A 144,179-nucleotide genomic window follows, 5' to 3' on the forward strand; every position below is an offset into this window, starting at 1 on the left:
CATGGAATTAGTTAAAGTAAAAAATAAAAATTATAGTCAAATTGAATTTTTTGTGGTTTTCTTCAAATTTAGAGTACTAGTGAATAGAATTCTAATACTTGATTGAATTTGTAAAGAAGCTAAAACAATAGGACAAAGATGATGCCACATGCATGTTTTTGTAAAAAAGTATGTGTTGTAGGACTGATTTCATTTGTAGGGTATTAACTTCACACATATCCTATTATGCATAGTATCATCCTCGAGACACACACTATGTACAATGTTTTCTGTACACTCAGAATTTTCAACACTTAAATGTATGATGTGAGGCCAAGAAGAAAAGGAAGAGTTAAAATGAGGAGGAATTCTGGGGAATAGATCTGTGGGAAAACTACAGATAAAATAAGCCTTAGTATTGGGCCATATTTTTCTTTGGGGATAAACTCTTATGATACCATCAAAATTCCTAGTTCTTGGTGAATGAGTGGAACCCAAGCTATAAGGTTCATGAAAACCAGTAAAAAGTAGATAAATATGTTGGGTGGAACCCAAGCAATCTGAAAAACATACAACCTCGCCTTTAGCTAAATGCTACAACTGAGAAAAATTCAAATTGTATCCTTTTGCATTAATATAAGAGTGAAATAGTGGAATAGGAAATAATCAACCCAAAAATTAATGAATTTATTTCTTCCACTTGCATAAAAAAACTGATTGAAATACAAATCTACAGAATGAAATGATACTCGTGAACTATGAAAGAAATACAGTTAGGCGAGCATAATGATATAACATCTCAATAAAATTAGACAACAAAGTGTAAAACCATTCTGAGATATACAGATTGATGGGGGAATATAAAACAATTTATATTAAAAAAATGATAATAACAAAATCTCCCTGATAAGGGTCATTATAGCGAAACCATTTTCCACAGAAAATATCACATTCATTACAGGAATCAAAAGAGATTCAAATGGGAGAAATTTTGAATAGTATCTCCTTCATTGTACTAAAGAATAGAAATATACAATATATCTCATGGGTGTTACTGATCTCCAGCCACCAAAATGTGGACCGTGTAGCTAAAGAACTCAGAGAACTCAAGTGCATAAAACGAAATATAAAACGTACAGTGGAAGGAGACCAAACAAGATTTAATATTATAGACTGAAAACAAAAGTATGAAATCTCATAGTTTAGTGAATTAACGCTCATATTGACCCTTGGACATATCCTAGGAAGAGCCCCAGTAACATTGGCGAATAACGAATTTTGAACACGATCACTAAATTGAACTAAACTCCACAAATTTAGAGTAACCGACATGGACTAAATTAAGGGAAAAGGTAAGTGAGTACCATCTTTTGTGGCTCCATAAGGACAAAAGATGCTTCAAAGGGTATCTTCGTACTTCCAGGCCAAGGAAAGAAAATGTAAGTGTTTTACCTTATGGAGTTGAGTGAGGAGAGTAATATTAGCGATAGGAAAGGAGTGAACTCACTAATTGTGAATAAGTAAATGCTGGTGTACTTCAATCTATGACCAATAAGAAAGGGACATACTTAGAGACGCAAAATGACCTATATAATCTACTGTGAATATAAAAGGAAAGGAAACATAACTTGTAAGGGATAAAGGCAATAGGCCAAGAGGACTATGATGACTTCACTCCATGTGATAAAAAAAATAATACCCAAGAGAATTCGAGTCAACCCTTCATACAAATCATCAATTTCCCTAACAAAAATGTTTGAGAATATTATATCTTACCTTTTGTTTCTTTCTCTTCTCATCCAACCCATATTGTTGCCAAAATGACTAGGTTGGCCTCTGTTGCTAACTGTACTAGAAACCTAACAACAAAAGAAAAGAAATTAGAAACACCTCACATGTTTATGGCCTATGCACAATAGTAGAAAATAAGGAGAAAGTATAAAAAGACAAAGGAACAACCTAAGGTGTGAATGAGTAAATAGTACAAGAAGATGGATCCTCTATACATGCTAAGTTATAAAAATTAACCGGAAAGAAACCAAAACTAACACTCTTACTAGCAAATGTTAGACGAAAACAACCACTATGTAAGTAATGTAACTGGGACTACAAGAACCCCCAGAAAATAAGCACTATCACCCAAATTGGGCGAGGTTGGGGGGGGGGGGGGGGGGTTGGGTGACACATTTACAACAAAACCCCAAAATTATGGAAACGTAACTTGCATTCTCCTCCAGGAATTGGGGCCACTAAATCAAGGAGATTTTATTCTGGCACTTCCTATATAGGAGGAGGGAAACATGAGCGTAGTCAAATCCAAGTGGATATTAGCACAAAACTGTGGAAAGACAAACAAGAACGAACCCATGAAATATAATTACCAAAAAAATATTACCTCGAGGCTAATGTGAAGTAACCTTAAAGGAAGGGTCTCTCCCATTGGCTTCACACCTGAAGACAAAACCCAAGCACACTATCATCGACCCTGGAGAGACAGCAAAATAATGAGCAAATATTTTGGAAACATTCATAGAAATACTATATAGGGCGGGTAGCGAAACTAATTAGAGAAAAAAAGTACCTGTAAATGCGTCGGAGGAACAAATGGTGGAGGAATGCAAAATTTTCCTGCTTTCATGACCTTTCTGCATCCAAAAAAGGTGAGATGTCAAGGATTGACTCAGAGGCATGTTGTAATGCCACCAGATGCAGAAGGTGGAAGCGAAGACGGAACACTGAGAACCAATTAGGGATCAGAAGGGTTTAGGGTTCCCTAGGTTAATCCTAGTCATTGATAGCCATCTCTTCATCCCATTAATTCAAATGCTGCCATGGTGTTCGCATTCCCTCCATGTGAAGGAGGTAAGCATGGCAAGATCTTATTACATGGTTAATTTCCCATGGCAAAGTAGTACAAGTAGTGTTGAAATTAATGGTGGGGTTTATAAAAATAACACAACCATAGTACCAGGCATAATGCTACTAAGGTATACCTTGTAATAATCTCATGGAATTTAAGTGCAAAGACATATTACCTTTAATTCATAAATGAAGAATAAGTTCAGAGGGCTTATGACCAATATATTGTCCATTATAGGAGAAAAAGAACATACACGATGATTATATATATATCTATATATATATATATATATATATATATATATATATATATATATATATATATATATATATATATATATATATATATATATATATATATATATATATATATATATATATATATATATATATATATATATATGTATATATATATATATATATATATATATATATATATATATATATATATATATGTCTACATATATATATATATATGTATATATATATATATATATATATATATATATCTATATATATGTATACATATATATACATAAATGTCTACACACACACACACACACACACATATATATATAGATATATATAGATATGTATATATGTGTGTATATATATATATATCAAACAAAACCCATTATTAGTTCTTCCTTCCATACTTCAACTTTTAAAGTCTATAAAATTTTGTTTACTATTTCTATGGTGGTTCATTAAGATGCCAGTGTTGAAGTTGGGCTCTAATACCATTTGTCAGAACTCTTGTCGTAATATATATATATATATATATATATATATATATATATATATATATATATATATATATATATATATATATATATATATATATATATATATATATATATATATATATAGATATATCTATTGTACGATAAGGGTTGTGACAAATGGTATTAGAGCCCAAGTTTACCACTGGTGCCTTAATGAACCACCACAGTAATAATAAACAGAATTCTGTAGACTTGAAATTTGAAGTATGGAAGGAAGAATTAATAATGGGTTTTGTTTGAATTGAAAGGTAAGCAAGTGACCTGACTACAACAAAAATGGTCGAGGAGGCTCCATCCATAACCGAAGATGAAGACTTGTATGTTGAATTAGGGAAGGGGTCATGCCAACAACTACTTAATTCATGGATGTTATTAGAAATCTTTACCAAGAATTGGCATACCCAAGGAATAGTAGTGAGAGTCTGTTAAAGCCTAGTGAGGAGAAGGAAATGATGATCAGGGGACTGACTGAAAATTCTAGCCATAAAACGATGGAACTTGATATATTGAAAGGTAATAAAAAGGGGCACAAAATCAAGGTAATCTGAAAGTGGAGTGGATTTTGATAGAACATGTCCAAGAATAGAGAAGAGAAAGAGATAAACAAATATATAAGGGAAAATTATGAAAATCAAGCCCCTTGCTTTTGATGGGGAGGATGAGGAGGACGTAGAAGCATAGCTACTTAATATGACTAAATATTTTCAGGTCTACGAATATGAGAGAAACTTAAAGTCCATATTGGCCATTTATCAGTTATGAGGTAAATCTTCCCTCTAGTGGGAGGAAGCTAAAAGTGTGAATCTGTTGGAGAAATAGATAATATCTTTGGAGTAATTATGGAAGAATTTTAAAAATCGCTACTTAAGTGAACCTTATTATGATGTCCATGCAAAAGAGTTATATGAGTTAAGGTTGGGATAGTTAACTATGGGTGAATTTGTGGCAATGTTTACCAATTTGTTGTGGTATTTCCCCTATATTAATGAATAAAACGCCAAGGTGAAGTGGTTTGTGAATTGTTTTCCACTATCTACAAGGAGAAGATTGAGTTAGACAATGCTAAGACAATGAATGAAGTAGTAAGAAAGGAAAGGTTGTGTTATTAGTGTTTTAGGATTAAGGGTGAAGGCCCCAAGTTTTGCCATAATAAGGAAAGATTCAAACCTGTCATTGGGGTAAAATGATAGAAACCTGGATATATTAAAAATTTTGGAGAGGACCATAAACGGAAAACGTTCAACAAGGGGAACGTAAACCAACTGGAACACTCTCAAGCTGAGTCAAAACTTATGAATTTGAATAGTAAAAATATCAGTGGGGGTAAAGAAGAAGAACCACTGATGTGATGTGCTTGTGGTGTGACTCATTTGTTGAGGGAATGTCCACATAATCTGATATTTCTCCAAAATATACAAGTTGTCCACGAAGCCACCTCGGTGAATGATATTGCTATGAATATTCCCAGTATAAGTGCAACCTTAGAGGATAGACAAGTAGAACATCGATAAATAATGGTTTGGATTGAACATACTATTTCGAACTGGCCTGTTTATGGTTTAATTCATCCAGGGGCTAGCTTAAGATACATTGGACCATATGTGGTAGAAAAATGTAAACTTAAAAGTAAAAAACATAGAATTTCCTGGCTAGTACATATAGCAACTTGCACCAAGAGAAGAGTAACTAACTAGGTAAAGAAATGTTATATTGATTTAAATGGCTATTTTACAAAAATAAACCTAAATGTACTTCCCCTAGGATCATATTATGTACTAATAGGTATGGACTTGTTGGAAAAGAGAGGGGCCATTATAAAATGTTTAGAAAAAAACAATGAGTTGTGTGAATCAGAAGGGACAAACACAATTAATCCAAGGCATACCAAAACCCATATCATTCAGAAATATCTTAGCCTTACAAATAAAAAAGAATGCGTGGAAGGGGTGTCAACTATTTCTGGTTCATGTAGAAGCCAACGAATAGTAAGGAGAATAATCAAAATTAGACAAAATCCCAGTTATTAAGGTGTTTATTGATGTCTTTTCAGAGGAAAATTTGGGTTTTCCCCTTCTAGAGATATATAATTTTCCATTGGTTTGGTATCTGGTGTAGCCCTAGTGTCTAGAGTCCCTTATCGAATGAGTCCACCTGAATTATTGGAGCTGAAAATGGAGCTAAAATAACTATTGGAAAAAGGCTATATTAGGCCTAGTCTGTCACCATGGGGGGCTCTCATGTTATTCATCAAGAAGAAGGATGGCGCATTTAGAAACTTCACTAGAAATCTCCAAAAGCCAACCTGGACTTTATGGGAGGTAGTAAATTTATAAGAGGAGAGCAGTAGTTTGGGAACTCTTATTCAATTACCAATCTAGGCTTGAGATCCACTTAAGAGGGGAATATGAGCTCAATGGATAAGAGATAAGGTCGCCAACCTAGTATGGGAGCTCTCTATACATTGTAAATAGTTAAAACCACCTTGGAAGATTCTGGAAGAGGAAGCATTGGAAATATTTTTTATTTTCCCAAATTTCTAGAAACAACGCACCTATATGAGGGAGAAACATGTGCTAACCAGCATTGGTGAACAAGCATGAAACATGCATTTAACGTAGGTGACCAAGAATGCAATGTGTGTTGGTGCTAAAAATAGTGTTTTTGAGCAATTTATCCTAGAAACAATTTTTTTTTGGAGAAGTGATGCTTAGGGATTTGTGAAGGGATGATGAAAAAATGTTCAAGAATGTTGATTGATCTGGTTTTTAGGTCTATTGAAAAAATATGGCCAAATGGCTTGTAATGTTGGGTGTGTGTTATATTCTTTCCAGAAGTAGTCACACGTGCGGGGGGGTCATAGGAGGGGAGTGAGCACCCCTGTTCATTGTGCTAAGTGCAACATGGGGGTCACAATGGGGCCGAAAACCCCCCCTGCCAAGGGGTTTTAGGGGGGTGGTAGCCCCCATGTATAGAGTGTGAGACAACAGCCCAAGATTTTTTTTTTGGACGCTATATTAGTTGGGCATACCTACCTATGCTTTCTTCATAAGTTTTGCACATGGTTTTGGGCATGATGGTTTTTCTCCCATGGTATTTTGTAGATCCAGTCAAGGGATCTACGGTTATGTTCTAATCCATAGTTAATGGATTGGGATTTATGAATGCTTCAGCATGTATATATATGTATTGTAACATTGGAAGGAAAATAATGAAAAATCAATCCAGTAGTCTTGGTTTTGGGATCCAAGGGAAAATATCTGTATATATATATTTTATGTTTTATGTTCTCACGATTGTTTATTTTTTGTTTTTATAATTCGTATGTAGGTATTTTTATGTATATATATACATATATTTTTATGTAGGTATTTGTTTTTATCTATTTTATGTATATATATGTATTGTTAATGGATTGGGATTTATGAATGCTTCAGCATGTATATATATGTATTGTAACATTGGAAGGAAAATAATGAAAAATCAATCCAGTAGTCTTGGTTTTGGGATCCAAGGGAAAATATCTGTATATATATATTTTATGTTTTATGTTCTCACGATTGTTTATTTTTTGTTTTTATAATTCGTATGTAGGTATTTTTTGTACAGGGTTAAAACCTCCATGTAACACCTCTATTGGCCTCTGGTTTGGATCTAACCATAGTGTTTATTTTTGGCAAACAAGAGACTTCTAGGTTGACCTACTTATATCACATCAATCTGAACTATGTTATTACATATTATACATTAGGCATAAGTAACCACGTTTTGGGCATTCACCTCCAATATGGACTTATACGAAATCTTGGTCCTCTTTGTATTCCTTCTAGGGAGCATAAGAATATGAGTTTGGAGGCACATTATAATTGGTTGGTAGGGCACTTAAATATGGACAAAATAGTGGAAGTACTACTACAATTCTTATATTGTTATGAGCTGCAATAGGAGGTTAGTGGGTATAAAAAATCATATACCACCTATGCCATTAATAAATCTACCATCAGGAACAAATGGATATATATTTCTCTACCTCTTACATCTACTTTCGAACAACCCTCCCATGTTTTGAACCAAGAGGATAGATAAACCAACTTGTTAAATGAATCTAGCACATGCGATAAGGAGTTTGAATGTTATTTCATAGAAAGCTAATAAAAAGTATAAAAAATGATATAATTGACATTAGGTTCCATAAAAGTTTCAAGTTGGTAATAAGGATGGTCATACTTGTATCAATGGTGACTTAAAAGTTGATATAGGATGTCCATACCACATTGATATAGACCTCACATGATTAGCACTTTTGTGGGTGAGACTAATTTCAAGCCAAGTATTCCACATTTCCTTCACTTACACCCTTAATGTGGAGATTTATTAACCATATTTTCAACCTCTTTTGAACACCTCAACGGTGGTAGTGAAATTCTCCCCTACAAGACTCAATCCTAACTACATTTGGTAGGATATAATTAACTAAATCATTGACATCAAGATAAGCAGATAACACAAATAGAGCATACATCTCTATTGGGTTATCAAAGGAAGGTAGATTCTTCCCCAATGCAAGTGGGTTACCAAGAACCTGATTTAGTAGAAGTTTCCCCACCTAATGGAGGAACTTGAGAGAGTGGACATGATTTCTTCCTAATGGGAGAAAAATGTGTATGGCCACTAAAATCTATGACTCACCTAGAAACACTCATACACCTTGGTAGTCTTAAAACAATTTTGTAAGTACTTATTTATTTTATGCATTTTTCAAGCATTTACCATGCATTTTTAGTGATTGATATGGATCAAGAATGTTTAATTTCTAAATTGGCCAAATACGTAGAACTTGAAATGGGAGTTGTAATGATCCAAGAATTACCGCAAATGGAGTTAATATCAAATTTTTTTTACCTTTTGAAAAGGATATCTCAAATATTCTCATGAGGGGCATTTTCCACCTAATATGATAGGTTTGTGATTTAGGACATTATCCTCTTTACCTCTCACAACTTTAGAAAATATGGTAAAGGAAAATTCAACCTCCTATGATTTAGTTTTTGTAAATTGGAAAATCCAACACATTTATTCTAAAAGATAACCTACCACCATTCTAGAAAGTTTTATCACTTTTCATATCATAGTGTTTGACTATGTTACTCATTAATAGACATTGGGTTTCACTATATTAATATTCTCTTGGAAATATTTTTAAGCTATTTCAGTAGTTATTGCAATCTTTGTTTTGTTCTCAACATAGTCGCCCTAATATTGATCAGAAAACACTTTTTGGTGTAAGATGTCCATCACTCAACCCACCCTAATGAGATGTCTCTCTCAAATATTAAATCAAATGGTATTGGTGGTGAAAGTGTTCCTCCAATATTCCCCCCCCCAAATTTCTAAGTTCTAAGCTTCATTTGTGTCTTCCCTTCCTTCTCTCAAACTACAATTTATTGAAAATAGTGTTTTATTGATTTCTCAGTCAAAAATATCAATATAATATCCTCTTTATTTATTTTAGAAAGTCACCATATTTATATTTAGTTTAAAATATATTGCTCCTAACATTCAAGGAAATTAATTTATTTTTGAATTACAACCATGTATTTAATAGCATGCAAACTTTCCATTTATTATATTTAAGCAAACATTTCTTTAGAAAATTTTGAATAAATACCTTCTAGGATATCCTCATTAGTCCCTTCCTACATATTGCAAGGACTAGAACAATCACATGATCATTGACCATATATTAATTTATGTGTTTACCATAAAGGTTATACATTTTCCAATATTTATATCTTAGAGAATAATTTTTTTCATTTATATAATTAACGGAAAATTGTTTATTTCACATATGATTTGGAAATAATATTTGAGGTCTTATCACTTCAATTTTCCAATACCTAATTTCTAAATATTCACCTTCATCTCACCTTTCATATTTCACATTATTTGATATCCATAGTTTCATATTTATTTAAATGCATATCAAAATTTATATTTCATATATCATCAAGTCTTATCCAAAATTAATATATTTTATACTAGTATATTGCAAGTTATCCTAAGTTTTCATATTTTATACATAATGGGGAAATACCAATCTTAGGTTATTATATATTCCCTAGCTATGTCCTCTAGATTCCACTACTTATGATAGCTCACCATCTTGTCTCGTGAGAGCTTATAGCCACCTACCACCTCTTATGGCAACTTAAAAGACATCAGTTTGTTTTGTCACTACTTTTACCGCCAACACACCTCATTCCACTACTAACACACTAATTCTTCCCACCAAAGCGCCCATGGTACACCTTAGCTTGCACAACCTTGTTTTGTGACTTTTATCAAGTGAATACCCATAGCACAAAGAATTGTCACACCCTACAGGCACTTGAGCAGAGGTTTAAAATAAGTTCTTTTAGGTAGAGGAAACCATAAATGACCTTATAAAAGGAGGAGGTGGCAGAAGTTTTGGTGGAGGCTACCCCTATAACTAGCATAAGGAAGGTATCTTCAAACTTCAATTGTATAATATAAAAACTAAAGAAATTGTGTAAAGAGTGGAAGCTAGGCTTTAAATATTAAGAAATCACAACAAATTAAAGATATTACATATAGAAAGTATTTGATAACTATTGACACAAAGATAATAGATTTTCATGCAAGATGAGGGAAGAAATAATGAAAATTCTCTTAGCAAGAAAAGGAAAAGTTACATTAGATATATGGAGTTTTCATGCTATAGAAAATAATTTTTTTGTTCATGTCACTGTTTGAAAATTTTCAAAATTAAAACATACCAATGGAGAGTAGGGAGAAGGAAAAAAAAACATTACAATTATAGGCAATGCTGATTAGAAAAAAATAGGAAAAGATTGAGTAGTTGGATGGAAAATTTGGAACAAAAATGTATAAATTCAATGTTAGTTGAGGTAACCATATGCAAAATGTTGTGACTTTAGAGAATAACTTTTAGGAATATGGATATGGATAATCATAGAAGATGCTAACTGGTAAGAAGTTGATATTTGGCACTATAATAAGTGTAATTCTTTTCAATTATAAATCTCATATGTTCAATTTGTGCGTGTAACTTATGATGCAATTGAAAAAGTTGAACTAGATTTGGTACACCCATGGAAGTTCCTAGAGTACCATAAGGTGTTCCCTTCACCATGAATAGTGATCTAGGAGGCTCTAGGAAACCTCAAGAATCAAAGTGCTTATAAGTTTATGAGACCTATACCATTGCAAGGATCTCATCGATAGCTTTTCAATGGTGTGAATGACACCTAAAAGGGCCTCCATATGAGGAAGGTATGGCCTCTTGAAGTTGTGACATAAAATGTAAAACAGAAGGTAGTAGAAGTGACACATGACTCTCCCAAAATAGGCCACATGAAACCATTTGGGAGGTTCCATTTCGCATCCTCCATACCCATCTACATGGTGTCTAGTTAGAAGTTAACTCGACCAATCCAGGGCCACCATGTGGTAGCACTCAATTTGCTAGTTCAATTTGGAATATGCTAAAATTCATTTGGTTTTATGTGGTTAGTTGGATTACAAAAATGTTTTAACACCACTTTTATATGATGAAAAAAAAAGGTTTGGGTGTGTTGGCTTATTGAGGCCTAACCCAGATTTAGAAATGTTATTAGTCCAACAAATCCTGCACTACTGGCCCTTTCGGCAACAGTCTACGGAGCACGGGTTTCCATACCCTTCGGATGTCTTGAGGTGGTCTAGAGGGTCGCGAACCGTTTTGCGCTCCTGCACTACTCTGCATAGATATCTATCCCTCGCATAGATCCAAGCCAGTCACTTCCTGAATCTTATTATTTATATGGATTTATTATAGATCAAAATTAATTCACAAGAACTTTAAGCAAACATTTAACAACAATACCCAGTGTGCATCATTCATAAAGACAGGCTTAAAATCATATAAGAGACGTATAACCTAGAATATAATAGATCCACAATAATTCAAAATCAACACAATGTCTCATAACCAACTTATCTTTATTAATATATTCGTTTCAGTACAATCCACTTTTTTACCTACGCACAAAGCTGCAGGGGTCTATGCACCTAGCTACAGACTTTACTAGACCTCCGCGCACACAACTACGATGCCTCTATCTAACTACTAATCCTCCCAACTCGCACTTACAGACTTAGAGCGACTATTGCTTTTTCAAACCCATACTACCTTAGATCTTCTAAAAAACTGCCTTGTACCCTTAGAGCCTCACTCTATTTATACATTCCCATGGTCCACAGACGATGGGTAGGCTAACTTCTATTATTTTACATTATTTTTGGGCAGATAACCCTTTGACTTGACCTATTACATTTCGCACTCCACGTACTTCGCAGAACTTTTTACAATATTATTACCCTAACTTATGGGATTTTAAGTCCCAAAACCCTTACGTGGGGCCTCTGCTACCAAACAAGCCCCCAACATAATCATCTTGACTCGTCTCGAGTCACTCGTCAGTCCGACGATACATGCTGCCAAGGCTGCATGGTCCACCATCCCTGTGAGTGACGCACTACATTCTGCTACTCCCTCTTGTCTACTGCAACTCATCTTCAAGCTCCTACTCCATTTCCCCTACTAATTCGTGCAATCGATGATGCTCATTTTACTCTACTCACTTAACATAGAACAACCCCTCATAGGATTTTCGCTCAATCTAGGGTGCCGCATATGGGAACTCTTTGTGCCAACGCAACAAATCTCCAATTTCTGGTCTACTATACACACTATCTACTATAGCTTCTGTTGCACTTTTGCAAGAAAATTGTCGCTATCCGCGAGGTCCCAATCTTCAAGTTGTATTAGAGACTAACTATTAACTGCAATCCCATCATTTTCTCATTATTCACGATCTTTCCCTTCTGTTTTATGGGTCGCCAACCATCCCATGGGTTAGGCAACAGCATCCGGACGAGTTCTTCTTTGTTTTTAAGAATTTTTGGTACATCCCATACCATCGGTGTTGAACTCTACACGGCACCCGTAGTCGTTGACACCACACTATCCAAAAAGTCATGCATCTCCTTTGGCCATATTACAACCCCTTGGCTTACTCCCTTAGTGGCAATGATGAACCATTCCATACCGGTGGAAAGGCACAATAGCTTACTTCTCTCAAAACCACAGATCGTTCGGTGGATGTCCCCCTGTGATTAATAAGTGGTTTGAAATTCAAATTCGGTTGTTTCCTCTTTTTCTGGTACTGTAACGTTAAGCCTGCAGAAGATCGTTCCAGATTTGGCTCGTACCTCGTCACTTAATTGCTTGTCACGTGCTTCTTTTCACCATAGCTTAGACACCTTGTCATGCACAGTGATAGCAATGGTCACCTCTCTACTTGTCCATGTAGCAGCACATCCCGTTCTATGCAACCACGACCCTTGTGACATACCAATTCTACTCACACCCTTGTTGTCCCACAACTCCCCCACAGATTGTTGTATCGTCCTGTGCTCTCTTTCAATTACCTGGAGCAGTGAGACTGTCCTTCGGTTAGTTATTCAGGTGGTTAGCCCACCCATGTAGTGCTTTAGGTGATTGCCATTTACCCTGCTTGGGAAAGGTTCTCCATTAAGCTTGCCAAGCTGGACCGTGCCTCCATCTATGACTTCTTTGACTACATAGGGTCGCAACCAATGCATTCAGAGCTTTCCAGGGAATTTCTCGAACTTGCTGTCATATAGCAATACTAGATCATTTTCCTTGAACATGCATGACTTGATATGGTGATCATGCCATGATTTTTCTCACTGCTTCTGTACCTACTAATGGAATTCGGCCAAAAACTGTTCCTCCTCAAGTTCTTCCAGTTGTGCGAGCCTCTCTTCCAAAGCCCCACAGTTTTCCTGCCTGTCATAGTTGTTATTTTCAAACTAGCTACAATGTATTCCATTGGCATTACAACTTCCATGCCATAGACTAACTGGACCGGTGTCTGGCCCATCAACTTCTTGCACGTGGTTCTGTATGCCCATAGCATAGCAGATATGTGCAAGTCCCAATCGTTTCGCTGCACATTACATACCTTGGTCAATGCAGTCTCCAAAATCTTGTTGAACGCTTCGAGGGTCCCGTTCGCTTGCGGATGCTATGGCATACTCTGTTGATGATATATCTGGAATTCCTCAGTGAGTGCGCTGATAGTCTCATTCAAGAAGTGCATTCTGCAGTCGCTCATTAGAATTTTTGGACATCCAAACCGTGTCAACGCATTCTCGAACAAAAATTTTGCAGTTGTAGCGGTCGCGTAGTCCTTAACTGACTGTGCTTCCGCCCATTGGGTCAAGTATTCTGTTGTGGTGATGATATAGTGCGCACCCGTCTTTCCTTAAGGTGTGATAGGCCCCACAAAATTGATTGCCCACTTTTCGAATGGTTCAAGCATCATCTGTGACTTGAGTGGCATTTCATCCCTCTGCAATGGTTTCCCAGTCCGTTGACATATGTCACAGACTTGACAATATGCTTTTGAGTGTTGATGTAGAGTTGGCCACCATAATCTAGCGCAAAGAATCTTCTGCGTTGTGGCGCATTCTACATAATGTCCTCCTATAACCCCCCCATGTGCTTCAGCAAGGATCTATCCTCGCTCAAATTTAGGTAAATATCTATGTAATATTTCGTCGTTTCCCATCTTATAGAGTTGTCCTACAATAACAGTAAAGTCAGCTACGCGTATCACCAGTTCTTTCTTCTGTTGAATGGAATATCCCTGCGGAACAGTTCCTGTGGTTAAGAAATGGATTATATCCTCAAAATGGCCATCCACGATGCGCACTACCTAAAGCTGTGAATTAGGTAGCCCTTCCTCTAAGTTTGTGGGTTCTTCGCCATTTCAATTCGGGACAGGCGATCTGGGCTTGTGTTTAGATGTCCTAGCTTTACGATGACTTCGAAATCATACTCTTGAAATAATAACAACCATCTACAAATGCACCCCGAAAGACAAGATTATTCATTGTATTTTAACATGGAATGATCAGTATACATCTTGAAGTGTCCTTCGAGTAGATAGTGGTAGCATTTCTGGAGTGTGTATACCATCACCAACCCCTCACGCTTAGTTGTGGAGTAGTTCTTTTCCACTTTGGACATTCGACGACTTGCAAACACGATCGAGTGATCAATTCCTTCTGCTCCTTCCTGCATGAGTACAGCGCCTAGCGCGATACACGACGCATCAACATGCACATGAAATTCAATGTCCCATTTCGGAAAGACCAAAATGGGAGCTGATGCCATCTTTTCCTTAAGAGTTTCCAGACTTTTGTTACAATAGCGTTCTTCTTCATAAATTGTTCCATTGATGCCATGATCTATGAATAGCTCTTAATGAACTTTTGATAGTAACCAGTGTGTCCAAGCGTGACGCACAGTTGTTTGACACTATGCGGCGCTTGCAAATTGAGTATGACAACAATCTTCGCTGGGTCCACCATCAGGTCTTTCTTGCAGACCACCTGGCCGAGCAAGTTCCTGAAAGGGACGAGGAAAGTACACTTCTTTAGATTTAGCGCAATCTGGTGCCATCGGCAAGTAGCCAGCATTAAACATAAGCTCGCGTTACGTTTCTTGACCAGCCCAAATACGGTCCAATCATTAAGATATACCTCCAAAAATTTATGTATAAATTCCTTGAATGCAGCTACCATGATGTGCGAGAATATCATCAACACGTTCTTCAGTACAAAAGGCATCATAGTGTATTGAAAATAGCCCCATTCGGTGGCAAACATTGTTTTACTCTTGTCCTCTGGCGTGATCCTGATCTGGTGGTACCCTAAGAAACCATCCGTGAAGGAGTAGGCTTCCTGTCCTCCAACATTTTCCAGTACATCGTCTGTGAATGGCATCAAGAATTGATTGTTAACAGACGCATCGTTGAGCTTCCTTAGATCCATGCAGATGCGAATTTCACCCTTCCGTTTTTTCTCCTGTACAACCATATTACTTACCCAGTCAGATTCCTCCACTGGTTCAATTATTCCTTCTACAAGCATTTTTTCCAACTCTTTGCAGACCTTTGCTTTCTATTTTGGATTCAACTGATAAGGCCGCTTCTTGACTGGCTTTGCATCCGATTTTAGGGTTATCTTCATCATTCTTAGGTCGCTGAGGATCCCTTTTAACTTCGTGATTTTGGTCGCAAATAAATCTTGATATTCTTGAAGTAACTTGACGACCTTCTCCACCGTGGCATCATCCCAATAGTCCCCAAGCATTGTATACTTCATCTCCTCCTCCGTACCAGTGTTCACCTGTTTCGTTTTCAGCAACGCGGTGATGTCGGGGTCCTCGATTGCTAGTCTATGAACCTCGTGACTCCCCTCTGTTTCTAGAATATTGATGTTTCTGGGGTTGTCCTCATCATCTTCTACTTGTACGTTGTAACATTCTAGGGCCCAGCTCAACTGGTGAGACTATTCTGGCTGCACTATTTCTTTCGGTTCCAATGGTACTTTGAAAATGGTGGCCTTCAAAACTTGCAATGCATCGTCAACAGTATCCATCCATTGGTGCTCAAATAAGATAATAAAAACCCTTCCCACAAGATATCCCATTCTCATATACCATGTCGAAGCTCTGTTTCAGTATACCAATTCCTTGGGATGACATCCAGGGTATGATAAAATAAGTGTACCCTTTTCTCACACATCTACGCTACCAGTGTAGGGCAATCTATCATTTCATTATAGAACTACTCACAGTAGGGGCACGATATTTTGGCCGGATTGGTACAATCACGCACGTAGTGCCCTGGTCCTGCACAGTTATAACAGATTATCTTCCCCTGTCCCCTTCCTAGACCCATTCCTCCCCGTCCTTGCCCTTCAAACCCACCACATGCTATCACTGCGGTTGGATCCTGACCCCGCGCCTCAATTTGCATCCTGTAGGCAAGTGTTTGATCCATCAACAATTCATAACTATGGCAATCTCATTCATCGTGGCCCACCGATCTAAAAGAATTACAAAATCACTGCTGGGGGTTCTGGGTAAACTTTTACAGTAGGTGACAGTTGTCCATGTTGCGCTTTCCTCCCACTTGATAGATTGTGCACCAGAGTGAGAGCGCTATGATTGGCCCCGCGTATGCCTCTGGTCACAATGGTATTGGTCCCCCCCTGCCAAATAGTTCACAAATATCAGACAATGATCCTTATCGTGGCCCTAGCTCCTACATTTTATGCACCACACATCCTCTCGCACTTTTGGCTGGGGTGCCTTCTCTTGTTTCAAAATCTGCATTTCTAGGCATAGGTTTTGTAGTTGCATGTGGATCTACTGAACTCCCAACCCAGGATCCTGTATTGGAGTCTCATGCAACCTCATCGCTATGTCTAATGCTTCAACCTAGGTCGAGATCTTCTGCTGTGATAGCATCGTCTGTAGATGTGGCGCCAACAATGCCACAAACTATGCGTGGTGTTGCCCATCTATTAGCGTCATGTTAGCCTCTCAGATCATACTTTTCAATCTCTAATATAGATCCCACGGGGTCTCACATGGCAACATTACGATTTCTTTGAACCCAATGATTGACTGCATCTCTGATTTTGGCTGGTTAAATTCTTTGTTCAATGCATCTTAGATCGCCACTACTCCCGCATTCGGGTGATCGCTAGAGTACTTTATATACCAAGTCAGTGCCTGATCCTGTAATGCACTTACTAAAGTAGCCTTTTCTATGTTATCATCCATAAATTTGTGTGCTTCCCACACTACCCTTACTATGAACCAAAATTGTTCTGGATCTTCACTTCCTACTCCTTTGAATATTTAAAACTTGATTGTGCTTGCCATGTTAAACTTTTGGTTTGCCCGCGAATGTGTTAAGGCCAACTACGAACTCGTACCGCTTCCGATCCAATCAATCTTCAATCTCTTTCTTCGCAGGGTTCCAAAATTACGACATCAGACATCCCTTAGGTAGATCCCAGTGCCAGCAATGGAACCATTTGTTGGCTTATTGGGGCCTAACCCAGGTTCAAAAAACTTATTAGCCCAACAAATTCCACACTATCGGCCCTTTCGAAAATAGTCCGTGGAGCACATTCTGAAGTCTCACTTGAGGTAGTAGGGGAGGGTACTGGAACTAGGTTTCTGTACCGTTGGGATGTCTTGATGTGGTCTAGATGGTAGCGAACCGTTCTGCGCTCCTGTGCTACTCTACATAGATATCTATCCTTCGCGTAGATCCAAGCCAGTCACTTCCCCAATCTTATTATTTATATGAATTTATTATAGATTAGAATTAATTTGCAAGGTCTTTAAGCAAAAATTTAACAATAATACCTAGTGCGCATCATTCATAAAGATGGATTAGAATCATATAACAGACATACAACCTAGAATATAACAAATCCATAATAATTCAGAATCAACACAATGTCTGAGAACCAACTTATCTTTATTAATATCTTCGTTTCAGTACAATCCACTTTTTTCCCTGCGCACGCAGCTGCAGGGGTCCACGCACCCAACTGCAGACTCTACCAGGCCTCCATGCACATAGTTGTGGAGCCTCTATATAACTACTAGCTTAGATCTTCTAAAAAAGCTACCTTCCACCCTTAGAGCCTTGCTCTATTTATACATTCCCATGGTCCGCGGACCATGGGTAGGCCGAATTACTTCTATTATTTTACATTATTTTCGGGTGGACAATCCTTTGACTTGACCTATTACATTTCACACTTCGCACACTTTGCAAAACTTTTTACAATATTATTACCTTAACTTATGGGCTTTTAAGCCCCAAAACCCTTACGCGGGGCCTCTGCTACCCAACAAGTTACCTATGGGATTTGAACCCAAGACCCCCTCCAACCAAACACCAATATTAATGTGTGCCAACCGGGATTCCTAGTCATTGGGCTTTGAACTATCTTGCACCACAATTTATATAAGCCCCCTTTATTTTCATATTCAAAAGGTGGGGGGGGCAAACCCACGCATCATGTGAAATGGCGACATGCTCAACTAGGCCTGAGCGTGGTGAGCCCGAAGGATGTGGCCTAGTGTGGGAATTGATTTTAAGAGAGATTCTTAGGGAATATTCCTAGGAATATTTTGAGCTATTGTGGAATAGTCTATGAGGTAAAGATTATCATAGGGGTCCTACGGTGAATGTGGTAGAACCATAAAAAGTTTATAGTTATTTTTCACAATTTTTCGAAACGATTCCACTAGTGCAATCATCATTTGGATTTGAGCATCATATTTGATGGATCGTGGCTGAATCCCACATGAGTCATTAATTCTTAACACAAATTTTCAAGCAAAGATTCACTTTATAGAGGTTTGTTGTTATGAAACTAGCTCAAGAATAGATAGAAAAGATAGATCAACGCCTTAGAATTTAGCCTCTTCGAGGGGGAAACCTCCTTTACATTACATAAATGAAAAATTATTGGATGATACAAATGACAAAACCTCCTTTGTATATATAGGAGTTTAAGGAGTCACAATATAACCCAGCCGATCTAACAATAATAATATAAAGCCACAAAAATAACAATAGAGGGATTCTATGGGGCACAGTAATAACAATATGGGGGCAATAGGGGCACAACAATATTAATAAGGGGTATAACTACAATAGTAATGGGGTAATCACTAGTATTAGGGACCCAACATGCCCCTCTCCTTCAAAAAAAGTGTTGTCCTCAACGCTTGAGTAGCTCTAGATACTTCTGTATAAAATTCTCATCCTCCCATGTGGAATCTTCAGCAAATAAGTTCTTCCACTTGATAAGATACTCCGAAATTGATCGATTTCATAGCTGTCGAGTTCTTGTTTCTGTGACTGCTTCTAGTTCCAATATAATTTTTCCTTCCTTGTCAAGTTCTGGCAATATTGTTTGATCTGGGAGCTTGTCGCCTATAACCTTCTTTAAACATGAATCATGGAAAACTGGGTGCAATCGAGAAGTTGCAGGAAGCTCCAATTTGTATTCCATAGTACCAATCTTTTGCAACACCTTGTACGGACCATAATACTTTGGTGATACTTTATTATCCTTATTAGCTTGCTTGAGTGACATTTGCTTATATGGTTGTAGCCGTAGGAATACCCAATCACCTACATCAAAACTTCTTTCACTGCGATGTTGATCTGCCTGTTATTTCATTCTATTCTGTGCCAACACGAGGTTATCCTTTAAGAGTTGGAGGACTTGTTGTTGATGTTCGATGTGATGTTCCACTGCCTGAACCTTAGAATTTTATCTTAAATATGATGTGATGGATGGTGGTTGATACCCATAAAGTGCCATAAATGGGGTCATTTTTGTTGTTGTATGGAAGGAAGTGTTATACCACCATTCAACCAGAGGCAACCATTTGACCCATTGTGTTTGTTTATCAGATACAAAGCAACGAAGATATCCTTCCAAACATTTGTTTACTATCTCAGTTTTCCCATTAGATTGAGGATGATAAGATGAGCTATTAGCTAACTGAGTACCAAGACAAGAAAATAATTTTGTCCAAAAATTTCCAGTGAAAATGGGATCTCTGTCACTTACAATAATCTTTGGGTTTCCATGTAGATTTTGAATTGTTTCCATAAATGCAGTAGAAACTGTACTGGCTTTAAATGGATGTGATAATGCACAAAAGTGTGCATACTTGGTAAGTCTGTCAACTACCACCATGATGACACTCTTTCCCTCAGACTTGGGTAAACCTATGATAAAATACATTGAAACCTCCTCCCAACGTTGGCTTGGAATGGATAAAGGTTGTAATAGACCCGCTGTCTTAATTGTCTCAACTTTATTTTGTTGTCAAACCAAACATTCCGCCACAAACTTTTGAATATCTGATTTAAGGCCATCCCAAAAAACTTCCTTCTTAAGCCTGTGGTAAGTTTTTAAAAATCCTGAGTGCCCTCCTAAGGGAGAAGTGTGCAATTCCATAAGAATATTTTGTTTTAGCTGGGAATTCTTACAGAGGTATAAGCAATCTTTGTACCATAACGAATCATTTTGCCAGCTAAATGTATGAGACATACTGGAATCTTGTTGTAACTTTCGAATAAGTGCCCACACTTCTTCGTCATTCTTCCATTCCCCCCTTGATTCGTTTATCCAATCTGGTTGGATAATAGAAATGGCACACAACAATGCTTCCACATCCTCATCCTTTCTTGAGAGTGCATCTGCCGCCACATTTTGCTTCCCTTTTTTGTAGATGATTTCAAAGTCATAACCCAACATCTTTGTGACCCACTTTTTTTGCTCTTCAGAGGATAATATTTGTTCTAAAAAGTATTTAAGGCTATCATGATCCTTTTTACCTTGAAGTGTCTTCCCCTTAGGTAGGGTCGCCATTTCTTAAGTGCATGGAGTATTGCCAACATTTCCTTCTCATAAATAGCTTTGCTTAAAACTTTCCCTTGATTGGACGACTTTCAAAAGAAATGGGTCTTTCATCTTGCATTAGAACAGCACCAATTCCATTTCCTGAAGCATCACATTCCACAATAAGGGTTTTTTTGAAGTCCGGTGTAGCTAAGACCAGTGCTTGGCACATTGCCTCTTTAAGATGTTCAAAGGACTTTGTTGCTTCCAGAGTCCATGAAAATGCATCTTTCTTCAATAATTTTGTTAGAGGTGCTGCTATTCTCCCATAATTCTTAACAAACTTGCAATAATACCCTGTCAACCTGAAAAATCCTCGCATATTCTTTATGGATGTGGGGATTTTCCATTCCTTAATGGCTTTAATTTTGCTAGGGTCTACCTTAACTCCTTCATGAGATACAATATGACCCAAATATTCCACCTCCTGGACTCCAAAGAAACACTTGGATCTTTTTGCATATAATTGTTTCTCCTCTAATAGTTGTAGCACCCTGTCAACATGTTCAACATGATCCCTCCAGGACTTGCTGTAGATTAGTATATCATCAAAAAATACTAACAGAAATTTTCTAATGAATGGTTTGAAAACTGAATTCATCAAACCTTGAAATGTTGAAGGTGCATTGGTAAGGCCAAAAGGCATGACCAAAAATTCATAATGACCCTCATGAGTTATAAATGTTGTTTTCAGAATGTCTTCAGTCTTCATTCTAATTTGATGATATCCTGAACGAAGATCCAACTTGGTGAAGTAAATTGATCCATGCAATTCATCCAGTAATTCATCAATGATAGGAATGAGGAACTTATCTTTAATAGTGAGCTTGTTGAGCTCTCTATAATCCAGACACATGCGCCATGATCCATCCTTCTTGTGCACCAATACTATTGGAGCAGAGAAAGAACTTTGACTTGGTTGAATTATACCAGCCTCTAGCATTTTTGCAACCATACGTTCAATTTCACTCTTTTGGACATAGGGATATCTGTACAGCCTGATGTTTGGAGGAACACTTCCTGGAATCATATGAATAGCATGATCATGATCACGCAGAGGTGGGAGACCTTTGGGAGTCTCAAATACCTTGGAATGATTGTCCAAGACTTTTTGGAGATCTGGAGAAATAGATGATTCCGATGTGGAAACATCTAGTGAACATAATTGTGCAATTACACCTCTTTGTTCCTTTTTTAGAAGCTTTGTCATACCATTAGAGCTGATTATCTTTCCTAGTTTCCATGAAATACCCCTTAATTCAACTTCCTTTTCTTCCGTAGAAAATTTGATGAAAAGTTCTTGAAAATTAAAAGTTATTGTACCCAAGGATTGTAGCCATTGGACTCCTAGTACAACATCAGCACCTCCCATTGGAATGGAAAGCATTGGGCTATTCAAAACATATTCTCCCATGGATAGCTTGATATTATGGCACTTTCTAGAGCAGTTTATTGTTCCTCCATTTGCAATCATTACTTGACACTCTGGTGCTGGATATAGGAAGAAATTCAATTCTTTTGCTACTTTACAATGAATAAAATTGTGGGTGCTTCCTGAATCAATCAACACTATTACCTATTTCTTCTTGATTTGTCCTTCTATCTTGATGGTTTGAGGAGTGGTAATTCCTGCCAATGCATTACAAGATATGGTCGGATTTATTTGCTCTTCATATAGGCTTTGTTCCTGGAGTATATCCTCTTCTTTTGACCTTTCTTGCTCCTTTTATTCTTCCTCTTCACAATCTATGTAGAATAATTTATTCTCAACATACTTATGACCTCTAGTGTATTTTCTATCACAACTGTAACAAAGCCATTTTGCTCTTTTTTCTTCCAAGTGTTGTGGTGTCAACCTTATAGGTTGTGGAAGACTAGGGGCAACAACACTTCCGTCTTTATAGTTGTGAGAGTGGTATGCTTCCTGGTTGCCATAATTTTGCTTTCCATTTTTCTTGCTAACCTGAATGCCTTCTCTAATGAATCAGGTTCCCAAAGGTGAACATCATGTTTGATATTATCCTTTAAAGACCCTATGAACACATCAATCCTATGCTCCTCTGGGATATCTTTTACCCTTATGTTCAATTTTTGGAACTCCTCAATGTGCTCCATTATTGAACCCTTTTGTTTGAGACTTATCAATTGGCTAAAAAAAGTGTTGCTTTTTGAATCCTCATAATGTGCTATCAATTCTTCGGTAAAAATTTCCCAAGTGATAAATTGTTTACGAGAGCAAAGCCATTGATACCATACAAACTGATTTGGTTCCAAATATAAACTTGCCATACATACCTTTTGTGTGTTTTGCACATTATTGAGATCGAAGAAATTCTCCATCTGTAATATCCATGTGGCGGGATGCTTGCCATCAAACTTCCTCATATCGATTTTTGGAATATGGTGAGTCTTCGATCCAACATTAGAGTCTATTGAATCATGATTAACATTTCTTTTGTTCTCATCATGAGTTTCCTTTAGTACCCTTTCACCATTAGTGACCATTTCTTATAGCAACTTATTCATATTTATCTTCAATTCTTCTATCTTATCATCCATGCCATGAATTTTAGCGTCCATGCCATTCACCTCAGCTTCCATGCCATCCATCTTAGCTTCTACGCCTTTCTTTAAACAATCCATCTTAGCTTCTACATCTTTCTTTAAACCATCCATCTTAGCTTCTACATCTTTCCTTAAACCATCCATCTTAGATTCTGTTGCTTTTTGTGCAAGTGACACTTGTTCTTGTAATTTTGATATATCATATAGCAATTCTTCTTCTTCTTCATGAGTCATGCTAGAGCTTTCAGGTTCCTTACTAGGTGTTTGCATTTTTTTTCCTCGGGGCATCAATTACTGATAATAATGCTCTACTAGCCCTTTGAATTCCTTCAAAACAAATTTTCAAACCACTCTTAAGCAAAAAATTAAAAGAATCTACACACCTTTTTTTCACTTTGTAGGAGCTCGATATTGCCTCTGATGTATCTCTGTACTTTCAGATCATCCAGTTCTAAAATTGCAGCCCGTGTTATCCCTCCGTGTCCTATTTCCAATGCCACCAGTCTGATCCAATTTGGATTCTCCAAGGAAGAGTTATGCTAAATCTCCCACAGTGACCTGATTATAGACTAGTTCAGTAGAGCAAACTTGTACGACATGCCACGAGTCATTGTTTCATCCTTTGGCTCTGAAAAATATATACAAGAAACTATAGTCCGTCCTCTTTCTGCACCTTCTTACGAAATTTCAATCCAATACTCAAGGAAAAAGTTATGATGATTTTCCCCAGGTCACCTGTTTGGAATGTAATTTAGGAGTTTGCAAAAAGACCAACTTCCTCAGATCATATCTCTACAAATATAGCAAAAAGCTTTGAAATTCGGACCCGATATTCAGTGTGATGTCTTCTCAAATGGGTTTTTTCTAGCGTGTGAAACGTCACAGAAAAAAATTATAGCGAAAATGCCACGATGACCTGTTTGGAGCAGCGAAACCCTAGAATCCAAAGCTTTGATACCAAATGTTATGAAACCACCTCAAGAAAAGATAGAAAAGATAGATCAATGCCTTAGAATTCAGCCTCTTCGAGGGGGCAACCTCCTTTACATTACATAAATGAACAATTCTTGGATGATACAAATGACAAAACCTCCTTTCTATATATAGGAGTTTAAGGAGTCACAATATAACCCAGCCGACCTAACAATAATAATATAAAGCCACAAAAATAACAATAGAGGGATTCTATGGGGCATAGTAATAACAATATGGCGGCAATAGGGGCACAATAATATTAATAAGGGGCATAACTACAATAGTAATGGGGTAATCACTAGTATTATAGGGACCCAACATTTGTTGTGTCTAAAGTCAAAATTCATGCAGCATGTGAAATGGTGACATGCTCGACTAGGCCTGAGTGTGGGGAGCCCAAAGGATGTGGCCTAGTGTGGGAATTGATTTTAAGAGAGATTCTTGGGGAATATTCCTAGGAATATTTTGAGTTATTGTGGCATAGTCTATGAGGGAAATATTATCATAGGGGTCCTACAGTGAATGTGGTAGAACCATATAAAGCTTATAGTTATTTTTCACAATTTTTTGAAACGATTCGACTAGTGCAATCATCATTTGGATTTGAGCATCATATCTAATGGGTCATGGCTAAATCCCACATGTGTCATTAATTCTTAACATAAATTTTGAGACAAATATTCACTTTATAGAGGTTTGTTGTGTCTAAAGTCAAAAGTTGGAAAATGGCGAGGCAGATGTACTACTGCTATTCTGTTTGTTTTTAGCATTCAAGGGAACATTTTGGAATGGAAACTAATGTAAGTCTCATTTATTATTGACTTCCCCTTTCATGATTAGTGAAATGGAGAACATGTATTTGTAGATATGCTTGACTCTAAGCGGTAGATTTAAGGAGGAAATTTTCCACTTTTTGTTAGTTTACAACCCCTTTGATTTGGGGAAAGGTAGAACAATTTATGTCACTTCATGTGAGAGAGTTTATCCCCTTTCAAGAGAGGACAACCATGTCATTTTATGTGAGAATATTGTTCTAACCCCAAGAAACTCTCCTAGGTTGTATCTCAGATATTCTCGGGAACATTACAAATTCAACAAAAGGTTGGAAATGGGTGGATGAATGGAAGGAATGATGCATATTCAAGCTAGATAACCACTTCTACTATGCTTAACCCCAGACATGGGTGGACACCCCCAGAGTATAAGGCTTTAGACGACCAGTTACTCATAGTTAGAGGATTAAGTGAACATGGAGAAAACTAACCACAGCAGCAGATGCACAAGACCATGCGATGACCGGCTGCAACTAGTAAAGAGGTATACAAATCTATTTCTTAATGCACAGATAGGATGAAAGCTCTCTAGCACTAAAATAACAGAAACCTGCATAGCACATCCAATGATACATACTAGATTCTAACACAAAGGTGGGATGATAGCCCCTCTAATGCTAGACATCAAGATCACATGAAAAATACATAACAGGCAGAGCCTAGAACATAGTAGAAGTGGAAAGTGAGCAATTAACAGCAAAAGAAGCTTGTATTAGCTAAAAATGAATACCAGATGCTGCAAGTATCACAATAGTTACAGTCTCCAGAAGTTGAACCTTACATCAAAACTACAACCATCAACCCTGGTTACATCTATCTTCTGGGTATGTATAGAGTTTGTTTACAAAGATATTGTGTTGTTCTATACATGGAGGGATCATAATGGACCACCAACCACTTTAACTCTCTGATGGAGTCTCTGCTACAATCAGTGTGCTTTAATGAATAAGATTTGATCTTTCTGCTACTTGGTCGTCCTTCTCGGGCAGGTAGAGTGTAATATGTATAAAGCGCCATGACTAATTAATGCTTTTCTCTGCTCGAGGCCGTCGTTCCCTTCTCGGCCATGCTTTCGCATTAAATGTAGTTGTTGAGGATTTATTACATCGAGAGCTAAAAAACTGGACACCTTCTTCCTTCAGAAGCAGAGAACAGTTGAGGGTGGTACAGACAGTATGACAGAGGCGTGAATATGACGGGAACAATTATTGGTCGTCGGATCGTGCGGATGAATGGCTGGGATTGAATCGGAGGGAGCTATCGGGAGGAGGAGTGGATGGCCAAACGTGGGCCGTTAGATCGCAGGTGGGCAAATCTGACGATGATTGGAGGTCCAAAGTATGCTGGGGTTAACGAATGAGGACGGGTGGGATGGCAGTAAGAGGTATTCCCTGCACAACCTTTGGAGCTACGACGGTTTCTATATCAACTGACGCGATCCCACTCAATGCGCAACATGAGGATTCTGTGAGAGGCAGGAACCCGCTTTCCCCGCATGTTAACGAGTGGACAACTCACGCGATCGGGAGGACCGACTGTCGTCTGATGACGCGACGGACGATTAGATGGTGGGTAATGTGCATGAGGTTTAACATGCTGGAAAAAGGGTTGTGGTGGTGGGGACCGTTGGATCAGGATGATCAATGGTGGGGATTAAGGTGGAGGGTTATATGGGCGCGAGTTCATGTGTTAAGCGCCCGGGGCTAAAGAAATATGGGTTATGCAGAGTTTAGAAGAATAAAACAGAGGCAGCGGGGTAAAAGGAATTAAGCGGGGAAATAGGGAAAGGTGAGGAATGAAGAGGTTTTAGGAGAAAAACAGAGATACGGAGGGCTAAGGGAGTATGAGGAAGCTGAAGGAGAAGAAGGTAAATGACAGCTGTGAGCTCCCTTTTCTGCATAAACACATGGCCGAGCTGATATTTGGTCCTCCAAATGTTGAAGTTTGTAGCAGAGCTAACACTGGCTCCCTCTGGGGATGAGATCCTCCCTGTGAGGTCTCAAGAACTGCAAACCAATGCCTTCATACAAAACAAGCTTAAAAGCATTGCCTAGTATCCACTAGGCATGGAGTCAAATTATGTCTACACTAAAACCTGTAAAAGAAAATGATTACAATCATTAAGGCTTGAGGACCTTAAACAACATAAATATTCAAAAACTGGCCAACTGATGGGCCATCAAAATTGTTTCTTCTCCTCTCGGCCAGTTTATCATAGAGCTACAAAACTAGATTTATTTGATCATCTACCTCAAAAAGTTTAAGAAATTTGAGCTTAATAGGTATATATGGATAAAATTTCATCCCCTTTCTGTATACTCTCCTCCTTGGATGTTCTTCACCGGAGCTTTTGTACACCTACTGAATAACCATGAATGCTATGTACTTCTCTATGTCATCTGTGGCCTACACAATTAGTATAATGGTGTACCAATGTGTTCACGTGTGGAGGGCACAAAGACATCATATGCTCCTACATCCTTCTTTGAATAGTATTCATTCAAGGAGGAGTCCCAAAGATGTGCATCCTCTTCCTCTGTCATCTCACAAGCTGCCCTTTCAATCTGTGTGGAGGCTACCTGAGCAGGTTTCAAAATATCAAAATTGAGGTGATCAGTCTCAGCCTTGAGAATGGAGCTATTACCTGCCTTAATGCCTAGTGGACAACTGTGAGGGATTCCCTTTTGAGAAGACAGAGAAACATAAGATGATGTGGAGCTTCCTTCTCCCTTATTGGTCATTAGGCTGGGATAATGGTAGGTTTGGCAGTTTGCAGATCTGCATAGTCACTAGAAGATGTGCTAGCTTTAGGCTCAGATTCTTTGAGGATGGGAGGACCTACTGTGGGCTGCTTCTGCTAATAAACTTGTTGTTCTGTAGGTACAACAAACTGATGAGCAATTCCTTTAGATAATGCTTCTTCATAGGTAGCTCTGGTTAGGAAAGGGGCACTACTCTTATCTTCGAAACTGTGGACCTCCTTCTCTTCTTCATACAGCTCTTCCTCCATGACTATAGTTCGAAAAAGGAGCTTCACCCTTTTGTCTTTTTTTGTATCTCTAACTTTTTGCAAAATCTGAAACTGCTTCTGTGCTTCTCTATATGGATTTGGCTTTGGAAGAGTAAAGGAACAAGGAGCTCCTACTTCCTCTGAATTCTGGTCCATTAATTTGGAAACTTTAGAGGCCATTGACTCTATCGTCCTAGCTAATTTATTGATCTCAGGATCCAAGGATGATGAGAGCACCCCTCCCTGTCTTCTCCTATCAGCATTATCTTCGAGCCTTTCTACAGCTATGATTTTTGCTTCTACTTCAAACGCTGCATTTTGCATATCAGCCAAAGAAGCACATCTTCTTTCTCTCAACAACAGGCAGAACTGAGAATCGAAGGCATTGGCTTAAGTAATCATGGTAGAAGTAGGGATAGGCTTTATTTCACATGGTATTCTAATGTACATATGGTTGAATCTCTTGTTGAAATCAGACAATAGCTCACCATCTTCTCTCTGAAATTTCCCAAATTCAGTATGATAAAAGAGCACATCTTTGTTATCCCCCCAATGCTTTGAAAACACATCATCTAAAGCCTCAATGCCTGCTATAGACTTAGGGGCTAAGTCTCTGAACTATTTTCTAGCTTCTCCCTCTAGGCTTTGGACAAAAATCCTCATCCACACATCCTCTTCATTGATATACAGGTTATCAGCATAGCTATAAAAGGCCTCAAGGTGTTCTTCAGCTATTACTCCTTTTGTACCAGTAAACTTAGGCATATATTCATGATAATCTCCTGCAGGCACGGGATTCAAAGGGAAAGGCAAGACCAAAGGTCCATACCTAGCAGCAACAATTCTTTCTATCTTTGTAAGAGCTTATTGACCTGCCATGACTGGGGTATATGAAAGGGTACTGGTAGACTGAGTGGTATGAATCAATGAAAAGGATAGCAGAGATAGCGAAACATGATGGACAACATTGGATGCTTTTTGAACTGAGATCCGAAAGGGAAATGAATGAACAGGAGTTTTGTAAATCTTTGAAAGTGATTTCCTCAGTAGCAAAGCTACATAAGACTTTTAAGGCCTACCTGATCCTAATTCCCCTTTCTACAAAATTTTCTTCTGCTTACCGATCTTCTCAAGATCAGGCACTGCTTCAGCTGGTGATTTCTGAGGATTTTTTCGAGTATGTCTCACAAACTGAGCCAAGACTAAATTGTGGAGTCGCCAAAGGTTGGTCTTCCTCCAATGGAGTCGCCAGATAGATGATTACAACCAGAAATGTGCCCATACCTTGTCTATCAAAAAAATATGGACCTGTGTCGTTCTCCCAGGGAAGTTGAGATTCAATCTCCTTTCCCCGGTAGTGGCGCCAATTAATGTTATCACCCCAAGAAACTCTCCTAGGTTGTATCTCAGAGATGCTCGAGAACATTACAAACTCAACAAAAGATTGGAAATGGGTGGATGAATGGAAGGAATGATGCATATTCAAGCCAAATAACCACTTCTACTATGATTAACCCCAGACATGGGTGAACACCTCCAGACTATAAGGCTTTAGACCACCAATTACTCATAGTTTGAGAATTAAGTGAACATGGAGAAAATTGACCATACCAGCATATGCAAAATACCATGTGATGGCTGGCTGCAACCAGTAAAGAGGTCTGCAAATCTATTTCTTAATGCACAGACAGGATGACAGCTCTTTGGCACTAAAATAACAGAAACCTACACAGCACATCCAATGATACATACTAGATTCTAACACAGAGGTGGGATGACAACCCCTCTAATGCTAAACATCAAGAGCACATGAAAAATACATAACAGGCACAACCTAGAATAGAATAGAAGTGGAAAGTGAGAAATTAATAGCAAAAGAAGTTTGTATTAGATGAAAATGAAGACCAGACAATGCAGGTATCACAGTAGTTACAGTCTCCAGATGTTTAACCTTACATCAAAACTACAACCATCAACCATGATTACATCTGTCTTTTGGGTATATATAGAGTTTGTTTACAAAGATATTGTGTTGTTCTATGCATGGAGGGGTCATATTGGACCATCAACCACTTTAACTCTTTGATGGAGTCTCTACTAGAATCAATGTTCTTTAATGAATAAGATTTGATCTCTCTGCTGCTTGGCCGTCCTTGTCGGGAAGGTAGAGTGTAATATGTATAAAGCTCCATGATTGATTAATGCTTTGCTCTGCTCGAGGCCATCCTTCCCTTCTCAGCCATGCTTTCTTGTTAAATGTAGTTGTTGAGGATTTATTACACTGAGAGCTGAAAAACTGGCCACCTTCTTCCTTCGGAAGCAGAGAACAGTTGAGGGTGGTACAGACAATATGGCAGAGGCGTGAATCTGATGGGAACAATTATTGGCCTTCGAATTGCGTGGATGAACGGCTGCGATTGAATCAAAGGGAGTTATTGGGAGGAAGCGGGGATAGATGAACGTGGGTTGTTAGATCGCAGTCGGGCATATCTAACGGTGATCAGAGGTCGAAAGTACGCGGGGGTTAATGATCAGGGACAAGCGAGATGACGATAAGTGGTATTCCTCACACTGCCTTTGGAACTGCGGCGGTTTCTGTATCAACCCGCGCAATCCCATGCAACGCGCAACACGTGGCTTCCATGATGGGTGGGAAACCGCTTTCCTTGCACATTAACGAGTGGACAAGTCACGTGATCGGGACGACCAACTGCCGTCTGATCGCGTGACATATGGTCAGATGGTGGGGAATGCGCACAAGGTTTAACATGCGAGAAAAAGGGTTCTGGTGGTGGGGACAGTTGGATTAGGACGATCAATGGTGGGGATTAAGGCGGAGGGTTATATGGGTGCGAGTTCATGTGTTAAGCGCCCAGGGCTAAAGAAATATGGGTTATGCAGAGTTTAGAAGAATAAAACAGAGGCAATGGGGTAAAAAGAATTAAGTGAGGAAATAGGGAAAGGTGAGGAATGAAGAGGTTTTAGGCAGAAAATAGAGATACGGAGGGCTAAGGGAGTATGAGGAAGCTAAAGGAGAAGAAGGTAAATGATAGCTGCGAGCTCCCTTTTCTGCATAAACACATGGCCGAGCTGATATTTGGTCCTCCAAATGTTGAAGTTTGTAGCAGAGCTAACACTGGCTCCTTTTGGGGATGAGATCCTCCCTGTGAGGTTTCAAGAACTGTAGACCAATGCCTTCATACAAAACAAGCTTAAAAACATTGCCTAGTAGCCATTGGGCATGGATTCAAATTATGTCTACACTAAAACCTGTAAAAGAAAATGCTTACAATCATTAAGGCCTGAGGACCTTAAACAACATAATTATTCAAAAACTGGCCAACTGATGGGCCATCAAAATTGTTTCTTCTCCTCTCGATCGGTTTATCATAGAGCTGCAAAACTGGATTTATTTGATCATCTACCTCAAAAATTTTAGGACATTTGAGCTTAATAAGTAGATATGGGTCAAATTTCATCCCCTTTCTGTATACTCTCCTCCTTGGATGTTCTTCATGAGAGCTTTTGTACACCTGCTGAATAACTGTGAATGTTGTGTACTTCTTTGTGTCATCTATGGCCTACACAATTAGTATAAATGGTTTACCAATGTGTTCATGTGTGTATGACACAAAGACATCATTTGCTCCTACATCTTGCTTTGAATAGTCTTCATCCAAGGAGGAGTCCCAAAACTGTGCATCGTCTTCCTCTATCATCTAGCAAGCTACCCTTTCAATCTATGTGGAGGCTACCTGAGAAGGTTTCATAATATAAAAACTGAGGTGATCAGTCTCAGCCTTGAGAATGGAGCTATTACTTGCCTCAATGCCTAGTGGACAACTGTGAGGCTTTCCCTTTTGAGAAGACAGAGAAACATAAGATGATGGGGATCTTCCTTCTCCCTTATTGGTCATTGGGCTAGAGATAATGGCAGGTTTGGCAGTTTGCAAATCTACATAGTCACTAGAAGATGTGCTGGCTTTAGGCTCAGATTCTTTGAGGATGGGAGGACCTACTATTGGTTGCTTCTGCTGATAAGCTTGTTGTTTTGCAAGTACAACAAACTGATGAGAAATGCCTTTGGATAATGCTTCTTCATAGGCAGCTCTAGTTAGGAAAGGGGCACTGCTCTTATCTTCCAAACTCTAGACCTCCTTCTCTTCTTCATATAGCTCTTCCTCCATGACTATAGTTTGAAAAATGAGCTTCACCCTTTTGTCTTCGTTTGTATCTCTACTTTTATGAAAAATCTGCAACTGCTCTTATGCTTCTCTATATGGATTTGGCTTTGGAAGAGTAAAGGAACAAGGAGCTCCTACTTCCTCTGAATGTTGCTCCATTAATTTGGAAACTTCATAGGCCAATGAATCTATCATCCTGGCTAATTTATCGATCCCAGGATCAGAGGATGATGAGAGCACTTCTACCTGTCTTCTCATATCAACATTATCTTCGAGCCTTTCTGTAGCTATGATGTTTGCTTCTACTTCAAAGGTTGTATTTTGAAGATCAGCCAAAGAAGCACATCTTCTTTCTCTCAACAACAGGTAGAACTGAGAATCGAAGACATTGGTGTAGGTAATCATGGCAGAAGTAGGGGTAGGCTTTATTTCACATGGTATTCTGCTGTACATATGGTTGAATCTCTTGTTGAAATTAGACAGCAGCTCACCATCTTCTCTCTGCAAGTTACCAAATTTAGTATGATAAAAGAGCAGATCTTTATTATCCCCCCAATGCTTTAAAAACACATCATCTAAAGCCTCAATGTCTGCTATAGACTTAGGGGCTAACTCTCTGAACCATTTTCTAGCTTTGGACAAAAACCCTAATCCACACATCCTCTTCATTGATATACAGGTTATCAGCATAGCTATAAAAAGCCTCAAGGTGTTCTTCAACTATTACTCCTTCTGTACCAGTAAACATAGGCATATATTCTTAATAATCTCCTGCAGGCATGGGATTCAAAGGGACATGCAAGACCAAAGGTCCATACCTAGCAACAACAATTCTTTCTATCTTTGTAAGAGCTTGGTGACCTGCCATGACTGGGGTATATGAAAGGGTACTAGTAGAGTGAGTGGTATTAATCAATGAAAAGGATAGCAGAGACATCAGAACATGATGGACAGCATGGGATGATTTTTTAACTGAGATCTGAAAGGGAAATGAATGAACAGGAGCTTTGTATATCTCTGAAAGTGATTTCCTCACTAGAAAAGATACATAAGACTTTTAAGGCTTACCTGATCCTGATGCTCCTTTCTACAAAATTTTCTTCTGCTTACTGATCTTCTCAGGATCAAGCACTGGGTCAGCTGGTGATTTCTGAGGATTTCTTCGAGTATGTCTCACAAATTGAGCCAAGACTAAACTGTGGAGTCGCCAAAGGATGGCCTTCCTCCAGTGGGGTCACCAGATAGATGATTACAACCAAAAATGTGCCCAAACCTTGTCTATCATCAAAATCTGGAACTGTGTCGTTCTCCCATGGAAGCTGAGCTTCAATCTCCTTTCCCCGGAAACGGTGCCAATTAATGTTATCATCCCAAGAAACTCTCCTAGGTTGTATCTCGGAGATGCTCGGGAACATTACAAACTCAATAAAAGTTTGTAAATGGGTGGATGAATGGAAGGAATGATGTATATTCAAGCTAGATAACCACTTCTACTATGCTTAGCCCCAGACATGGGTGAACGCCCCCAAACTACAGGGCTTTAGACCACCAATTACTCACAGTTTGAGGATTAAGTGAACATGGAGAAAATTGACCACACCAGAAGATGCACACGACCATGTGATGGCCGGCTGCAACTAGTAAAGAGGTCTGCAAATCTATTTCTTAATGCACAGACACGACGACAACTCTCTGGCACTAAAATAACAGAAACTTGCATAGCACATCCAATGATAGATACTAGATTCTAACACACAGGTGGGATGACGGCCCCTCTAATGCTAAACATCAAGAGCACATGAAAAATACATAACAGGCACAACCCATAATAGAATAGAAGTGGAAAGTGAGAAATTAATGGCAAAAGAAGCTTGTATTAGCTGAAAATGAAGACCAGACGCTACAGGTATCACAGTAGTTACCGTTTCCAGAAGTTGAACCTTACATAAAAACTACAACCATCAACCTTGATTACATCTATCTTCTTGGTATATATAGAGTTTGTTTGCAAAGATATTATGTTGTTCTATGCGTGGAGGGGTCATAATGGACCACCAACCACTTTAACTCTCTGATGGAGTCTCTGCTAGAATCAGTGTGCTTTAATGAACAAGATTTGATCTTTCTGCTGCTTGCCCGTCCTTCTCGAGCAGGTAGAGTGTAATATGTATAAAGCTCCATGACTAATTAATGCTTTTCTCTGCTCGAGGCCGTCCTTCCCTTCTCGGCCATGCTTTCTTATTAAATGTAGTTGTTGAGGATTTATTAAACTGAGAGCTGAGAAACTGGCCACCTTCTTCCTTCGGAAGTAGAGAATAGTCGAGGGTTGTACAGACAGTATGGTGGAGGTGTGAATATGACGGGAACAATTATTGGCCATCGGATCATGTGGATGAATGGCTGGGATTGAATCAGAGGGAGATATCAGGAGGAAGCATAGACGGATGAACGTGGGCCATCAGATCGCAGTCAGGCAGATCCGACGATGATCGGAGGTTGAAAGTACGCAGGGTTTAACGAGCGGGGATGGGTGAGACGGTGGTAAGTGGTATTCCCCGCACTGCCTTTGGAGCTGCGGCGGTTTCCGTATCAACTTGAACGATCCCACTCAACGCGCGACATGTGGCTTCCCCGACGGGTTGGAAACCGCTTTCCCCACGCATTAACAAGTGGAAAACTCATGCGATCGGGAGGAGCGACTACCGTCTGATTGTGCGACAGATGGTCGGATGGTTGGGAATGTGCATGAGGTTTAACATGCGGGAAAAAGCATTGTGGTGGAGGGGGAATGTTGGATCAAGACGATCAACGGTGGGGATTAAGGTGGAGGGTTGTATGGGCACGAGTTCGTGTGTTAAGCACCCGGGGCTAAAGAAATATGGGTTATGGAGAGTTTAAAAGAATAAAACAGAGGCAGTGGGGTAAAAGGAATTAAGCGGGGAAATAGGGAAAGGTGAGGAATGAAGGGGTTTTAGGAGAAAAACAGAGATACGGAGGGCTAAGGGAGTATGAGGAAGCTGAAGGAGAAGAAGGTAAATGACAACTGCGAGCTCCCTTTTCTGCATAAGCACATGGCCGAGCTAATATTTGGTCCTCCAAATGCTAAATTTTGTAGGAGAGCTAACAAGCCCATTCCCTTTGATTTAGGAGAAATGGAGAACCATTTATGCCACTTTATGGGGGAGATTTCATCGTCTTTGAAGGAAGAACATGGTGAATGCACAAAGATTGGTTACACTTTTGGTCCAACTGTGATAATGAAATTTCAAAATTTTACTCTTTTATCAAATTGAAAACCTCAAAATTCATACAAGCATTATGAATTTTGATTCAGAGTAAAAATAAAATGTGGAGAATTATGATGTTGTCTTAATGATAAGTTTTACAAAAAATATAGTGTCATATAACCTATCAAATTTCCAATAAGTGAAATGCTTGTCCTTGCAGATTTTTGCACATATTAACATGTATGAGTGTGTTCATGCATCATAACTTAGTCTAAAACATGTAATTTTTAATATATATACACACACACACACACATGCACAGAGCTAAGTTATTCATATTAAACTTTGATTTTTTATGAATTTTTTTTTTATTATTTTTCAAAGTTGGCGAATTAATATTTAAATAAATTCAAAAATGAGGAATAACCTTTTGAAGAGGACTAAAAAATGAAGATAGTGGTGTTTTTTGAAATTTTATCATTTTGTATATTTTTGTTATTGTTTTTTGTTCAACCCCTTCGAAACTGTCCAAAAAAATTTCAAGCATTAAATTTAAAAGACATTAGATGAAAATATCATATGAATTAAAAAATGTCAATCTCATGTGCCATTATATAGAGGATTCATTCATGTGCCATATTGATCCTGTAAATTCCCTTCACACTATATTCCTCCATAACCTCATCCTGTAAGGATTCTTCCCTGGATTCTTCATACCAAAGGTTCCTATCTCAATTCCCAAAGCCAAAAATGTGGGCATCTAGGAGGTTTTTTAACAACTAGGTAACATCATTTGAAATCCCACCCACTACCCCAACTACTACAACACCATTTGTGCCTGTATGGAGATGGAAATTCATATGAGGTATGTAAGGATGGTGTTTTATGTTGTTCTTGAGAAACAAGGTTCCCTGTCTTGCCACTGGAAATGGAAATATTTATTGTTCAACTAAGCACACATCCTGCATTATAAGTTTTCCCTCTAGTTTTTTATTGGCTAACATCACCATAAAAAACCCTAAGATACATGTGCATAGAATATGCAGAAATGCCTACCTATTTCTACTACTAAACCACTAAAAAAACCATTATGTCATCTAAAGATGTATCATTTAGTTTGAGAACATATTGATACAAAGTTGAATCAAAGCAAGTCAGAAAGTTAGGTTACATGGCCAAAGGTTTGGCTAGGCTATTTCATCTTGAACTAGAAAGATCGAGGGTTGAGTCAACTGACTATTCAACATATGGTATTCCATCACATGAATTTTCTAGGAAAAGTAGTTTTTGTGTTAGTTTCCCATTATTAAATAACAAAGACACATGATATTTAATCCAACTAATTATCCTTATGTCGCATGTCTTCAACTCAATGTCCAATGTAAAGTTACTTGTCAATATTGCACTATACTAGAAATATAGAAGTTATTTTTAAAATCATGCTATATATGGTTCCAAATATATTTTAGGTGATGGCTATTCATTGTTGTCGATAGTTGTGAGAATCCAAATCTGACTTTGATAGAGTAGTAATTTTCAAGATATGTTCTCTTTTGGCAAGATCATTTATCCATGATATTGGGCTAGTCTATTGACAACTTTAAGTAAAATTTTTTAATAAAATATTGTTGATTCAATAACCTAAAAAAAACATCATTGTCAACCATCCAAAAGGAACAAAATTCCAATTAAATTCAGGCATAAACAAAAATTGTTCGAAAATGAACCAAAATGTGACTTGGTCATGTGTAGTTTTGGAAATATAAATGGAACCTACATTTGGGGCACGAGGAGGTGGTGAAATCATTTGGGGCACCCTAGGCTAGTTTATATGTTTATGTCGTTTTCAAAATTAAAATTTTATAATTCAAACTCTATAACATGGGTTATTAATTTATTTTTAGTCTTCAGAAAATATCTATTTGTTTAAAAAATAGTTTTTAATATATATAACAATTTAATTTGAAAATCTAATTATAAATATTTAAAATTTAAATTTTCGATATACACAATTTTTTTATTTAAAATGTAATTATATTTACTTCAGTGATTTTGATTAAAAATATAAATATGTCTAATTTTTTTTTTTTTATATATGATATTCCATTATAATTTTTACGCCGTAAGGCGTTCCCCTCTGAAATCAACTCTCCCAATTGTCACGTGTACTTGTTTGAGCCATTGGATCAGATGTTAGACGATTGAAATGTTCCAGACCGTTGGATGTAGTTTAGGTTAGATTTTTATATTCTTTCCGCACAGTTTTTTTGCTACTTCGAATCTCGCTACGTAGGGCGCATCTCTGGGCATCCCACTCCAGGGGCTTGGAGGTTGATGAGCTTTTATCCCAGTGAGGGTTTTGCAGGCAGAGTTTTTAATGGATCTTCTAGGCTTCAAATTTCATCCAACAGAAGAGGAACTAGTTGGCTTCTATCTGAAGAAAAAGATCCAAGGCGGCCATGCACAGTTTTTTTGCTGCTTCAAATCTCGCTGAGTAGGCCGCTGTGTAATGTAACCTGTTCTTAGCTCACACTCAGTTCTATTTGTTTGTTTTTCTTTTTCATTTGAAATGTTAACCTAAAAATAGGTTCTAACTTTTTATTCCTATAAATATCGGAAATAAATTTGTATATATACTTGGTAGCTTACATATATTATTCTTTAGCTAAGAAAAGAGGTCTCTTCCTTTTTTTCAGTACAGGTTTACTCACAGTTATGCTCTATTCTATATATCTTTTTATATACCTTCATTTAATTCTACTGAGTCTGTTTCGAACTGTTTTCTGTTTCTGGAGAATGGCCACAGGAGAAGGGAACGACTCTAAACGTCCTAAGGATCTGCACCATTATTCCTGCAAAACTTGTGGGATCACAAGATCGAAGCGCATTTTTCTCAAGCTTCACATAATCTCTAGCCACGGAGTAGGCTTCTTATGCCTTTAATCGTCCCATGAAACCCTAATTAAATGGATTATCTTGCTAATAGTGTTTCATATGCATCTTTGCAGAGAGAAGCCCTCGAAAATGATGAAAGATTTGCTTCAGAGGCCAAAGGCCAGAGCCATAGGCGGTCTCCATGTGTTTGTCAAGTTTGTGGGGTTTCGTTTAATAAACGCGCTCATCTTGAACAACATAAGTTATCGCATACAGGCCAGGTTGGTGGCATCACAAACCCTTAAATTTGCCCAAATTTGTCATTGCACTTGTATTTGTTTAGTGAAACCCTTCAATTTTAATGAATGTATTTTATAGTGGTATTAATTATAATGTGCGCCTGTGGTGGCTGGTAGTTTTAATCTTTAGCGGGGTTCTGTTGGGATGGCTTTTATTCTAAGTGTTGTCTGTTATAGTGGCTTGGCTACTCCCAATATGCAACCCGCTATATCCGATTAACATTTTGGAGGATGATAGCATGTCAATCCGCTGGCTGTACACTGCACTTCATTCCTGCTTAGATACCGTTCAACCTTAGGGAAACAAATCCTGACCCTACATAGATGCCTCTTTCATTTTTCTCACTCCGACGGCATTCACTCCTCTCGTCTTTTCAAGTTATTCTCCGCCCAGGGCTAGCATAAAGTCAGCCAGGTTTCTTCTTCCCCTCTCCTAATCTCTCCTTATCTGAAAGGGTTTTAATCCTTATTTCCAGAATATGGTCCTATCTCTGCTAATCAGTGGAAAGCCACTCTTCTTCGGAAGGCCTGCATTTTGGCTATGGAAGAGAGGTCTCTTTTATATCTGATTCCCTCTCGGCATCTACATATCCATTTTTATATCTATATCCAGATATCTAGATTCTAAAGCCATCTAATAGACGATTTGTGAGATCAAGGTACAGTTAGTGACTCGCCCAAAAAAGGATGAGGAACGAAGTGCTCGACCAAAGGAAGAGGAACTTTTACTTAATCGATGAGTTCCCTCCCATTGTCTGTCTCTAATGAGATATTCACGAAATCGACCCCAAAAGCCAAACCCGTGATTGTGATTTTACTTTTAAGGACTCTCTGTGATGGTTGTGCTACTTTTAATGGATGTCTATAATACATGGTCAATTTAATGGGTCTGTGTAGAGGTTATAATTTTGGTGGATGTCCGTAATAGGTGTTTTTAAGAAGGGGCTCCAGCCTTTAAAAGCAAACTACAGACAACAGGATAATATCAGGCTTAACCGCCATACAAACAAACAAAACTCAGAAAATGAACAGACTCAAACCAATAGAAGGAACAAGAGAATCACTACATCTATTAAATCTACTGTGTTTTAAAATGCAGAGTGAAGTTGCCTATTTACAGCAAGCTGGGAGAAGTCTAGGATTTCACAAGGTGGTTTGCTGGTATACCAACAGAGCATTTAATAATTTACCTAAGTGAATTTAAACTGGGTACGTACATACGCCCCCTTAAGTGAAACTTAGGAAAGTATAAAAAGGAGGTTAAATCTCAAAAATGGGTCCCGGTTACAAGGCCATGATAGGTATCCATGTACATAATTCTCAGAATAGTAGGCAAAAAAACAAGGAGGACTCAGACTACCCTCCACCCCCTCCCAGGATAACTTTCTTCACCCCAAGCAAGATATGAAGTTGTACATACAGAATCTCTGTTAAGGGTTTAGTAAATATGTCAGCAACAATACTACAAATCAATAGTCCTACCATGAATAAACTCTTAGATGCAATGCATGTGGATTTCTATATTCTTGGTGCATTGATGCTACTGACTGCTTGGAAATATGGATAGCACTCAGATTAGCACACCAAATTATAGTTTTTTTCCTGCTGAATTGGTCGAATCCAAATAGATTTTTTGGCAGCATTAACAACACCTTGGTACTCTACATTTGTAGAAGAAAGGGTTAGAGCCAAGATGAAAGAGCCATATGTGGACTTGCAGTCATCGAGATCAACAACCTAATTGGAGTCAATATAACCAACTTGATTTGCATTACCATTGGAAGAATATTGAATTTCACATGTGTGTCCCTCTAATATAGCAAAGAATTCTCATTTTAGCTTTCAATGAAGCTCATGTGGTTCTCGCATGAACTGAGAAACCAATCCCACTACATAGGAGATATTGGGATGACTATAAGCTTAGTACAGAAGGCTGCCAAGTAGTTGCTAATACAATGTAGCATCAAACAAAGGAGTGGAACACTTGGTTGGCAACTTGGTCCCTGACAAAAATGGCATGGGTGAAAATTTGTAATCCTACATGTGAAATCTACTTAAGAGATCCCAAGGTATACTTGGGCTAAGAGATACCTATTCTAGATGTAGACTGAGTGATCTATAATCAAAGAAAGTAGCGAAGGAGCCCTAAGTCTGTCGTGTTGAAATGTTGATGAAGGGTGGACTTTCACATGATCAATCAAGGTAGGTGAACTCTGATTGAGAATGGGATCATCCACATAGAGAGAAAGTAGGAGGAGTTCATCGCCTTGCCACAAAATATAAACATTTGGCTCAGAGTGGTAGTGAGAAAATCTTAGAGAAGAAAGTAATCCATCTTCTCATACCAAGCCCCAGGTGCTTGTTTGAGTACTAGGAATTTTAATTTTGTAGACAAATGAAAACCCTTGGATAAAACTTTGTTTGCTCCATGTATATCTCTTCCTGTAAATCCCCGTAAAGAAAGGTACCTTTGACATCCATTTGGTGTACTACCCACTCTGAGATGCAACTTGAGTTCAATGAGACAATTCGTCTTGGTTTTAAGGAGTCAGTTTAAGGGCACAGACTTGGTGAGACATATGATTATGCACTAGCGAGAATTTGTATGTTTTTGAGCTTAGGAAAATAGTTCTAGATCTGTGCCTGAGGTCCAGGAGAGCTAGAGTGCATCACTTTATTTTCTATAAATATATTTTTTTTAATTTTCTAGAAAGAAAAAAACATACACTTTCATTAAAAGAAAAGCAGTTACAATTACTCTGGAACCTCTGTTTTTAATAAGAAAAACATTGACTGTCCCATTCTTTTGCAACAGAGACCTATCATTCTTTGGAACCGATCATGCTCTCTGAAGAGACAAGGGTTTTGAGGGGAACACCAAAGCCTGCAAGACAGACCAGTTAGTGTTGCCAGACTTGTCGCCGGACAACCTGCTGATCCAGGCCATAGCAACTTCTTCTGCTCTTCTTTCTACATCACCATCCAACTTTCCTTACTTTGAATAGCTTTACACGTTCTTTCGAATGTGGGGAGCAGTTTACTTTCAATGCTCACTGAATTCATACTACTCTGGTTTATGAAAAATTTATGAGATCTGTCATTTCCCAATTCCATGTTTAAAATATATATATATACATAGAATCACACGTCACCTTTATATTGAACTATAATATGGAATGCACCTCTCTAAACATCAAAACTGACTTCTTACATTATTTCAATTTCTAAAAATAAAACTGTGTCTATTTCAATTATTATTTAACCTAGCAGAGAGTTTGCCAAATATGACAAAATGTTCAATACCTTTAATTCACATTTGAATATGCCATGTTTGAATTTGTGTTACCAGAACTGAGCTATTGAAAATATTGACAATAGATTGAGGTCACAATACTTTGAAAATATTGGGCATCATAATCATTGAATCTTTGGATCACACCTTATTATCAAACCATTATTACCTGTTTCCTCTTATTTCCTGGTATTGCCCTTGTAACCAGTTTTGAAAGTTATGGTCATACGTTTTGTATGTTAGAATGTGAAATGTGTATGAATGTTCAATGCCCAAGAATTTTGTAGTGCATACTTTTAGAATTACCTACCAGCTGGGTAGCTTAGAGTTTCTGCACAGAGAGAAGTGAGATGTCAATGTTTTACAGCTTGGGCAGTGAATGAGGATTATGTGTAAACTAAAATACACACTTTTACCTCAACCCATGCCCTCATTGAACTACCATGATATGAGGTGCAAAGCTTGTAGCTTCTAACTCTGACAGTTTGTCTTCCCATTTTCTACCAAAGCTGAACAACTTTGCTCTGTACATCCCTCATCCTTTTCCAAAGTCCAGCATCACAAGAAAAGTGGCCCTCAAAGGGCGAAATGCAAAGCATGAGTTTTTTTCTGTGGCTTAGTTATCATGACTAGGATACACTATCATCAAAATTATCTAGGATTTTAACAACTTTGCTCTGTACATCCCTCATCCTTTTCCAAAGTCCAGCATCACAAGAAAAGTGGCCCTCAAAGGGCGAAATGCAAAGCATGAGTTGTTTTATGTGGCTTAGTTATCATGACTGGGATATACTATCATCAAAATTATCTAGGATTTTAACATGGCCCCAATCCCTTACTCATGTCTTAAGGGAAACTGAAAGTTTGTGGGTGTCTGACATTCTGTCATCTTCAAATTTTCAACCACAACCCCATTGGCAGAACTTTTCATTTTTGACTCCAAATTTTCAAGCAGAAGTTTTATGAAGCTCACCTTCTTCAGTTAATCTTGAACCTTGATAGTGCTAAATATCTAGACCATGGTGATTGTATCTGCACATAAATACAAGTCCTAACCCTAGAAAATCAAAATCTTAACCTTCCATCAAAACTGTTGTAACATAAATACAAATTCTGTAAGTTTGACTTCATTTCAGTAAGGCAGTTTGACTCGAGTTCAAGAGACAGTTCACTTGAGTTCAAGATAGTGAGACTTGAGTTCAATGAGACAATTCGACTTGGTTTTAAGGAGTCAGTTTAAGGGCGCAGACTTGGTGAGACATATGATTATGCACTAGCGAGAATTTGTATGTTTTTGAGCTCAGGAAAATAGTTCTAGATCTGTGCCTGAGGTCCAGGAGAGCTAGAGTGCATCACTTTTTTTTTTCTATAAAGATTTTTTTTTTAATTTTCCAGAAAGAAAAAAACATACACTTTCATTAAAAGAAAAGCAGTTACAATTACTTTGGAACCTCTGTTTTTAATAAGAAAAACATTGACTGTCCCATTCTTTTGCAATAGAGACCTATCATTCTTTGGAACCGATCATGCTCTCTAAAGAGACAAGGGTTTTGAGGGGAACACCAAAGCCTACAAGACAGACCAGTTAGTGTTGCCATACTTGTCGCCAGACAGCCTGCTGATCCAAGCCATAGAAACTTCTTCTTCTCTTCTTTCTACATCACCATCCAGCTTTCCTTTGAATAGCTTTACACGTTCTTTCGAATGTGGGGAGTAGTTTACTTTCAATGTTCACTGAATTCATACTACTCTGGTTTATGAAAAATTTCTGAGATCTGTCATTTCCCAATTCCATGTTTAAAAAAATATATATACATAGATAGAATCACACATCACCTTTATATTGAACTATAATATGGAATGCACCTCTCTAAACATCAAAACTGACTTCTTACGTTATTTCAATTTCTAAAAATAAAACTGTGTCTATTTCAATTATTATTTAACCTAGCAGAGAGTTTGCCAAATATGACAAAATGTTCAATACCTTTAATTCACATTTGAATATGCCATGTTTGAATTTGTGTTACCAGAACTAAGCTATTGAAAATATTGACAAGAGATTGAGGTCACAATACTTTGAAAATATTGGGCATCATAATCATTGAATCTTTGGATCACACCTTATTGTCAAACCATTCTATTCATTGTCATCGTTTATCTGAAAAGTTTAAAATCTTAGTGTTCGCTTCTATCAAAAGAGATCCGACGAGTGTCTCCATTTTGCGAAAGATTATGAGTCTAAATATTCATGGATTGGGAAGTACCAACAATGAAAACGAAATGTACATATATCTCTTTCTGCATAATCACAACAAAATATATGAATTTGGAATTTTATAATGATATGTATTATAGATTCAGTGCATTCAATTGATAAGGCCTGCATAGCTGCAACTCTTTCAATCTCCATCTGGCCTTAATGTTTCTTATATATGTCTACACTTCCATGTAACAGTCAGAGAGATTTCAATCAGGACTTTATCAGAATTTGGAATGCGGATAAACTTCTCTGTCATTTTCTTTTTGATCCCCTTTGCAGAATGTTGTCTGTAGCCCCCTTCCCCATGATGTCTGAGTACAAAGACTCTGAAGATCTCTATACGATTGTTTTTGCTTATTCCACTTCAACAAACTCGACACCAATGGAAAACCAACAGTCAATATTGCAATTTAAGACCAGTGGGGGAAAGAGGAGCTGGACTGGTGCAATAAGTCCAAGATTGCAAGAGGATGATCAAGCTCCAACCTCAACAAAGAAGAGTTGCTTTGATCATAAAGCACATGTATGGACTGAAAGGGTTAGGAGGAGTAAAATGAATTGTATGCTCAATACTCTAGAGTCTCTATTACCTGAGGGTCTCAATCCAAAGGTAATACTTGATGATTTCTGTCTGGAATAAAAGTTCAAGACACTAATGCAGGCCATGAGCTAAGAAAATGAGTATAAAATAGATTTTTATCTCTATACAGACATGTTAGATTTTGATTGTAGAGTTGTGTTTTTTGCTGTTATTATCAAACCTAATTTTCTAGACACTGAATTGTTGAAGTATTTGTTTCTCAGGTGGACAAAGGAAAAATTGTTGATGAGGCCATAGATTACATCAAGACCCAGCCCAACAATCAGAATTGGAAGCACATCATAGTAGAAGGATTGAGGTCACAATACTTTGAAAGTATTGGACATCATAATCATTGAATCTTTGGATCACACCTTATTGTCAAACCATTCTATTCATTGTCATAGTTTATCTGAAAAGTTTAAAATCTTAGTGTCAGGATTTTATAATTGTGCCATGTTGTTTATTACCTTAACATATTTTCTGAATGGGTATCCAATTACAAAATAGATGATCCAAAGTAGTGTCCATTAAACTGCTTTACCAGCAATCTGGGTCTGTGAAGTAGTTTTTTTTTTATATAATGCTACAATTGTATGTTGTATTTATGTTCAAATTTTCAGATATTTTCTCACCTCAGTGGAAAAGCACACTGAGGTACACAGATAATTGTACCTCAAACATCATGGGTGAGGGGGTGACAGACAACAATTTGCAAATGGGATCCCAAAGAAAATGGCAGAGAAGTTTATCAGCATTCCAAACTCTGATAAGGTCCTGATTGAAATGTCTCTCACTGCTACATGCAAGTATAGCCATATAACAGAAACAATAAGGCCAGATGGAAGGGCTAGCAGGTACCCATGTTTTCTATTCATATAATATGGTGTTTATTTGAACATGTATTGCATCATGGAAATGAAAGACATTTACAGATTTTTTAAACATTTCTATATGTTATTGATTATACATTAGAGGTAATCTCCTGAAATCAATTATGTTGTCTACCTAATTTTTCAGATTGAGTAAAAACCTTCACTTGTATTCTTTATTGAAAGCTGCACATATTTAGTTTTTATGCGATGGTGATGCAAACAAACACTTCTCCTCAATCTGATAGTAATAATTTTCAAGCTGCTTTTCGTAAATTTCTAGATAATAGGTTGGTTGGATTGTGTTTCAGTCTTTATAGTCTTTATTGGATTTTCGGAGTATTTTTATGATGTTTTAATTTTTTTATAATTAAAACTATTGAATTTATGTTAATTGCAAATTTTAATATTTAATTATTTGTTAGAGATTTGTAAATGGTAGTTTTTCATTTTTCATTTTTACTGGATGTGCTTGGATTTTGAATTTTGAATTTATTTCTTACATCCCAGAAGATTTTGGACAGTCAACCTATTTCTTTACATCTGAGAAAAAGAAACTGCCAGACTAAAACAATTTTAGACCTACTCCACCCAATTTAATTGTTATATATAAAATATACAATCAATTATCTATATAAAAATGACAAATTTATATATTTTGTTCTGATTATACAAAAACAGATATGTACATTTTGTTTTGACTAATGGTACTCCCCCTCCATAAATATTTAGAATCATAATATTTTGCAAATGGAGATATTTATGTCGTAAAGCATTTCCCTTTCAAATGAATTACCCCAACCGTCGCCGTGTCATATTGTTCACCATGGTTTTGTGGTGTTAGATGATTGAACAAATTTTGATCATTGATTCAAAACTGAAATAAATAAGTTATGAATAACAGAAAAATGGTTAATGAGGAACACGGTCCATGGACGCAGCGCCAGCGAGCCATTCATTTCACAGTTGACATAAGCTCTGAACCTCTGCCTCATGCGCAAAAAAAAGACCATCACGATGATGAAGCAGAAGAAATCATCCCTCATATCACTCGCGAGAAAAATGAAATCAGCATCTTTCCATCGAAAATGTTGTAATAATGTTGATCTTGAAACAGGCGACCATGATCATGGCGCCATTGACAGAGGACTCTAGACTCTACAGAAGATTGTTCCCGGGGGCAAGAAAATGGAAGTTCATACACTTTTTCAGGAGACCACCGACTATATTTTGAATCTTCGAATGCAAGTTCAAGGTTTGGAAACTCTTGCAGATTTCTACACTGCGAATTCTGCAAGTCGTGTGGTACAGTCCGCGCCGCTACAGGACCGATTAGCATCCTACGCTGCACAGGTCTGATATGGTATATACGTGGGCTTGCTTGCTTGTCTGTATAATTTTAACTATGCAGTGTATATATGAAGGCACTGAGTATGTAATTGGTTGTTACCTGGGAATGTTTCTCACTGTATGGTATTGCTGTATAAGGCCGATAAATTTACTCTCTGTAAAGGTACTGCTCCTCGCTCAAGAAGGCTTGGCGTGGGATCCTGATTTGTGTAAAGTTTTCGAGAAATATATCAAAATATTTCCTGAATCCCGGCCACAAATAATATTGGGATACAATTATGAACTTTCGCTTGTTTTCTGTTTCAGTTGAATAATCCATTGGGGGAAATCATGAAATATGTATGTATCTCTTTCATGTCAACTTTTAAGTTTTCCATGACCAGCTTTAATCATATTTCTGTAAACATGAAGGCACTAGAACAAGTAAAGGAAAATTTTGGAATATTTTTTTCGTTTAGGAAACCGAGCTGCTGGGTGTTTTTTTTTCGCATTTAGGTGATGGTGCATAGGCAAAAGTAAAGAAATGAATATTTTTCTTGGTCTGTACTGCAGAGTAAATATAGGTGTTAGAAGTTGGTTTATGAAGTCCAAAGTAATCAACTATTCAGTTCATTAAACTCAGTTTAAGGAACCAGTATATATGAGAAAATATGCATTCAATAGTAACACTGTATGGTTGTTCAAACAAGTGAAATTAACTAGCCCTAAGTTTTTGTTTTGCATTTTTGACAGATGGAGTTTATGCTAGAAACTCTCTGTGAGATAACAAAATAATAAGAAGAGGCGAAAAGAGGAGTCTACACCTCACACTCGCCTAAAGAAATGGCTACAAAAGGTGCTTTGCTTTTAGATAGAGGACCCAAGATTTTCTTTTCAGTGCTTTAATTGTAATTTTTTGTGGCATTAAAATCCATATGGATGAAGTATTTTATGGCACAAAGAAAGTCGTTCATGACTAGTCTATTGCTGTCATATTATATGCTCCTACAAGTCACCTTTTTACTTAGCATCTGTACTAGTATTGGACATTAAAATACATGTTTCATTATGTTCTGGCAATCGTTATATTTAATATTGATTTTTCCCCTATTATCAACCCCAATATGTTTTCCAGTTTTGCTTTCTGATTTCGTTATCATTCTTTGGAATCAAGATCATCTTGGAATTTGAAGTTCATGGCTTCTTTGTTAATAGGATAAGGTATAGAGAAATGACGCCTTAGGAATAGTGAAATTCAGCTTTCAAAACTTCCTAGAATACAACATATTCACCGCTTCTAACTTGTACATATGAATGTTTGAATATGTTTTAAATGACTTTAGGATATCATCAGCATGAGGGAGCATATCTGTAACAGACCATTCTATTTAATATCAACACAAAAGGTAAATAATTTGACGATTATATACCCATGCTCAAATAATTGAAAAGGATATACTAGCCTGTCTTCAGTGGTCTATTTGTTAATAGCAGAGCCCTAAAACTGGGGAAGGAAATGCTGAAGGAAATCAAGTTTGGATACTGGAGGAGCTGGATGAAATGTGTTTGAATGTGACTTGAACATGCTTAATACAAAATCCAATCTTTCAACTAAAGAGGCATTCCAAAATATAAAAGAGACCTCTAAAAGTAGCCCAATCTTTGCAGAATCCTTTTTTAAGGGGACAATAAAATGTTTTGTGTTAAAAGGTTCAAAAGCCTTAAATGACATGTTAAGATCCATTTTACAAAAATTTCCCCTTTGTGGAAAAAATATCCATTGGTGACACACTGTTGTGTTGAAATTAATTCTCAATGTAGTGATGAATGCCTCTGTTTTGTGGAAAAAGGTGCAAGAACCTTAATTGACATGTTAAGATCCATTTTACACAAACTGATCCCCGTGGAAAAATGTCTACCTGCGACACATTGTTGTGTTGATATAAATTCTCAATTTAGTGATCATTGCCTTTATAGAAAGAATGTACGGATTAATCCAATGAGGCATCAATAAGTTTGAATCTTAGTATGGAGAAGAGCCATTGGATATGCAATTTTGGTGTGACTGTGTTCAAGAAAAGAAGGGATACAGTTTTAATGGTGTTGAGAAATATAGCTCGGTGAGGAATTTCCACACAGGTTTAGTGTGAATGTGCTTGAGGTGGTTCGAGGTATTTTGGAAAGTAACTTACTGAGAGATTAGGGGTTCAACTAAATGTATAAAGACATGTCAAGATAGAATATTCAGACACACTCTTTTGTTGGATAGGGATAGGAATCAATTGAGCAAAGCTGAGAAGCAAAAGGTGCTTTGCATTTAGATAGAGGGCCCAAGATTTGCTTTTCAGTGCTTTAATTGTAATTTTTTGTGGCATTAAAATCCATATGGATGAAGTATTTTATGGCACAAAGGAAGTCGTTCATGACTAGTCTATTGCTGTCATATTATATGCTCCTACAAGTCACCTTTTTGCTTAGCATATGTACTAGTATTGGACATTAAAATACATGTTTCATTATGTTCTGGCAATCGTTATATTTAATATTTATTTTTCCCCTATTATCAACCCCAATATGTTTTCCAGTTTTGCTTTCTGATTTCGTTATCATTATTTGGAATCAATATCATCTTCAAATCTGAAGTTCATCGCTTCTTTGTTAATAGGATAAGGTATAGAGAAAGGACACCTTAGGAATAGTGAAATTCAGCTTTCAAAACTTCCTAGAATACAACATATTCACCGCTTCTAACTTGTACAGATGAATGTTTGAACATGTTTTAAATGACTTTAGGATATCATCAGCATGAGGGAGCATATCTGCAACAGACCATTTTGTTGAATATCAACACAAAAGTTAAATAATTTGACGATTATATACCCGTGCTCAAATAATTGAAAAGGATATACTAGCCTGTCTTCAGTGGTCTGTTTGTTAATAGCACAGCCCTAAAACTGGGGAAGGAAATGCTGAAGGAAATCAGGTTTGGATACTGGAGGTGCTGGATGAAATGTGTTTGAATGTGACTTGAACATGCTTAATACAAAATCCAATCTTTCAACAAAAGAGCCATTCCAAAATATAAAAGAGACCTCAAAAAGCAGCCCAATCTTTGCAGAATCCTTTCTAAGGGGACAATAAAATGTTTTGTGTTGAAAGGTGCGAAAGCCTTAAATGACATGTTAAGATCCATTTTACACAAATTTCCCCTTTGTGGAAAAGATATCCACTAGTGACACATTGTTGTGTTGAAATTAATTCTCAATGTAGTGATGAATGCCTCTGTTTTGTGGAAAAAGGTGCAAGAACCTTAATTGACATGTTAAGATCCATTTTACACAAATTGATCCCCATGGAAAAATGTCGACCTGCGACACATTGTTGTGTTGACATAAATTCTCAATTTAGTGATCATTGCCTTTATAGAAAGAATGTACGAATTAATCCAATGAGGCATCCATAGGTTTGAATCTTAGTATGGAGGAGAGCCATTGGATATGCAATTTTGGTGTGACTATGTTCAAGAAAAGAAGGGATACAGCTTTAATGGTGTCGAGAAATATAGCTTGTTGAGGAATTTCCACACAGGTTTAGTGTGAATGTGCTCGAGCTGGTTCGAGGTATTTTGGAAAGTAACTTACTAAGAGATTAGGGGTTCAACTAAACGTATAAAGACATGTCAAGATAGAATATTCAGACACACTATTTTGTTGGATAGGGATAGGAATCAATTGAGCAAAGCTGAGAAGCAAAAGGTGCTTTGCTTTTAGATAGAGGACCCAAGATTTGCTTTTCAATGCTTTACTTGTAATTTTTTGTGGCATTAAAATCCATATGGATGAAGTATTTTATGGCATAAAGAAATTCGTTCATGACTAGTCTATTGCTGTCATATTATATGCTCCTACAAGTCACCTTTTTACTTAGCATTTGTACTAGTATTGGACATTAAAATACATGTTTCATTATGTTCTGGAAATTGTTATATTTAATATTGATTTTTCCCCTATTATCAACCCCAATATGTTTTCCAGTTTTGCTTTCTGATTTTATTATCATTCTTTGGAATCAAGATCATCTTGGAATTTGAAGTTCATGGCTTCTTTGTTAATAGGATAAGGTATAGAGAAAGGACACCTTAGGAATAGTGAAATTCAGCTTTCAAAACTTCCTAGAATACAACATATTCACCGCTTATAACTTGTATAGATGAATGTTTGAACATGTTTTAAATGACTTTAGGATATCATCAACATGAGGGAGCATATCTGCAACAGACCATTCTGTTGAATATCAACACAAAAGTTAAATAATTTGACGATTATATACCGTGCTCAAATCATTGAAAAGGATATACTAGCCTGTCTTCAGTGGTCTATTTATTAATAGCACAACCCTAAAACTGGGGAAGGAAATGTTGAAGGAAATCAGGCTTGGATAATGGAGGAGCTGGATGAAATGTGTTTGAATGTGACTTGAATATGCTTAATACAAAATCCAATCTTTCAACTAAAGAGCCATTCCGAAATATAAAAGAGACCTCCAAAAGCAGCCCAATTTTTGTAGAATCCTTTTTAAGGGGACAATAAAATGTTTTGTGTTAAAAGGTGCAAAAGCCTTAAATGACATGTTAAGATCCATTTTACACAAATTTCCCCTTTGTGGAAAAAATATCCACTGGTGACACATTGTTGTGTTGAAATTAATTCTCAATGTAGTGACGAATGCCTCTGTTTTGTGGAAAAAGGTGCAAGAACCTTAATTGACATGTTAAGATCCATTTTACACAGACTGATCCCCATGGAAAAGTATCTACTTGCGACACATTGTTGTGTTGATATAAATTCTCAATTTAGTGATCGTTGCCTTTATAGAAAGAATGTACGGATTAATCCAATGAGGCATCAATAAGTTTGAATCTTAGTATGGAGGAGAGCCATTGGATATGCAATTTTGGTGTGACTGTGCTCAATAAAAGAACGGATACAATTTTATTGGTGTTGAGATATATAGCTCGGTGAGGAATTTCCACACAGGTTTAGTGTGAATGTGCTCGAGGTGGTTCGAGGTATTTTGGAAAGTAACTTACTGAGAGATTAGGGGTTCAACTAAACGTATAAAGACATGTCAAGATAGAATATTCAGAGACACTCTTTTGTTGGATAGGGATATGAATCAGTTGAGCAAAGTTGAGAAGTAGGAGATGAGCCAGAGCAGAGGGAATTTACTTGGCTCACAATGCCAACAAGGGCTCTACGTGGACTTGAGCTCCGGACCTCTACCTCATGCGCAAAAAAAAACCATCACGATGATGAAGAAGAAGAAATCCTCCCTCATAATGCTCGCGAGAAAAATGAAATCGACATCTTTCCATCGAAAATGTTGTAATAATGTTGATCTTGAAACAGGCAGCCATGATCATGGTGCCATTGACAGAAGACTCCGGACTCTGCAGAAGATTGTTCACGGCGGCAAGAAAATGGAAGTTCATACACTTTTTCAGTAGACCGCCTACTATATTTTGAATCTTCAAATGAAAGTTCAATGTTTGGAAGCTCTTGCAGATTTCTAAACTGCGAATTCTGCAGGTCGTGTGGTGGAGTCCACCCCACTACAGGATCGATCAGCATCCTACGCTGCACAGGTCTAATATGGTATATACGCGAGCTTGCTTGCTGGTCTGTATAATTTTAACTATGCAGTGTATATATGAAGGCAACAAGGATGTAGCTGGTTGTTACCTCAGAATGTTTCTCACTGTATGGTATGGCTGTATAAGGCCGATAAATTTACTCTCTGTAAAGGTACTCCTCCTCGCTCAAGAAGGCTTGGCATGGGATCCTGATTTGTGTAAAGTTTTCAAGAAATATATCAAAATCTTTCCTGAATCCAGGCCACAAATAATATTGTGATACATTTATGAACTTTCGCTTGTTTTCTGTTTCGGGTAAATAATCCATCAGGAGGAAATCATGAAATATGTGTGTATCTCTTTCATGTCAACTTTTAAGTTTTCCCTGACCAGCTTTAATCATATTTTTGTAAACATGAAGGCACGAGAACAAGTAAAGGAAAATTTTGGAATATTTTTTTCGTTCAGGAAACGGAGCTGCTGGGTCTTTTTTTTTCGCATTTAGGTGATGGTGCATAGGCAAAAGTAAAGAAATGAATATTTTTCTTGGTTTGTACTGCAAAGTAAATATAGGTGTTAGAAGTTTGTTTATGAAGTCCAAAGTAATCAACTATTCAGTTCATTAAACTCAGTGTAAGGAACCAGTATATATGAGAAAATATACATTCAATAATCAGGACGATTTTAAATTTTTTTCAAAAGAATAAAGCAAAAGAATAAGATTGTTAGACTTATTTTTCATAAAATATCAAGAATGAAACGTTGAGCTAACTTGATCACAAATTCTGAAAACAAAGATAAAGAACAAAAACAAGTAATTTAAAATCTAAGAAAGACCCACAGTACACACAAAGAAACCCAACTTCATCAAGATCCAAGAGGACGAAGGTTTCCGTATGTAAATTGCTGATGTTGTTAATCAATTTGATAGTGTAAAGTTCTATTTTGATCTAGGCCTGAAATTTTAAATTTATCTGGTCTGTTGAGTTAAAATTTAATGACTGTTACTTATTTTTTGAGATAGGTTTGCAGGTAGTTCTATTTAAGAGAAAGATCTTCTAGCCATAATAGTTCAGTTCTATAATGCAGAAAAAATGTTTATGAAATATATTGTAATAGTGTTGACATAGAGTTTGTGAATTTTAGATAGCTGGATGTTTTGTTAAAACACTCTTTAATTTAAAGTCATATATACAATTTCCTGTTTCGAAGTGACATATTAGATATGATGAAAATATAGTCTGCAAAGCTTACAAAAATTATCTATCTAACTCTTAAACAAGAAACAACTTAAATACTCAGACATTAACTTAAAATACTCGGACATCAAATTTAAATTTAAATTTGAAATTTCTTTTACAAGTCACTTTTCATGTTTCAAAATTTTTCACATCGAATATGTTTAAAATGTTCTGTAGAACGTAAAATTCTAGGGCTGCTTTGATATATTTATTTTCTTTAATTTGTACTGAATGTGTAGAAGAACTTTAGAAAAATGCTGAAGGTTGTACACTTTTTAAGTTAGTTTCATAGATCTAATCATAATCACCATCCACGTCACAGATTTTTATGCTGCGCAATGATCCGTATACGATACACTTGCTAAATCAAGCTAAATCTATGAAAAATGCTCTCTTTCATGGGAGTCTATTTTAAACTAATTAAGAGGTAATTTCTCTTATTAAGCTTCTAGATTCCTTGCTCGCCCACAAGTAGAAATGATACTAATCAAATTTGGTTCGCAAGAAATTCTCTCTAGACTTGTAGGGTAAGGATCAGCTTGAAGGGAAGCTGTCAAAATCAGAGAAATTATCAAATCTGAGAAGTAAATAGAGAAAGATTTCTTATAGGTAAGGATCAACTACAAAGAAAATTGTCACTATACCATACTAAAAAATAATGAACTCAAACTAACTATGACACATGGATTTACAGCTATGAGACCTAACATATAAGAAATGGGTGGCTGAAATTATTTTATGCAACACTCCCCTTTAATTACAAAAAACAAAAATTTAAATTAAGATATTTTCTGGTCTGAGTCTAAGCTATGCTTACAATTTTTTTTTTTTGACATCAGCTAGATTTCCTTTTCTTTTCTTCATTGCTTAAGCTTTGTATTTTTGTTGTAAGCTTCAAATTTTAGTGTCTTTATTGGTTGGTGCAACTGTTCGATTGTTCCAAGTTGTCCATGTATGTCCTCTATTTCTTCAGAAATTGGCTTGTATGTAAACTACTACCACATGTCACCTTCCATAGCTTGCTCTTCATCAATTTGTTGCAAAATAAATCATAGTAATATTTTGTCTCTCAAGGACACTATTGCATGGAAATTTCGTTAACATTTTTATTTTCTACAACATCCATGTTGCCTTCAACATTCATTGTTACAACTTCTATGAAAACATCATTAACACATGGTGTTTCAAGCCATGTTTCAAGAAGTTTTAGTGTGAGAGATTCTCAATGAATACATCAACCTCTTTTTCAATGAAAATAAGTTATTGTAGCATGTGCCGCTAATCAATGCCATCGGCATGTCCGTGTTTATTTCAAAATGATTTAATGTATCTAACATCATCTACAATATAATCTGAAAGATAACCCATCGATCATAACAAACCATAGCAGCGAGATTCTTTTAATGTCTTTAAAAAAACCAATGGATGCAACTTTGTGAGAGAAAAATGGCATTGCCATAGTAATATAAATCATAGCAGAGATCTTCTTCATATATATATAACGAGTATGTACTATAGAGATTTATTTATCTCAATGATAACTTGAGATTCTTCGAGTTAAAAAGAGTAAAATATTTAAAATAGAGCATGGACTATAGAAATTTATCTGAATGATAACTTGAGATCCTTATACGAATTCAGTGTATGTAAATGAAAAAGTAATAGATCAATTTAATCTTAATTTTGACGGATTTGATTACCTATTCTTCCCCACTCTATGCTATTCTTCCCCACTCTATGCCTTACGGCATTTCCTTTGCAACATAAGGTGCAAATGCTAGTATAATCCCTAAACGACAAATCCCACTTTTATACGGGTGATTATGATCAATATACTACATTATACCGGCGATTATGATCAATATACTACATTTTCCCATGGATAGAGAAAATTTACATCACGTTGATTTACGGCTCTTACCTAAATTTGTTTAGGGGTCATAGGTGAAAGTAGTATTGGCATTCCATGGATCAGACACAACAAACGCTAACAAACTAAAATCTAAATATTATTTCCTATTGTTTTTAAATAAATAATTAAATAATTATATATATAAACAATAAATAAATAAATAAATATATATATGGAATAAATCTAAGTATTATTTCTTATTGTTTTTATATATATATATATATATATATATATATATATATATATAAAATACTTATTATATATATATATATATATATATAAATAAAAGTATCGAGTATTGCTTGAATATAGACTGTCACGTGCTTTATTGCTAAGATATTCAACATTGGATTTTTAATTAAATATATATATATAAATTAAATTTCGGAAATAATATTATATTATATTTTAAGTCTTAACTTTTAAACATATTATATGGTGATATTATTTAATAAAATTATATATATTGATATAAATTTATTTTACTTATATACTTTTATTTTATATATTTATTGTTCTTTTTAATATTATTTATAAATATATATATATTAAATTATGGAAAATTATATATAATATTTATATTTTAATAAAAATATATATATATATACGATCAAATATTTTATTTATAAATAATATTAAAGGTTTTCATTATTATTTTTAAATATTATGTTTTTAAATATCATCTATTAGCTTAATATTAAATAGGAAAGGATTTGTACATCTCTTTTATATTTAGTTTTTTTTATAATTATACAAAATTATCATTGAATTTTTTTTGAAAAGATTTTTTTCTCTAATTATATTGTAAGGTTTTATTATGCAATTTAGCTAACATTCAATTCTAAGTTTTGAATTCTTGTGAAACTTGTTACCACAGTTGTCTTCCTTGTGTATGGTCTTTCTTTTGAAGAAAGGTCACATTTTAAAAGAATACAATAATCTAGAAAGTTAACATTACCTCTAGTTTGATGATCCTATAAAATAGTAGGTAGCAAAGTAGTATGGCTCTTCTTGATTAACAAGCTAGATGTAGGGGAGTAACTAACGTTTCAAAAATTGATGAAGTGTTGCCTCACCTAATCCCAAATTCAAGTTTCTTTGTGAGCAAACATGATAGTTGTTTAATTTTGATCTTATACTAACACAACAAGATGTTAATCTCATGAGACTCGGACTAACCAGAGAAGAGGTGTGATATAGTTCCACAAAAAAATATTGAGGAACTCACTAGTTAAATGACAAATATTATTCACTACTGCAAGCCCTTTCACTTTGGAATAAAGCTACATAGGTAAAGGAAAAAGGAGAAGAGAACCACTAGGATGGAGATCCAGAACACCCTTTAAGCATAAATGGGGATGTGTCCTAGCTAGTGAAAAGCTTTGTTATATTTCTCCTTCTATCTATATACCTATTTGTCTTTCTATCTATATACCTTCTATGTTTTTCTACAAAACTTTTAGAGAAAATTGACCAAATCTTATATCAATAATAATATTTTATATATGATAACTAATTTCCGTGTATAACAACTATAATATAACAAACTCTATTTTTTTAATTTACATTTTTCTTATAACCATCAAATAACAAAGAAACATCATCCAATCTTATTTTTGAAAATAATCAAAATATTAACTATATACCATCATATTAAAAATTTCAAAATACATCGCCTAAAAATCTCTGCCATAATCTTAACAAATTCCCACACTTACCTCTCATAACAATCTATCCGATAACCTTAACCAATTCCCACTCTTACCTAAAAAGTCTATCCCATAACTTTAACCAATTCCCACTCTTCAAAATAAAAATAAAAAATGAATAAATAATCTTATAAAAAACCAATTTAATTTATTAAACTCCTTGAAAAGAGAAACTACTCTTCTAATTTCACACACCTTCTATTACACAAACAAAAACTCTTCACCAACTAAATTGAATCCCAAAAGTACACCTTATCGCAACAAACAACCTACTGCAAATTAAAACGTCTGAAAACAAACTAATCTCGTGGTCGGAGAGAAGAAAGAAATATACTTTTGTTATGACGTAATAAGCACCCATATGTTAATCATGGTCTATCAGCTTTAACATTTTGTTATTTTATTATTAAAATAACCAGTTGTCATATTGTACCACTATACACAGGGAAGAAGTACTAAAAATAAAATTAATTATTGAGAGATTCGCTGATTATGGACTCCGAACAACATGAATGATTGAGAGGTTTCGGTTTCTTAACATTAGAAACTTAATTTTCTGGTACAACGGAAGTAGAGTACACTAGCGTAATGAGAGGTAGACAGTATGAATGTCAGTAATTTAAAATTTTGAAAACAGAAGCTTTTACCAATCAGACAATTATCGGCCCACAGACTTTAAATATAAATTATTTTGTAGCACGGACTGGATTAATGCACCAATGAATTAGATTTGGTCCAGCAGTTATTGTGGTCTAATGTTGGGCGATTACAATTTTGGGCAAGATTATGTATGTTTGGATGATCACAATTTTGAGCAAGATCATGTATTCTTGAGTTGTTACCAGTCCAATTTTTTGAATTGAAAAAAAAAAGCAAGAGAGCAATGAAGTAGATGCGTGATTAGAGGAATTTGTGAAATGGATTTCAATGGTTTTGACTGTCTGAGATAGTTAAGAATATCAGAAATAAACCCATATGGTTTTGATCATGGATTTGCTCTCCAGGATATGAGCAGTATTGGATCTGCAGAGCTTTATGAAAACTTGTCAGGGCAGAGAACAGTAGAGAGCCAAACAGATCAAAATTGTGGAGGTTTGCCGTTACACCAAAACCCGCAGGTGTTGGTAAACATTACAAGCCAGTAACTAGGATCCCCAGGGTGGAAATTACGGATTCTATAGAGGTGCGGTGATTCTTCCAACACTCCCCTCAAACGCAACTTGGGGGAATCGAACCTGGGTCCAAGCTCTGATACCATGTGGAGATTTGCCGTTACACCAAAACCCACAGGTGTTGGTAAACATTACAAGCGGGTGACTAGAATCCCCAGGGTAGAAATTACAGATTCTATAGAAGTGCAGTGATTCTTTCAACAAAAACCCTGTGACCTCAGCTTGTAGCGGAGATATTGCGACGAATCATCAAAATGGGAAGCTCTGGATGGATATGGACGAAACTTCGGGGCTGTTGGAGTGGGAGGACAACGATGCGGAGATCGCAGGATCGAAACCTGCTACTAAAACTTGTAAGTCTGACGGTAGTGTGCTACGCTGGCAGCAGGAGCGTCCAGCGTCCAAGAATTTGCGGACCGAAGGAAAGCGAAGGAAGATACTGAAGGAGACACTTTTTAAATTCGTTCTGTAGTTCCCAAGATCAGTAAGGTTGGTATTTTCTACTAATTATTCCTCTCGGATTTAAATTAGTTGTACCGGATTTTGCTTTAAGGTTTAACTATGTCAGTAGAATAATTATTGTGCGTGGCAACAGATGGACAAACAATCAGTAGTTCGGGATGCTATCAGCTATGCGTTAGATCTGCAAAAGAAGGTCCAGGAGATTGAAGCTGAAATCCAGGCACTATCCAGCTCTGACAAGCCTGATCATACCCAAGTAGTTACTTCGGAGATGACCACGCCCCAAACAAATGCTAATTGTGCCTCGATCGAATCCGCGGACATGAAGAAATCTGCAAATAAAGTGACAAAACAGGGAAAGATACTGGAAGTAAGTACAGTAAATCCTAATGATTCAAAGATCTCTGTGCAATTATCTGTGATTTATATTTGTACGTTTTGGATGTTTACATAGGATTTATTTTGACAATTTCTTCCTTTGTTTTTAAGATATTATTTAAATTTATCTTTGCGAAAACTTTGATGGATAAGGATAATATTTTTTTGATAGTCTGTGTGAAGATTTATATTCTTAAAATTTAGAAAGAAATTAGAGAATCAGATATGATGCACAGATCCAGTTAAATCAATTTGTATATTACTCACTCAAAACCTATAAGAAACATAAATATTTATGTTTATGAGATCCAACAAATTTCAAACAATTTTCAATAAAATTTAACAACTAAAAAATTAATATTACCTATTTACTAATGTAAACATTATTTCTAATCAATTTGGTATTAATGTTGTATAAAAATTTGGAATAATCAACAAATTAATCTTACCTATTTACTAATGTAAAAATTAATTCCAAATAATTTTATATTAATTTTATATAAAAATTTAAAAAAAAACAATAACAAACCAAAATATTCAAATGAAAATAGATCATTACACATGACCATTTATACATTTTCAAATCGCTTATGCTAGAAATAAAAATTAATTCAGAATCAAAGTAAGGAAAAACAAATATAGTATATTTTAGAAATGGTTTGTTATATTCAATTTGAAAAAAAGGTTTAAATCTCTAGTTAGTTATTGATGTGAAACTATATGACTTTTATGTTGTAAAGCACTTTGTTTTGTTTTCTTAGCAAAAAAGATTGAAAGAAAAGTTAAATCTCTAGTTATTACGCTGTAAGGCGTTCCCTCTGAAATAAACTTTGCTCTCTGCCTACGTGTCATTACTTTGCACCATTAGATGATATGTTAGACGATTGAACCATGTTGAGCCGTTCGATTATGCTGAGATAGTTGTGACTCCCTAACTCCCTGACCAACACAAATTTGATACTCCATAACAGTTTTGGCTTTGCGTCATCCATTGAAGGTTCGGTAACACTTCTTTCGCAGTTGCGCTTCTTGGGACTAAGATCAGGACTGTGAATGCCTGCATCTGATACCAATTGAGGTTGCGCTGAAGGTAGTGAGCAAGATCAGAGCCCGGGAGCGGTTCATCGTGTATGTGCTGACCCCAATGTGGTCGAAGGGAATACCGGAGGGGGATACTGTGCAGGGAATGCTGCACTGGTTCAGGAACACCGCACACATGATGTATAAGATGATCGGTGAAGCATTCAGGGAGGAGGGTCTGGACCATGAGTACCACCCGATTGATTGTTTGAATTTCCTCTGCATGGGGAACAAGGAGGTGAAGCTCCCGGGCGAATATGAACCTCCAGAAAGACCAAAAGAAGGGACCAACTACTGGAATGCGTAGATTCACAGGAGAACCATGATCTATGTCCATGCCAAGCTCATGATAGGTAGGCATTCTATTTAATTTTCTTCGTTTATGGTTTCTTAGGGTTTTTCGTTTTTTTGGTTTAGGTATGGAACTCGAAAAGTTTAAGTTAGTTTATTTAAGTCTTATAGAGAGTCGGGGATAGTATGCTTGTAGTTGCCTTTCACAATAGCTCTTTCACTCGAGCTATTTTTTTCTTTGTTGGTTTTGGATGATGAAAATTTTGTGGCGTCTCCTTGTGTTGAGGAAGTTAGGATTTTTCTTGAAAATAAATTGGTGAATATTGTCATTTTCATTCCTCGATGACATTTTGTATAGAGACTCGGGGATAATATGCTTGTAGGCTTTTGCATCTTTTAAAAACATTAGCTGATCTTGTCATCCCTAGAATTCCTTTTCATCTCGTTTCCTGAATGGGCTATAATTCTACTTCACCCATTTTACTTGTCTTTGGATGCAGGTATATAAGCTTTCATTGAGTCGGATAAAATTAATCAGATTTTCTTGCTCAGAAATACCTTAACAGATCCATAATGCCTAACTTGTCATTAAAACTGTGATAATTCAGTAAAAATATCATTGCAAACCTTAGCGAAGGGAGCCAAGCAGTTAGTAGTACAGCTTGCATTTGAAACAATGTTCAAATCATATTTGTATTGGTGCTCATTAACCCCAACAATGTTCAAACATATTTGTATTTGTATTGGAGCTGAGATAACAACTTTTTAGCACCTGCCTGTTAGAAATCAACAAAAAAATATTATTATATGGAGTTCAAATTGTAATTTCTATTCACCCTCAAAGTATCACAAAATTCATAAACATCCCCCCTTAATCACAAATTCCTTGGTTATTCCCTTCACTTAATCCATGCAATCATTCATGCTCCAGCAAACAACCAATTCTCCATTTCTTATGATTTTCCCTTTCTGGTCTCCCTTCCTATGTAATAGAAGGATATCCCCTCCTTCAACTAACTTGTGGCCCATTATTGTAAAAACATTCTCCTACATCTATCAAAGTGGTCCATTATTCTAAGGGCATTGTCCTACATCTATCAATGAAGGGATTGCGGATGGGCCCTATCTTAGGCCAACACCACGTGATCCCATCTCATGAATGTGGTGAGGGAGAGCTGCTAGATTGGCAGGCCACTCACCTGTAGCAATAACGGTCATACTTCTTCAATGAAAAGCAACTTCCCTCTGGTTATACAATACACTGATGTGGCCCACTCCTTTAGTTACCCACACTTTATTTTCCCATTAATTTTCAAGTGCTCAAAATCAATTCTGTTGCCCAACAGGTGGCAGTTACATAGGGATATTTGCATAGGTAGGTTGAAATGAACATGGCTCTATGGTGAAATGCAAATGGCCCTTACACCACAATTTTGCAGAAATCTTGAGCATTTGCATTAATTCCCTTGGACTTCTGTTTCAATCAATAAATTCATGTGGGATTCATCATGTTGCAGGTGGCAAATAGATTCCAAAAACCAAAATTCAAGATATTTGTATAAGTAGGTTGAAATGAAAAGGGCTCTTACACCACATTTTTGCAGAAATATTGAGCGTTTGCAGTTCAAATTGTAATTTCCGTTGTTGCACTTTATGATTTGCTAAGAATGGAATGTTGAACAGAGCCTGTTTCTTTTGAGAATAATGATGGTCATATTATTTTTGTTTTCATTGTTTTTACTTTTTTTCAATGTCTACCATAGCATGAAAAAAGTTTTGATGTGATGTTGTAGCCTTTGTTGCTATTTTAAGTCCAACAGAAACATCTAGAACATGAATTTTGAATGGTTTCCTGTGTGAGTCAATTGTGTTTTCAATCAAATAAATCAAATCTTGCTCCTCTGCCACCTCACCAGTCCTTGTTTGATGGTCCATCAACTGTCTTCTGTGTTGTTGTTTACATACAGAAACATAAGTCAATGCAGCTTGCAGATGCCTTGTATCAATAAAATGCAAGGGCATAACACTACATCATAGTAAGTGTACCTGTGATGGAATGGATAGTTTTCATGAAACCTTCAACAATGCCAAACTTGTCATTGATTACCTGCCATAGAAAACAGATTGTTTTTGTTCTCTTTTAACATATAGTTACTCCCCAGAAATATGTAATTTTTCTCATATAAATACACCTATACAATGAAAACTGTGATAATTCAGTAAAAATATCATTGCAAACCTTAGCCCAGGGAGCCAAGCAATTAGTAGTACAGCTTGCATTTGAAACAATGTTCAAATCAGATTTTTATTGGTGCTCATTAACCCCAACAACAAACATAGGTGCATCCTTGCTTGGAGTTGAGATAACAACTTGTTTAACACCTGCCTGTTAGAAATCAACAAAAAAAAAATTATTATATGGAGTTCAAATTGTAATTTCCATTCACCATCAAAGTATCACGAAATTCATAGACATCCCTCCTTAGTCAAAAACTCCTTTGTTGTTCCCTTCACTTAATCCATGCATTCATTCATGCTCTAGCAAACAACCAATTCTCCATTTCTTATGATTTTCCCTTTCTGGTCTCCACTCCTATGTAATAGAAGGATATCCCCTCCCTCTACTAACTTGTGGTCCATTATTGTAAACGCATTCTCTTACATCTATCAATGTGGTCCACTATTTTAAGGGCATTGTCCTACACCTATCAATGAAGGGATTGTGGATGGGCATGTCTTAGGCCCACACCACCTGATCCCATCTCATGAATGTGGTGAGGGAGAGTTGCTAGATTGGCAAGCCACTCACCTGTAGCAATAACGCTCATACTTCTTCAAGGAAAAGCAACTTCCCTCTCGTCATACTATACACCCATGTGGCCCACTCCTTCAGTCACCTACATTTTATTTTCCCATTAATTTTCAAGTGCTCAAAATCAATTCTATTGCCCAATAGGTGGCAGTTACATAGGGATATTTGCATATGTAGGTTGAAATGAAAATGGCTTTAGGGTGAAATGCAAACGGCTCTTACACCACAATTTTGCAGAAATCTTGAGCATTTGCATTAATTCCCTCAGGCTTCTGTTTCAATTAATAAATTCATGTGGGCTTCATAATGTTGTAGGTGGAAAATAGATTCCAAACACCAAAATTCAAGATATTTGTATAAGTAGGTTGAAATGAAAAGGGCTCTTACACCACAATTTTTCAGAAATCTTTAGTGTTTTCATTAATTCCCTTGGCCTTCTGTTACAATTGATAAATTCATGTGGGCTTCATAATGTCCATTTTTTCTTACCCCGAAAGCACTACAAAGAAATAGCTTAGTAGAAAACCATGAATAATACTTTCACTATATGTTCCAACCGACTGACCATATCGCCAGTATGTTCTTCTTTTATTGATTATAATTATGCTTTTGAACTGCTGCCAATGAATACAAAACCTTTAATCTGGACAAGTTGATCTCTCTATTAATTATCAATCCAGTATATCCATATATCCAACGACCAAATGACTCTTTGGGTAGTCTTGATCAAAATATTTTATTGCCGACATCGTACTCATGGACCTTTATCTGAGAATATCTTTTCAACATCTCTTACACCTCTGTTCACAATCATATCATTGAGGGGCAATGGTTTTAACTTTTTTCCCTCTCTGTCATTTGTCATCTAAAGTTCTAGAAACTGAAATCATTATGTTACTATTAAGTTGCATTAACACTCTGTTACCTATCATAGTTGCCTTTATAAATCCGTGTTTGAAACTATAGATGTTTCTTTCCATCAATTATGAGATTAGACAGTAAATTCGCGGGTTAATAAATGGTGCCTAAATGTTTCCAATATGTCTTCCTCAGAAATAAAATAAATGAATGGCTTTATGCCATTCAAACCAGTTGATATGCCATTCAAACCAATGATAGAACCTCAAAAATAAAATAAATGAATGGCTTTATGCCATTCAAACCAGTTAATATGCGATTCAAACCAGTGATAGAACTTGTCGTTTAGTAGCAAGGATAAGTAACAAGATAGTAAGTGTAGCTGTGATGGAATGGACAGTTATCATGAGACCTTCAACACTGCCAAACTTGTAGTTGTCATTGATTACCTGCCAGAGAGAACAGAGTATTTTTGTTTTATTTTAACATATACTTCCTCCCCATCAATATGTAATTTTCTCATATAAATACACCTATACAATGAAAACTGTGATAACTCAGTAAAAATATCACTGTAAACCTTAGCCAAGAGAGCCAAGAAGTTAGTAGTACATCTTGCATTTGAAACAATGTTCAAATTAGATTTGTACTGGTGCTAATTAACCCCAAAAACAACTTTTTTAGCACCTTCCTATTAGAAATCAATAAAAAAAATTATTATATGGAGTTCAAATTGTAATTTCCATTCACCCTCAAAGTATCTCGAAATGCACAACGGTAAATGTCAAAAATGCATTTGTTGACACAAATATAAGTTCCAAGCCTGTACAACATACTAAGTACTAGGCATGTGAGTTGTTCAGAGCTTTTAGATGTTCCATTTTAAGTGTAATTTTAGGTTGTAGGCTTTTCTTATGATCATGAGATTTTAGGACAAGAATTTGTTTTGATATTCAAACTCAGGACGTCAGATTTGCAACGTTCCACCTTATTCTCCAAGTTAACCCTATTTCTGCATGCCATAATTCAAGCTCTCATTCCAAAAAAATGGACTTTATGGCATTTTGTCTACTTTTTAACATATAGAGTATATTTGACAGATTTTCTTTTATACATTCAACAAAATATTTGACTAGAAATTTGGTAATAATAGAATGTTCAACATAGCCTGTTTCTTTTGAGAATAATGATGGTCATATTATTTTTGTTTTCATTGTTTTTACATTTTTTCAATGTCTACCATAGCATGAAAAAAGTTTTGATGTGCTGTTGTAGCCTTTGTTGCTATTTTAAGTCCAACATAAACATCTAGAACATGAATTTTGAATGGTTTTCTATGTGAGTCAATTGTGTTTGCAATCAAATAAATCAAATGGCAGGGATACAAATTCTAGACTAAATGTGGAAAATACATTTGTTGACAAAAATATAAGTTCCAAGCCTGTACAACATACTAAGTACCAGGAAGGTAAGCTGTTCAGAGCTTTTAGATGTTCCATTTTAAGTGTAATTTTAAGTTGTAGGATATTCTTATGATCGTGGATGCAGCAAGCCATGGCGGTTTTATCTGCTACACACACGGACCTCATGTCCCTTATTACAGATCTCCAATTTCCTACAGCAAAATGGGACAAGGAATGGATGGACAAATACCTGGATGACACTGTAAAGCTTTTAGACATTTGCCTTGCATTAAATGTCGAAATTTAAAGCTTGAATATTTCCAGCTTCTTGTTCATTATGCTTTGCATTTGCTGGACCTTTTAGATGGCGTTTGGTCTAACGAAAAGCTCTTCCATGTCAAAGGTTCTCTCCAAGAGTTGAAGGAAAAAATGGATTCGAATGGGAAAAATGGTGCAAACACCTAAAGGAATAGTAGCATTGAAAATTGCATTGTGATATTACAACATATGAGCAAAAGCCTTTAGTTTGGGAAGGTAAAGTCATCGTCAAAGGGTAGTGTTTTCTTGAGAGTGATGTATGGAGTGAAGGAAACAACTATATGTATGTACAGTGCGGTGGCTTCTGCTCTCGCTGGGCACTCTAGCCCATTGATTGAATTGCATATTCCTGATCAGTTTGCATCCTTGCTTGGAGCTGAGATAAAAAAAAATTTAGCACCTGCCTATTAGAAATCAACAAAAAAAAATTATTATATGGAGTTCAAATTGTAATTTCCATTGTTGCACTTTATAATTTGCTAAGAATAGAATGTTGAACAGAGCATGTTTCTTTTGAGAATAATGATGGTCATATTATTTTAGTTTTCATTGTTTTTCCCTTTTTTCAATGTCTACCATAGCATGAAAAAAGTTCTAATGTGCTGTTGTAGCCTTTTCTGATATTCTAAGTCCAACAGAAACATGTAGAACATGAATTTTGAATGGTTTGTTGTGTGAGTCAATTGTGTTTGCAATCAAATAAATCAAATCCAGCTCCTCTACCACCTCGCTAGTCCTTGTTTGATGGTCCATCAACTATCTGATGTGTTGCTGTTTGCATACAGAAACATAAGTCAATGCAGCTTGCAGATGCCTTGTATCAATAAAATGCAAGGGCATAATACTAGATCATAATAAGTGTACCTGTGATGGAATGGACAGTTGTCATGAGACCTTCAACAATGCCAAAATTGTCATTGATTACTTGCTAGAGAAAACAGAGTGTTTTTGTTCTCTTTTAACATATAGTTCCTCCCCAACAATATGTAATTTTTCTCATATAAATACACCTATACAATGAAAGCTGTGATAACTCAGTAAAAATATCATTGCAAACCTTATCCAAGGGTGCCAAGCAGTTAGTAGTACAGCTTGAATTTGAAACAATTTTCAAATCAGATTTGTATTGGTGCTCATTAACCCCAACAACAAACATAGGCGCATCCTTGCTTGGAGCTCAGATAACAACTTTTTTAGCACCTACCTGTTAGAAATCAACAAAAAAAAAGTTATTATATGGACTTCAAATTGTAAATTCCATTCACCCGCAAAGTATCACAAAATGCACAACGGTAAATGTGGAAAATACATTTGCTGACACAAATATAAGTTCCAAGCCTGTACAACATACTAAGTACCAGGCAGGTAAGCTCTTCAGAGATTTTAGATGTTCCATTTTAAGTGTAATTTTATGTTGTAGGATTTTCTTATGATCATGAGATTTTAGGACAAGAATTTGTTTTGATATTCAAACTGAGGACGTCAAATTTGTAGCGTTCCACTTTATTCTCCAAGTTAGCGCTCTTTCTACATGCCATGGTTCAAGCTGTCACTCCAGAAAAATGGACTTTATGGCATTTTGTCTCCTTTTTAACATAGAGTATATTTGACAGATTTTCTTTTATACATTTAACAAAATATTTGAATAGAAATTTACTAAGAATAGAATGTTCAACAGAGCCTGTTTCTTTTGAGAATAATGATTGTCATATTATTTTTGTTTTCATTGTTTTTCCTTTTTTCAATGTCTACCATAGCATGAAAAAAGTTCTGATGTGCTACTATAGCCTTTGTTGCTATTTTAAGTCCAACAGAAACATCTAGAACATGAATTTTGAATGGTTTGTTGTGTGAGTCAATTGTGTTAACAATCAAATAAATCAAATGGAAGGGATACAAATTCTAGACTAAATGTGAAAAATACATTTGTTGACACAAATATAAGTTCCAAGCCTATACAACATACTAAGTACCAGGCAGGTAAGTTGTTCAGAGCTTTTAGATGTTCCATTTTAAGTGTAATTTTAGGTTGTAGGATTTTCTTATGATCATGAGATTTTAGGACGAGAATTTGTTTTGATATTCAAACTCAGGATGTCAAATTTGCAGCGTTCCACCTTATTCTCCAAGTTAACCCTATTTCTACATGCCATGGTTCAAGCTCTCATTCCAGAAAAATGGACTTTATCGCATTTTGTCTCCTTTTTAATATATAGAGTATATTTGATAGATTTTCTTTTATACATTTAACAAAATATTTGACTAGGAATTTGCTAAGAATAGAATGTTCAACAGAGCCTGTTTCTTTTGAGAATAATGATGGTCATATTATTTTTGTTTTCATTGTTTTTCCTTTTTTTCAATGTCTACCATAGCATGAAAAAAGTTTCTGATGTGCTATTGTAGCCTTTGTTGCTATTTTAAGTCCAACAGAAAAATCTAGAACATGAATTTTGAATGGTTTGCTGTGTGAGTCAATTGTGTTTGCAATCAAATAAATCAAATGGCAGGGATACAAATTCTAGACTAAATGTGAAAAATACATTTGTTGACACAAATATAAGTTCCAAGCCTATACAACATACTAAGTACCAGGAAGGTAAGCTATTCGGAGCTTTTAGATGTTCCATTTTAAGTGTAATTTTAGGTTGTAGGATATTCTTATGATCGTGGATGCAGCAAGCCATGGCGGTTTTATTTGCTACACACGCGGAGCTCAAGTCCCTTATTATAGATCTCCAATTTCCTACAGCAGAATAGGACGCGAAATGGATGGACGAATACCTGGATGACACTGTAAAGCTTTTAGACATTCGCCTTGCATTAAATGTTGAAATTTCAAAGCTTGAATATTTCCAGCTTCTTGTTCATTATGCTTTGCATTTGGTGAAATTTTCAGATGGCATTTGGTCTAACGACAAGCTCTTCCGTGTCAAAGATTCTCTCCAAGAGTTGAAGGAAAAAATGGATTTGAAGGGGAAAAATGGTGCAAACACCCAAAGGAATAGTAGGATTGAAAATTGCATTGTGATATTACAGCATATGAGAAAAAGCCTTCAGTTTGGGAAGGTAAAGTCATCGTCAAAGGGTAGTGTTTTTTTTAGAGCGATGTATATGTGAAGGCAACAACTATATTTCTCTGCAGTGTGGTGGCTTCTACTCTCGCTGGGCACTCTGGCCCATTGATTTCATTACATATTCCTGATCAGTTTTCATCCTTGCTTGGAGCTGAGATAACAACTTTTTTAGCACCTGCTTGTTAGAAATCAACAAAAAAAAATTATTATATGGAGTTCAAATTGTAATTCCCATTGTTGCACTTTATAATTTGCTAAGAATAGAATGTTGAATAGAGCTTGTTTCTTTGGAGAATAATGATGGTCATATTATTTTAGTTTTCATTCTTTTTCCTTTTTTTCAATGTCTACCATAGCATGAAAAAAGTTCTGATGTGCTGTTGTTGCCTTTGTTACTATTTTAAGTCGAACAGAAACATGTAGAACATGAATTTTGAATGGCTTGCTGTGTGAGTCAATTGTGTTTGCAATCAAATAAATCAAATCCAGCTCCTTTGCCACTTCACCAGTCCTTGTTTGATGGTCCATCAATTGTCTTCTATGTTGTTGTTTACATACATAAACATAAGTCAATGCAGCTTGCAAATGCCTTTTATCGATAAAATGCAAGGGCATAATACTAGAGCATAGTAAGTGTACCTGTGATGGAATGGACAGTTGTCATGAGACCTTCAACAATGCCAAACTTGTCATTGATTACCTACTAGAGAAAACAGAGTGTTTTTGTTCTCTTTTAACATATAGTTCATCCTCAACAATATGTAATTTTTCTCGGATAAATACACCTATACAATGAAAACTGTGATAATTCAGTAAAAATATCATTGCAAACCTTAGCCAAGGGAGCCAAGCAGTTAGTAGTATAGCTTGCATTTGAAACAATGTTCAAATCAAATTTGCATTGGTGCTCATTAACCCCAACAACAAACATAGGCGCATCCTTGCTTGGAGCCGAGATAACAACTTTTTTAGCACCTTCCTATTAGAAATCAACAAAAAAAATTATTAAATGCAGTTCAAATTGTAATTTCCATTTACCCTCAAAGTATCACAAAATGCACAACAGTAAATGTGGAAAATACATTTGTTGACACAAATATAAGTTCCAAGCCTGTACAACATGCTAAGCACCAGGCAGGTAAGTTATTCAGAGCTTTTAGATGTTCCATTTTAAGTGTAATTTTAGGTTGTAGGTTTTTATTATGATCATGAGATTTTAGGATGAGAATTTGTTTTGATATTCAAACTCAGGATGCCAAATTTGCATCGTTCCACCTTATTCTCCAAGTTAACCCTACTTCTGCATGCCATGGTTCAAGCTCTCATGCCAGAAAAATGGACTTTATGGCATTTTGTCTCCTTTTTAACATATAGAGTATATTTTACAGATCTCTTTTATACATTTAACAAAATATTTGACTAGAAATTTTCTAAGAATAGAATGTTCAACAGAGCCTGTTTCTTTTGAGAATAATGATGGTCATATTATTTTTGTTTTCATTGTTTTTCCTTTTTTTCAATGTCTACCATAGCATGAAAAAAGTTTTGATGTGTTGTTGTAGCCTTTGTTGCTATTTTAAGTCCAACATAAACATCTAGAACATGAATTTTGAATGGTTTGCTATGTGAGTCAATTGTGTTTGCAATCAAATAAATCAAATGGCAGGGATACAAATTCTAGACTCACTGTGGAAAATACATTTGTTGACACAAATATAAGTTCCAAGACTGTACCACATACTAAGTACCAGGCAGGAAAGTTGTTCAGAACTTTTAGATGTTCCATTTTAAGTGTAATTTATGGTTGTAGGATATTTTTGTGATCGTGGATGTAGCAAGCCATGGCGGTTTTATTAGCTACACACGCGGGCCTCAAGTCCCTTGTTACAGATATCCAATTTCCTACAGCAGAATGGGATGAGAAATGGATGGACAAATACCTGGATGACACTGTAAAGCTTTTAGACATTTTCCTTGCATTAAATGTCGAAATTTCAAAGCTTGAATATTTCCAGCTTCTTGTTCATTATGCTTTTCATTTGCTGGACTTTTCAGATGGTGTTTGGTCTAACGACAAGCTCTTCCGTGTCAAAGGTTCTCTCCAAGAGTTGAAGGAAAAAATGGATTCGAAGGGGAAAAATGGTGCAAACACCCAAAGGAATAGTAGGATTGAAAATTGCATTGTGATATTACAGCATATGAGCAAAAGCCTTCAGTTTGGGAAGGTAAAGTCATCATCAAAGGGTAGTGTTTTCTTGAGAGAGATGTATGGAGTAAAGGGAGCAACCATATTTCTTTGTAGTGTGGTGGCTTCTGTTCTCGCTGGGCACTCTGGCCCATTGATTGAATTGCATATTCCTGATGAGTTTTTGCGGTCCACATCATTCATTAGTTTGCAACGAGGGATTAATGACAAAATCAAGAGATGCTTTGCCAATGGACAAGATTGAGTTTTGAAAGAGCTAGAATTGTTGGATGCAGTGATTGAAAATTTTCACCCTATACTTGAGAAATTATCTTCTGCTGATATTGTTGATGGAATAGAGAAAGTGGAACATATCAGAATTGCTATACAGGAATTACAACAAAGTGCACAACTGCTTGCCCAGGGGTTAGATCCTCTCTCTAAACAGGTTAATGACTTCTTTCATGTTATTCTGAGTGGAAGGAATGCATTGCTTGATAGTCTCAGGTTATCCGTAGAAGGCACACCCATCGGAGATGATCAGTCATAAATATATCGGTAAAGCTTACTAGCATGAAATGTTTAGTTTTTATTTTTTAGATTGTTGGAGGAAACTCCAATATCCTTTACTAATGGCAGAAACCATGCTAGAAAGCCACTCCATGACTGGTGGGGATTGTATGAATATATGGTCTATTAGTCAGATTGTATTTATGGTTCTTGTAACCATATCACTGCATATAAAAGTCATATTTAAGTCAGTTTATGATCTCTAAAATGTACTTGAATTATCCTAACAGAGTCGCTATATTTACATTTAATATTTGAATTCGCCTGATTCTCTTACACATGCCGAAAAATGTTCTTTTCTATTATGCTATCATAGGATCAGCCAACCTGAACCAGTGATCCATGGATGGAGGCTGTAGCTAGAGACACAGAAATGGCCTAAGGTTGTTACCAGGTAGATTCACTCTACTCATTCTAACTATATATAAGCCTAACTACAATGCTCTCCCAACTTGACTTGACAAGAAAGGAAACAAAAATTACAAAAATATCTCTCTGTCAAAGGAATCATTACCCAATATAACAAATAATCACTCCTCAAGAGATGTTCCCTACTTAGCATGTGAATCTCCCATCATCAATGGCTCATAATGTGAGAGGTATCAGTCACAACTTTCATATAATATGTCATAAACTTACATTGGTCAAAAATAGAAGATGCCGAGCATCTATATGGAAGGAATTTTCATAGATCTATAAGTCATCCTGCAAATCTTCAAAACTCATCTGCCCCTCCTCTTAAAAACTCATCTGCCCCTTTTTTTAGGAGAACAACTCTGAGCAACCAAACACTGACATTTTGTCTTCACAAGGAAGGTGTTCTCTACCAAGCCTAGCTTCTCTCTCAGAATCTTAACATCCCCTTTGCAAATGGTTTCATTAGAATGACAACAACCCGCATTTAAAGCATTTCTCCACCCCTCTCCTAATTAGAAATACAATTTTGGGTTCTCTACTAATTTTCTTCATACCCATTTAATCTAACAATGGACATAGAGCATGTATATTTGTACATGTGTGTTGGAAATTCCATTTTATACTTTAATGTTTATTATTTTTGTTTTATTATTATTTCTTGAATTTCTTCTTAACAAGTGGTTGTGTTTCTTTTGGTTTTAGTGAAAGTATGGGCTCCAACGTTGGCTCTCTTATTATGGAGTATAATTCATCTTTGAGATTTTTTCAATTATTAAATTAGGTTAGTTAATTTCCTAAAATATTAAATTTATTTCAAAAAGTTTTTGTTACTTTATAGGTTAGACACTCGCTTGAAATATTAAACTTATTTCAAAATGTTTTTGTTACTTTATAGATAAGGTGTGGATTTCTTGGCTCTATGATGAAAATAATGAAGGGAAAATACATGTTAATTTGTTACTTGTGCTCTTTGACGGAAGTTTTGTAATACATGACTGAAAAATACATGGTAAGAGAAAAATACATATTATGCTAATTGAGGAATTTTTTTCACTTGTCGAACTTATAGTATTGAATTTAACACACTAACACTTTACAACAATGAACTAACAATATTCATGATGAAAATAGCAATATGGAAGATTTATCTGCATAATGAAAAAGGCAATATGGGAGATTCGAATCACGTTCCAAGGCATTTTTTCAAATGTGGATATGACAAGGTTGTTGTCGAAGGTGCTGTTTTTTTTATAACACACCAACACTTTACAAAAATGAACTAACAATATTCATAATGAAAATAACAATATGGAAGATTTATCCCATAATGAAAAAGGCAATATGGGAGATTCCAATCACGTTCCAAGGAATTTTTTAAAATGTGGATGTGACAAAAGGTTGTTGTTTGTATATGGGAAATTTCTTTATCATTTTGTATAATCCTAATGTTGATAGATATGTCTACTAAGTGTTTCCAGTTAATGGGGCATTGATTTGAGCATTCAATATATTTTTATTCTTTATCAAAGTATTCTTGTGTTATATTTGTGTTCTTCAATTTATTCCTTATGGCATTTCCTTTGCAACATTTGGTGCAAATGCTAGTTTTTATATAATTTGTATGTGGTTGCTAAAACAATTCGTTTTTCATTTTTTTGGAAAGCAAAAAGGATTGGAAGTGGTTAAGTGAGATTATATTTGATAGTTTGGAAGAATGGTTGTTCTGTTTTTTATCTAGATACAAATTTCTGCAAGTGATGTGGTAATGATAAATATTGTTATAATTGTTATAGTTTTATGCCTATGAATATTATTCTATTAACTTTCACTCTCACTTTGGAACCCAGAGAAAAATAAATTTCTTAAAATAAAATTTAAAAAACAAAATATGAATTAATAATAAATTCTAATTTAAAATATATATCTATATACATACATACATACATATATAGTTAATAATTTTTTTTATCAACACAATTATATATAACATTAGTTTTTCTTGAGTGACAGTGATGAGTCAATCAGCATTACTAGCTAGTGATAGTTGTTCCCATTATTAATTTGAGAAATTATGATAAGTTTTCCCACTACTTTTATTTATATAAATAAAATTGTTTCATCTCACCCTAATAATCTACACTTAAGTTTGGTTTTATAGATCTTGTGATCCAATCCTAAGCAAAACAATGTATTCCTGAAGCACGATTTCTTCAGTTAAAAAAAAACTACACTTTTAACAAAATTTCAAATAATATTAGAACAATTTTAAATTAAAATAATCCCTAGCAATGCAATCATATAACCAATCCAGAAATATAATAAAAGTTCCTTAATAATTATCTTTACTATTTATGTTGTGATGTCCCCATAAATTCACATAATAAAATAAAATAAAATAAATTATTAATTCAAATCTACATCTATAAACTATAATGTAAAATAGTAATGTTAAAGCATTGAAGCTATGAATCTTTTACCACCGTGGAAACGGTATATTCATTAATGAAGGTATTCATTACGGCAGCACACATTGATTAATTTATGAGATAATTAGATGTAAAAAGGGCCTTTCAAGCGATGGCAGGAGCAGGTCTCTGCAGTCTTCCATATGCTCTCCATCTATCGATCTTTCCTCGGAAGCATCGCTCCATCAAAGGTCGTCCACGACATGGGTTCATCCAACCGCAGCGTGTAAACCCTTACCGCTTCCCTCAATTAGACTCTAAATTCCATTGCGTTTGGGTTCATCGGCTTGCAGAGCTAATGGTTCTGACCAAACTTATGATTCGCTTACCTCTTTGTAATGTTACAGTTGTCCTTCCTCTGTTGCCACATTCTTGCTCTGGTGGCGTGGTTGGTTGATTTATCCAGCATTCCATTGTTTTGACGAAATGCTTTGAACTCGCATCCTTGGCAGGTATAGGTAGTTTTCCTGAAATTTTATTTTGAAACGCCGTTAATTTATTCTTAGATCTTTGCTGGATATATGTAAATGTTTTCTATCTGACAGGTTTCTCCGCAGGCACCTTATCACTCAAAGAAGGGTTATGCGAGGAGCACCTTCCGGAACCCTCTCAAGGTTTATCGTTTTACCCTTTTTGGTTTCCGGGTATATGAAAGATTTTGCTCTGAAATGCTACTAGCGGCAGTTCTTGAGAGTTTAGTTTATGAACCAGTAAGGCTTTGTTGCTCCTTTTTTTTTTCTTAATTTATTTTTTGTAAGGGTTAGTGCTTAATTTTTTTTAAGGCTCTAACGTTTAAGTTAGATCTCGAAGCCATTTCTCCATTAATTGGCTTTCTGAGTATGCCTTTAGACCTGCCCTTATTCAGAAAGAATTTCTATGCACTTGATACAATTTTATCAGAAATTGCTAATACTCTAAGTCCCTATTACGATGGTTTCTGATTTTACTGCATAATTTTATTTAAATATATAGCTACCTGAATTGTAAAAAGAAGAGAATTTTTATACCCAGATTGAACTACACTTTTCTTTTTTTCAAAATTCAAGCTGATCAATTGTCTAGTTCTATTCTCCAATGTTTTTATTTTAACGAAAGTATAAGTTGTGTTTTTCCAAAATTTGTTTGGCATCTTGTCTCTTCTATTCTATTATGTTTATACTTAGTTCTCGAAGTATCCGGAGTTTCGACCTGCATCCTATCATTACCATGCATCATAGTTCATGCTTGCTATACTCCATCATAATTTATGTTTGATATACTCAGTGGATGGTTTTTGTCCCATGGGCCTTTAATTAATTTGGTGTTTCTTATTTTGTTTGAATTTATTTTTCTAGGGAATTGTCGTAATCGTGTTAACGTTTAGATATATTGCCTCCTTTTATATTTCTTGTTTTCCTTTTTTATTTAGGATAACTTTCTTAGCAAATATGATTAAGGTTAAAAATGGTTTGGCCTTAAATTTAGTTTCTTGTTCTTTACAACATTGTTTATAGAATAAAGATAATTTACTTGAATATTCACTAATATTAAGTTGTTCTTACCACAATTATTAATATCACTGTTTGACAGGTTTAAGTTTTATCTAGAAATTTCATTCTTTTGACTTTTATATATCCTCTTAAGGGTATTTGCATAGTAATCACTTTATTCTTTTAAGAATTTCGCTATTTTTGCTACAGATTTGCAGGAGTTTATATTAGTTGCTGAACACATAGTTTACAATTTATAGATTACTTATGTAACCACTATCCTCTTTGATCACTACAACAAAACAGGGAATTTACACCAGATTTAGCACCAGATTTTAGTGTATTTTTCTGTGCATTGGGATGAGCAGCCTGGCGCTAAATCTCGCTCTATTGTACAATTTTTAAAGCATCCTTTTTTGCACCAAATTTTGCATCTTTTTTTACACCAAAATTTGCATCATTTTTTGCATCATATTTTGCACAAAGATTTGCATTTGGTTTTACAACAGGTTTTGCTTCTAGTTTTGTGCCATTTTTTGCATCTATTTTTGCATCATTTTTTGCTTCCTGTTTTATGCCATTCTTTGCTTCTATTTTTGTGTCGTAATTTGCATCGAGTTTTACACCATCTTTTGCATTTGATTTAGTGCCTTTTTTTGCATCGAGTTTGTGCCAGTCTTTGCATCTAGTCTTATGCCATTTTTTGCTTCTAATTTTGTACTTATTTTTACATTTATTTTTGCACCAATTTTTCTGCTTATTTTTACACCATTTTTTGCATCTAACTTTGCACCATATGTTGAATTTGATTTAGTGCCAAAATTTTCATCCATTTTTGCCACATGTTTTTCATCCACCTTTTCGTTTCATTTGTCTCCCTTTTTTGCATCCTATTTTGCACTTAATTTTGCATCATTTATTGCATCCAATTTAGCATCATTTTTAACAACATTTCTTGCATCCAATTTTGCATCATTTTGAGCATCTAAATTTTCACCATATGTTGGACCATGTGTTACGTCCACCTTTGAATCCCATTTTGTGTCTAATGTCACGTTCAATTTTGAGCCATTTTTTCGTTTACTTTTGCATTTGTTTTTGTGCCAAGTTTTGAATCATTTGTTGCACCTCATTTTGCATCCAATGTTGCATCCAAATTTGAGCCATTTTTATGCCCATTTTCTTACCATTTTTCTACTTTTGTGTCCAATTTTTCACCATTTTTTATGTCCAATTTTGCATCCTTTTTGGTGTCTAATTTTGCATCCTTTTTGGCATCCAAATTTTCATGTTTTTTTCTGCCACATTTTTTGTCCACATTTGCATCTCATTTTGCACCTAGATTTTATTTTGAATTTTCATCTAGTTATGCATCATTTTTGGCATTCTTAGTTTCACCATTTTTTAGTCCCATTTTTCTTCTTGTTTTGTGTTTTTTCTTACATTCTTTTTGCACCCAATTGTGCATCCTAATTTTACACCATTCTTTGCATCCTCATTTTGGTGTCCATTTTTGCATCCTTATTTGCACCCAATTTGGTATCTTTCTGTATGCCCTATTTTGTTCCCTTCTTTGTGTCTAGTTTTGAACTCTTTTTAAATTCTACTTTAAAACCCTTTTTGTCTCATTGTTTGCATCTTGTTTTGATGGCTAGTTTAACATCCAATTCTACTCCCAATTTTGCATTAATGGTTACATCCACTTTTGGCTTCTTGTTTAGATTTTACTTTTACTTCCATTTTACTAATTTTATTACATAGTGAAACATATTACAGTTTCTAAATATCATTTTTCTATAGGATTTAATGCACAGTTATATGAACATAAAACCCTCTCAGCTTATCCCAGAAATGTAAGAGAGATTGATTAAGAGAAAGGTTGTTCTAAGGTTCAAGTTTCTTAGTAGATCAAGATGTAGAGTATAGATTAAGAAAATAAGAATGAATTCATGTGTCCTTCCATGCAGGTCTTGTTGGAGTTTTTAGTGTAGCTGGCAAGCGCTCCTAGATAGCTCCAAATCTTGGTCCTACACACAAGGTAGAGAAGAAAGAAAAATTCACAACATAATATCTTGATAATTGAAACTATCATAAACATATAAATATTACTGAATAAATAAATATAAACCAATATCTCATACATTCATTAGTTAAATAGGATAAGTAAAGTATGAATAGTAGCACATGGAAGGAAGAACAACTAATCTATATTAATAAAGGAGTTGGAGGAAAGTTACAACTATCAGATGCAGTTGCAACAACACCTCCCCCAACTGCTAGTTCCAAAACTCTCCCTCTCAAGATAGATCTCAGTAGCGTGACAATACATGAATTCCCATCATTTCCTTGATGGCAAAGCCTCCAATATATAGGAAAGTGAAGGCTATGAAGATTTCCCAAATTCCTCATTAGTTCAGTTTTGGCAACAACTTTTGGGTGAATAATGTTTCCTTATATAAAAATGGCATTTTCCACTTTTTAGATGTTTTTGTGCTTCGGAAAAATCTTCCCCATGCTTTATGGATCTTTCCCACTTTTTTATGCTTTTATTTTTTAGGAAAAATCTAAAGATGAGGATAAAGAGATCACATTCCATCATATGAGTTTTCGAAAGTGAACAAGAGTGTCAAATTCTAGTTAACTCTAGTTTTTTTGCTCGCATTAGAGGAATTTTCATTTTAAAATGCTAACATTGAATTTCTATGTCATAATGTGTAAGCCAATTAAAATCCTTTAAAATTTAAAAGACATACAGGTGTGATTAGGCAGTGGATTTTTTTTTTAATAATATAACTTACCTAATTTAACTGTGAATGGTGCCCAAGTGCCCCAAAATTATATTAAATATTAAAAATAAAAATAATATCTTAATCTATAAACGTTACAATATGAGAATATTTTTTTATGAAGGGTAAATCATGGTGTGCTAAATAAATAAATTTAAATATAAAATCCTAAATCCTAAATTGAATTTAAATTTTAAATTTACTTTCTTAATTTAAATTTTATTAAATCTTGTATTGATAAATTAATTTAAATATAAAATATAAATATATGGTTATTTAGATAAAAGTGCATTTACTTGAGTAACTTAAATTTAAATTTAACTAAATTTATATTTTAAGATTTCCTTTTAAATTTAATTTTTCTTAAATCTTGAGTTAATAAATTAATTTCAATATAAAATACATGTAGACGGTTATTTGTGATAAAAGTGACGTTTATTTGGGTAATTTAAATTTAAATTTGAATTTCCTTTAAATTTAAATTTAAATTTCCTTTAAATTTTGAATTTGTTTTTTTAATTTAAATTTGCTTTTTTAATTTAAATTTTATTAAATCTTGTGCTAATATATTAATTTAAATATAAAATACATATACAGTTATTTTGATAAATGTGGCATTTATTTGGGTAATTTTAGTAAAAGAATAATAAAAATGATATATTAAAAAATTGTCTACATCGCATTATTTTATTAGTTTCTTAATTTTTTCTCAGGTGGTTATTTTTTGAGTTTTAAATTCCTCTAATGTGATAATTTTGGTAACAAAGGTTATATGAAGGGGACAACTTGTTATAGACTAGGATACCATGGTCTTCATGGTACATAACTTGTACTATAGGCTTATATAGTTTAGGAGAAAGGGGTATTTCAACCAACAACATAGTATTCTCCTCCAAGATGATTAGGAGGTATTTTAATGTATAATACATTTAAGAATATATCACAATTCAAATTCATAACTTAGTATTTGTAAACAAATTTAAGGGTAATTGACAACATTCGTAAAAAATATAGTAGTATCCTCATATATAACAATTCTCCATCAAAAAATCATTGACAATTTTCAATATACATATATCACTACTAAATCAACATTTATCACAAATATCATTGTTCCAAGGTAAATTCACAACATTACATCCAAAAATAGTAATATCATCATACATAATCATTCTCCATAAAAAAGAATTGACAGGTTTCAACACATATATAAAGTAACAAGATAATACTAATAATATCCTCGTCATCTTTAATCAAATCAACTAAGATTCAAATGTGTGATTGTCATATCAAAATATTTCATGAACACCATTATTCTAAGGTAAATTCACAACATCCATCAAAAGATAGTAATATCATCATACATAATAATTCTCCATCAAAATAATGTTGATAATTTTCATTATATACATAAAATAACAAGATAAAAATGATAATATCATCATCATATTTAATCAAATCAACTAAAAGTCAATGTAATATTACCAAATAAAAATGTTTCATAGATATCATTATGTTAAGATAAGTTCACAACATCCATAAAAAAATAGGAATCTCATCATACACAATAATTCTTCATAAAAAATTGTAAACAATTTTCAACATATTCATAAGGTAACAAGATAGTACCGATAGTATCATCATCATTATTCAAATAAACTAAAATTCAAATGTATGATTACCATATTAAGACATCCAACTAAATATAAAAAATAATTCATGGCTAGCTAGCACCACGAAAATCATAGTCAATCTCATCCTCATGATCATTTCCATGATCATCATCCTGACCATCCTGATAATATCATCCACATAATCATCACCAATGTCATCACCATCCTCATCGTCATCATCTCTGATATACGATGTAATATAAACATAGTCTATATCATCATCTTCGTGGTCACTACCTATAACGTTTTGGAAAAAAAATCAATATTACATGTTAGTACTAATTCTATAGAAAAATGCATATTTTTATTACAATGCTAACAATAAAATGAGGTAGGACATAATAACATTTAATAGTACTAAAAATAAAATGAAAATATGACTTAAGATATATTGGAGATCCAACTAAGTTTACACTTGTAATTCACATTAAGTAGTAGAAGCATTTTTTAATCCATGTGAAGTAGGTACCCATATGTTCTTCATATTATATTGGGAATGTTTCTTATGATTTCCATGTAGAGCTGGTAAATTAATATTTACTGGAAGCTTTATTTCAAATTACAAGTGTAATTCAAATTAGAAATAGAAGAAATTTTAACAAAGAAAGAATGTCACATGAAATATTGAGTTGTTTTTAATGCATGTACTTTTCTCTATAATAAGATGGATCCTAATGTTCGTTCAAGAACAAATGCTCACAAATAATTACTTCATTTTATCCATTATCACACTTAATCCATTATACCTAGTGATGACAATGATTCCATTCAAATTGCTTTGAACTCCCTAAATATAATGTAAGGAGAAAACTCCACGGCCACGACCATGACTGCAACCCCCTCCCTTGCCTCATCCACCATCAAAGACAATGAACTTGGAGTTATAACCACGATAGCAACCCCTCCCTTGCCTTGTGTCCACGATTAGAGGCATTGAACTTGGAATTACGAGTACTCATGTTTTCTTTGCTCTAATTAATCTCCAGGGAATCAAAACTTGATCAATAGATCAAGGAATAGATATATCATAAGAGAAGCTCAATAGGCTTTGCCAAAGAGTGTGAAATAACACGTATCTCTGTTTTATGAAATAACTCGAGTGAGTGGAATGAATGGTGGGAAATACTTACCAAGGAAAGGAATATTTTTGGTCCGCCCTTATTTCAATTATTATGTTTGCTTCTTAGAATGGAGGGAAGTGTTTAAAAATTCTAAATATATATATATAATTTGCTTAAATTTAGTTTTTTCTTAATATATATTCAGTTTAGTATTTTTTATTTTCTAAAAAAATATATTTAGTTTCTGGTTTTTTTTATAACAAAAATTATATTTTCTTTTTATAAAAATGTATTTTAGACATCCATTCATCGTAAATTTGTGATTTTATGATATAATTTTAAATTATATATAAAAAAGTAACTTAATGCCATGTGTTGTGTCACTTATATGGGTATTATACATCTTTTCCTTGCTAAGTTATAGAATGTGCTTGGGTTTTCTTAATGCAATAAAATTAATTCTTCTCTTCATTATATCTTGAGATGTTCAACTTGCACCTAATAAAACAATAAAGTTAAAATAGGTTTTCCTTTGTCCTTTGTAGATTTCTTTCCCCATTAATCCTTGTCTTAATAGATTAATTGTCTTATGGTGGCCCTGAGTGGTAACTCCCATTAGTTGCATGCTTTTTAGTTTTATGTTAGTGACATTTCTTAGGATTGATAACATTTTATTTAATTTATGAAAATGTGTTATTCTCTATATCATTATTAAATATTAATATTAAATATGTTGGTTTTGAACATGGTTTAGCAAAAAAATCCCAAAAGGTTTATAGATTTTAATTTATAATGGAATGCTTCATTGCTTGATGAAATTGTTTTGGATATTTTTTTTTAAAGATTCATTGATTGATGAAATTTTTATGGATATTTTGTTTAGTATATTAACTTGTATGTGATAAAGTCAAAAGTCACGTCTTATTGATATTTTCATTGGTTAATTTCCCTTAAGTCTATCAAGTTCACCATTCAGTCCCAGGTTAAAGAAATATAGGATTCAGGAAGTGCCATTGTCCAATAACTTGAATCTTGGAACATGTTTTTTTTAGTCACATTATACTTCCTTCCTGTGTAAATTCTCCATGAAAATAGTCTCATGGAACACGAGGGACCTCAATAGTAAAGGAAAAAAAATACTCCTAAAAGAAAAATGGTATGGAAAGCACCCATCAATAATGTTGATATAAGAAATAAAAATATTAAGTGAGGTTCTACCTCATATAATTAAAAAATGGGGGTGGAATTTCCAAGTAGCAGTGATTGATGATTAGATATACTTGGGTGGAATGGATATTATTTGGAATGATCAGGAAATCAAGGTTACCAATATGTTTACCTCTTTTCACATTATGACAATATAATTTTAGTTAATTGACATCGAGGACTACTACCATGTATCCAATGTCTATGACTCCAATATCACAAATGGAAAACCTCTATTTCTCAATTCTATTTCCAGCACAAGTAATTTATACTCCCCATTTCTATGGATTATTGTGAGTGACTTCAATATTATCAAGTGTCTCGAGGAAAAGAAAGGATGAATCACAATGTTTACCAAGAGATTTTGTAAGATATACCATCAAGGCCCTAAAGTAGTATCCATTAAAGTTCTCAAGCAATGAATCTCCAACCCACACATGTGGATCAATGACATGTAATACATGTGTGTGTGGTAACTAACTTAATACACTGTTCTAATAACTCCACAAACTTAAGTATTTCACTCCGTCACATGATTAACCGTAGTGTGACATAAGTAAACCAAGAGTAGACATGAAACCCTTAGGAAAGAAAAATTCCCTAGATCCTCAATTAGGTTCTTAAATGATGAAGTGAAAATGAAAGGGGAAAAGAGAACTTCATGATTTAACCATCACAAACATGTGATCAAGTGTGACTAGGAGTGTATATATTCATATGTTTTCCAAAGAGGGTGTGAATACATGAGTTACCATTCATTGGGCCTTAATTTCCTTTCTTTTGATTTTTATTATATATAGGACTTAGGGAATAAGGTTTTGATAAGTTTTGAACAACTCATAGATATAATATTTACATAGATTTTCACTTTAACCTTAGAGTTTAGACTTAGATAAATCATTATAGTGTATCTTTAATGATTTTGGCTTTCACTTTTTGATTTTCTTTCATCACAAATGACAAAAGGGGAAGTATTTTGCCACAAATCTATGAATGCTTAATCATAAAGGCATCGTGCGATGAAAACAAATTAATGATGTTATTCACTATGAAAATGATGGGTATTCTTGAGAAACGCTTATGCTTGTGGATGTCTCCTCCCTGGTTGAGAGTGAGTGAGCATTGACACCATATTATCCATTTGTCATGTACTATGGCCGATACTAACAGTTGTAAGCCTACTAAAGACATCAGTGGGGAGAATGGTGGATTAGATAAACATATGGGACTAATATTCTTTGAGAATTTGTGCTTTGACTAGGACTAACTACCATATGTCATGTACATTAATCCAAGATAAGAATATTCATGAGGATTGGCATTTCCTAGTGTCAAATATTATGATAGTGGATTAGGAAATGATCATGCGAGGACATGCCTGATGAACATCCTAGTGCGGTGAGTGCCTAAAGAGGTAGTGATGTCCAAATTTATGCCTCCCAACATTGTGCTATGATCTAATGGAGAGATATAACTTGTTAGTCAAGGCCTTTCTATTTTGACAATGTTGGCTATGATTATGTAAATCATCGTTGATGCTTATCAATCTAGATCCCTTCTTATGTAGGAATTTACAGGGTAAGTTCCTCAGACAGAACACCAAAGGACACTGCTCACAACCAGATCGCAGATCAATACACCAGTATTTTTTACGTGGTTAAAACCCTCAAAGAGGGAAATAGTCCACGGCCTGAGCCAACGCGGCCACTTCAGGCAATTTATTAATAAAAGAATGAAAATTTACATATGCTTCTCTCATGCACGAATTACCCTACAAATGACCGTCTATGCGCTTTAAATAAAAATCATGGACCAATCGGGTGTCAAGCCATGGATCAAGTGTCGGTAATACCGAGGAGAGAATGAATCGTCGGATCACTACATATCGTGACCGTCGGATTGTAAGTTACAAAATGTACAACAATAAAGAAACATACTTTACCTAACTCTATACTAGACCAAGTTGTACTTAACTATTTCCTATGTGTCGGAATATCCTAACATCCCCCGTTAAGAACAACTTGGGATAGGATTTAAGGATTTACAAATATGACACAATAGGAGAAGGAAGGAGGCACTAGAGCCTATCCCCCCTTAGTGACAACTTCCTGAACTCCAACCATAAATCGAAGTTTAGTGAACTTTGCCTCTGTGAGAGCCTTTGTGAAGATGTCTGCAACTTGATCATCTATTGAACAATATTGCACTTCAAGAACATGGTCGTGAATGAGCTTTCTGATGAAGTGCATGTGCAGTTCAATGTGTTTGTTGCACTGATGCTGGACTGGATCTTTGCATAGTTGAATGGCACTTTGATTATCACACCAAAGTGTAGTCGGATGCTGCTGCTGAAAGCCAAACTCTGACAGGATCTGATGAAGCCACAAGGCTTCCTTACTAGCTTCTACGGCACCACGATACTCTGCTTCTGCTGATGAAAGAGAAATGGCACCTTGTTTCTTGCAAGGCCATGTAATAGGTCTTGAACCAAGAGTGAACACATAACCGGTAGTAGACTTCCGATCATCAGGGTCACCAGCCCAATCAGAATCAGTGAAACCAACCAATAGAGGAGCTGCTTCAGCATTGTAATGAATCCCAAACTGAACTGTACCTCGAACATAACGAAGTATTCTTTTAGCTGCTTTCCAATGACTTTCATGTGGGTTTTTCATAAACCGAGCAACAAGGCCAACAGTAAAGGAAAGGTCAGGACGAGTATGGGTTAGATACAAAAGTTTTCCTACAAGTTGACGGTATAAGGTAGCATCAACTTCAGGAGAAGTACAAATGACTGAAATTTTGACTCCAGATTGAAAGGGAGAAGGGGCTGGCTTACAGTCTTCCATGTGAAAGTGGCGTAGAATATCACAGGCATACTTGGATTGAGAAAGGGAAATACCTTCCTTGGATTTCAAGACTTGAAGACCAAGAAAATAATGTAAGTGTCCTAAGTCTGTCATTTCAAACTTCCTTTTAAGGCTAGACTTCACATGGTTTATAAGGTTGGGATCACTACTAGTCAGGATAAGATCATCAACATAAAGAACAAGAATGATAAGAGACTTGCCCACTTTCTTGGTGTAGACAATATTGTCAGAATGACACCTAGAAAAGCCAGATTCTAAAAGAAAGTTATCTATTTTGGCATACCAAGCTCGAGGAGCTTGCTTGAGACCATAAAGGGATTTCTTAAGTCGACATACAAGTCTGGAGTCTATTTGTATAAAGCCAATAGGTTGTTCCATATAGATTTCTTCATGCAAGTCCCCATGCAAGAAGGCGGATTTAACATCCATCTGATGGACTTCCCATTTGAACGAAGCAGCAAGGGAAAGAACAAGGTGGATAGAGTTCATTTTGGCAACAGGGGAGAAGGTTTCAGTGTAGTCAATGCCTTCAACCTGTGAAAAAACTTTAGCAACAAGACGAGCTTTATGTTTATCAACTTTCCCATATGGTCCATACTTGGTTCTGTAAACCCATTTGCATCTAACAATTTTTCGTCCCTTTGGTAGAGGAACAAGATCCCATGTATCATTTGCCAATAATGAATGATATTCTTCATTCATAGTTGCTTCCCAATCTGGATGGCCTGAAGCTTCTGCAAAAGTGTCAGGATCATAATTTACTAGAGCTTGAGCCAGTAAAGAAGAGGCTCTGTCAAACTGAGAACGTGTGTGTCGCTGATCTGTAGGATCACCGGCAAGATCACCTACTGCATCTCGAGTAGCACGAACCCATTTTGGAAGCTGAGGAGCTTAAGGAGGATCCTGAGATGGTGGGGGAGGATTGTCATCCTCATTTTCATCATCTGAAGAAGAAATTTTTTCAAAATTAGAAGAGATAGGGAGAGGTCGCACATCCGCCGGACTAGGCTCGCAGGCCGATATATTTTCATCAAATTTTACATCTCTTCTAATGATAAGATTTTTGGACTTAAATGGAATAAGTCTATAGCCTTTGACATCCTCAGAATATCCAACAAAAGTACATTTTTCACTCTTAGGTTCTAAAGCTTTATGCTTTTCATCTGGAATATGGGCCCACGCTTCACTTCCAAAAACACGAAAGTGACTTACATCTAGTTTGATTGAGCTCCATGCTTCTTCTGGAGTGATATTCTTTAAAGCCTTAGTAGGAGTGCGATTTATTATGAAATATGCATAGTTAATTGCTTCTGCCCAAAAACTAAGACCAAGTCCTTTAGATTGTAGCATACAATTAGCCATTTCCTTTAAGGTGCGATTCTTCCTTTCAGCTACACCATTTTGTTGTGGAGTATATGGAACAGTATGTTGCATTTGAATTCCATTCTCAGTGCAAAAGTTGATGAATGTGTTTTTAACATATTCTCCGCCATTATCAGATCTTAGCTTAAGAATTTGATGTCCAGATTGTTTTTCAACAAAGGCCTTGAAGGCCAAAAATGTGTTAAATACTTCACTATTGAGTTTTAAGAAGTATACCCAAGTGCGTCTGGAGAAATCATCAATGAAAGTTAAGAAATACTTGCAGCCAGAGAATGACACAACTGGAAGTGGACCACATAAATCACTATGCACAAGCTTTAAAGGGGCTGAGGCGTGCCAAGAGGCACGTTTTTCAAAACTGTCCCGATGATGTTTTCCGAGTACACATCTGGAACAAACACCATCTCTACAAGATACCATAGGAAGACCTATCACCATATTTTCTTTACATAGATGCTGAAGGGAGCGATAATTTAAGTGACCAAATCGCTCATGCCAAAGTTTGCTCACTTCATCGTTATGAGAAACAAATACTGAGGGAAGATTTGATGACCCAAAGTTGTGAAACTTATACAACCTTGTAGAATCATTAGCAATGCTAGTAGCTAAAATCTTTTTAGGATCTCTTAAGTCCTTGATTACAACATCATGAGGTGAAAATTCAACGATTTTACCTTCACCTGAATGAGTTATCTGATATACAGATAGAAGGTTGCAGGATAAGGTTGGAACACATAATACATCATTAAACTGACCATTGTCTAGATGAACAGTTCCACTCCATACAACACTAAGAGATCTATCATCACCAACATATATATTTTTGGTGTTACAATCATTTAAAGAAGAAAACATGGCTTTGTTTTTGGCCATGTGATAAGAAGCTCCAGAATCAATGAGCCACTCATGAGAATGAGAAGAAGAAGATACATTTAATGCATAGCCAGACCGAGATGCTTGACAACCACATGCAGAAAGTGTCATTCCTGAAGATGAAGTTGAAGTTGAAGATTGCCCCAAATGGATGTTATGCTTCTTCATTGCTGCTTCCAAGGCTTCCATCTTCTTAAAGAGTTTTGATTCTAAGTGGCCATCTTGATTACAAAAATTACAATGTCTATCAGTCTTCTTCCCTTTGTTTTTATTTGTCTTAATATTTTGTTGAAATGATTTTTCATTTTGGGGCTGAAATTGCTTAGGACCCTTGTTTGGTTTAGGACCATTCTTTTTAGGATATGACTTCTTAGGATTCTTTGAATTTGGTTGCTGTTGGGCGGCTAACGCTTTCTTGAAAGAGTTTCCAAGATTAAGAAGACCAATGTGTAAGAGTTTTTCATGCTCTCTTATTAAAGAATCACAAAAAGAGTCAAAGGAAGGGGACTTGTAGTCTGTTCCTTGAGAAATGAAGGCTTCTCTTGTAGAATGGAAGGTGGAAACAAACACAGAGTAGGCTGGTCCCAACTTAGTAAGAATGGAATAGATAAGGTTACTATCTTCTTTCTTAACTTTAACACCTTCCAAGAGATATCTAAGGGTCTTGAACTTGGACAAGAAATCTTCAATGCAAGAAAAATTATTAGGGTCCAATTTAAGCAACTCATTTTCAATTTGATGGGCTCTAAGCTCATTTTTAATCCCAAAAACTTTATTGATTTGTTTCATTGCTTCATCAGGAGTATCAAGTTCTGCAATATGGAATCTAAGATCTGGAGAAATAGACATCGCTATCAATCCACGTGCTTGATCTTGCCTATTTTCCCATTTAACAGCCTTATCTTCATCCTTCGATTTCTTTTCTTGGCCTGAGGCTATTCTGTAGAGACCTTTACTTCTAAGTAAATCCTCAATGTAGGACAACCATTGGAAGTAGTTGGTGCTGTCAAGGGTAACTTGGTATTGACTTTCCATTTCAACGGAAACTGAAGTTGAAGATGCTGAAACTAAGTATTCCAATGGATAGATCTCAAAAAATTAGGCTGGTTTAAAAAAAACAGCTCTGAAAATGGCTTCCGGATGAAGAAGTTATGGCTTTCTGAAAAAACGTTGATGAAGTTGCCGACGAAGTGCGGGAATGTGCGAAAATGAAAAAGTCCGCCCCCACAAAATGGAGACTTGAACCCAAGACCTCTACTCTCTTAAAATAGCTTTGAACCAATTGAGCTATACAAAAAATTTGAGAGAGAGAGAGGGGGGGGGGGGCTTTGGGTTGCGTGCTTGCTTTGAAAAAGCTCTTTTTCCCTACAAAACAAAAAACACAAAACCCAACACAGAGATGCAAAGAAAACGAACCTTACGGCTCGAAGTTAGGTTTAGCCGAAAAACTAAATATTTTCAAAAATGAACCTTGCGGCTCAAAGTTAGCTTTAGCCGGAAACTATATATTTTCCTCAATGTTTCTAATTTTCCGAGATCACCCTAAGGCGCAGGGAAAAGAGCATATGCATGAGAAAAATCCTTCCTTTCTGTTTCTGATTTTCCCAGATCGCACAGAGTCACAGGGCAAAGAGCATATGCAGAAATGAAAGGTATAGATCCAGTAATAAAAAAAGCTAAATAAACCGAAACCGAAATAAATAGAGAGAAAATAACTGTAAACTGCAAATAAACATTGTATACCTCAAGATCTTAAAAATGACGTAGCTAGGGCTACCGGAAACCTTTTCGCGTGAAACGAAAGGGGTTCCTCACTGGAACAGATGCTCCAAACACAACAGAGCAGTCCTCTCAGCCTGAAAGTAGTCAGAAACATCAAATCTAGGACACGACAGTCGGATGCAGTTCTACCGGCTTCAGATTTGGATCACCAACGGATGCGACCCTCAAATAGCTCTGATACCATGTAGGAATTTACAGGGTAAGTTCCTCAGACAGAACAACAAAGGACACCGCTCACAACCAGATCACAGATCAATACACCAGTATTTTTGACGTGGTTAAAACCCTCAAAGAGGGAAACAGTCCACGGCTTGAGCCAATGCGGCCACTTCAGGCAATTTATTAATAAAAGAATGAAAATTTACATATGCTTCTCTCATGCACGGATTACCCTACAAATGACCCTCCATGCGCTTTAAATATGAAATCATGGACCAATCAGGTGTCAAGCCACGGATCAAGTGTCGGTAATACCGAGGAGAGAATGAACTGTCAGATCACTACATTTCATGACTGTCGGATTGTAAGTTACAAAATGTACAATGGTAAAGAAACACACTTTACCTAACTCTATACTAAACCAAGTTGTACTTAACTATTTTCTATGTGTCAGAATATCCTAACAATATGATTATTTCAACTTGAGAGTAATTTTTTGTCTCATTATGAGTATCTCCCTAGTTTAGAGGAAGTGTCATCATCTTCATTATCATCATCATCACCACCATCAATCTCATCATTGCATTATCGTCATAATCGCTATTCATGTCGTCATCATCATCATCATCATCATCATGATTATGGACATTGTCGTCAATTGTTCATAATTATAGGTGTCGTAAGAAATATCGTCATCCCAGAAAATATTATGAGTGCTCAAAAAGGGTTGTTAGAACACATGATATATGCAAGAGAAATGACAACTTTATTTTTTAGAGATGATCGAGGATCATCATCATCACTACCATTATCATCATCATTGTAATTTTCATCATCCCCATCATCATAATTAATGTAATTTCTATCATCATTGTTGTCAACATCGTCATAAACATCATAGTCATCATTCATGCCATTATTGTTGTTGATGATAACCAAGATGAAAATAATGATAATGATGATCAAATGATGATGACTTGTAAGATGACTCTAAAGATAATGATTATGATTATGACCATGACAACATTTAAAAATTGGGAAGATTGTCCAAGGTCATTAGCATCGCCATCAACATTGTCATCATCATCATTGTCATTATAACCCCCAACATCTTTATCATCATTTTTATTATCGTAATAATCCTAATTCATGTCATCATCATCATCTTCATTATCATCATCCTGATAATTATTGACATTGTCATCAATCGTTCATAATTGTTAACATCATAAGAAATATCATCAATAAAAAAAAAATATGAGTGTTGGAAAATGGATGCAAAAGTAAAATAAAATAGGGGCAAAAATAGACGTAAAATTGGATCAAAAGTGGACACAACATAAGTAGATGCAAAACAAGACAGAAAAATTGACACAAAAGAGGATGAAAAAGTAGATGCAATAGTTGATGCAAACTTGGACACAAAATAGGATGCAAACACGGACAAGAAAGTGGAAGAAAACATGGATGTAATAGTAGGCATAAAAATTAGCATGAATTGTTGTGAAATAAATGTGGATACAACAATGAACAAAAAAAGACACAAACTTGGATGCAAAAAAGAGGAAAAATTGGATTAAAAAATGGATGTAAACATGCACCAAACATGGGTGCAATAGTGGACACAAAATTAGATTCAAAATTGGACGCATCAGAAGTGGATGTAAAAGTAGATGCAAGATGGGATGCAAAAAACATAAAAATTATTTGATGCAAACTCGGACACAAAAGAGGATGCAAATGTGGATGAAAAATTGGAAGCAAATGTGGGTTTCAATGATAGGCATAAGATATGGCACAACAAAAGTGGATGTAATAAAAAACACAAAAAAAGATGTAAACTTGGATGCAAAACAATATGCAATAAGGGATGCAAAAGTGGATGCAAACATGGGTGCAACAGCAGAAACAAAATTGGATGAAAAATATGGATGCAATGGAAGTAGATGCAAAAGAAGATACAAAATGAGATGCAAAACCCAATACAAAAGTGAATGCAAAAATAGATGAAATATTTTGATGCAAAAGTGGATGCAAAATTGGAAGCAAACATGGGTACAACAGTAAGTACAAAACATGGTACAAATAGTATTACAACAAAAGTGGATGTAATGATAGATGCAAAAAAAGAAGCAAATGAAGATGAAAAATAAGATGAAAAAATGGATGCAAAAGTGGACGTAAACATGGGTGCAACAATGGATGAAAAATATGATGCAAAATTTGATGCAACAAAATTCGATGCAAAAGTAGATGCAATATGAGACACAAAACCTGATGCAAATCTTGACACAAAGGGAATGCAAAAAATGATTTTAAAAATGATGGAAAAGAGGATGCAAGAGATGATGAAAATGTTGATGCAAGTTTAGGTGCAAAAAGTGGATGCAATAAATGATACAAAAGTTGGCAAAACAAAATTAGGTGCTAAAATTGATGCAAAACATGGTGCAAAGGATGGTACAAAATTTGGCATAAAACCTGGCGTAAAGCTTGGTGTAAAACCTGATGCAAAACCTATTACAATACTTGGTGCTAAACTTGGTGTAAGACATGGTGAAAAACTCGGTGCAAACTTTGCATCAATTTTTGCACCATATTTGATCAATGGACACAAATGGCACAAAAAATGGGCTTTAGATGCAAAAAAGGAAGAAAAAAAGGGACGCTAATCACAGGGTTTTGTTGTAGTGGATGTTAAAAAAAACTACATTATATTACGAATTACGTTATAATACAAATTACTTATGCAACCACTGTCCTCTTTGACATAAAAAACTAAGTTACAACCTTGAAACCTGTCTTCAGGCCCAAGTTTCCAGACTTGTTACTCACATGTAAGATGTTTCTTACACGACTATGAGTTTTACTTGTCATACTGCAAGATGTTTCCTGCACGACTATGAGTTTTACTTGTCACACCTATATGGTCATAACCAGGCTTAGCTTTTTGATCCGCCTGAATCATCAGCACAAAAACTTCTCTTTTCTTTTTCTTACTTTCATCTCATGTACCAATACTCTCTTGATTTCCCTTCATTGAAGATACATCTTCAAGGAAGTAGTTAGGGATAGGCACTGTCTATCCTAACTACTTGACATGTGAAAACTAAATAATTGTTATTATCAAAACATTTAATTTATAAACTTAAATAGTAATGTTCAATTTATTTACTATGATAATTAAATATTTACAATTACTAAATACATCGCATATGCTCTTTTTAATCCATTTTTCTTATTACTTTATTTCTCATCTTGAGCAAAAACGTGAGTCACTATTTCTTAGTTAAAGAAATTACACTTTTAACCAAATTTCAAATAATATTAAAATAATTTTTAATTAAAATAATCCCGAGAAATGAAATCATATTAGCAATCCAACTCTATAATAAAAATTTGTCAAGGATTATCCTCATTATTTATGATCTATTTAGTCCATTCTCGTTATTATTTTATTCCCAACATAAGCTGTGGAAAGTCCCGTTTTGTAAGAAATTTTCCACACCACTTCGTGAACAACTTATTAGAATAGAAAATTGAATAAATGTGTATCTTAGTAAAGCTGGGCGTTTCATCTTAATGTGTTCAAATCTCTAAAGACACGATTCACTTTTTCAAAATGGATCCCCATTGGTATCCATTATTTGAGAACTCTTGACCAACAAAGCGAAAATTATTAATTGAAAATGATTTGGTGCGTGGGTCATTTCGGAAACTGCTCAAATTGCGGCTCTCTTGCGGATTCACTTTTTCAAAAATGGATCCCCATTAATATCCATTCTCAACTACGTGCCCCACCGCAGCAATGGAGCCCGTGGGTTGAAAATTTCTGATTATTTGAAAACTCGACCAACGGTAAGAGCGAAAATTATTAATTGAAAATGATTTGGTGCGTGGGTCATATCGGAAACTGCTCAAATTGAGGCTCTCTTGCATGACCTTCGTGTTCACACGCAGCGCTTAATTGTTTGAAAACATCTGCTCTCTTGCATGGAAGTCATGTTTAAACTGCTGAATTTAATTTGTGGATTTTTTAATTTTGCACAAGTTTTAGTGGTGTTAGGAGCTGTGAAAATAAAGTGTTATATATGAAAATATTTTTGGTTAAAATTTTTACAATGTTATTATTAATAATTGTGGCAATTACTGAATATTGATTAATTATTGGTAATTACTGAATATTGATTAATTAAAAACATTTTATTTTTAGAAGTGAAATTATTTTGTTGATAGTTAGATTTTTATTTGAGTTTAGTTTAGGCAGTTGGGTGAAACAGTTATTAGTTGTTATTTTCCTCACCCAAGTTCAAATTTAGTAAGTTGACTTGTTAACCCTCTCAAATCTATATTGAAGGCGAGCCTAGTACCAACAATTTTTTTCTTGCATTAGGGTATTGAAGGCGAGCCTAGTACCAACAATTTTTTTCTTGCATTAGGGTTGAGAAAAAGACAGACTTTCTTCGCCTAGCCAATGTCCAAACTTTTTTTAAATCAATTGAATTTAGTTTGAATAGTTAGATAAAATAATTGCTATTCTCTGGGCATGTTGACCCTAGAGAAATAGAGTAACATTATTAAACTTCAAATGTTAACCGTTTGCAATAAACTTTATCGTACTTAAAATATTGACGCTCTAAAATAAAATAACTTTACAACTATCTCTTTTGCCTTCCGGGTGAGAGAGACGCTGCCTATCTTCCAAGAACGGTATCCAATGCCCAAAATTAAAAAAACGCTGCCTATCTTCCAAGAACGGTATCCAATGCCCAGAATTTAAATAAAAAAAACAAAAAAAACAACACAAACAAAACAAAACTATCTGGTCTTTTTGCACGTCTTGAACTGACTTTGGCTGACCGAAATTCGAATCTTTTTCTTGTTCTTCCGGCAATAGTTTAATTCAATTATATTGAAATTTGAAAGGAGTTTGATTGATTGATGGTTGATGCCGTTGGGGAAAGAACAGTAGACATCTGTAATAGTGGGGAACGGGAATATATCAGGTGCGAATTGATGGTCAGAAAGAGGCTGGCTTATTAGTGAAGCTGATGAGAGCCCTCGAATCTCTTCCACTGCATATCATGAATTGAAACTTCTCTGCTTAGATGAAGGCATCCACTCCACACTCACTTTCAGTGTAAGTAATAAGAATCCACTTCATGAGTCTAATTTGACGCTAGAAAGATATTATAATGCATTCGTTGGAATAAAACATATATATAATCGGTCGGATTGTTTCTTTTAACAATAACAATGAAAATTCATTTTTATGACATGAGAGGGGAGCTCAATGAAAAACTTAGGAGCTGACAAGTTGAAGGAGATGATTCACCAAACCATCGCCGGTGCTTGGTTGGGTTAAATCAAATTATTAGTACATAAATGGTGAGTGTGAAACTAGTTTTTTCAGACTTATGAATAGGGGCCGCTTTTAGAAAATTTCTGGACAGAAACCCACCTATGAATATCCTCTATTCCTATCATTTCCATTTGCATGTTATGTAGTAGCCCACGTGTTGTTCTAGATTTTGAAGTTCCACTCTCTTTTAATTACGTCAATAGGCTTCTTTCTTATCGGAATTGGCAATTTAATCATTTTCTTAATTAATCTTTTTGATGGGATGACCTGAATTGAAAGACGCTAGTATATTCTCGTAGTCGTCACTAAATCAATGAATGAAATTCATTGATAGGCATCCTCCTTATCGGACTGGCAACTTAATCATTTTCTTAATTAATCCTTTTTATCAGATGACTTGAATTGAAAGATGTTAGTATATTCTCGTATTCGTCACTAAATCAATGAATGAAATTGCTAACAGTAACTTTCTTACATGTCTAAATTACGTGTTTAAAGCATATTTAAATTAATTTTTTATAGAGCATGATTAAAAATTTACTGTACCTCTTGTTGATAACCACTTATGTTGATTAGTGAGAAATGTATTTAAAAAATTTATAAAATATATATTCCAAGCGGCATTGATTCTAAAACGTATGTCTGTTTACATTCTTTAACTTATGCATCTTCAACCATTTGCCAAGTTTTTTTTTAGCTCTGAAAAATATATTTAAAACAAATTATAAAACATATATTCAAACCCGATTCTGAAACGTATGTCTATTCATATTCTTAAACTTAAGCGTCTTCAACCATTTTCCAACTGTTTTTTTCCAAAGAACAGGGGTCCATTAATTTCACCATTCCATCCATTGTTCCATTAACCAGCAATGGAAATAACTCTCCCACTCCATGCTTGATAGAATAACATCGCCACTCGATCTTGAGCATTTTAGATTGTCATTAAGTCCATTTCATATATTATAATCAAATGCTCCATGGACGCATGCATTTCTTCGTTAGCACTTAAGGTTGTTGGAATTGTTGAAGGATTACTAGAACGCTGGCATCTCTCGGCTTCTATCTGATATAAAAGGTGACAAATATTTCATAGCCTTCCTCTTCTCTACCTACTATTTTTTCAGGTTTTAGCATTCGAGAAAAGCTTTCTCACTGATTGCATTTTTAATTGTTTCCATGCTCTCGTGGTTGTCTATGATAATTTGGTGTAGTTCGCGTCTGATTGAATTATTCCCTACTATTCTTTCAAGTTTCAACATTGGTGAAACGTTTTCTCAGTGATTGCATTTTTAATTGTTTCCATGATTTCATGGTTGTCTCTGATAATTTGGTGTAGTTCCTGTCTAATTAAATTATTCCATACTATTTTTTTACGTTTCAAAGGCGTTCAGAATCTGATCTTACAGGTATGTACAGATTTTCTTTTCGCAATATTTTTCCACTTTGATTCAAATGAGATGACTAGCCCGTAGAAAAAAGAAGGTTCTGGTCTTTTTTTCAAACTCTCTCCCATAATTTATTACTTCTTTGCCATTGATCTTTTCCCAAAAGATCCAGTGGTTCACAAGAGATTTTGGATTGACAAGACACATGGGGTTAACCACCCAATAGAGCAGCTTCCCCACCCTCCTTCGCTGCTATGTGTCCTCTGATTTGTGGAATCGAAGCCAAAACTCTCGATACTACTTAACACTGCTTTGCTGCCTGAAATATCGCTCGAGGTTATAAATCAGCGAACGTTTCAATAACACTTTTTCATAAAAGGCATTGACACAACACTTTATAGAAATACAAAGGAAATACATTAAATTTCCGCTCCAAACCATATAAGCGGATCTCAAAATTTATACATCTGCATTTATAAATATCGTCAGGTCCACTCATGGGCCTTGGCATTATCCTCCAACACTTTACATTGGTTTTAGATTAAATATGGTCGGGTCCACTCATGGGCCTTCACATTATCCTCCACCGTTGATTTGCTCCCGTAGATCCAACGCTTTACATTGGTTTCGGGTCGCCAACATGCACAGGGTTTAATGGCATGATAAAGCAGTTTCCCCACTTTGTTTGCTACTATGTGTGAAACACTAAGTGGAATCGAGTGCTCGCCCTTCGATACCACTTACCATTCCTCCTCTACCCGATAATCTGCTTACACTGTTTAAAAACCACTTCGACATTTTTTAGGGTTTCTTTAGGTTTTGCTCCTTTGCTTAATTATTGCGCACTCCACTTGCATCTATGATATGCAGAATACACTACTAAGTCATAATTCGCAGGTAATTATGACTGTTGTTTGCATATCAATATTGTATTTGTATTCATATTACTTTATGAATAAGCCTATATTATTTGTAAATATATTTAAATTACTCATAATTAACCAAATTAATTGTTCACTATTGAGAATTGTTTAAACATTTTTTTTTAAATAAATAGAATAATATAATTATATAAGAGAATAAAGATATTTTTGGATTCATAATGATTCATAGTCCTTGAAACAAATCTTTTCAATTTTGGATTAAAACATTACATTCATAATTAAAACATAATAACTAAAATAACTACATAATTAATTCACTAAAATAATAACTACATAATTAATTCACTAAAATAACTACATAATTAAAACATATAACTAAAATAAATTCACTACTATACAAAACAGGTAGCCATGTGATCTTGAATCTAGAAAAAAACCAAGTTGTTCACCAACTATTTTTTATTGGTTCAAATTTCACTCTTACACAACCATTAACATTTCTTATCCTTAACAAAATGGAAAATTGTGTATGGTAAATTATGTATTTGTGTTACTTTTAATTTTATTCACAATTAAAATGTACTTAGTTCCAACCAAAAAATCGTTAACATATACTTGTTAGACAACCCATTAAGTTATATATCATTATTTTTTTAAAACAATGGAGACATATAGAATTAATTGTTTTAGAAAACATATTTTCTTAATGGTTAAGAACACTTAAATTATAACTATTATGATTATTGTATCATCAAAAATTACATTATTAAGTAAGAAATAGTATTTTAATAAATATTAAGAAATTCAAATAATTAAAAACAGTTATAAATATATATAATTATGTTGAAAAATCTCACAAACATAAAACATATTACAATTTTTGTTATTTAAATATCTGTCCCAGGTATTTAACTCTCGCAGGAGTGAAATCTTCAACCAATCAACAGTTCAAGCCCTATTCCTCAATTCCTTTATATCGGAACTCAATCACCCCGCTTAAACATTCTATCCGGACTTTAAACCTCCTCATAACCTTCATTATCCATTTAACCACTTATATATGTAACCTTCCCTCTTTAAACATTTGCTACACATATATTTAACCCACAAAACCATTTATCGGTCTCCATACTTCTGACAGCTTCAAAAGATTGGTCATTGATGTAGGGATACCCCCACACATAGCAACAGTATGCATAAACATGTACAAACACAATTGTCTCAGGTATTTGACTCTCAAAGGAGTCAAATCTTCAATCTGTAAATGGTTAAGGCTCCCTTTTACAGTTCCTTTGTATCGGAGCTCAATCACCCCACCGAAACTTTCTAACGGGACTTAGACTAATCCTCAAGCCTTCATTGATCTAAATCCTTCTATCGGGAATTAAAACCCTCCTATCAGAACTCATTAACTCCCAAAAACCATAGTTTAAGCTCTTAGGCCGCATATATAGCCTTCCCCTTTTAAACCTTGGTTATATATGTATTTAAATCACAAAACCTTCATTCGGCACTATTTCCTTATAAAACCCTTTACAAAGGAAAACACTCCTAAAACATACATTTTTCCACCCTTTGTTTGACTTCTACACAGATTCTTAGGTTTAACCTCATCGCCATCGCAATCAGGTTCTTCATGGGTCATATATGCCTCATCACCTCTTTTCTTTCGATATACGACTATCAGAACACATATATCAACCCTTTCACCTTAAAACGCGACCAATATATATATTGGAAATACATGGGGAAAAGGGATTTATAAAGCAAAATCCCCGCTGGAACGCATAATCTAGAACTCAATTATTATGTATTTGGGTTCACAAATATCATTGGGTCTGGTTCCTTTGAGTCCTCCCACACTATCGCACCAATCTTCGCTTCCCCGATATGCAATGGCCAATTAAATTGTGACCGTTGATCAAGATCCCGATCTGATGATCGACGATTAATCACATGATCGCAAACGCTTGGTCATAGCACTTAGCCCTTCCACTTAAAATCATTGATAATGAAATTAACAATTAGATCTAGACCGCCGATCGAAATCTTGATTGGACGGTCCATGCTTAATCGAATGATCGCTATCACTATAATACAGTGGTCCATACTGATGACTTAAAAAGGGTTCCGCCGATGCGATTAAATCCCAACCGTTGACCTTAAAGATCCAACGGCTATTGAGCACTGACACCTTATTCCTTCGCTCGACCCTTTTTACTTAGTTTTTATGCCTTTTCCACAATTCTTCTGCAGCTTTCTCCTCTTCATAGGTTTCAACCTTTTTTGTGGGTTTAATGCATGATTCCTTCTGAGCTTGGCTTTAATCTTCTGAAATGGATTCAATGATACATTGTGATCCTCCGAATCACTCTTCTCTGCAGTATACTTCTTAAAACTCTACCTTCTACTTCCACTACTCAGCTACCTCTAGGCTTCTACTCTTTTGCAAAATCTCACTTCAATTTCACTCCAGAGCTTCACCCTTTTCCTCATTTTGATTCAAGGATCCTTTTACGATTCCTCTGAATCAACTCCATTCCTCTACGTCCTTTAGAATTCTGCCTACAACTTGTTACAGAGCCTACGAATTCATAGTAAATCATTCATGAAATACTCTTCAATACACTGACACAGTCAGGAATAAACATCTCTATATCTAAATATAAATAGTCAATTACATATCTGAGACTATGAGTCTCGCATAGGCCTATTCTTCAATATCGTGGCCTCTCTCTTTTTACTCTATGCGTAGGATTACATATATGCCAGGAGTTATGTTGAACTATCCTGGTTCAACTCCCATATCTACTGAACCGACTCCTAAATCCTCTGTCCATTGTGTCCACTTCCAATTAATTAATTCCTAGTCTCTCCATAGTTCCTCGAATCATGAACTATTGTAAGAGTCCTAATTGATTTTAGGTTCTTTTGTCATTATTACCACTGATGTTCTCATTTATTTGAGAGCACTTACAATTTCTTCCCATTATCTAATTAATTCACTTAAAGGCTTAAATTACATCAATTTATCACTTAGAAATCCAACTTCCTAAAAATACATGAACCCCTATGTCTACTTAATTAAAATGATTTTCTCTTGGGTAAATGATCCTGCAATAGTCATCCTTTGTAAAAAACTCCTCTGTTAGTGTTCCTTCTCCCAAGGTTAAATACTTTGCATAGGTTTCTTCCTTCTTAACGTCTTTCAATAGATGTCCTTCCTCCTTAGTGACTGTCTCAATAGCTTCCATGGCTATTTCCACTGTGTCTATCATCATGGAGGATTCATGATACTTTTCTACGTTTTTAGTTAACATAGTCTCAACAAAATGAAAAATTGTGTGTGGTAAATTATTTATTTATGTTACTTTTAATTTTATTCAACATTAAATTGTTTTTTTGATATCAAATGCCTTTTTTTTTACTGTTAAGTGATTTCATTGTTTCATCATGGATCCAACTATTTGGAGTTCTCTTCCGTTCAAAGTTCTGGAACTTGTCTTGTTGTGGCTCGCTTTATCGGTTGTGATAAAGTGTGGAACTCTTTGTGAAAAATGGAAGAATTCTTTGCAGAACCCTTCTTTCTTTTTACATTGCAAGAATGTCTCCACGAACTTATATGGATTTCTCATTTGTTTCCTCAATAGTGAAAAAAATTGTTTTGTTGTTCAATACCTTAATCAGAATGGCCACATATATTAATTACACTTGGGATTCATAGATTCAAGATACAGAGTAGAGTGTGTTGTTGGACAAATGGTGGTTTTATCCTTACCAACAGAATGCTCCCAAACACACAACTATTTTGTAACGAATCCATTTACAAAGGCATTTAAAAACATAGGGCTAATACGAACTGGAGACTCGGGGTTCTTTTCATTATTGGAAAATGTAAGAAGTAGAAAATATGACTGGGTTGTTCTAAAACATATCTATGATGGAATGTAGTCTGAATTTTATGTTTGTAGTGGTCTTCATAGGGTATGTAAAAGGTTTTATGTTCCATTTGGTGGCACTTCACCCCCTAAGAATGTAGTGTTTTATAAAAGTAAATTGTTTTGGCTGTATCTCGACAAGGAGTATGAAGATTATCCTCGGTACAGGTATAAAATCTACTAGTTTGATGTAATAAAAAATGATGGGTTTTTCATTTGTTCCAATCAGTGACATATGATGTATGTCATTAGCAATATACATGAATCAGCTGATATGCCTTGTCAATGATGGGTCCACTTCTGTATGGTCAATTGAAGAACTAGATCATTTCTAATTTGGTCAACCATGTGTTGAACGAAGAATTGACTACTTTTAAGATGATTGGGGTTTCAAATGGAAGTTGTTGGAAGAAATTTCTGCAGATATAAATAAAAAATGTCCTGGCTATCTTCCGTTTCGAACAATCCATGGTCTGGTCCTTATGTGCAACTACAGTGAAGTTCCTTTCCTATTATATGACATGGTAACTCGCATATGTTTTCCAACAGATATTGATAATTCAACTAATGAGTAGATGTCTCGGTTTTGGTACCCATCACAAGAGGACTACAATGATTTGATTGAGTATGGAGATGTTTTTGCAATTGTTGCCCGTATGGATTATGTTGATGAGATTCCACCATTGGATATGGTGATGGATTCTTAGGATATTATCATATTAGTATTCTTAGGAGTTTTTATAAATATTTCCATTTTATATACTCTCTGTGGTTGTGGAAAATATTTCCATTTTTCCTCTATACATACTATGTGTCTTTATGGTAATACTTTAAAGTTATGTTTGTATCAATCTTTTTGATGTAAAATATTTAATATTGTTTCCACTAAGGTTTTCTTATTTACATGTAAATGTTTCTCAATGTTATGCATATTATTTGTATTGGTTTTTTTCATTGATTCTCAAACAATGTTATATGTTTATGTTCATTTTAATATTTATATTTATATTTTGATAGTATATGTAGTTCCAAATTTTTAGATTTTTGTCTCCCAATAGTATGGGTTCCATTTTGATTATAATATGATACATGGAAATTTAGACTTTTTTGTTTAAGCCATTTGGAAGAATTAATTTCTTTTTTTTGCCATTTTGAAATTTTTTGTTTTTGTTTTTAGGCATTTGGAAAAAGCCTTATACATTTTGAACAATTTATACGGTTGGAAAAAAATAACATATACACTTTTTATGTTCCATGTTTATGATTCCATAATGGATATTTTATTATTCATTGTAGACATGTCATCTCAAGGCACAAGCATGCATATAAGAAAAAAACCTTTGTCATCACAATCATGTGAGAGGTCTAATGAAAGTCGTCGTTTACGGTATCAACAAAATAAGGATGCCATAAATGGGTGTAGGAGAGTATATATTATTAGTATAATGGAAAGAAAATTTCCTGGTGATAGTTCATTATCAGGATATGCTCCTCCTTATCATAATCTTATTGTTTGATGCTCTTCCAAAAATGTTCATAACATTGGGGAAACATCTTGCAATCGGGAAGAACGCCATATCGATATTGTGGATGAAAATGTCCACCCTAACCCTTCGGTGTGTCCAATTGCATGTTCTAATGGCCAAAGGTTGCAAAACATCCATGGTGGAGATAATGATGACATGTTGTGTGATGATTTGGATGATAGTTTACTTGGCCTTTTGTTTGATAATTTGGATCGAGCTGCTCGAGACAAAATACCTTCAAATCCCGCTTCTCAAAATAATGTGGTCCCAACAAGAGAATCAATCATCCCTGACAGCATATCACGTGGCGCAATGGAGGTAACACAATTATATTTTGGTTTTTGCTGCAATAGTTGTTGTTCTACTACATTCTAGACTAATATAAATTTTCAATGTTTTTGATTTGCTTTTCATTTTTTAAATTTATGATTGCTTAGACATTGAATTTTATGGCGTATTTTTTTTTCTTTGAACAGTATAGAATTCATTCCAATAGAGGCATACAAATTAACTTTGTAGATGTTACATCTACTGATGTTAGAACTGAAGAGGGACCATCTCATAGCGTTCATCCACATCGCCAAACAAACATAAATGTTGATTGCATTTGATATTCTTCTCATTTTTTCATTTATAGTTGCCTGGAAATTATGTTTTGTAACATTTCATGGAGAAACCATGATCTCATCTCGTTAGGTTGGCGAATTGGAATCCAAAGGATCAAATAGTAAACCCAATGTAGATGTTCAATGTATTTGATTTATTTTCAATTTTTGAATCTTTCTTTTTTGGACATTTAGTTTTATAACGTATTTTATTTTTTTGAAACAGGAAAGAACTCATTTGATTAGAGGAAAAGAAACTACATCCAAAAATGTTCCATCCACTATTCTTATAATTCAAGAGCAACCATCTCATAACCCTCATCCACATGAAGACACAAATGTAAATTTTGAATGCATTTGATTATTTTTCATTTTCTTCATTTATAATTAGTTGGAAATTAAATTTTAAAGCCTTTTATGACAAAGAACATTTACATCCTCTCAGGTTTGTGAAATTCACACCATAAATTTGGAAAGACATTCTCATAGATCCATTCCACATGCCTCAAATTTTCCAAGGGAATCTCATGTTCTTGAAGATGAAGTAAATGTTAGAAGAGATTTTACTCATCGAAATGGTTTTGAACATGGTTCGGTGAGTAGACATCATATTCGTTTTGATGAAAACATGATTGCAGTGCATAAAAGGTTTCAAGCAAAGATAGATAGCTTGTCAGTTGTCCAAATGTGCCACATTTTCCAAGAATCATATCCCAAAATCCTTGTTGTGAGACATTCTTAAGGACCTGTTTGTAGATGATGTAAGAGTGAAAGAGGAGCCCAATGTTTTTGTCGATATAATAACATGGATCCTGGTGAGAAACCTCATATTTTAAGAGCTATTACTCAAGTTGAAGAAATTATAATAACACGTGTGAATCCAATTTTTCAAGTGACACATGCTCGAGGTGGGAAATATAAGTATAGTGGTCATACAATTAGCTTTCCTCAAGATATTTCTACAATTGTACATAGCCTTTCCTGACGTGTTGAAGATATTGACTTTCTAGTTGTGAGGAGACATGGTGCTGAGTCTAAATATTATGAAGGTTATGTCAAAAGATCTCGAGTGATGGCTGCATTGCTTTTCAAAATGCAACGTGATCAATTCTATCGAGATGTTGTGATTTATTATGATTCAATGAATGCTCTACCCGAAAGATCAACAGATGTCTCCTCCAGGCTTAAATTTGTTGATTGTGCTATTGAAGAATCTGAGATCAATGAAACTAATAATGAAGAGTTTCATGATGAGAATTTTCCCTCTCATCCTTCTTCCTTTTTTGCTCACCTACCAAATGAATGAAGAGAAGTGGAAGAAATTAGAGCATTTCTTGATAATGTTCATTCTTCACATTTTCAAGACATGGATTGGCCCACTATTGGAACCTCTCTAGTGAATGAATATAATACAGAGGGGTTATTGGAATGGCATTCCCAACATTATTCCCCACTGGTGATGCTGATTGGTTGCAACCACGTATTTGTTGTGTTGAACTTCATGAGTATGCATTGCATCTTCTTAGGTACTATGATCAAAGATTTGGAAGGCATCCTCACTTTCAATATTACCTATTAAACATGATAATGCAGCATCAGAGCCAAGCAACTACTACAGTTTTTGCAAAGAAACATTTACGTGATAACTCACCTACAACAGTTGAGGAGTTGTGTCACCAACTATCTGATTTACCAGATAATAAGTTGGTTGAGCATCTTATGCAGTTTGGTTCTTCTGTGACAGGTACAAGGGCATACTTGACTAACTGTTGATCTAAATTGGCAGACATGATCACTCAGTTAGGATGTCCATCTTTATTTTTTACTTTGAGTGCAGCTGACACAAAGTGGCCAGAGTTGCATAACCTCATGTCCATACATTCAGATTCTCGTTCTTCAAATGAACATCGTATGAAAATTGAGAATTTTATCCAGTACCCTCATATTGTTGCGATATTTATGCACCATAGATTCAATATTTTTCGAGAGGAAGTTATCCAAAAATATCTTAAAGCTAAAGACTTTTGGTACAGGTTTGTGTTGAATTTTTTTCTATACTTTTTCAACTTTTATTATGATTCTATTTATATTATTTGTAGTAACTATATCTTCATTTATTTCAGATATGAGTGGCAACACAAAGGTTTAGCACATATCCATGGTTTCCTATGGTTAGAAGGTGCTCTTGACATGGAAATACTTAATTGGTCCAATAGTTTTGATGTACAACTTGTAGAGATATTCTTCGACAAATATGTAACTGCATGGAATCCCCATGACATACATTGTCGGAACATAATATTTCCACAAAGCCTCAATGATGACCCTTGTATTTTGAATACTGGTCAGATTTTCTCTTCTAATCCTCATAATGACTACGAAGAATTGTTAAATCATGTCCTAAGGCACACAAAGTTTACTGTGGATTCCTGTTTATGCAAAAAGAGCGCTATTCTAACATGTCGGTACAATGCTCCATGGAATCTTTGTGGTGAATCAAGATTTTTCATAGATGATCAAGGAAGAAAAAAATATGAGCCAGCAAGAAACGATGACATGCTTAATGCACATAACATTGATCTTCTAACAATGTGGTGTGCAACTGTTGATTGCCAGCCAGTGCTATCTCACTATGTTGTGTTGAAATACATTGCTAGGTATGCATCGAAAGAAGAAAACATGTCTAAAATTTATCATCATATGTTAACTAGAATTTCAAATTCTATTAGTTCTGAGGATTATGCTTTATGTGCATATAGAAAGTTTCTTGCAGAAACGATTGTTGACCATGACATTGGAGCACAAGAAACGTGCGATATGTTGCTTAAGATACCTCTTGTTATTTGTGGTCAGAAATTTGTTTCCTTAAATTTTGGAAAAAATATTTTTAGGAAAATATCAAGGGATGGCTTGCAATGTTCATCTAAGAATACTTTCATTCAACATTATCAAAAGAGACCTTTCTTCCTTAAACATCTATCTTTGATAGAAACAATAAGATCTTGGACATTTGATAGCAAGCGTAAACAAGATCCATGGAATCCTAGAGATGTTCATGCTATTGTTCGGGTTTGTCCATGGTTTTATTCTATTCCTGGTGAGGCTTCAGAGGAATTTGAAACCTTTTGTTGGAGAGAATTGCTATTGTACAAGCCATTTCGTGACATTCCTCAAGAAATTTGCCTTTCAGCTAAAATTATTATTGGAAGTTGGAGGAATTTTCGATATTGAGCATGGCGTGTTGATCGACATCCATCAATTATAAACAATATTGAAGATGGAGAAGATGGTGATTTTTCTAACCAGGAAATGAATCTTGACGATGATTTTCAAGAATGGAATATTTTCTCTCGTTTGGTTCCACCAAACGATGTGAATGTTTATGATCTTCACACCCTTGGTCGAAGGGACTTTGATATATCCTATGACTAGGAAAGTACAACTATTTTTGATGATGTTGCAGAGGAAGCTATTAACTTTATAAGGAATACAAAATCAGTGGGTGATATTGTTGACCTTTCAAACAGAACATTTGCATCTCCAGATTCTTTGTTGGAAAAACAACGACTTGCTTTTGAAATTGTCTTAAGGCACTTTGCTGAATATGAGATTCGTGAAGCTCTTCTTATGATTATTCAGGGCACTGTGGGAACTGGGAAGTCTCTCCTTATCCATTGTATTTTTGAAGCTCTTTCTAATTCGTCAAGTGATGGAAGAAGACCTTTTCTTCTTCTTTCCCTAACAGGAATAGATGCTTTTAATATACATGCAAAAACAATACACTCAGCTCTAAAAATTCCAATTAAAGATATCCAACCACTACAAGGATAGTCACTTGCAGTATTCCAAGAAGAAATATGACATGCTAGACCTCTATTGATTGATGAAATGAGCTTTCTAGGATCAAGGTTTTTTATGCAAATAGATGCTTGATTATGAGAAGCATTTCTAGAGGAAAATAATTGTCCTTTTGGTGGTAGATCCATCATCCTTGTGGGTGACCTTGGCCAACTGCCTCTTATCAAAGATAAGCCTTTGTATGTAGGTAATATAGGAGGGAAAGTCTTGTGGAACAAATTCAACATTGTTGTCACTCTTGACACAATGTTTCGCCAACATGGGAATAATGAGAAACAATCTTGTTTTCGTAGAGTCCTCAATAACATAAGAAACGTAGAACCTGTTCTTGAATATTGGGAGTTCCTTATGTCTCGGGATGATATGAGGTTACATCCCAGAGAAAGAGATTTATTTAATGTAGCAGTTCACATGTTTCCAACAAATAATTTGGTCTCCTTGCATAATAGGCATATGTTAAAATCATTAAATTCTCCAATTGCACGATGTGTCGCTGAGTATTGAAGTTGTTCAGAAATCGGTGATGTTGATGATGATCAATTGGACTGTGAAGTTTTGTTTTGTCGTGGTCAGTGTGTTATGTTGACATGTAATTTATCGGTTGAAGCTGGCTTGGTGAATGGTGCGCTTGGCTTTTTTAAGGATATATTCTATTTGCCTACCTCTAAGTCACCTCGACTTCCAAAGTTCACAACTATTATTTTTGATAAGTATGTTGGTGTTCCATCTGATGCAAGCAATCCAAAAATTGTCCCTATCACCCCAGTGATAAGAGGAAACTGAAAACAAATTCCTTTGAAGATGGCATGGGCTCTTACAATCCACAAATCATAGGGATTGACTTTAGAATGAGTGTCAATTGATATCGGGAATAAAGAGTAGCAGGGCCTTACCTTGACAGCCATATCAAGAGTGAAATCAATAGATGGTTTACACATTGCACTGCCTTTTTCTTTCCAACGTTATGTCAAGATGAAAGATAGCGCATATGTTACAATTAGGATGAAGGAAGAGGAGAGATTGAAGTCCATATCACTAAGGAATACAACTAATAACATTGTGACCTTCTTTATAGTTTTGAACTTCAATTTCGTAATCAAATTATTTGATGTAAACAAAACAAAAAACTATATGTTAAGACTCAATGTTCTTTCTATGGTTGAAATGTTGGTTAAATTGATTATTTTAAACAGTAATGTTTTTTTTATGTACAAAATTTTATATCTCTGGTCTTAAAATGTCCTATTATGTTGTTCTTCTTTAAATCGAATGTGTGCAATTTATATGTGTTTTTATCATTTATGTTGCTTTGCTCCAATGGGGGTGTTACTATTTTATATAATTCTATTGCATTTCTAATTGTTGTGGTCTTTTAAGTGGATCCCTTCACTCTGTTCATGTCTTTCATAAATGAAAATATTGTTTACATTATAATATTATTGTTGGGATTTCATGTTCTAGGTGTTTATTTCAATGTTTATAATATTTGTCTTAGGGTTTATATATGTTGGGTTTATAATATTGGTCCCTTGGGTTTAATATTATTCCCTTGGGTTCATAACCCCTTGGGGTTTTAGTACTAATCCCTTCGTTTTATTATTCCTTTCGGTTTCTCTTATTAATCCCTTGGGTTTGTTATTACCTTAGGTTTATAATATCGATCATGCTAAACCATTGTCGATCATAGCCAACCATGGTCAACCATACTTGAATGTCACATTGCCACAAGGATTTTCTAACCATGAAAATAAATGATGTTTATTTTAGTGTTTGTAATATTTATATTTGGGTTTACGAATGTTGGGTTTATAATATTAGTCCCTTGGGTTTAATATTATTCCCTTGGGTTCATAATCCCTTGGGGTTTTATTATTAATCCCTTGGGTTTATTATTCATTTGGGGTTATAATATCAATCCCTTAGGTTTTTTATTACCTCATGTTTTTAATATCAATCATGGTCAACCATGGTTGAATGTCACATTGTCACAAGGATTGTCTCACCATGAATAAATCATGTTTATTTTAGTCTTTGTAATATTTATATTTGGGTTTACAAATGTTGGGTTTATAATATTAGTCCCTTGGGCTTAACATCATTCCCTTGGGTTCATAATCCCTTCGGGTTTTAGTATTAATCCCTTGGGTTTATTATTCATTTGGGATTATAATATAAATAAGTTGGGTTTACTATTACCCTAGGTTTATAATGTCAATCATGGTCAACCATTGTCAATCATAGCCAACCATGGTCAACCATGTTTGAATGTTGCATTGTGACAAGGATTGTCTCACCATCAAAATAAGCCATGTTTATTTTAGTGTTCGTAGTATTTATATTTGGGTTTATCAATATTGGGTTTATAATATTAGATCCATGGGTTTAATATTATTCCCTTCGGTCCATAATCCCTTGGGGTTTTAGTATTAATCCCTTAGTTTTATTATTCCTTTGGGTTTATAATATCAATCCCTTGGGCTTATTATTCCCTTAGGTTTATAATATCAGTCATTGTCAACCATGGTTGATTCCTGCATTCTGACAAGGATTGTCTCACCGTGAAAATAAATCATGTTTATTTTAATGTTTGTAATATTTATGTTTGGGTTTACGATTGTTGGGTCTATATTATTAGGCCCTTCAGTTTAATATTATTCCATTGGGTTCATAATCCTTTGGGCTTTTAGTATTAATCCCTTGGGTTTATTGTTCATTTGGGGTTTTAGTATTAATCACTTGGGTTTATAATATCAATCCCTTGGGTTCATTATTCCCTTTGGTTTATAATATCAATCATTGTAAACCATTGTCAATCATAGCCAAACATGGTCAATCATGGTTGAATGTCGCATTGTGACAAGAATTGTTTCACCATCAAAATAAACCATGCTAATTTTAGTGTTTGTAGTATTTATATTTGGGTTTACCAATGTTGGGTTTATAATATCAGTCCCATGCTTGAATGTCACATTTTGACAAAGATTGTCTCACCATGAAAATAAAACATGTTTAATTTAGTGTTTGTAATATTTATATTTGGGTTTACGAATATTGGGTTTATAATATTAGTCCCTTGGGCTTAATATTGTTCCCTTGGGGTTTTAGTATTACTCCCTTCGGTTTATTATTCATTTGGGTTTATAATTAGTGTTTGTAGTATTGATATTTTCCTTTACTCGATGTGAAGTTTATAATATTAGTCCCATGGGTTTAATATTATTCCCCTCACTTCATAATCCCTTGGGTTTTAGTATTTATCCGTTGGATTTATTATTCATTTTGGTTTATAATATCAATCCCTTGGGTTTATTATTCCCTTTGGTTGATAATATAAATCGTGGTAAACCATTGTCAATCATAGCCAAACATCGTCAACCATGGTTGAATGTCGCATTGTGACAAGAATTTTCTCAATGTCAAAATAAACCATGTTTATTTTAGTATCTGTAGTATTTACATTTGGGTTTACCAATGTTGGTTTTACAATATTATTCCCTTGATTGAATGTCACATTTTGACAAGGATTGACTCACCATGAAAATAAACAATGTTTATTTTAGTGTTCGTAGTGTTTCTATTTGGGTTTAACAATGTTGGGTTTATATTATTAGTCCCATGGGTTTAATATTATTTCCTTGGGTTCATAAACCCTTGGGGTTTTAGTATTGATCACTTAGTTTTATTATTCCTTTAAGTTTATAATATCGATCCCTTGGGTTTATTATTCCCTTAGGTTTATAATATCGAGCATGGTCAGCCATTGTCAATCATAGACAACCATGGTCAGCCATGGTTGAATGCCACATATTGACAAGGATTGTCTCACCATGAAAATAAACCATATTTATTTTTGTCTTTATAATATTTATATTATGGTTTACCAAAGTTGGGTTTATAATACTAGTCCCTTGGGTATAATATTATTTCCTTAGTTTCATAATCCCTTGGGTTTTTTGTATTAATCCTTTGGGTTTATTATTCACTTGGGTTTATAATATCAATCATGGTCATCTTTATTAATCTCTTGTATTTGTAATATCAATCCCTTGCACTTCTTGATCCCTTAGGCTTTTAATATTTATCCGTTGGGTTCAATAATTCCTTGGGTTTATAATATTAAACCATTGAGTTTATTAGTTCCTCAAGTTTATAATATTAGTCCCTTTTGTTTATCTTAGATTTTTGATGAAAAGAGATCTTGGGGGTTAACCAAAATCCCTTTCCTTAAAAAGATATCGATCTTGAGGCCTGTGGGTTATGGCCCACTAAGCTTATCGGAAGCATTTCTTTAGGCCTTGAGCCTTTCAACTGTGGAATTACATTAAATTGGAGCCATATAACTTTATCAGGGCTTTTATACTATCAGAAGCATTACATATAGGCCTTTAAGCCTTAAAACCCCTTTAACCATTCATCTATCAGAATATAGGAAATACATGGAAAAACCATGAAAACCCGCTATGAACCCTTAGTTCAGACTTCAAAATTCATACACCTACATCTATAAAGATGATCGTGCACTTCCGACCTTTCCACAACAACGATTGCCCACACCCAACTTCTGATTCCTTCGATCGCCGATTTATCACTATCGGCATATCGACGTTCTTCCACATCACGCTATTGCAACATTCATAAACTGTTAGTCCTTGACCTCTCTGATATGCTATCGCTGATCGCATCTAGACAGTCGATCTGGACTCTCAATCCGACGGTCCATGATGCATTGCATTATCACAATCAATATTTTCAATGGTCGGACCCCATTCACTCCAAAGTGCCGATCCGACCAAACTTTTGGACCCGATAAGGGTATAGGGAAACTTTTATAATTTTTCAAGTCCACTTTACAGATCTGCTAAGTGTTCTTGCATGATTTCATAATGTAAACAAGAATCCATCAAAGGCAATGAATTCCAGTTTACACTAAGAAATCAAGTAAAAACACTTAGCGGATCCGTAAAGTGGACTTGAAAACTTATAATAGTTGCCCTATACCCTTATCAGGTTCGAACATTTGGTTGGATCAGTACTTTGGAGTGAACAGGGTCTGACCATTGACAAGACCAATTGCGATAATGCGATGCATCATGGACCGCCGGATCGACAGTCCAGATCGATGGTCCAGATTTGATTCCTAATCAAATATCGCCAAGTCAAATGGAATCACGATAGCAAAGTGTTGATAGCGTTATTCCATTTCTTATGGAATAACCTGCCGATAGTACATTTTGCGTGTTAGCGCATTTTCCATGGAATAATCGCCAATAGTTTATTTTGATCGGGGTAAAGAGTATTGGGGTATGCGATAAGAGTGCACCTGAAGATTTATTAAGCATGGCTTAATTGAATTGATTTCCATTATGTTAATCACAGATTGGAGGAGATGGAGTCGTCTGTTAAAATGACCATGGGAGTGCAAAGTTGTGATAGCGATAAAGGTGATCCTCGTTATGTGTGCCAAGACCATACCAAAAGCAAAAAAGGTATGGTTTGCATGTATTTTCCTCTGTAAATGGGTTATAAGGGAAATAGTGCTGATAAAAGGTTTTCATGTGCTTATTATATATAACAAATGGTTCATAAAGGAAAAAGTTATATATACGGGGTTAAGAGTCATAAACAAAGGTTATGCAGGGTTTTAAGGCGCCGATAGGAAGGTTTGATTAGAGACTTCAATAAAGTCTTATATGGAGGCTCAAAGGTTGATTAAAGTTCCAATAGAAGGTTTTAGTGGGTTGATTAGGTTCCGATATAAAGGAACTAATAAAATAGGGCCTTAGCCATTCGTGGGTGATGTTTTGACTCCTTTGAGAGTTAAATACCTAGGACTAATGTGTTTATGCATTTCTATGCATACTGTGGGTATGTGCAGAGGTATCCATGCATCAGTTTTATATACCTTGGGTTATACTATTAATCCTTTTGGTTTTTTAGGTTTTTAGTATTAATCCCTTGTTGTTATTAGTTCCTTAGGTTTATATTATCAATCCCTTGGGTTTATTAATCTAAGGGTTCAGATTTTGAGCATATAATATTATTGATAGGGTTTATAATATTAATGAGTGTTTAATATAGATTTTTTGGGATTATAATCCATTAGGTTTATGATATAAATTCCTCAGGTTTATAGTATTAATCATAGGTTTTATATTATTATGAATTTATATTATTATAATAAAATTCATATAATAATCATAAATATAGAAACATATAAGAATATAATTGCTATTATTTGTATAGTTATTAATTATTATAAATAATAATATTGATTACATTATTATTATAATAATAATCATATTTGTATATTATTATCATAATATAACAATAATATAATATTATTATACTATTATAACCAATTATTATTATTATTATTATTATTATTTAAATAATATAATGATAATCTAATATTATTATGAGCTATTGTTATTATTAATTAATATATATTAAGAGTTTATATAATTATTATAATATTAATATAATATTTATACAGTAATATATATAAATAATCTAGGTGTTAATATTTATATAGTTATTAATAATCCTAAATACTAATAATAATTAACCATATAAATATTAAAAATAGTAAAGCCTAAGAAGAAGAAGAATAACAATAATAATATTATGAGTTTGTATTATTATAATAATATTAATATAATAATCATAAATATATAATTATATAAGAATATAGTTGCTATTATTTGTGTAGTTATTAATTATCATAAATAATAAATAATTGCTCTTCATTGTTCTTATTATAATAATATATTATAATAATATTGATTATATTATTATTATTATAATAATTATATTTGTATATTATTATAATAAAATAATAGTAATATAATATTATTATAATATTATAATCGAATATTATTAATAACTATATCAATATTAACAACTATTTCTATATATTATTATATAAATATTATAATAATAATATAAACTCCTAATAATATTATAATAATATTGATTATATTATTATGATAATATGGTAATTATATTTGTATATTATTATAATATAATAATAATAATAATAATAATAATAATATTATACAATATAATTGTTATTTTTTTAAAATTTTATATTATTAGATTCTTTAAATAATATAATGAGAATCTAATATTATTATGGGCTCTTCTTATTACTAATTAATATTATATGGTTATTATAATATTAATATAATATTTATACAGTAATATATATAAATAATCTAGTTGTTAATATTTATATAGTTATTAATAATCCAAAATACCAATAATAATTATTAATGTGGTTGATATAAGCCTATCGGCGTATATCAACCACATTGGAATATGTGGTTGTATATATGCTTCATATACGCGTATCGGCGTATATCAACCATATTGGTAAATATGGTTGTGCTGGTAAGTATTACTTCTTATATTTCATTGGTTAACTTTTGTTGTTAAGCCTTTGAAAGTTTTAATTATTATTATTATATATTTGATTGGGCCAAGAGAACTATTATATAAATCACTACAAATTAGTATGAGGGGATGTGTAAATATGTCATGTTTCCAAAAAAATAATAATAAAAATAAAAACATTAATGTTTTCCCAAAATAAAAATGAAATTAATCATGTAAATAAATAAAATTACAATATAATTCAACAATCATGTTCCAAAATATTTTAATATTTCTTTTAATTAAACATTCATAAATTGAATTTTACAAGGAGAAACCATATCTTATGGATACATCAAAATATTTAAAGATAAATATTTCCACATCAAAATTGTAATATTTGAAAATATTAACGTGATGTAGTTTTATTATCAACTTTTTATCATCCCATGTAAAAAACATGATTAAATATAATATTATTATTATTATCATTATATTATAATAGTAATATTATTCGATTTAATAATGTTGAATTAATATTTCGAAAAAAAAATTGCACTACAAGAGATTTGATCTCTCTATGTGTATAATAGATCTACAGTTAGATGGATGTAGATCAATTTTATTTTTTAAATACGTAGAAATATATATGAATAGTGAATAAGAATTCAAATGTATTTTCAAATTATTATATTTAATAGAATATAATAAAAATGTAATTTTTATCACATTTTTAAAAATATATAGTTATTTTTTATGCCTATTAGTTTCAATCTTATATTATAATCATTTACTAATACAATAACCAAGAGCACTTTAGTGAAGATAATTGTATATAATATAAAATAAATCAAACCACTAATCATGAGGTGATATTATATTTAATAATATGTATCAAATCACTTTGTCTTTTTCTCGCTGATATTAGGTTTTTTTTTTATGGGAGCACCCCAATCTACTCCATACAGAAGTACAATAAGATAATATCCATCGATATATATGAAGTGCTTAACAAAATCCCTATCAACAACGGTAAGCCATTGTCAATAATGATAAACAATTGTCAGTCATTGTAGACCATGGTAAGTCATGGTTAGCCATCACCTTATGTCACATTGTGTCAATACGAAAATCAACCATGGTCCGATGTCACATTGTGACATCTCAATATGAAAATCAACCTTGGTAAACCTTAGTCAACCATGCTTATTTTAGGGTTTATAATATTTATTTTAGGTTTTATTTACCGTGGGTTTATAATATTAATCCTTTGAGTTTAATATTATCCCCTTGGGATTAATATTTTTTTTTTTTTAAAGACTAATTCTATTAAGTAAAATATAGTACAATCAGGAGAAGCAAGAGACCGGCAGACCGGAAATGATGGATCCATCAACCTCGGTCCCGGAGGAAAGATTCAAACTCATAGCTACAACATATGACTTGAGATCACAGACTGACTAACTGACTTTTACCCCATAGGGGCAGAAACTACAACACATTGTTTTTTCCCTTTCTTTTTGTTGACTTTTGTCCAGCCTTCATGGGGAGAATGAGCTAAGACAACTTGAAGACTGGAATTCTCTATCATCGGGAATTCCTTTTCTAATTCAGAGGAGGTCTCATGGGCGCGTTTCTGGGAGATTGTTGTGTCATGGGTGTGCCCCATAGTATCCATGGGCGGATCCATCGGCTGAGGCACCTGGTCCGGTTCTGAATCTCTTTCCCCATCCTCCGAACTTGGGGAGCTGGAGCTCCCAGCTAGCGGCGGAGGACAGGGAGCCCAACGCTTGGGTTTGGTTTTTGCGTAGATTCCCTTTTTGATCTTGCTGTCAGCGATGGGCAGGAGTTCTGTAGGAGCCCTATTAGGTGACAATGACGGCATCGGAAGGCAGTGTTTTCGTAATCTAGAAACTGGGTCCAAACAGTGTCCTTGATCTTGAGATTGATTTTCTCTGGCAATCCCTTGCTTAAATCTAGCTCCACACAAATTCTAGCATATGTGTAGAGACCTTGTCGTTCCCTCTCGTAATCTCCCATTAAAAAGCCACCCAAAGTGTTGCCTATTTGCCTGTATACTTCTGTGCTCCACAGGTGTATTGGGAGATTTGGAAGTCTGATCCAGACAGGGGCTTTAGTGATAACTGCAGAAGCTGGGTCAAAGTCTGGGAACCATGGAGTTAAGAAAAGACCTGTCGAACCCATGAACCAAGGGCCTTCTTCTAAGGCCATTTCGTAGTACTCGAGATTATCGAACAGCACTATAAAATATCCCTTTGCACAGAAGTAAATCTTGCAACGGTGAGTCCAGTTGTCATTGATCCAGTCATAAAGATCCTTTGAGCGTGGCCAGAGCCCATTGAATCTGCAGATGATGGCCCTTTCAGCAAATTTTTGGGTGTCGTCTGCCAGGTCAGAGTAAGAGATCTCAACAGAGGGAACCTCCTCCGATTTGTCAACCAAAAAAGGCTTGGGTGGAGCTTGAACCGATGGAACTGTCTTTTCAGGCTTCTTAGCATGGACTGCATCTTTATATGAAAATGCTTTAGCTGAGGATGACTCTCCAGCAGCTCCTCCTCTCAAACGAAGGGTTAAAATAATGGATGCATCTTTCTTAATGCCGTAAAAAGAAATAGGATGGAGATCCTCTAGTTGTTTACCTTCATGGAGAAGCCGTTGAGCTGTCGAGGGGATCCCCAGTTTGATGTTCAGTGTATGCTTGAGATTCTGCACTAGATCCGTCTGGCTTACCCATTGTAGCATAGTTTTGCCTGTAATGAGCTTGATTTGTATCTGGAATGAGGAAGAAAAGTCCGAATGCCTCTTTCCCCTGCAGATCTGTGAAGAGAGGAGGCATACGCGTTGATTGATTTTCGTTTCCTGGATTTGCCCCATGGGCAGAAGAGGCGTACAGCCAATCGGTGCAAACCCTTCCTTCCCGAAAGCCACGATCCGAGGAGAAGCAGCGAAGGGTTCTGCGTGATCGTCCTTGGCCGCTGCGCCGACATTCTGAAGAGGGCCACATAAGCGCGTTGTGGAAGCAGGGGGCTGAGGCCATGCTACCCCAGAGCTCTCGGCAAAGAGATCTGCGTGAGCATCCGTGTCTGCGACGCCGGCGTTCATGGTATGGACATCTTGCGAATCTGCAGAGAGGAAAAAGACCCATAACCTGTGCATGAATCTCTCGACACCATCTGCAGCAGGGGCGTTCAAAGACCCGATGGCGGCCGAGGGCAAGGAGGCGGTAAATCTAGGGTTCATCCTTGGAGCCGTCGCATACCCTTCTCCCGAACTCCAGGAGGGTCCCCTTGGGATTAATATTATTCCCTTAGGATTTTAGTATTAACCTCTTGGGTTTATTATTTTGTTGGGTTTATAATATCAATCTCTTGGGTTTATGATTCCCTTTGGTTTATAGTATTAATACATTGGGCTTATTAGTCCAAGGGTTCATATTCCTAGGTTATAATATTATTCATAGCGTTTATAATATTAACCATAGTGTTTGATAAAAATCCATTGGGTGTATAAACGTCGTCAACGATGGTCAACCATATTCCAATGTCACATTTTGGTGAATATTGTCTCAATATGAAAATCAACCATGATCAACCATGGTCAATGATGGTCCAATGTCGCGTTGCCGCAAAGATTAGCTCAATACGAAAATAAACCATGGTAAACCACAGTTAACCATGTTTAGTTTAGAGTTAATTATATTTATCTTGATGCTTATATACCTTGGGTTTAATAATAATCCTTTGGGGTTTTAGTATTAGCCCCTTGGGTTTATAATATCAATCCCTTGGGTTTATTAATTTAAGGGTTCATATTCCTAGACAAAGATTGTCTTAATATGAAATTGAACCATGGTCAACTTTTGTCAACAATGGCAAACCATTGTGAATCGTTTTCAACCATGGTCAACCATGGTCGAATGTCACATTCGTCTGAAAATTTGTCAAGCATTTCATTATGACAAACATTGTCTCAATGTGATAATCGATCTAATAATGTTTGTTGCAATGTTATATTTCATTGAAATTTATTCAATGTTGTAATGTGATATTAGAAAATTGGGACTTAATATTAGGTTTCTAATATTGTGTTTAATATTAAATTTATAATTTAAAAGTTTAATATTGGGATTATAACATTAGGGCTTTTATTATTGGTTTTAATATTATTCCTAGGGTTTGTAATATTAAACCTACTATTTATCTTAATCCATTAGGTTTCTTAATCCCCTAGGTTTATAATATTAATACCTTGGGTTTATTAATCTCTTAGGTTTATCAATCCCTGAGGATGATTAATTGCTTAGGTTTATGATATTCAGACAATCTTTCTCATTGTGAGAACATGTCTCAATATGAAAATCAACCATGGTCTAGCATAGTCAACCATGGTCCAACTTCACATTATGCAAAGATTTCCTCAATATGAAAATGAACCATGATCAACCATGGACAATGATTTTTCAACGTCGCATTGTGGCAAATATTAGCTCAATATAAAAATAAACTATACTAAACCATAGTTAACTATGTTTATTTTAGGGTTTATAATATTTATCTTAGTGTTGATATAGCTTGGGTTTATAATATTAATCCCTTGGGGTTTTCGTATTAACTCATTAGGTTTATAATATCAATCGCTTGGGTTCATTTTCATATTAAGAAAATATTAACAACAAGATTATTTCTATATATTATTATATAAATATTATATTAATACTATAATAATAATATAAACTCCTAATAACATTATAATAATATTGATTATATTATTATGATAATATGGTAATTATATTTGCATATTATTATAATAATATAATAATAATAATAATTATAATAATAATAATATTATAATACAATATAATTGTTATTATTTTTTTATAATTTTATATTATTAGATTTTTTAAATAATATAATGATAATCTAATATTATTATGAGCTATTCTTATTATTAATTAATATATATTAAGAGTTTCTATAATTATTATAACATTAATATCATATTTATATAGTAATATATATAAATAATCTGGTTGTTAATATTTATATAGTTATTAATAATTCTATATAGTTATTAATAATCTTAAATACCGATAATATTTATTAATGTGGTTGATATAAGCCTATCGTTGTATATCAACCACATTGGAATATGTGGTTGTATATATGCTTCATATACACCTATCCGCGTATATCAACCATATTGGTAAATATGGTTGTGCTAGTAAGTATTATTTCTTATATTCATTGGTTAACTTCTGTTGTTAGGCGTTTGAAAGTTTTAATTATTATTATTATTATTATGATTATTATTATATATTTGATTGGGCCAAGAGAATTTTTATATAAATCAATATAAATTAACATGAGGGGATGTGTAAATATGTCATGTTTCCAAAAAAATAATAATAAAAAGAAAAAACTAATGGTTTTCCAGAAAAAAATTAAATTAATCATGTAAATAAATAAAATTATAATATAATCCAACACAAAGAATAGAAAATCATGTTTCAAAATCTTTTAATATTTCTTTCAATAAAGTATTCATAAATTGAATTTTTAAAAGGAGAAACCATATCTTATGGATACATCAAAATCTTTAAAGATAAATATTTCCACATCAAAATTGTAATATTTGAAAATATTAATTTGATGTAGTTTTATTATCAATTTTTTATCGCCCCATGTAAAAAACATGATTAAATATAATATTATTCTTATTATCATTATATTATAATAGTAATATTATTCGATTTAATAATGTTGAATTAGTATTTCGAGAAAAAAATTGCATTTCAAGAGATTTGATCTCTCTATGTGTATAATAAATCTGGAGTTAGATGGATCTAAATCAATTTTGTTTTAAAATACGTAAAAATATATATGAATAGTGAATAAAAATTTAAATATATTTTCAAATTATTATATTTAATAGAATATAATAAAAATATAATTTTTATCACATTTTTAAAAATATATAGTTATTTTTTATGCCTATTAGTTTCAATCTTATATTATAATCATTTACTAATAGAATAACCAAGAGCACTTTAGTGAAGATAATTGTATATAATATAAAATAAATCAAACCACTAATCATGAGGTGATATTATATTTAATAATATATATCAAATCACTTTGGCTTTTTCTAGCCGATATTAGGCTTTTTTTATAGGAGCACCTCAACCTACTTCATACAGAAGTACAATAAGATAACGTCCATCGATATATACTAACTACCTAAAAAAATCCCTATCAATAATGGTAAACCATTGTCAAGAATGATAAAGCATTGTAAGTCATGGTTAGCCATCATCTTATGTCACATTGTGTCAATATGAAAATCAACCATGGTCCGACGTCACATTGTGACAAATATTGTCTCAATATGAAATCAACCTTGGTAAACCTTAGTTGACCATGCTTATTTTAGGGTTTATAATATTTATTTTAGGTTTTATTTACCGTGGGTTTATAATATTAATCGCTTGAGTTTAATATTATTCCCTTGGGATTAATATTATTCCCTTGGGATTTTACTATTAACCCCTTGGGTTTATAATATCAATCTCTTGGGTTTATATTCCCTTGGGTTTATAATATTACTACATTGGGCTTATTAATCTAAGGGTTCATATTCCTAGGTTATAATATTATTCATAGGGTTTATAATATTAACCATAGTGTTTGATAAAAATCCATTGCTTTTATAATCATTGTCAACGATGGGCAACCATAGTCCAATGTCACATTTTGGCGAATATTGTCTTAATATGAAAATCAACCATGATCAACCATGGTCAATGATGGTCCAACGTCGCATTGTCACAAATATTATCTCAATATGAAAATCAACCATGGTAAACCATAGTTACACATGTTTATTTTAGAGTTTATTATATTTATCTTAGTGCTTATATACCTTGGGTTTAATAATAATCCCTTGGGTTTATAATCCCTTGGGGTTTTAGTATTAACCCCTTGGGTTTATAATATCAATCCCTTGAGTTTATTTATTTAAGGGCTCATATTCCTAGACAAAGATTGTCTTAATATGAAATTGAACCATGGTCAATTGTTGTCAACAATGGTAAACCATTGTGAATCATTGTCAACCATGGTCAATCATGGTCAACCATGGTCGAATGTCACATTCGTCTAAAAATTTGTCAAGCATTGCATTATGACAAACATTGTCTCAATGCGATAATCAATCTAATAATGTTTGTTGTAATGTTATATTTCATTGAAAATTATTCAATGTTGTAATGTGATATTAGAAAATTGGTGCTTAATATTAGGTTTCTAATATTGTGTTTAATATTAGATTTATAATTTAAAAGTTTAATATTGGGATTATAACATTAGGGTTTTTATTATTGGGTTTAATATTAATCCTAGGGTTTGTAATATTAATCCTACTATTTATATTAATCCATTGGGTTTATTAATCCCCTAGGTTTTTAATACTAGTACCTTGGGTTTATTAATCTCTTAGGTTTATCAATCCGTGAGGATGATTAATTGCTTGGGTTTATGATATTGAGACAATCTTTCTCATTGTGAGAACATGTCTCAATATGAAAATCAACCATGGTCTACCATAGTCAATCATGGTCCAACGTCACATTATGAGAAAGATTTTCTCAATATGAAAATGAACCATGATCAACCATGTTCAATGATGGTCCAACATCGCATTGTGGCAAATATTAGCTCAATATAAAAATCAACTGTGGTAAACCATAGTTAACTATGTTTATTTTAGGGTTTATAATATTTATCTTAGTGTTTATATAGCTTGGGTTTATAATATTAATCCCTTGGGCTTAAGATTATTCCCTTGGGTTTATAATATCAATCACTTGGGTTCATTTTCATATTAAGACAAATTTTGTCTTAATATGAAAATGAACCATGGTCAACTGTTGTCAACAATGGTAAACCATTGTCAGTCATCGTCAACCATGGTAAATCATGGTCAACCATGGTCAAATGTCACATTTGTCTGAAAAATTGTAAAGCATTGCATTATGGAAAACATTCTCTCAATGTGATAATAAATCTAATAATGTTTGTTGCAATCCTATATTTCATTGAAATCTATTCAATGTTGTAACATGAAGTTAGAAAATTGGAGTATAATATTAGGGTTTCAAAAATCAGGTTTCTAATATTGTGTTTAATATTAGATTTATAATTTTAGAGTTTAATATTGGGATTATAATATTAGGGTTTTTATTATTGGGTTTAAAATTAGTCCTAGTGTTTGTAATATTTATATTAACCCACTGGGTTTATTAATCCCCTAGGTTTATAATATTGATAGCTTAGTTTTATTAATCTCTTAGGTTCATTAATTGCTTGGGTTTATTAGATTGACCACTTGGGTTTATGATATTGAGACAATTTTTCTCATTATGAGAAAGATTTGTCTGAATATGAAAATCAACCATGGTATACCATGGTCAACCATGGTGCATTGTCACATTATGACAAAGATTGTCTAAATATGAAAACCAACCATGATCAACCTATTTTCAATGATGGTCCAACGTCACATTGTTGCAAAGATTAGCTGAATATGAAAATCAACCATGGTAAACGATAAATAACCATGTCGTTTATAATATTTATCTTAGTGTTTATATACCTTGGGTTTATAATATTAATACCTTGGGTTTAATATTATTCCCTTGAGTTTATAATATCAATCCCTTTCATTTATTAATTTAAGGGTTCATATTCCTAGACAAAGATTGCCTTAATATGAAAATGAACCATGGTCAACTGTTGTAAACAATAGTAAACCATTTTTACTCATTGTCAACCATAGTCAACCATGGTCAACAATGGTCGAATGTCACATTTGTCTGAAAATTTTTCAAGCATTGCATTGTCACAAACATTGTCTCAATATGATAATCAATCTAATAATGGTTAACCAATGTTATATTTCATTGAAATTTATTCAATGTTGTAATGTGACATTAGAAAATTGGTGTTTAATATTAGGGTTTCAAATATAGGTTTCAAATATTGTGTTCAATATTTGATTTATTATTTTAGAGTTTCATATTGGGATTACAATATTAGGATTTTTATTATTGGGTTTAATATTAATCGTGGGGTTTTAGTATAAATCCCTCGGGTTTCTTGTCCCTTTGGTTTTATAATATCAATTTCTTGGGTTTATTATTCCCCGGCCAACCATGGTTTGTTATGATGTCAACCATGGTCAACCATGGTTCAACATGTGATTGTGATAAGGATTGTCTCAATATGAAAGTAAATGATGGTCAATCACATTTATTTTAGTGTTTATAGTATTTGTCTCAGTGTTTATATATGTTGGGTTTATAATATTAGTACCTTGGGTTTAATATTATTCCCTTGGGTTCATAATCCGTTGGGGTTTCAGTATTAATCCCCTGGGTTTATTATTATTTTCGGTTTATAATATCAATCCCTTGGGCTTGTTATTCCCTTAGGTATGTAATATCAATCAGGATAAACCATTGTCAATCATAGCTAACCATGGTTAGCCATGGTTGAACGTCGCATTATGACAAGGATTGTCTCACCATGAAAATAAAATATGTTTATTTTAGTGTTTGCAATATTTATATTAGGGTTTACCGTTGTTGGTTTTATAATATTAGCGTCTTGGGTTTAATATTATTGCCTTGGGTTCATAATCCCTTAGGGTTTTAGTATTAATCACTTGGGTTTATAATATCAATCATGGTCAGCTTTATTAATCTCTTGTGTTTGTAATATCAATCCCTTGTGCTTCTTGATCCCTTAGGTTCTTAATATTTATCCCTCGGGTTTACTAATTCCTTGGCTTTATAATAATAAATGGTTGGATTTATTAGTTCCTTGGTTTTATACTATTAATAATCCCATTGGTTTACTGATCCCTTGAGTTTAAAATATTAATTCTTGGGATTTATTAATTCAACCATATTTATTTTAGTATTTTTTATATTATCTTAGTGTTTTATACCTTGGGTTTATACTATTAATATTCCCTTCGGTTTACTAATCCCTTGAGTTTAAAATATTAATTCTTAGAATTTATTAATTCAACCATCTTTATTTTAGTATTTTTAATATTTATCTTAGGATTTTTATACATTGGGTTTATAATATTAGTCCCTTGGGTTTAATATTATTCCCTTAGGTTCATAATCCCTTGGGGATTTAGTATTAATGCCTTGGGTTTATTGTTCCTTGGGTTTATAATATCAATTACTTGGGTTTATTATTCTTGAGTCAACCATGGTTTATTATGATGTGAACCATGATCATCCATGTTCCAACATGGAATTGTGATAAGGATTGTCTCAATATGAAAATCAACGATGGTCAATCATGTTTATTTAGTGTTTATAATATTTATCTTAGGGTTTATATACATTGACTTTATAATATTAGTCCCTTGGGTTTGATATTATTCACTTGGGTTCATGATCCATTGGGGTTTTAATATTAATCCCTTGGGTTTATTATTCCTTTGGGTTTATAATATCAATTCTTTGGGTTTATTATTCCATTAGGTTTATAATATCGATCATGTTCAACCATTTCCTATCAGAGCTAACCATGGTTACCCATGGTTGAATGTCGTGGTGTGACAAGCACTTTATGACCATGAAAATAAACCATGTTTATTTTAGTGTTTGTAATATTTATATTAGGGTTTACCAATGTTGGGTTTATAATATTAGTGACTTGGGTTTAATATCATTCCCTTGTGTTCATAATCCCTTGGGGTTTTAGTATTAATCTCATGGGTTTATGTTTCATTTGGGTTCATAAAATCAATCCCTTGGGCTTATTATTAACTTCATTTTATAATATCAATCATGGTCAACCATGGTAAACAATAACCAACCATGGTAAACTATGGTTAATCATGGTGTGATCTCTTATTATGACAAAAATCGTCTCCACAAAGGCTTTATATACCTTGGATTTATAATATCAGTCCCTTGGGTTTAATATTATTCCCTTAGGTTCATAATTCCTTGGGGTTTAAGTATTAATCCCTTGGGTTTATTGTTCATTTGGGTTTATAATATCAATCGCTTGGGCTTATTATTCCCTGGCCAACCATTCCAACATGGATTTGTGATAAGGATTGTCTTAATATGAAAATCAACGATCGTGAATCATATTTATTTTAGTGCTTATAATATTTATCTTAGGGTTTATATATATTGGGTTTATAATATAAGTCCCTTGGGTGTAATATTATTCCTTTGAGTTCATAATCCATTAGGGTTTTAGTATTAATCCCTTGGGTTTATTATTCACTTATCATAATTCTAATTATTATTGGACCATTGTTGTTATTATGAGTTAATATTATTATTATAATATTGATATAATGTTATAATAATAATAATAATAATATTATTATTATTATTATTATTATTAAATAATATTATTATCCATTATTATTAATTAATATTATTAATATTATTAGGAGTTAATATTATTATTATAATAATATAGTAATAATTATAATATATTATTATAATAATAATATAATATAATTATTAGTGAATCATAGTCAACCATGGTCAACAATGCTCAAATGTCGTTTTGTGACAAAGGTTGTCTCAATATGACAAAGAATTAATTATTGTTATGTAAAGATGAATTAATTTTTATATTTTTAATTAATTAATATTATTATTATTATTATTATTTAATAATATTTAATTAAGAAAATATTATTATTGTTTAACGATAATTAACCATTTAACTATTATTTATTAATTTTCATTTTTATTGTTATTCTTCTTATTATTATTATAATATAAAATAAAATAAAATAAAATTATATTTTTTCTAAAAACAATTTTTTCTAATAAAATAATAATTATTTATATACATTTAATAAAAAATGAATAAAAAATTATTATTATTATTATTATTATATATTTATCAATGGTTTGTGTCATTGATAGAAATGGAGCCTTATGCGTATACCAACCACATTTACTAAAATAATTATTGTTACGGAGATTATTATTGTTAACTAATATTGCTAATATTATTATGAGTTATTATTATTATTAATTGATATTACTAATATTATTATGGGTTGGCCCACAGGGCTTTCGATTGAGGGTGAATGGATGTACTGTTAAGGCACTCCTTGCGATAGGTACCGGTTCAAATCCCACATGTGTGCTTAGGTAGTATTATATATATATATATATATATATATATATATATATATATATATATATATATATATATATATATATATATATATATATATATAGTATGAGTTAATATTATTCATATAATATTAATATAATAATCATAAATATATAAATATATCAGAATATGATCGTTATTATTTATATACCTGATTTTTAAAAGAATACACATAATAATTATTAATGTGGTTGATATAGCCTATTGGCATATATCAACCACATTGGTAAATGTGGTTGTGCTAGTATATATCAAATCACTTTGGTTTTTCCCAGCACATATTAAGTTTCTTATAGGAGCACCTCAACCTACTCAATACATAAGTACAGTAAGTTAACATCCATCGATATATACTAAAGTTCCTAACAATATCCTTGTTGAAACTTTTGAAATGATTAGGGTAAAGGAGGCCAAATGATCGAAGACTGACAATTGATTTGAGTAAAGGAGATCAAAGGATTAAACCCTGAGAATTTTAATATAAGCAGTTTCTATGCAGAGATGGGAGAATTTTTTTATCAATTTACTTGGATGCCTAATATCAACTCTAACTTTACCCTTCATTATAGATCCATCACACTTGTATCCATTTTTCTCAATTAAAAAAACAACGCATGAGGAATCATTTTAAATCTAGTAATTGGTCCAATTCTAATTTGGGGTTCATCAATCATATGTTCCAGTTTGAACGCTCGTCTCTCCTAGCTAAATCTCTATTCAATGTACATCTCAACTTTGTCAGTATTCAGATGTTGTCTTATTTTCGACTCGAATTAACATGACATAACTAAACACATTAATCTTAACTCAGTTCAGAGGACTTGTGTCAAGTGGAAGATTAAGATATTGTCCCAATGGAAATATTCAGGTAATGCGTCAAGTGCTTTGTGTTTGGAATTCATGATCATGATGGGACCTGTACAAGCATGAAAAACGAAAGTGCAATGTGAGAAAATGTGGCTTTCTGATATCCCTAGCCAATATAAATATTTAATTTACTGCAAATTAAACAAACTGATTATTATTTTAAGTTATAAAAACTATTTTTGAATTAAATTATGCAGAAATGAAATAGCAGTTACATGTAAATATTGTTTTCACATGTTAGAGTAGTTAGGCTGATAGTTACCTATCCCTAACTAATTTCTTGAAGATTTATTCAAGAAAGATCAAGAGGATAGGGGTATCTGAGATCAACAGAGAAAGAGAGTGAACCAAGACAAAAGAAAAGGAGAAATTATGCACTGGGTTGTCAGGCAGTTTTCTGTAGCTAAGTATCATTTAGACTAGATAGCTCTAAATAGTGAGATAGTGGTTTCTAAAAAAAATAGTTCTTTTACCTAGGAACAGCACGGGGAGAGACTAGCTAGTAGGATAGTCTCAAGGTTGTGAGGAAAAGTAAGAAACAGATCAAGGTATGGTTACAGACCAAAATTGGAATCTAGTGTGACCAAGATAAGTGAAATCTCATACTATATAAGTAGGGGTATTTTATATGAATCTATTCTTGATTGTTTGCTAACATTTGTATTAGAAATGGAATGGGTAATTCTGCATGTTCTTAGTAGAACGGTCCATATGCAATTTTATGTACTTAAGTTGAAAAGAAGAACAAAACATCGTTTGGGTAGGGAATAGAAGAATTAATTTACTCAGACCAAGAAAGAAACAAAGTTAGTATGTCGTTGAAGTCCTTAAGACTTACAAAAGTCTAGATATGCTGACAATTTGTCAATAGAACAAAACAGGAAATTAAGATATGTCGATATTTTCTCCAAAATTTATAACGGACTAGTATGCCCCTCAATTTCTATAAACATAAAGGAAAACCTTGATTACAGTAGGAAAGAAAGAAAAATAATATGATCAAAAAACCTCAATGACATTCGAACTGAGTAAAAGTGGAAAATTTAGGAACTTAAACCATTCTAAAATAGCAAAACTTTAAATAGCAAGCATAGCGAAATGGAATGGAATTTATGACCTACGACAGGTATATATATCTTTTTTTATTTCATGCATGATCAGACTCCTAACTTTGCGGGGAATGAAAGTTAAAATTTTAAATTCGATTTAACATTGTAGCTTTGACCTTGACATTATAAATTCAACTTGAACATCTAGAAAAAATGGTTGACCATTTCGACTTTAATATCTAAAACAATGGTAGAGAATTTTTACCAACTTATACATTACTTAGAAGAGGCAAATAGAGCAATTAGATTAAATGGAAAATAAGAATTGTAATGTTCAACGAGTTGGCTGCATAAGATGAAAGAAGAGCACTCTTAACAGAGTTCAAGACCAGTACAAAACCATTAACCAGAAGGGTGGGAAACAAACCTAGGCTAGGGTTTTGGCCACCATTAAAAGCTATTACAAAACTTATTACAATACAAATCGCCCTTAAAAGCAGTGAACTCTTAATATTAGATAAGTTGCAGCTAATGGAAATATATATAGACAGATGTATGCAGACAAAGTTAACAGTTTGTTACACCGGAGTCATTTTCCTTACAACCCAAAACCCCAAACTAAAAACCCTTAAAAATCTTAGCGAGAAAAATTCAAATACTCGATGGATGGGATTGAACAACCATCACCGCACCTAGTAGCTGTGCAGGGGTTTTTAGTTCTGCCACCTTGCCCAAAATGCAATCAATTGTGAAACCCTCCATCCCTCCTAACCGGAGCAACAAAAGGTTAATCACTACGCATGTAAACAAAGAATGGGTAAACATATGAATAAAATTAAATCAACCACATTAAGTTTATTACTTGGAATGAAGCTACATGTAAAAACCCTCATCACAGAAGGGAGTCAAACCAAAACCTAGATGCACTTGTTAACGGTAACCATTGTCATTTAGAAAGCATAGAATGACAAGGATGAACCGAAATGGAATAAAATGCCCTCAAATGATGAAGGTTATACCTCTAACTACCTATGCACAGGAAAACCTCTCTTCAGAATGCGTAATGCGTAAATCTGAAAGGAAGAAATGAGAAGGTGACGACACAGCACCAAAGGCATAGAACCCCAAGATTCTCCACCACCATTTGATCTTATTCGGCAACTACAAACCATGGATGAGGAGGTTCTCCTGAGGTCAATGGCACAATTGTACAACAGTCAAAGACTCCATAGGAGAAATACCTCCATACCTAGGCCAACACATCAACCATAGAGTTAATGCAACTTTAAATAATGAAGGATGGCATACTAATACCTGGCTCAGTGATATGATAGAATTAAAATACCATAGCTTAAATTATAGTTTGACATCCGTCAATATAACTAGTCATGGTCTGAATGTTTGTAAGAATGATCTAGTTGACTTAGTTGGAAACACAACCCAATGTCTGATCATGGTAAATAATATGTGCACCAAGATTATGTATATATATGTACACGACTCATTTGGTTAGTACATCAATGGACATACTATATTAAATATTATGAAATGTAAAAATGGCACTGGTAAGAATTTATAGTACTATTATAATGTTCACTTTATTGATGTAAAAACTCTGCTTAGTATTAATTTTTATTATTATTATGAAGATCTTGACATGTGGGTGTGTGGCATGTGCTATCAAAGTGGGCAAGTTTCAAAACTGAGGTCTCTAGAATATAAGTGAATAACAGCATTTGTGATGTGCAGAGAGGAAGAAGGGAAATTAGTCAGCGTGAGGAGGACTAGAATTCCACCACACAAACCCATAATGGGAACAGGGCCATCATCCTTTCAAGAAGTCAATATTGAGGTATGGGTGTAGTTGGGGGAAGAGCCGTGCAATACCAATACTGTTATCATGGAAAGTGTACAATAATTGAAGAATGAGATGGCCCGGTTATGAGTAGATAATGAGAGACTGATGTAGGAGCAAGAGAAGATTATGAAGAGTTGGTCTAATAGAAAGAATCATTGGCCACTAATCCCCAGATTTGAGCATGAAAATATGACTAGTGAGAAAGAATTTTGAACTGAGAACGTGGAAAGAGAAGGTGGTGAACAGAATCGTGAAGAAGAATCAGACAATGTGTCAGAACACAAGACACAAATAAAAACAAAAAATGAAGCTTTAAGGGGAATTTCGAAAAATTAAACCTCCCCTCTTTGATGGTGAACAGGAAGACACAGCGGAAGCATGGCTCATCAACATGAACAAGTATTTTCAGTTGTATGAATACAACCATAATTTAAAGGCTCGTTTGGCCATCTTCCAACTGCAATGGAAAACCACCCTATAGTGGGATGTAGTAAAAGAAATTCATGGAGAAAATGAACAAAGCATAACCTGGGAAAAATTTCAAAGCTATTTTAAATAAAAATATCTAACTGAAAGATTTTATGACCAAAAGGCAATGGCGTTTCACGATCTTCGACTGGTTTAGTTGTCTATGGATGAGTTCATAGAAAAATTCACATCTTTACTTTGGTATCTCTCTGACATGCACGAGGAAAAGGCGAAAGTGCAGCGATTTATCAGCAGTCTTCCATTGTTCATGAAAAAATGCCTTGAGTTTGATAACTCCAAAATGATGGACGAAGTTATACGGAAAGTGCGGATATGATACCAAAAAAAAAGGGGGAGATGTGGGAAAGAGATGGGCTGGCAAAAAGGGAATTAAATTTACTTCCAATCATAAGGGAAATAAGGGCACAATCAACAAAGGACCCTATAAAGGTCAAACTCGTCGGAATATGAACATAAATCAGCCCAGATTTAAGCTACTAGGTGAAACCAAAATGAATGAGCAGTCAGGCAGAACTGAAGTAGAATTAACAGCCAGACCTCCTGTACAGTGTTGGGGATGTGGAGGGCCACATTATGTAAAAAAATTCCCACACTGCAAGGGAACTGATCATATTTCACATATTCAAGAAGCATCTACTGTGGGAGAAGTGGCAAGAAGTATTCCTAAAATTAATGCTTCCCTTGAAGACCATCAGGCGGAATATCAACCAACCATGGTTGAATTCAAAGGTAAAATCTTTGACTGAACCATATCCATTTTAATTGATCCGGAGCTACTTTAAGTTATATTAGCCCCAAGATAGTGGAACAGTGATGTTTGCAAGCTGTTAAGTTTAAAAGTCCTTGGTTAGTACAACTAGCCACAAGAGAAAAATGAAGGGTGTTGGCCAAGGTCAACAACTGTCCCCTAATGTTAGCAGGTCAGTCTATTATGGCAGACCTAGATGTGTTACCCTTGGGATCATACAATATCCTTATAGGTATGGACTGGTTGGAAAAACATTGGTCCCTCACTAACTGTAAAACTAAAACCATTAATTACATGGATGAGAAGGGTGAAAGACACGAAATTCAAGGCATACAAAAACCTCTGAAATTAAGGCCCGTAACAGCATCCCAATTAGCAAAATGTATCATAAATGGTTGTCAAGATTATGCAATACAAGTAGGGTATGCTAATTCTAAGGATAGAACTGTTACTTTAGAAACCATACCGGTGATGCGAAATTTTCTGGATGTGTTTCTTAAAGAAATTCTAGGACTATCCCAAAAAAGGGACATAGATTTCACCATTGAGTTGATTCTAGGAGCTGCCCTGCTATCCTGAGCCCCTTACCAAATGAGCATACCAGAGTTAATAGAATTAAAAATACAGTTACAAGAGTTGCTTGATAAAAATTACATTCATCCAAGTGTATCACCTTGGGGAGCTCTGGTGCTTTTTGTTAAGAAGAAGGATGGAACCTTGCGGTCATGCATGGACTACTATCAGTTAAATAAACTGAATATTCAAAATAAATACCACCTACCCTGTATAAATGAGTTATTTGATCAAGTGAAAGGTGCGACTATATTTTCAAAAAATCGACCTCCGCTCAAGTTAACATCAAATTAGGACAAAGGAAGAAGATATAGAAAAAACTACTTTCAGGAATTGCTATGGACATTACGAGTTTGTTGTGCTACCCTTTGGGCTGATTAATTCTCCCATGACCTTCATGTCCCTCACGAACAATATATTTCATTAGTATTTGGATAAATTTGTTCTGCAACATAGAAGAATACAAGGAGCATCACTGCATTGTTCTGCAAGTTTTAAGAGAACATCAATTGTACGCTAAGGACAGTAAATATTATTTCTTTAAAGAACAAATCCAGTATTTAGGACATTTCATTACCAAGGATGGAATTGTGGTGGGTCCAGAGAAAATAAATACTATCGTGGAGTAGTTGTTACCAAAAGACGTGGCTGATATAAGATCATTCATGGGTCTAGCTAGATATTATAGGCGATTTATTGAAGGTTTTTCTAAGGTGGCATAGCCCATTACCTCTCTACAAAAGAAAGGGAAAACCTTTAGGTGGACCACAGATTGTCAAAGAATTTTTGATCAGCTCAAACATCTACTTACCACCATACCCATTTTGAGCATTGTTGATCCCAATAATGTTTATAACAATGTAAACTTTGAAATGGGAACTATAAAATCAAAATGTGAACTCTGCCCAAAAAATCCCGAAAAGACATGAAAAACAGTGCTAAAAATAAAAAGTGTGTATACTAGAATGATGCTTTTTTTTTAAGGGTCAATTTTGAACATGTTTTCAAAATGGCGAATTTTTTGTGCAAAAATTTGCTAAAACTAGCTTGAAAATGAAAAGTGCTAATAATGAAATGATGGATTTTATTTTTAGGGTTAATTTTCAACATTTTGAAAAAATGCGATTGAAACCCAATTTTTATGTGCAAAATTTGTGCAAAAAACACCCTCAAAACGAAAACTGTTGATGCTCAAATAACACTTTTTTTTTTTTTTGGAGGGGGGTGGTGGGGAGGGGTTAATTTTCAACATTTTGAAATAATGGTGTAAAATATTTTGTTATGAGTCTGAAAAACATTAAAATTTCAAAAAAATAATGAAAACATAAAATTAAAAATAAAAACAATGAACAAAAACATAAAAAAAGGTTAAAAAAAATACCAAAACGTAAATAAAAATATATATTAAAAACAAAACATAAAAAATAAATAAATAAATAAATAATAAAAATAAAAATCAATCATAAAAATGTAAAAAAAATAAAAAAATAACCTATTAAATATAAGAATTAAAAAATTAAAAAAAATTAAAGAAATAAATAGTAAGAAAAACACATTTTCAAAAAAATAACATTTTTTTAATGTGGTAAACCATAAAAAATTTGGAAAAAAAAAATAAAAAAAAACTATAAAATTAAGTGAAAATAGGAAATTTTAAAAAAGCATTAAGAAAAACTAAAAAAAATAATTAAATTAAAAACAAACTAGATTAAAAAAATAGGAAAATAACAAAAAAAATAAAAAACTACAAAAAGTAAGATTAAAAACATTTTCAAAAACCCCTAAAAAACAAAAATATGCTGAAATTAAAAATAAAAATTAAAAAACCTGAAAAACAATTAAAATATTTAAAAGGTACATATTTTCAAATTAAACATCATTTAAAAAAGACATTAAAATTAAAAAAGGCCAAATATATTTTTGATATTTCTTAAAATAACATTTAAAATATTTAATATATATATATATATATATCCAATAAACATATTTAACAAAATTTATTTTTTATTTAAAAAGAAACAATTTTATTGGCCAACGCCCCTATGGGCATCCGGGCAGTCGCTATTTGATTCCGAGAATCGAATAGCCACTTCTCGGCCACCCCCACGAGCAGTTGGGTGGTGGCTATCCGATTCTCAGAATCCGATAGCCACCACTCAGCTACCTATGGGGGTGGTCGGGTGGTGGTTATCTTATTCTCAGAATTGGATAGCCACAGGCAGTGGGGGCGGCCGAGGGTGGCTATCCTATTTTGAGAATCGGATATCCACCTCAAAGGGCAATCAGGGGGCGGTTATCAGATTCTGGGAATCGGATAGCCACCGCCTGACCACCGATGCAGGTGGTTATCTGATTCTCAAAATCGAATAGCCATTGCTCGACCGCCCGTGGGGGTGGCTATCCAATTCTCAGAATCGAATAGCCATTGCTCAGATGCCCATGGGGGTGGCTATCCATTTTTTAGAATCGAATAGCCAGCGTCCAGTTGCCCATGGGGGTGGCTATCCAATTCTCGGAATCTGATAACCACCGCTGAGCCACCCATGGGGGTGGCCGAGCAGTGGCTATTTGATTCTCAGAATCAGATGGCCATTGCTCGGCTGCCCGGGGGGCGAGACGGTGGCTATCTGATTTCGAGAATCAAATAACCACCGCCCAGCCACCCCCATGGGCAGTCGGGCAGTGTTTATTCGATTCTGATTACGGGAACTAATACTATTATGTGTTCAATATTTGTAATATGTGATTTTCGCATTAATTTTTAAGTCAATCATTATATATATATATATATATATATATATATATATATATATATTATTTTTTTTGACATGAAATTCATAAAAAAAGAACTATTATTTAGCCATTTTTAGTTAAAATTTTCGTATAAAAATTGTGATTTTCACCTGTCAATTCTAGCAAAAAATTGTCAAAACGTGTAGTTTTTTAGTTATATTTATGTTAAAAATGGTTATTTTTATGTCCATTGTTAAAAAATATTGTGTTTTAGAAACAATTATTTCATGTGGATTGAAAAATTAATTAGGGATGTATAAATATGTAGAATATCGAAAATTCAAAATATCGACCTAATTCAAAAATGCAAAACAATAAAAAACCTCACTACAAAAAAAATAAAATTAAAATAAAAACAAGAAAATATGAAGAAAACGACCGCTTCAAAAATTATTAAATTTACAAAATGATTATTTAAAAAAATCAACTTTTTAAAAAAACGGTCTGATGTAGAACTACCACTATTTTAAATCAGCATGAAAATCACTACCATTCTAAAATGCAATGTACATTAAAAAAAAATTAAAGTGCCAAAAACTATGCTTTAAAAAAAACATGTGTGTTTTGCATCACCCCTTTTCAAAATCAGGTCACTTTTTAGCTTATAACTTAGAGCTGAGAGCAGTCATCCATGCCTTGAAGATGTGGTGACATTACTTGATGGGTAAGAAATTTATGCTAATGGTTGATCATCATAGTCTAACAAACTATTTCAAATAGCCCACCTTGAATGTTAGGCAAGCTCATTGGGCTGACCTCCTAAGCGAATTTGATTTTGAAATCAGACACTTGAAAGGAAAGGAGAACTGAGTCGCAGATGCCTTCAATTGAAAGGTAAACTATTTATCTGAGGTATCTTTCAGTGAAACACGAACTACTTTTTATGAGAAAATTCGAGAAATAGCCATGCAGGATTCAAAATATAAACATTTATTACAGTAAGCTAAAATTTTGAACAACCATGAATAGCAACTAGGATATTAGGTAAATTCAGAAGATTTTTTTATTTATAGGAAAGGAGTATATGTGCCTACTAAAAAAAATCTTAAAATTTTAATTTTAGACGAATATCATAATATTTTGTGTGTAGGCCACCCCTGGTACCAAAAGCTGATTACTGATCTTAGAAAGGAACTTTTTGGCCTAGTATGAAGAGGGAGGTAGTATAATATTTAGCCTGTTGTCTGGAATGCTAGCAAGTGAAAGAAGAGCACCATCACCCAACAAGATTACTCCACCGATTTCCTATTCCAGAATGGAAATGGGAGACCATATCCATCAAATTTATTATGGGACAACCCAAGTCTAAAAATCAGAATGACTCAATAATGGTGGTAGTGGAAAAGTTGAGAAAATATGCTCATTTCATACCGGTACAGTCAACCTATAGGGTGGTGAAAATTGCTAACATTTTTATGTAGAATATTTTTAGATTACATGGAGTACCCAAGATTATCATTTCTGACCATGATGTGAAATTTACCTCAGCTTTCTAGAAAGCTTTATTTGAAGGTTTAGGCACATAGTTGCACTTAATCACTTCTTATCACCCTCAGACGGATGGACAAACTAAGCGAGTAAATCAAGTATTAGAAGACATGTTGCAGACTTATGTAATGCAACCATCTAAATGGGAGGACTACCTACACTTGGTAGAGATTGCTTATAACAACGGGTACCATACATCTTTACAGATGAGTCCATTTGAAGTATTATACGGACGTAAGTGCAGTACACCCTTGAGTTGGGGTGGTCCAGAGGATAGATTGATGCTAGGACTGGATATGTTAAAATAAATGGAGGAAATGGTTAAAAAAGTATGTTCCACTTTAAAAGCCGCTCAGGACCGACAAAAGAATTTTTCTGATTGGAATAGAAGTTTTCAGGAATTTCAAGTGGGAGATCATGTTTATGTTCACATACAATCCAAGAAAAGTACATTGCAATGGACTGAATTTGCTAAATTAGTACCCCGATTCTGCGATCCTTTCCAAATTTTGGCTCGAATCGGACCAGTGGCTTACTAGCTTGCCTTACACAGCCATATTCATGTGCATAATGTCTTTCATGTTTTTTCCCTTAATAAATACATATATGATCCTAACCATATAATCAATTAGGAAGATGTTCAAGTAAATTAGAAAAATTACATAAGAATTAGGGCTTATTATAACAATCTCATTATTGATGAAAAGGATTGATTTAGTTGAGTCTTTCTCTATATTAGTCAAACCGGAAGGCGAGTTATTCATTGAACCCCTAGGTATACTCGATTGGAGAGAGGTAACACTACAGAAATGAGTTATCACCCAGGTTAAAGTGAAATGGAAGCATTATGTGCCAAAGGAGGCTACCTGGGAAGATGAACAGGTTATGAAGGAGACCTTTCCAAACTTATTTTCAGAGGAAAAACATCGGGACAATGTCAAATCTTAGGGGGGGAGATGTGATATCCCTAGCAAATGTAAATATTTAATTGTCTGCAAATTAAACAAACTCATTATTATTTTAAGTTATAAAAACTATCTTTTAATTAAATTATGCAGAAATGAAATAGGAGTTACATGTAAATATTTTTTCACATGTTAGAGTAGTTATGCTGACAGTTAGTTCTCCCTAACTAATTTCTTTAAGATTTATTCAAGAATGATCAAGAGGATAGGGGTATCTGAGATCAAGGGAGAAAGAGAGTGAAGCAAGAGAAAAGAAAAGGAGAAATTATGTGATGAGATGTCACACAGTTTTTTGTAGCTAAGTATGGTTTGGACCAGATAGCTGTAAATAGTGAGACAATGGTTTCTGAAAAAAAAAATACAGTTCCTGTACCCAGGAACAGCATGGGGGGAGACTAGTTGGTACGACAGTCTCAAGGTTGGGAGGAAAAGAAGCAAGCAGATCAAGGTTTGGTTACAGACCAAAAATGCAATCTAGCGTGATCTAGATAAGTGAATTCTCATACTATATAAGTAGAGGTATCTTATATGAAACTATGCTTGATTGTTTGCTAACAGTTGTATTAGAAATAGAATGGGTAATTCTATGTGTTCTGAGTAGAATAGTCCATATGTAATTTTATGTACTTAAGTTGAAAAGAAGAACGAAACACCGTTTGGGTAGGGAATAGAAGAATTACTTTACTCAAACCAAGAAAGAAACAAAGTTAGTATTCCATTGAAGTCCTCACGACTTACAAAAGTCTAGATATGCCGACAATTTCTCAATAGAAGAAAACAAGAAATTAAGATACGCTGATATTTTCCACAAAATTTATAAAGGACTAGTATAACCCTCAATTTCTATAAACATAAATGAAAACCATGATTATAGGAGGAAAGGAAAAAAAATATGATAGAAACCCCTCATTGACATTCAATTGAGTAAAAGAGGAAAATTTAGGAACTTAGAAAATTCTGAAATAGAAAAACTTTAAACATCAAGCAGAACGAAATGGAATGAAATTTATGACCTACGACAGGTAAATATATCTTTTTTTATTTCATGCATGACCAGACTCCTAACTTTGTGGGCAATGTAAGTTAAAATTGTAAGCTCGACCTAAAATTGTAGCTTCAATCTTAACATTATAGATTCAACTTGAAAATCTGGTAAAAATGTTTGAGCATTTTTACTTTAATATCTAAAAAAATGGTAGAGAATTTTTACCAGCTAATACATTAATCGTAAGAGGTAAATAGAGAAATTACATCAAATGGAAAATAAGAATTGTAATGTCCAATGAGTCAGCCGCATAAAATGAAAGAAGAGCCCTCTTAACAAAGTTGAAAACCAGTACAAAACCATTAACCAGAAAGGTGAGAAATAGAGCTACGCTAGGGTTTTGGCCACCATTAAAAGCTATTGAAAAACTTATTACAAATACAAATCTCCCTTAAAATTGGCGATGTCTTAATATTAGAGAAATTGCTGCTAATGGAAATAAATATGGACAGATGTACATAGACAAAGTTAATAGTTTTGTTACACCGAAGTCATTTTCCTCAGAACCGAAAACCCCAAACTAAAAAACCTTAAAAATATTAGTTGGGAAAACTCAAATAGCCAGTGGATGGGCTGGAACAACCATTGCCACACCTAGCTAGCCAAACAGGGGTTTTTAGTTCCGGAACCTCACCCAAAATGCAAAAAATGTGAAACCCTCCATCTCTCCTGGGTGGAGCAACAAAAGGTTAATCACTGTGCATGTAAACAAAGAATGGGTAAACATATGAACAAAATTAAATCAACCACATTAAGTTTATTACCTGGAATGAAGCTACATGTAAAAACCCTCCTCGGAGCAGGGAGTTGAACCAGAAACCGGATGTACCTGTCAAAGGTAACCATTTTTGTTTAGAAAGCATAGCATGACCAGGGTGAATTGAAATGGAAGAAAACACCCTCAAACAACAAAGGTTAGACCTGTAGTTACATGTGCACAGGAAAACCTCTCTGCAAAATGCGATATGCCTAAACCTGAAAGGAGTAAATGAGAAGGCGAGGGAAAAACACCGGAGGCATAAAACCCTGAGAATCTCCACCACCATTTGATCTGACTTGGCAACTGAAGACCATTAATGAAGAGCTTCTCCTAAGGTCGATGGCATAGCTGTACGGATTCAAAGACTCCAGAGGAGAAATACCTCCATACCTAGGCCAACGAATCTACCATAGAGTTAATGAAACTTTAAATAATGATGGATGGCATATTAATGCCTGGCTCAATGATATGATAGAATTAAAATGCCATAGCTTAAATTATAGTTTGACATCCGTCAATATAACTAGTCATGATTTGAATGTTTGTAAGCATGATCTAGTTGACTTAGTTGGAAACTCAACCTAATGTCCGATCATGGTAAATAATATGTGTGCCAAGATTATATATATATATATATATATATATATATATATATATATATATACGACTCATTTGGTTAGTACATCAAGGACCACACTATATTAAATATTATGAAATGTCAAAATATAATTGGTAAGAATTTACAGTACTAATGTAATGTGCACTTTATTGATGTAAAAACTCTTCTTAATATATATTTTTTTTATTATGAATATCTTGACATGTGGGTGTGTGACAAGCTTACACATGGATGGTCTAAACTCTGAGCTCCAAGAGGAACGAATATCATAAGACACCCTTCCTTTCCTTTTTATGATGATACTTCAACAAAAAAGTTGGACCAATTAATCTGACATGCTATGCTTGTATTGAGGGGTTGGATTTTCACATTTATCTAGTTGGGAATAGATTATTTCAACTAACCTTGGGACTACTACAAAATAATAATAATAGAGTTGTCATTAGTGACACTTTTTGGAAGCTTTTTAGGCGGGTATTTTTCGATCTAATTTCCCTAAAATTGGCAGGAATTTAGAAATCAGAAGTTTGATGGGTAACCCCTATACAATCGAAGTTCCCTATGGGTTTTTCAGGGTGTTGAATCCATATATACAGTCCAACAACCAGATTAAATAACACAAATCAAGATTTCACCTCAAATTTTTCCAATGGATTTCTGCACCTGAAAATCCAAAAAGTATCACTAAGAAAAACTCTAATAATAATGATTTGAAAATTTACTAATGCCTACATATTTTGGTGTAATAGAAAACCTAACATAAAATAATAAACTTCTATACCATTACCGTATTCAAACTAGTTACCGTAACAAGCTAGTGCTGGCTAACTTTAGAGGATTAACAACTAAGGTTGTCAAAGCCTGTTGAACTTCTTGCTTGACTTAGTTTGCCATAGAGGTGAAACTAATACCTAAAATCATTACTGGTTTCGAGCGATAAGGTTGTCAGAACTGATTGAACTTTTTTCTTGACTTAGTTTTCCATAGAGGTGAAATTAATACCTAAAATCATTACTGACTTTGCGTGATGAGATTCATGAGATGGTTTTTATATATTTATATTTGGTTTAGATTGATCAAGGTTGATTAAGGTCGTTAGAATCTGTTGAACATTTTTTTTGATTAAATTTTCCATTTAAATCAAATTAATACCTAAAATCATTACTGGCTTTAGGTGATGAGATTCAGGAGACGATACATATAGCCTCCCATGTATTTATCTTATCAAGCTTTATGCTTATTGATAAATGTTTTTTGGTGTAAAATTATTTTGTGGACATGATCACATATTCCAGAAATTTTATGAATAATGAAGTTAAAGTATCACCAAAATTTCTATAATAATTTGGAATCTGCATATAAAAATGAGATAAGTATTTTATAGTGTAAAATTATTTTGTGAATATGATAACATTTGAAAAACTAAAAGGTGGATTAATTTTTTTTGAATGATTAATGTTACATTTTTTAATATTCTATAAATTTCATGAATAATGAAGTTAAACGATATCTGCAAAATTTCCACAATATTTTGAAATCTATATATAAAAATGAAAAAATAAAATTTGTGGTTAATTATTTAAAAAAAAAATTATTGCGTTGAAGACTAAACCACGTTTAGTATAAAGAAGAATAAAACGTTATAATATATATTAAAACAATTTTATTAAATTCTTAATTTATTGAGCCATTAAAACCAGCCTAAAAATCAAATTTTAGAATTTTGAAATATAGTTAACAAAATACAAGTTAGATATACTAATAACATCTCATGTATTAAAGATTCATTTTTAAAACCTTAATACATTAAAGAAAAGATTAGAGAATTTAATGCTAAATGATTCCACTAGTATATCTCATGTAATAAGAATCTTTTATAGGTTTTCACATATTTATTATATTTGAATTCAATTTTGAATTTCAATTTGATTAGATACCGAAAAAAAATTTGAGTTAGAATTAAATTTTGTATAGTTTTTGTTATATAATTACTAAATTAAATTTAAATTCTAGTTTGAATTCAAATTCGATTTGATACCTAAAAAAGTTAGGACCTAATTTTTTAACGAAAGTTTACTTATTTCCAACATTGACCTCTTTTGTTTAATATGTTATAAATCCTACTTATTTAAAATGCTCAAGAAAAAAAGAAACAAATTGCATCAAATTTATTTGAAAATATATAAATTAAAATCTAATACTATAAATAATAAAAAGTCAAAACTAAAATGTAAAAAATAAAATACAATTATAAATATAGACTTCTAGTGATCTCCATATTTTAGAAATTTATGTTTCAATCATTAAACGGATTTATATAAACTTTTAAAATATAAAAACATCTTATTTTTTAAAACCAAATTCATGTATGCATTATTTCAACATTTCAAGTGGCTCTAGGTGAAAGTTAAATTATCTAAAACGAAAATTAAAACTTCAATTTGATTTTCCCAATCTCTTTGGAAGCCAAATTTATTTCACAATAATATAAAAATAATGTTAAAAGATTTTTTGTTTTAATCGTGAATAATAAGAAAATTCGTTTGTTTTTTATCCACAAAAATCGTTTTGCACTCCACTGCAACGCGGTCATACCTGATCATGCCTTCTCTTAAAAAAATTCAAGATGCCAGAAGTGTGTTTAAGATTCTTTAGCATGTTTTTAAATGTAAAATGTACATTTCTTTCAAATTTTGTAATATAAAATTTTCTGCTTCTTACAACATTTTATAAAATATAGAATGTTTCATTAAACAAAAGTCGTCGGTATTGGACTTCACGAATCAACAAATGGGGTGCAAGAAGGTATCCAAAGGTCGTCTGTATTGGACTTCACGAATCAACAAAATGGGGTGCAAGAAGGTTATCAACTCTATATTTCAAACTTAGAAGGTTTTAAGCTCTGTACTTATCTCGCAAAATAGCAATAAAAACTTTGTATTTTAAAATTAGAAGGTTTTAAACTCTCTACTCATCTCGCAAAATAGCCATAACAGAATGGGGTACAAGACAATTCGCAATGGAGGTGCTGGTAAACTGGTACTTCAACTGGTTCAACCAATGCCTATGAAGGGTGGTGCTTGCTTTGTTTTTGGGTCCTCATCATGAGTGTCATCGGGACATCTTACATCTGAATATGCCCAATCTACACAGGATTCTA

The 144,179-nt window shown here is 34.3% G+C and overlaps 1 long non-coding RNA gene and 1 pseudogene across 1 annotated transcript; both read left to right on the forward strand.

Annotated features, from left to right (window-relative positions):
* The first annotated feature begins 47,194 nt into the window (after nt 1–47,194).
* LOC149151981 (transcription factor ICE1-like) lies at nt 47,195–95,672 on the forward strand (annotated as a pseudogene).
* LOC149151982 (uncharacterized) lies at nt 61,154–71,861 on the forward strand. The gene is made up of 2 exons (XR_016262991.1): nt 61,154–61,274; nt 71,736–71,861. It is a non-coding gene; the product is annotated as an uncharacterized LOC149151982 (long non-coding RNA).
* Nucleotides 95,673–144,179: the final 48,507 nt, after the last annotated feature.

Source organism: Pinus tabuliformis, chromosome 9, assembly GCF_031772625.1.
Source record: "Pinus tabuliformis cultivar Carrire ecotype Pingquan chromosome 9, CPIR1, whole genome shotgun sequence".
Taxonomy (NCBI): Eukaryota; Viridiplantae; Streptophyta; class Pinopsida; order Pinales; family Pinaceae; genus Pinus; species Pinus tabuliformis.